The sequence below is a fragment of the Carassius auratus genome, unplaced genomic scaffold, assembly GCF_003368295.1.
Source record: "Carassius auratus strain Wakin unplaced genomic scaffold, ASM336829v1 scaf_tig00038676, whole genome shotgun sequence".
NCBI classification, from domain to species: Eukaryota; Metazoa; Chordata; class Actinopteri; order Cypriniformes; family Cyprinidae; genus Carassius; species Carassius auratus.
The window spans coordinates 1-126,879 of NW_020526460.1; the positions used below are offsets into that span (position 1 = coordinate 1).

At 36.7% G+C, this 126,879-nt stretch overlaps 1 protein-coding gene across 1 annotated transcript; it reads right to left on the minus strand.

Annotated features, from left to right (window-relative positions):
- Window positions 1-8,057: 8,057 nt before the first annotated feature.
- Window positions 8,058-93,917, minus strand: LOC113083542 (protocadherin-9-like). Its single transcript, XM_026254591.1, has 4 exons — window positions 93,862-93,917; window positions 66,487-66,688; window positions 12,003-12,408; window positions 8,058-8,873 (listed from the first exon to the last, which is right to left on the minus strand). Exons 1-3 carry the CDS (start codon window positions 93,874-93,876, stop codon window positions 12,011-12,013), a joined length of 615 nt encoding a protein of 204 aa, XP_026110376.1. The 5' UTR covers window positions 93,877-93,917; the 3' UTR covers window positions 8,058-8,873; window positions 12,003-12,010.
- Window positions 93,918-126,879: the final 32,962 nt, after the last annotated feature.

Sequence of the window (126,879 nt, forward strand, 5' to 3'; positions counted from 1 at the left end):
ACTTCTCCCTACTGATCCAAATTGTCATCTTTGGGAGACGATGGCACAAAGACACATGTGTTGCCAGGGAACAATAATAAAAAAACTCTATTCCAAGTTCAAAGGACCTCAAGTTTGATATACTGTAGCAGTTTTCTGAAGGACTACTCTATTTGTAGATATTGTAGCACATATTTCATAGACTGACAGGATGGTGGAGAGCGCCTAAAGCTCTCGGCTGGTAATCATGGGTTGCTGGCTTTATATTGAATGTTATTTGGGTGGGGGACCAAGCAAATGTCTGCTACAGATTTCATTGAGTTTGTTTCATTGGAGAGGAGACCATTTTCCCCGTCAGTAAAACAAATGTAGTTGCTCCACAGTAAATGTTTTGAGATCAGCTATTTCAAGCTTGATGGTCGATATGTGAGTTTGTAGTCATGGCTACCACAAATGCCAGGTGAAAGTGTGTTTACATTTACAACAAAACTCTGATAACTATCTAACATAATATATTCATTTCCTGTTTCTAACTCCAACTGCACGTTAAGCATAAGATTAAGCATTAAATTCGTATATTTTTACAAAATCTTATTGTTCTCTAAATGCTGTTTTCCAAAGAGATCTTTCAATATGACACAATTTTGCCTGTTTTGTTCAACTATTCAGTTGTAAAAATGATTTACAAAGACTCCAGAATCATTGTGCTTTTGAATTTGTGTCCTTGGACTTTCTGAGATGCCAGGTTGACAAAGAAACTCCACTGGGTGAGAAAAAACATCTTTGATCAACACTTTCAGATTCCTATCAAACTGTCTAGGCAATTGTACTCCATTCAACAGTTAACAAAACCCTTTGCCAACAACACATTAGCACAATAGCAATATTGGGTAGAGTCAACTCTGATAAAGTTTCCTATTGTATCGCAATTAAAAATGAGTCCTACTGGTGACTCCCTTGCTGATTTTCCTCAAGAAATGACAGTTCACACTCCATCTGGACGCGTTTCTGAGCCAGATTTTGGGAACTCAGAGGGAGGAACTGACAATCCAAAAAGGACTCTGAGCAAAGACATGATTAGTCAGACGTGAATATTAAACCATGCTCAGGGACCAGAGCTATCTTTTTTATAACCCTCCCATGAGCCAGCGAGGGTGGTATTTGGCATGATGAATATCACAGGTAATGAACTTTTCACACCCCTGAATTAAGTTCTATTTGTGCATCAGATGATACAGTTAATGCATACTTTAATGGAACAATTTAGACCTAATTTTCCATTCATTATAATTAAGAGCAGCCCCATTGCCATTGTGGAATTAATTTTTATTGCCACTGGTCTCCCTGTTTATTACTTTACTGATCTAACATTGAAGAATCGTGTCTACGCTTATAGTACATCAGCAAAAGCAGCTATTCCCTCTCTGATATCACCTCTCCATTCCTCTGAGGCTTTCTGCTGTTCTTTACTCTTAAGCACTAATTCAATTTACTTGCCAGAGTGGAATTTTGAATTGAAAGTTTGCGCACTTCAACAAGCATCAAATGCGTACATTGAGAAAAGTAATTATTAGTGAGTCTTTGTGAGCTGTTTTCTTTATTTTCCCACTCACCAATATGAAAGCCCTTGCCGCTGTGAGGAGCGTTCTGTGTGCGCGCTTCACTGTGCTCCTACAAGATGAATCATTCTGGCTTGATGCTATTTTCTCAGCAGCATCCAATGAGCCCATCATTCAGAGGGAGCATCGTCTACATAGTGCCATGGCAACAAGCCACAGGCCTGCTCGACAACTTATGTGCTTCACAAAGGTTATACAAGAGGGTCATCCTCCTTCAGGACCATGGACAGAGAGAGAGAGAGAGAGAGAGAGCTGTAATATCACATCTGTCTACCTTTTCCCCCTTTTTCCTTATTAACTAAGAATGTTTTGCAAATACTTTTTGGAGGTCACAGAGCACACTGTGGTCTTGGATTGAGGAAGCATTAGGATAATATAATAATATTATAAGGAAGTACATTCTGATTTACATTACAAGCATTTACATCAGAAGGGTCCTGCACCATTCACAATTCAATTTCCATGCCTTTTAAATTACAGTTTGGATCCTGAAGTTGAAATGAGGTATCAAACAGGTGCAATTAAAACAGAATTTGCTGCTTTTTAAGACTTGGTTGTAGCACCATGAGTTTTTAACGTGAGAAATAAGTGACAGTAGAAATGTGTAAAAATGTGGAAAAATGTGAAGGATCCACATGACAAGTGAAAATTTTGAGGTAGAAAAGTAAAATTAGAAATTAGATTTTAATAGTAGTAGTATTAGTAGTAGTAGTAATAATAATAATAATATAATAATATAATAATAATAATAATAATAATAATAATAATAATAATAACAACAACAACAATACATATTTGAATGATCTAAAATAAAGATAGAAATAAGAATAAATAAGATAAAAATTTTGGAACAGTAATATGTATATATGATCTTTTTAAAATGTAGCCTATATATTATGTCTCTTATTTGTTTACCCAAGTAAACCTATTTATCTTATTCGGGCACAAAATCTGAAACATCCAGTTACAAAAGTTTATGTTATATAATTAATTAATTCATTTAAAAGCACACATGACAAACATGTCCCACAATCTTCAAAATTACTGCAAATTCAAGTCACTTCATGAGGGGTGTGTAGAAAATCAGCTCAAAAGAAGAGACGATTTCTATATTCAGAATATAGCTCAATCTGTGTCAGGAATTAAAAGATACTGCAGATGTTTTCATCCATCTCTACCCTTACTGCTATTGCTATGTACAGCTGTACTTAGAGTATCTTGGAAATTTTAAGACGCTGTGAGAACATGAACATGAATATAGAGTGTCCTTGTATATATTATTCATAACTCACTTACCAATGCACTTTATGAAAAGATAATAACCTGCATGGCTATTATCTGACTCCAGAAGGCTAGATGATAGCGGTTGCATGTTCAGCCTTTGGAAATGCATAGCAATAATGACATATAGCAACCAGCATTACTTTAATGATGTCTTTATTCACAATTGATCATTACTGAGTTGATACTACAGCAAAAATAACCACACAAAGCCAGTTTCGCCAATGTGTTAAAACAAAGAAACAAAAAGTATAAGGTATATCTATTAAATAAGGTTTCCAGTGGCAGTGCAGGTGGAGGGTGACACATTCCTGCTCGATAGCTCCAGAAACCCTTCCATCAGCGCCGTCACAAAGAGCTGTGCCGTCTCTAATTAGAGGAAATGTACGGATCATTATCCCGTTGGCCAATTAGCATTATTTAAATAAGTCATTGCAATTGTCACTCATTAATCAGCAGATACTGAGGACTTTCTGTCAAGCCTGTCAGCTCACATAGCACACAGCTCACCTGACCCCGTCCAGAGCTCGGTTCCTGTGGAAAAAGGGGACTATTGCTAATTTCTGATTGTTCCACCAAGCCTGCCTTTGAAAGCCTCTTTTATCTGAGAAAGGGTCTTTGTTTGCAATGCTTTCAGAACTTGTGAAATCACGAGTGGATTAAAGTTTCAAAGCTGAGTTTTGAGTAATGAACAGGAAAGATAAACCAATTATTCATTTTCTTGACAGCGTGAAATCTATAAAGGAGCGATTAGAGACATTTGAAAGTTTCTGCCCCTTGCATTGGTTTTATGTCAACTAATTTTTTCTTGCCATTTCCGAAATAACACCTAGTTTTCATTATCACCATCAATAATTGAAATAGATTTTTTTCCCTTTTAAATCTCTTTTTTTTTTTGCTGCCACTGTTTGCTGTTACAAAGCTTAATCACTTATTACTTACACAATAGTCTGAAACTTGAATTTCTGTAATATACAAAACTAACAGTGTACATACATGATTATAGATCCTATTTTGAAAGGCTTTTAATATATGTGATAAAGATCAAATACAGCCATATATAGTTGCTGGCTCCAAAACATTCCACGGATCGCCCTTTTCAAAAGTTACACCTTTGTACCAATGACATAAACCGAACACATTCCTTATGGAACACCATTGCTTCACCATTTTTTTATGCACATATTATGACAACATGACAGCAATGTATGCAGAATATAATAGTAATACTGTTCCTTTCATACAAGAAAATATATATTTTTTTAATCCTCAAGCCACATGTACTACAAAATCACTAGGAATATGATGAGCTTTTGCTGCTTTTTGGTCACAGTGCGCTCTGTGACTTCTTAAAAAAAAAAAGAATTGCCCTATGGCAAGACAGGGGAAATTGAATCCCGTGTGTGAAGCACAAGAGACTGGACAACATAACACTATTACAGTATCAGGGCAAGAGCCAATGTGCACTGAGCCTAATGATTGAATTAGTTTGACCTGTATTTCTTTTTTCTCTCTCTCCTCCAGGAAATACAGAAGAAGTCTAGTTGGACTTGGTGCAGGTACACTGTGTTTACCATCTAAAGGTTAATGCTACAGTGTAGCAACATCAATAAAACATTTGAGAGAGAAAGAGTGAATTGAATTTACTTGGAGAAACAACTGGTATTATCACAAATGAAATAAACAGTAAGTTAGGAACTGAAATTTACCGGGCCGGCTCGTAGGTTTGTGGAACATAGATGAAATCATGTAAATGGACCTCACTGGTGTAAAAATAAATGTCATAACATTAAACCTACCACAGCAAACATGACAAGCCATTTATTTTTTAAGAGAAACCAGTAAACATAAACACACTGTACTTGGCTAGGTGAATAACACTGGCACAAACCTTTTGGAAGATTATATCTTTATAACTCTAAAGACTGGAGCAATGATGCAATGAAAATTTAGCTTTGATCACAGGGATAAATTTAACATATATTACAACAGAACAGTTATTTCCAAATAATGTAGTAGTATTTTACAATTTTACTGTTAACATATAATTCAGTCTGCATGTAGTCACTAACTCTGTCCGCAAAAAAATGTGTATGCATGGGGTAATTATCATAAATACAATCTGTATTGTCTTCAATATGACACCTAATGTATATAATGTCTCAGCAAATTCAGTTATGAGGCCAATCATGATGTACTGTTACTTTTAAACCTTCTCTGATCTGATATCATTTATAGAAAGGGCTTCAGAACCACATTTGTAAAAATGTAATCATTTGACATTCAAGACAGTCAGGTCCTATATCATCTTGAAATTGAAAATATCATTGAGCTCTGACTTGTGTTTAATACATTTGTATGAAGCTTTTTTTTTTTTGTATGTGCCACTCTGGATGAAACTGTAATACTGACATGAGTCAGTCTTCACTAAAGGCAATAAAACATAATTTATTTTATCACCAGCTCTAAAGGAACCTCACCATATGTGTAGAAATCCTTTCCCTCGTACTGTACAGCTTGAAGACCGAATCACAGGGTTCGATCTGAAAATTCATTTTAATAGTTGTGAGCATACAAAGTTCAAAGCGGATGTCTCTGAAGCTATCTCTTCAATTATGAATTATTCACCAGATATTATTCCAAAGGTCATCTTATAGTAATTAGTATCCTGCTGTAGACTAAACAGCCTCAAGGTACCTGATGGCCAGTTTAATTACAATTTAAAATGAGTGTGCTGTTTGACACCCTCTATATGTTCAACCGTGGCCTCTGCAGATGGTGCTTTGAAAACCAAGTGCGTCTCCACTAAAGAAACATATTTGCAAAGTTAACAAGTGTTCTTGAAGCAGGAAACGAATGAACAATAAGAAGGTGTGAGTTGCTTGTAAATAGCCACTTCAATCAGTTTCCCATTTGACACATTGAGGCATTTTTCAGCATCTCGGCAGTCCGTCTCGTAGTGTATTGCATTTGCAGCTTCCGCCAGCGACAAATTATAAATGGCTTGCTCTGTTATTCAATAGTAACTTTATTACTTTGTCACCGCATTGGCTTAAACTCTCACTGGCTCTGTCTTCGCTTCTGATTTAAAAAATATTGCTGGATTTAAACGCTGGGTCAACATGGCAATGAGACATAAGCCATGCTGCTGCAATGGCTTCAGCAACCCACTTGAGCAAAAGGAAAAAGCTTTGAGCCGGAGATCTTCAGCGGTGATGTGATGACCCCATCTAGATGCCCTTGATGAGTTACTCTCTCTGAAGACATAAGCCCTCTTTCGACAGCCACTGTGTCATTGTATAGTAACCTCAAATCTTGAAACTAGTTTAGCTTTTGCGATCAGTTCGCCACATCCACAGGGACTTAACCAGAAACTCAGGTGGGCTTTAGCAACTCAATCAGTGTGGGCTGTGGCAGGAAAGTCTCTATCTACAGGTAAAGAATAAAACAGCAATGAGGAAAGTGTCAGAAGTCTTCATGTCCCCCATTTGGGCTGCTACAACACAACTGGGTTGATTAGCTCTATGCTAGCCAGTCATGTCTCATTCATCCAATAAAATGGCCATGGGAAATAATGCAGGGAAAGTGTGGAATCGCTTGCTGCATGTGTGACTGTAAGAACTTATCCATACCCTTTCACCCATTACCTTTTCTCATATTCCCCCATGCATATCAACCCATTGTCACAGCCACTTAGTGTCCACACATGCACTCTCTGCTCACACACTCCAAAATGCTGGTTTTATAGTTTCTGGCTTTTACACTTATGCACTGACACAACTGAGTCTGAGTGTTATTTTTGTATATATATATATATATATATATATATATATATATATATATATATATATATAGAGAGAGAGAGAGAGAGAGAGAGAGAGAGAGAGAGAGAGAGAGAGATAGATAGATAGATAGATAGATATTTTTTTGAGACCCAAAACTGTCAAGCATGAGAAATTACAATGTGTGAAAGTGAATAAAGACTTAAATTACAATATGTCCAATCATACAAAGAGATCATGTTACATCAGAAGACTTACTGCCTGTACAAACCAAGAACAATGACCATAAAGATAACTATAACAATAACTATATTTTACCAACTTACAATAGTGTTCTTTTTTATTAAAAGTAGGCAGGAGTTTTAGCATCTGGCGCTTTAAATGTGTAATAATTTTTAAGCAGATTTGATTCTGATTGGCGGTCTATATATATATATATATATATATATATATATATATATATATATATATATATATATATATATATATATATATATATATATAACAAAATATAATAGTTTGTAAATAATACTAAAATGCCAGTTTGACGCTTTAAGGCTTTGGTTCCACTTTTGGTTTTTTTTTTTGTGTTCTTCAGAGGAAACACAGTTAAAGGACATGAGGGTGAAACAATTATTACAATGTTAAGTTTTCAAGAAAACTATCACTTTAAATTGTAACATTTGCATGCTGTTCCTGCAACTTTATCTGCATTGCAGTCTGGATGCTCAGTCTTACTTTTGACTAATGAGGGAAAGGAAGGGTAATTGAGCTCAGCCCTATATGAAAGCTCACACTCATTTACACATATATGCTCGTCAAGCATCAAAAATGTAAAGCCAGCAGAAAAACAGTGTAACGAGGCAGTGCAGCAAAATGTTCAGGAAGTTACAGTGCTGTAGGTAGACCATTTTGCTTGGATAATCTTTATTCATTTGCTTTATAAGGCTCCTTTCTTGCTCCCAACTCTGTCTTGGGTCTGGTCCAAAGCTGCAGTACTGGCACATTTGCAGAGCACATAATGGTGGTTATATGCCCAGACTCACCAATTATTCTTGAGTCCACCTAGGTGGCCTTTTCTCGGTTTGACTAAAATCTCTCAGGTGTGTTTCCGAAGCTTACCTCCTACAGAATCAATGCCTTTAACAGCTGTATAACTGCTATTGTCTGTGCAGACGGACTTAATCAAGAGTTCCCTCTGCCTTCTTTTCTGCAAATAGATAGTGTTTCATATGCACATGCCTTACTTCCACTAATGGAAAGCAGTCCATAACCGAACCACACTTTTTTTGTTAGTATTCTCCTCCACCACCTGCTTTCTAAATCAAGGCTTTGCAGTCTATAAGAGAAAAATAGGATTAAAGTGTTTCGAAATGATAGGACACACAACAGAGTGTCTAAAGATACACAATATTTAATGGTTCAAGAAAAAATTCAAGACAAGAAAAAACATCACACCAAATGTAAATGAGAGTTTCTTATTCTTTTCATTTTTTTTTTTTTTTGCATTTTACAGGGGTATGATATCAAGATATAGGCTATTTCAATTGTTCAACAGTGCTTGACTGCTGGCACATATGAAAGCTCACCTCTAAAGAAAGTAATAATTGTGAAATACAGCAAATGATGTTTAAATTACAAGCAGATTTAATATATCAGCAGTTTTATATTCTTTCAGATTCTATACAAGATACATAGTGTGTACATACATTATCCAGACACTGCTGTGCCAGTATACATACATGCACACACACACACAAACGCACGCGCACACATATAATAATATACAGTATGCATATGTTTTGAATACATTACAACAGAGATTGTCCTCATTTTTCATGATTTTTGTCTTTTATCAACTATTTTCAGCAAGTATAAACCACTTTTCCCTTTGTTTACACACACAGTATGTTAAAATTAGTTTCTCAGTGTTACTGCTAAGTATATCTATGTACAATTTGCTCTTTTTGTTTTCATACAGTGATGATGAGAATTGATTTGGTTTTTGTTAAGACGTGTTGGGGACTCAAAGTGTGTTGCGATTCTAGTCCTTCACACTAACTATAACACAACCGAGGAGATGATACTGAATACTGATTGGTGTCAGAACAAGGGTTTAGTGCTACAGAACACACTCAGCCAGCGGAGGTCAACTGGAATCACATGCAAATGAAGATGCCTGACTACTGGGACGGTCTGCCATAATATTTTCCTGAAGAAAAAACAAATACCATCAAAAAGGAAAGAAACAACTCATTACCAAGGTTGCTTACATGATACATCAGGTAACAAACTTTTTAGAAAAGTACAAAAGTGCTAGAGGGGAGAATATCCATGCATATTGAGACCTTTTATGCATTTATTTATCACAAATGTCCTTATTTTTATTCATTCGCACACAATGTTTGTCTGTTTTCTTGATAAACCTTTGGCACTAATATAGTTGCTCCACTACTCAAAAATAACAGTGCAAATGTTTATCTTCATAATTTCATACATTTTTAAAGTCAACATGAAATAGCATTTGCAACACATTTTTTTTCTTAAAAAGAAACGGGATATTCAAGAGAAAACAATGGCTTATATTTATCAATTGGGAAGTCACCAGAAGTCACTCTCAACAGTTAGGTTTTGTATTTGAGAATGCAGTGGATTCGTTTTGTTTTTGATGGTAATTCGCTACCGAATACACAAAAAAAGAGGTGGGGTGAGCAGTAGCATGCACAAAATGTTGTGCTATGTACAGAGCTGTTTTTGACCATTGAGGAATTGGTCCCACTTTATTTTAGGTGGCCTTAACTACTATGTACTTACATAAAAAAATAAGTACAATGTACTTATTGTGTTCATATTGTATTGTAAAACACTTTTTCTGCTATTGAGGTGGGATAGGGGTAAGGTTAGGGAGAGGGTTGGAGGTATGGGTAAGTTTAAGGGTAGGTTAAGGTGTAAAGTATGGGTCAACAGTGTAATTATAAATGTAATTACAGAAATTAAATACAGATGTAATTACATGTAGTTTTTTTATATACGTACAATGTAAAACATGTATGTACACAATAAGTACATTGTACTAAATTATTAATTAAAATGTAAGTACATAGTAGTTAAGGCCACTTAATATAAAGTGGGTCCGAGGAATTTTAACCAAAGTATGTCACAGACATTTCATAAAGATCCTAAAGAATCATTCATACAGATGAATCATTCACAAAAACCCTACTGACATGCATTACGAGAGTAAACAGGGGCTGTTTGATTTCCTGTTGACTTTAAGAATGTAAAACCTCTGAATCTATGCAGTTCTGAAAAAAAATATGCAAATATATTTCATATGTGTTGTGAAGCTCTACAGCTCTCTTCTGTTTTTAATCTTTGGAAATTTGATGATGATCTTTCTGTCCTTTGTAAGTAGGTGTTTTCTATTGTGTTTTGAATCAACAGAAGAAGTGATTATCAAGCAGTGTTAAGCAATACAGACACTATGGGTGATGTTAGTGTTTCAGACCTTTTCTTTCAAGCGTTTCTGATCTACTCTCTGATCTATTTTTAAAATTAGGAGAGTTAGGGTTGAGTCCTTATACTCTGTACTTTTACACCGTCCCAGCTAGCAGACATGCAAAAGCTCGTGCTAAAAACCAGGCCACTGCTACCTTCCCTGAATAGAGTCCCACGCTACAATTATTCCTCTTAATCAAGAGTGTTCAACAGATCTTAAATTGCTGCCAGAGTGATTGTCAGTTCTCTCGCATTAAAGAGCAACACACTCCAACACGTCTCGCTGTGACACATTTCTTGTCGCTGGCACGTACACTATTTCATAGTGAAGTAATTTTTTGGATCACTGACCCAAATATTTCTGTGTCATTAGTATATACTAAGGAGAACTGTTGGCGTATTAAATTTGTGCTGATTTCACAACCTGCACTGCATCTGTGGGATTACTTGATGTCTCTGTTTGAATGAACTGGATGAAAAAATGACACGATTGTAAGCAAACTTCTACTTCACTTAGCAGTCATTACATCCGTACAATACACATCTACATCTTAAGGCTGTTTCATTGACATCATTATATATAAATCTTGCAAACACTTACGCAAGTTTAAAAAGAAGTGCGCACCATACAGTCACACGCATACGCACACACACATTCAAAAGGTAGCCAATTATGCTATTATAGAGCAGCGTTCTGCTTCTATAGCAGTTATGGTGATTACTGATCAAAGTAATTATACTATTGGGAGATTCTTGTAATTGGTTCCACAGCACTTATTATGGTGCATAAATTGTATATATATGAAGAGAAAAACTTGATATAGTAGTGCGAAAAAACAAAGGACGTCTTTTTAGTCATGTCTGTGCCTCTGCTAATGAGAAAATGTTGAAAATAAGCGGGTTTCTTATAATGGCAGAGAAAGGGTGTCAGATGCATGGAAACTACCAACATGCCGAACATCAGAGGAAGGCTCTAAGCTCACCAGGGAGAAAAAAAAGCTAACGTCAAAGTATAAGAAGAAAAAAGTACCCGAATACATAAAAGTTTCTATGTGTTAACACCGAGCAAGGCTAATTTTTGCAGAAAGGCTTAGCTGTATCTGTAGTCTTGACAGAGTAAGCAGCACATACAGGGGCATGGAACTCGTTCTCTTTAGCAGAATAAAACTGACTCAGGCAGAATCTCAGCTGGAAACGACGCACTTCACCAAAGCTGAAAGAAATACTGCAGTCACCCAGCGCTCACACATTACACTTAGCCTTATTGACTACGCTTACATGCCTCGTAATATTCCGAATGCGGTTCTTAACGCATTGTTTGGTTTACAAGCATGTCTGTGATCATGTGCAAAGCACAAGGAAATAACCACTGGCTTTTTTTTTATATAGATAATTTTATAGGAATATCAGTGCGCGTGTAAACATATGCAATGATTTCTTCCGCCAGCGCACATTTAAAAGTTATTTGTTTAGTTGCATTCAAGAGGCGCACGAAAGAATGAAAAAAAAAATATATATATATATATATATATATATATTGTCACTTTTGATCAACAGTAAAGCTTAATTCACTTGCCACTAATCTGTCACTAAGACACCATTCTTTCACACCATTTTTTTTTCACTTGAGGAGCTACTTTGGTCTATATCTACCAGTTGTCTACTGTACATGTTTCAGTTACACAGAGGATACCGAGAGCTACCGTCCTTTGCTTTAACTTCCCCTTCTGCTGAGTTTAGAAACATCCTGTGTCATGAAACATTTGACACATGCTAATAACGATCAGAACCCGTCAGCTTTTCCATTTCAATCACTCTCATTATGCAGTGCTCTGAGGCCTACCCTCGCTTCTACAGCTGATGCTCGTGCAGGAAGGCTGAAGGACCTCCGCTCGTGGACGTCTGAGAGCTGGACGTGGCGGAAAAGCTTGCTAGAGGGATGACCTTGATGGGATCCTCTTTTTTGCTGCAGTGTCTCTCAAGTGTGTTGTAGAATTGGGGCCGGTTGCTCCCTTTGTCCAGATCATCTTTGGGCACTGACCTGCCAAGGGTGTGACGCCCATCTGCCTTGGTCCCCCGTGCCCAGCTTTGTTGAAAACTAAAGGAGGGCAGAGTGGCGGCGCCGGACGTCTGGAATTGGGTCAGCGCTGGCGGCATCCAGCAGCTGTCAGAATGACCCAGGATCAGACATTCCTGGGTACAGGTCTCCGAGGCCTCGGCGAGAGCTTTCTGCAGGTTCACTTCAATAGCTGTGGATGATGAAATGACAAATGCAGAGGCTCAGTCAAGAGGTGAACATGGAAGACAAAATAAATCATACTTTCTCTTACTGCTAAAGTGATACAAAGTTGGAGCTATCAAAAGGTGACCCATAAATGTCAGCTTCTGAGAGAAATAAAAGGCAGTAATAAATGTTTAATTCATCTCAAAATGACAAAAACAACACCAGTTCTTTTAATTTAAATGGTATTCCCATGGTCCTAAGTGTTTACCTACAATATGCAATGAATTCCCTGTGGCTTAATTAAATGTTTAAAAAAAATCTCTGTTGTTCGTGTCTGAGATTGGCTTTTTATATATTAAAGAATAAATGAACAGCTCTAAAACCGTGGTTTATTTTAATCGCAGTCATTGTGGTGCACCTTTTCTTCTGCTGATGTCTCCTACTTAAATCAAGTCAATTAAGACAAATCAAATGGAAACGTAGCAGTTCTTCCTTCTTCACCTACTTGTTAGCGAAGCCGACACGTACAGTATTAGGTGCAGTACACTTGCTACAGTAACTGCCAGCAACAGAACGTGATTTGCTCAAAGAAATGAGAACATAAAATACAGGACCTCAACTTTCTTATCTCATTAAACTTGCTCTGACATCACATGCGAGATGTGCCAAGAAAAACGGCCTCAGTATTGAGCCCCAGTCATAAAGCCTGTCAACTCTAATAATTAGAATGTAAAACTGTGCTTGTGGAGGCAGGCTGGAGCCCTACAGCGGCGCATGTATATCTTAACCGTCTAAGAAAAGGAGAGCCCTGTATGAACATCACTTCGCTCATGCTGGTCCCCACTCCAAGATGACATCTAGAAATAATTTAGCATATTTGCATAAGCAAAGATGTTAGAAATAATTGAAAGGGACTATGTCTGATTTCTCTGCATTACATGGTTGGGTTATTTTTGTTATTCTTTTTACCACCAGGAGCCAATTTAGTTTTTGCTTTTTTATGTTCAGTATTTTAATATCATGCAGAGGGAAATCCAAATATTCTCGATAGCAGAAATACAGATTAAATATTAACACATTTACCCAAAGTGACAGACTTTGCATTCAATACATTTCATCAGTTCATGCATTTCTTGGGAGTCAAACCCAAGTTTCAAACCAATAGAGAGCTGGTTCATGAGGAACATGAAAATGTGTGTGAAAATATATTGTATGAATGTGCAAAATAATATTCTTTGTTCATCAATAAATGCATACCTATTTTTTTTTTCTTCAAATAGACAGATATTTAGTGCTAATGTCTGGAATACTGTACTATTACATTTGACATTGACATTGAATAACAAATGAAAAATCACTGATTTTAGGACAGTCTGAATGTTAATTTCCCCCTAACTGGCAGCATATGAAATGTTCTTGAGTCATGGTGCCATTCTGTGATGTGACTGGACACACTCGCAGGTCAGAAGTGGGATATTCCCATCTATGACTTATGACTTGTTGTGGTCTCCAGTAGTTTGTTGTTGTTCAGTTTATTAAATGTCTTTTTTGATTAAAAAAACAACAGGACTGGACAGTGTTCCCACCAATCAAGGTGTATCTGCAAGTGGACCATACAAAGTATATGAGGTTAGAATAATTGGGCTGCACATACACCTTGCAGACGATATTTATGCCACATACACAATGCATATGCTTGCACACATAAAAATTGAAGTATATTGAGGGCTTTAGACAGCTTACTAGGTTTTGGAACAGAACTATAGTATGCTCTTGTTTTACATGTCAGTTTGTCTTAATACAAGAGAACTAGACAGAAAAGCACAGAAAGCTATAAACAGAAAGAGAGAAAAGAGCGAGAGAGATGTGGCCAGATCCTCCCGGTCTTACTCTGCCATAGTCTGCCTCAGAGCATCAGTGCATAAATCAGTGGAGCGGTAAACGTGTCACCTTTCAGAGGGTCACTAACTTCATTAAGGAAAAATGATGCAGCTCACTCTCTGAGCAAGCAGAATGAGTCCTGGCCAGGTTGCTCTCGGAGGCTGCAGTAAATCACCCCAGAGCTGCTTTGGAAATTGGAGGCGTCTTACAGAGACATTGCTCTTTTGAGGGGCTGAGCGCATCACACCACGGTGGAAACATTCATGCCTGTAGACACAATATAGAATGTAGAGGCCCTAATACATTTGCTGAGAAGTGCGTGAGACACCTTTAGTGCATTTGCCCAGGAGGTCCATGTGTGTGTGTGTGTGTGTTTGTTTATGAAGCCAATCAGAACAAGCTGGGGAGAATATGTGCACAATTACATTATGTGCAAAAGGTGTTTTGAAACCACGCTACTTTCCAGTGTGCAGAGGCACAGCATGAGCTGTCAGTGGCGCTATGTCAACAGCCAGGAGAGCTTCTATTTTTTGTATGTGATATTTCACATTAAACAGCTCTAAAGATGTAGTCCGTATCAGTTTCTCCTCCACAGGGACTAGAACTGCTTGACTGATGTTTGTGACAGAGCTGAATGTTTTCGTCAGCCCGAGGCAGCGGCTCACTCTGATGCTGTTTAAGTGCTTTTTGTATTCAGGGGAATCACTGCTCTCCCGTTGAGCTTTTAAAAAAGAATCAGCCCCCACGTGCTCTGGTCTGCACATACATAGATGTGTCGGTAAAGTGCACGTTTGGGGCTAAGAGATAGTATTTTTAATTTCACCTTCTGCAGAAAAAAAATAAATAAAATGTCGTGCGAGGTAATGATATTTACATTATTGCAAAACATAGGCTTAAAAATGTCAAGCCTATTTGCTCTGAGAGTAATAGAGCTTCTAGTAATGGCTCGCATTTAAAGCAAATTGTCTGCAGATTGAAACATTTCTCAAAATAGCCAGTGGTTATTGATCGAAGTCCCAGGCTGATTCACACTTGTAATTACAGCAGTGTGAACGCTTGAAGATAGTTTCAATCTTCCCCTGCAAACACTGCCTAACACTGTCGTCAGAGATTGGTAATCGGTTCATTCCCGTATGACAAACCGCAAAGGTCTCGTCTTTTGTTCCAAAAACGGAGCTTTATTTTCCAAACTAAAACGAAAGAAAAGTGTTCCAATCCCTAACGGAATAGTTCACCCACATGTGAATCATCATTTACTCCTCCTCCAGTTGTTCTAAACCTGTGTGAAGTCCTTTCTTCAAAAGAAGATATTTTAAAGAGTGTTGCTGACCAAACATTTGCTAGTCCCTATTGGCTTACATAGTATTTTAGTATTTTTTCATAAAGGAAATCAATGTGGATAATTTGAAGATATTTTGAAGAATGTTTGCAACCAACTGTATGGTTACCCCCATTTTTTTTTTCTGTTTTGTTCAACATAAACTCATACAGGGGTGTGTTTCCCAAATCATGGTCACAAGTTCTTTCATTACTAAAATAGTTCAATGATTTAGTGTTTCCTGAAACCAGAGTTCAAATGAACATTTGCAAACTGCACCTCAAACTTACGTGGCTGGAACTACAACTGTCGACCTGCGGTTAGAATCATAGTTACTTGTTAGTAAGACATTTAGACTTAAATAAATGATGCTCTTGGGAACAATATGCAAGCTAATGTGCAGTACAATCTATATCTTCCATTTTATTTATATTTATATACACATTTTTTTCCATATATTTTTTCCTGTACAAAATCAAATATTACATTAAGCTAAATGACAGAACAAAAATAGTAAATTAGCCATCAGGTGCCATGGTCAAAATAATAGTATCTCAGAGATCTAAAATAAAATGAAATTAGCAGAAGTTATGACTCCACCTCATGTGTGCTATGTCATTAATAACTGGTGAATCAATGAAGTTCAAATGACGGAGATGCGACCGTGTTCAGGAAACATTTGTAAATTGCTAGTTCATTTACACAACAATTTATTGTACTATGGTGGTTAAACAGGGAGATACGGGAAATGCTCCCAAGGGTTGGAACAACTTGAGAGAGAGTAAATATAGATGGAATGCTCATTTTGGGGTAGATCGATTCTACGAAAATCGATACGAAAAAAAAAAAAAAAAAAAAAAAAAAAAAACAGCAACGAAATAAGCCAGTATCTTTGTGTGCATTTGTGTATGAATATTGCATGTTGAAAAAGCTTGCACAATGGGATCCAAAAGTAGTTTTTCAAATACACAATACATAAATTAACATGCCTATCAAAACCTGAGCTTATTGTTTTTTTCAAAATAAAACAAAAGAAAAGAATATCAATTATTTTAAAACCTCTTAACATAATAGAGTGTGAAAACTGAAAAGGAATCGTTGTAAAGTTTGTTAAATACATTATGACATCTCGCTGTCTACACAGTGATACAAGGTTATATGACAATGAATGCTTTTGAGGAAAGAAAAACAACAACAGTTATCACATAAAATGAACCAACATGTGGCTGGGCTATAGTGACATTTACATAAACACACTATCTGACAGCATGGGACGCTCCTGGTCAGGACGTGTGATGAAAAGGTGCTCGTGCTGACAATAAGAACGGATGACAATTTGTGACAGGGCTGTTAAGCAAAGCAGCACGACCTGAATATAACTTGATGGGATTTACATCAAGGATGCCATAGAGATGATTACTCAAGTCATTATGTTAGCATGTACAAACCCATTACAACCAATTAGAGGACTAATTGCATAAATATAGAAAATCATCTCTCACCGCTCTCTTTCTCCTGTCTAAACATTATCTGATTGACTGTAGAGCTTAAGAAAAACAGCACATTTCTGCATGGAGCAGTGAGCTTTATGTCACATGAGATAATTCAACGTTGCATTTTATTGAACAACATATATGTAATTATGTTATAAATATATACACACACACACACACACACACATACATATAATGTGATACTCTATTTAGTGTTTCTTTGCTTAAAGTGTGTTGGGTTGTAAGGGTTGTGCTTTTTTCGAAATGCAAATGATCAAGTAATGAGTCTCCATGAAGTTCACTGAGCCAAAACATACCCACTGAGGGGGTACACTGTGGCATATTTGATCAAAGTTTAGTATCGTTTCAGCCATGTATGCATGTATTTAATTGGCGCACTTGATCCGAGCACAGTTAGAACCCTTGAGGACAGGAGAAGAACACGACAAGAGAGAATATCCATACTAAATTAAGGATATTATTATAGTTTCATCAGCTGACAACCTTAAGACCTGAAGGAGGGCTGGAGTTTCTTACAAATTCATTGAGATCCAGATGTCTGAGAACACTAGTGAAGATACTTCTATTTGTCATTTTTTATTTAATTCTATTTTTTCCATTACACATTAGTAAGAAAAAATAAATAAATAAAGAACAACATAAATTTCATATCTCTCATTACAGAGACATTTTGGGGAATGAATGAATGAATAAATAAATAAACACTTCAAAATTTTTTTTAATTTATTAATGATTTGAACTAGGTATTTTGTAACAGTATCTCTCATGCCAATTGATTATGGAAAAAAATAAAATAAAAAATAAAACAATAAATAAATAAATGTTTTTAATTTATGAGGGTTTTGAACTAGGCATTGTTGTAACTAGGCACAGTTTCACTCATGTCATTAGTTTGAACGATACAAAACAAACAAAAAGAAAACGAAAACAACAACAACAACAAAAACTAAACCTAACTAAAATAACTAAATAAACTTCTTTAATTTAAGAGCATTTTGAGCTATTGTTGAAAACAATAGACTGTATAAAAACATTGACGTAGTGTCTGTGATGTCACCCGTAGATTTCTTAAAAGTGTTTTTGACACCACGCGTCACTTCTGAATAATCGAAAAAGGGGCAAAGAGGGTGGAGCTGGTTGCTGAAACCACGCCCACCAACTCGACGGTGGTGACACCAGGGGCAATCCACCTGCCACTGAAGTGGCCACGCCCTTAATTATGCAGAACTGTAAGGCTTAGTATAATTGATGAGATATATAAAAAATATTCCCCCTTCACAGTTATCAGGAAGGCCAAAATTAGCTATGTAGACCAAAATCACAAGAGAGAACGGAATGTTGCCGCTCGTTGAGAACACTTGTGACTGAATCACAGTTACTAAGATCTAATGAGCATCGTGTGCTTTAGCAAGAACATCCCACTCTCTGTGAAGGAGTTGATGTGGTCTGTGTCACAAGTTGACTTATCTGATTAGCGAACTAGAAATACTACACTGTTTAAAATATTTCTCATTAATTTTACATGAGTGATTTTTTTTTTTATCATTCTTAAATCTTATTAGACTTTCCATGCCAAGTTTTCATTGTGTCCACAGTCTTCTGGACTCTGCAATACAGATGAAACAAAAGGCATGAGCTTCATGCAAATTCCATGCTTTCAAACAAAATGACATTTGAAAGATAATAATTGAGTTTGTAATTACATGGACTTTATCATTTTATTACACACCTACTCTGACTCCACATCTAGATTGGCAAATGGATGGTCATTAATAATAATGGAGCTATTTAACCCCATGGGGGTTTTACAAGGGGAAAGATGCCATTTTTCACTCAAGGGTTGGACACAACCATCAGGTGAAATAAGAGACCCACTTTTCATTCTCATGAATCAGGGAAAGGCCACTTATACTGCAGGCTAGATGCATTTCATCACCAGCTCCACTCCAGCACCAGTCTCGTATTTCATCGCTGCTTATGAGTGATTTACACTTTTACTTTTGCAGAGGAGATCCGTATGATCTCACGCTGCTCTTAGCTATTATATATTCATGAAGTCCCAAATGTACAAATGTACAGTGGGATGTAAACTGTGACATGCATCACAAAAATAAATTACAACTGGAGGCCAGGGGCATGCAACACTGCAATATGTTAAGGACATTCTGTGGAGCCATACAACATATTTTATACACTTGTGGGAGCTTTTCAGCATCTTCACCAGTCCTACTTTAAAGATTTCAGCAGCTTAAGATTACCTTTCAAATTAATCTTAATGATGACTTTGTAAATTGTTATAATGCATTTAACAAATTAATTTCATTAACAAATTGGTAGCCAAAATAATTGTTTAACTTTAAACTGCTGTTTCTGGATTAAATACGAGTCCTCTATCCATAATACTGCTTTCTTCAGTGAAAAAGTTGTTTTGTCTGCATAAGGAGAGAAATATGCAACAGATCAAGCACTGTTTACAAGTGAAATCAATGCATTTATTTTTCACTTCACAAGATGTCGTGTGGATTTTTGTGATGTTTTTATCAGCTGTTTGTACTCTCATTCTGACGGCACCCATTCACTGCAGAGGATCCATTAGTGAGCAAGTCAAGTAATGAAAAATGTCTCCAAATCTGTTCTGATGAAGAAACAAACTCATCTTCATCTTCAATGGATTAAGGATGAGTACATTTTCAGCTATTTATTTATTTTTTGGTTGTTTGTGTGTGAGAACTATTCTTTTAACAGTGCAAGCCCCTGAAAACACAGCAAGATGTGACACAACGACCAAATACAGCAGTCTGAGACATGCATACATTCAATGGGGAAAAATAGCACACACAGACTACAAGAACTAGGCTTTAATCTTATGTTCAGTGATGTGGAAATATAACAAATAATAAATACACTGACTCTTAAAGTACCTTTTTATTTAGGCCTATCTGCTACAATAATATCCGAATTATCTTTCGGGTGTGTGTGGGGTGGGGGAAAGGGGCGAAGGGGGATTCTCAACAATTATTCACACGTGTGTTTAATTGTGATTAATATGATTATTTAATCAGCTTATCATGTAATTAGTTTGATATTATACTAAGTTGTTAATCAGTGTAATTACTGATTTGATTGAAGACTGATCAGAGAAAAATAAACAGCTGTGGAATATAGATAGTATATGTTGAAAAATGCCCTATTTGAGATTAAATGACCGATTGACAAACAGCGTGACAACTTCAGGGGGAAGTTATAATTCACTATTGCACAGCTGAGTTGCTCTGGGGTCCAGCAGAATACGGAGTGTTTTTTTTTTTTTTTTTGAATAATGGCCCCCTGAATATGTAAAGTACACATTCCACCATCTGTTAGTCGGCAGTGTAAAAAAAAAAAGTACAACAAAACGAAAAACCTTGAGGGCAAAAAACATGTGCTGTTTCCTGTATTTGAATAAAAATCTGGCACAGATGATTTCTCCTCATGAAAAAGAGCATCTTACAAAGAGAAGCATGTGCTTTTCGCCTGGCAAATGTTCAGAATGGTATCTTCTCAATTTGCTACTTGTTTATCATCTCTCACACCTGCGCAACAGACACTGCTTACAACACGAGGATATTCACAGTAAGAGTGCTTTCTTACGGATACATTCGTCCCAACAACAATGACCTGGCTTTGTTACTGAGGACATTTTTTTCTATTTAATTAGAATTATTATGTTTGATTACACAATGCACGATAATTATAACTTCTGATTGGTCGTGGAGGAATCAAGTCTTATAAATCATTAACAAACATTGTACAATTATTTAATTGACTTAAACTAATATTTTCATCTTTTTCAAACCACATTTAATTGTCTCAATCCTTATGAAATTGTAACCACTGTGGCATAACAAGGATGCGCTATATTTCTCAAGCTGATAAGTATAAAATAAGAGTGGAGTTGACTGACAGCACCTCAACACATTTTTAATGTGCATATTTTTAGGTGCATATTTCACAGTGCAGCCATGAAAAAAAGTGGCCTTTAATTTATAGCAGTCACAGCGGGATTCATTCACTAATGATTGCACATAATATGCAATTTTTTTTTGTAGATTTTACATAATGTGTATGCAAAAATATTCCAGGTGTGTACATGCATAAATGTGTTACTTTCATTCTAATAGTGATAAATTAAGATTATTCTAAATGAGTATGAGCTTCTGCATGAAGTTGGTAATTAGCATAATACTACAAGCACAAACCGTCACCATATAATGGCTTTACAAACAGCCTCTCCTGTAAAGCTATTTGTCACACTCTACCAGTGTACCCTTATGCTCTAAAAATGTGCTTTCGCCTGAGCTAGAACACTATGTCCTTATATAGGCCTAAAACAAGAAGTATTTAGACTACTGTTTCTAGATTACTCTTTATGGTTGTCAAACGTTAGTGGAATGTTTCTGTGATAAAGAGCACCTGTGGTGACTCTGCTATAGGACACCTGTGTGAACTTGAGAGGAACTGACTTCATACATCCACTAAATATCACCTTGGGACAACTTGGTTAAAACAAATGGCAAAAATGGCTGGAAAAAGTGAAGTTAGATTCGAAAAAAGCATAATGTCTTCAGCAGAACCCACATAGTTTGATATTTTGTTATCTGTGAAATTACAGCATTTGTGAGTGTGACTTGCAGCCATAGTTCCAACTGTATTTGTCATTGTCAATACAGTGGAACTTTCCAAACACATTTAGGAACAATCAAATAACTTTAATTTCTGGGTAAACTGTCCAAAATACTTATTGGAGCCACCATACATTATCGTTCAAGAGTTTCCTCCATACATTATCGTTAAAGAGTTTGGGTTCAGAACTTTTTTTTTCAGAAAAGGTATAAATTGTCAAGTCAAGACTTTTAAAATCTTACAAAAGTTTTCTAGTTCAGATAATTCTGTTCTTTTTAACCTTTCAGTCTATCAAAAAACCATGACTGTTTTCAACATTGATAATAATAATATATATCATTGAACAGCAAATATCGAAGGTATAGGTCACCCAAAAATGAAAATTCTGTCATTAATTATTAGGTCAGTCATGTCGTTCCAAACCCATAAGACCTTTGTTCATCTTTGGAACACAAATTAACCCTCTGAACCTCCATAGACAGCAATGCAACTGCCACGTTAAAGTCATTAAAATAACAGTAAAAAACAAATAAATAAATAATTTATTCAGTCTTTGAAACAGGTTCATGAAAGTACCATGCCGTTTTCAGTGCCATGCATTTGGCACTTTTGTGAATGGCGGTGCAGACTGACACGAAAGAGAAGAAATTGTTGAATAAAGTCCTTATTTTTGTTTTCTTTGCACACAAAATCTATTCTTTTAGCTTTTTCAGCTTTAACGATGTCACATGGACTGATGTAATGAAGTCCTTACTTTCTGAACATTGAATGCGGGCAGTTGCTTAGCTGTCTATGCAGGGTCAGAAAGTTCTTGGATTTCATCAAAAAAGATCTTAATTTGTGTTCCGAAGATGAATGAAGGTCTTAGGGGTTTGGAACGACTTACGGGTTTGGAATTATTTGAATTATATTAAAATATTAATACATATATACAGATATAAAAAGCAGAGAATGTTTTTTAGTTATGTCCATTGCTTCTGCATTTTAAGTCTTGCATTTGACGATAACACACACAAACCACGATGAAGACAAGGAAGTTGATTCTGAAAGAAAAGCAAGCAATTTGGAGCCTGAAAGAAAAAAAGGAAGTCAATTAGAACTATAGGAAAAACAAAGGGCATGGAGAAATCAAGAGTTTGGAAACTACTGGTGACATGAGCAACCAACGACGACCTGATCGGCTGAGAAAAACAACAGTAGTTGATGACAGAAGCTGTGAAAATGAACCCTACAATACATGTCTGTAAAATCACCAACAACCTCCAGAAAGAGGTGATGCTCTGTCAATCTTCAATACACAGGAGAATTTGACACAGAATTACAGAAGCTACACAACAAGATGCAAACCTCTGATCAGAACCAAAGATAGAAAGCCAAGATTCTTCAGAAATGTGAGTCAGTAGAGTTGATGGACCAATGAGACAAAGATGAACCTTTATCTAAGTGATTGGAAAAGTGTGAAGAAAAAAGGCAACTACAAATGATCCTAAGCATACAACCTCATCTGTAAAGCATGGTGGAGGTGGTGTCATGGCATGGGCATGCATGGGTATCTCTAGAACAGAACCTCTTCATTTTAATGATGACTTAATGCATGATGGCAGTAAGAGAAAGAATTTGTAAGGGTAAAAAATCATCTTGGCTACCAATATTTAAGAAAATGCCACCAAACTCATTAGAAAGCACTTCATATTGGATCAGGACAATGACCCCAAACACCCTGCCAGATCAGTCAAGGACTTTATCAGGGCAAAGAAATGTAAAGGCTTAGATTGCCCAAATCAATCTCCAGATTTTTAAATCCGATTGATCATTAATTTCATCAACTAGTCTAAAAGAGAGAAACTCCACAAAACAAGCAACAGCATTTCAAAGCATAAGACCAAAAGTCTGCTGATGTCTATGGGTCGCAGACTCACTGCTCTGATTGCATGCAAGGGATCTGCAATTAAATTTAGCTTTTAATCTTTTACATCTGCCTTAAATTCAACTTTTCAAATACTTCTGCTCACTTCAAATAGTGGGATGAACACTAACAGTGCTGTCCTTTGTATATGGTAAAACATGTATGTGTCGAAAGACCTAATAATAAAATGTTTCATTCTGTAGTTTTGTCGTATATACATCTTTTAACCATATTTGCAAATGTCTTGACTCCACAGCAGAGAAAGCTATTTTGTCTTTGCTGTGGCAATACTTATAGACTTCTTTCAAAAACCTTAAAAGATCACATTTTTTTTATGGTGGTGTATATCAGTTGAGCTCCCAGCTGATTGGCCAGATATATCAAACTTTTTCAAGTCTACTTCCTCTTTCCTTCTTCACACACTGCCTCTCCATCCCACTTCACTCTTCTCTCTATCCATGCTGTGTTTGACCCAATGCAACAGAAAGTAATTGCGGGCAGAAAACAACATTTAATGATTACTTCATCCCCGACTCATGAGGAGAGAGAAGTCACAGGCAGGTAATTTCAACAAAAGAGGGAAACCTTTTTTCCCGACCCACCATTTTCAGACAACAAAGAATATTATTGACTTGGCTGAGATTAAAACAGCAAAACAAATAAAAGAGCAAAATCAAGGACAAAGTGACCACAGAAAGATGTTACCCCCCGAAACACGGCGGGTCAAACTCTCTCCGCTTTCTTTTCTTTTGTTAGTGTTGATTAAAAACAAGCAGGGGACAAAAGATTCCATTTGGGTTCTGATCTGGAAACAAATGGAAATGAAATAAGTAAATCTCTACACTGCCACTCACACGCTTGAAGAATAAGATGCTGCCGTACAACTTTCCAAACATCCCTCTCTCCATGTGTGTTAAGCTGAGAATGAGAGGTAAAGGAAATTGAAGCTCTATTTTTTTTTTTTTTGGAGGGGACAAAAGATTGGCTGCGTTCTGCTCTTCTAGCTACTTGACTTTTTCCCTTTTTTCCCCTCTCCCATGGACTGATGATCTTGATTGTCTGGTGTGGTCCTACCTCTCCTCTCGTCTGCTGTGTTCAGGCCTCTCCTCCATTAGGAAGACAAGAGGAGGAGGGTGTTAGCATCAACACAATCAGCACTGCCCAAACACACAGCATGGGCTGAATAGAAGAGTGGTGCAAACACCATAACAATCAGCAATCAGCACTGATCATGATAATAACATAGAGAGTGCTACAAGATCCATGCTGCGCGCTCCCTCCCCGCCAGGAAGACTTATTGTGTACATGGGCCAGCATGTGAAGAGAAGAGATAAATTCAGCCACAATTTGAAAATCTGAAAAATACACCTCAAAATATAAATGGTAAAATGCCCAATGATGACTGTTTATGTGTTTTTGACAACTTATATAATATGCTAGAACAAAATCTAAGGATAAAATATAAATGGATGTATTTTAGGTGTTGTAACTGGTCACCTATTATTTTACCTTACTGATTACATTTGTTCTTCACAACTTTACTACAAATAAATAGTCCTGTGGTGTGAGAAATGCATATGCACACACACACACACACACACACACACACACACACACGCACACGCACACGCACACTCGCACACGCACACGCACACACACACACACACACACACACACACACACCATACAAAACAATACATCAATAGAGATTAATTACTTTTGATAAATTAGTACTTTTGGCATTTATCTAAAGAAAAAAATTCTAACAAAGTAAATATTTAATATCACATTTTTAATCAATTTAACATATCCTCACTGAATAAAAGTATACATTCCAAAAAAAAAAAAAAAAAAAAAAAAAAAAAAAAATATATATATATATATATATATATATATATATATATATATATATATATATATTTATTTATTTATTTATTTATTTATATAAAATATATAATATAATATATATATAAAAATACAATTTTAAATAATAATAATAATAATAAAAGTAAAAAATATAGCACCTAAATGTTTAAATGGTCATCTACAATATATTCTTACAAAATATTTCTATGATTTCTGATGATTTCTGAAGGATCATGTGACTCTGGAATAACTGGAATACATATTTTTTTTATTGCAATATTACAGTATTTTTTGTATTTGTGATCAAATGAATGCAGTCTTGATGAGCATAAGAAACGTCTTTAAAACACATTAAAATCGTACTGATCCGAAACCTTTGAACTTGTTATTATATTTTATTATTATTGTGTCATTATCTTTATTGTCTTATATATGTTTATTGTATTGTGTTTTAATATAAATACATCATATTAATAGTTTATTAGATAGTTCATTCACATAAACTTGTTTTGACCTCCACTCTGGACAAAAAGCAAAGGAAAAGGCCACATTAACATACCTGGAGAAATCTGCCAGTAAAGTGAAATGTTCAATGGACAACACTTTTTGAAATGCTAAAGTAAGGAAACAATTTCTTTGGGGTAAAATATCCGCCTTGTACACAGAGCCGGTGCTCTTATGAAGAGATAACTAAGATGGATGAAGCAATATGTGTGAGAGATTATGGAAAGCTTTGGAGGTAAGGGCAGAGACAGAGCCACGCACTGCCTCCTCCAAAACTCACTCGTCATTCATATCAGTTTGTAAAGCTGGGATGTTCTCCGTGGTGGCTGATATGAACTCCGTTACCATTGGTAGTCCTCATAATATGTTTTTAGGCTTGCCAGGAACACCTGCAGATAGGCTTTAAGCTATTGGGCATTCCGTCAGTGCTGTTTCTGATCTGTTTACTACAGTGCAACCTTTCTGTGGGGAAATATCATATCACATATGAGGAAAATAACATCAAAGATCCAAAACTGGTTTAGACGGCGAATTCATACGTATTGTTTTCATGCAGGTGTATCATTTGCACCACTTTCATGCCGCAGCCACAGAAGCATCATATACAAGAACACCAGTGGGCTTTTAACTCACACAACAGTCTATACCATCAAATAAATTCCTTCGAGATGGGAGGGAATAAACTATGCCTCCGGATCTGCAATATATCTGTTAGTCACTAGTGATTTGTTCTTTTCCCCTCAGCAATATATTTTGGTAACTGCCTCTATGGTCAGGCAGATAGTGAGTACATGGCATCAGAGGTGGGCCATCTTTCAAGCCTTTACTGGCAGGACAGAAGGCCAGCTGCCACGCTCAGTCCATTGTCTCGCAAAATAAATGTACCTGCAAATGATGGGATCATTAACAATGGCAATCCAGAGAAGTGGGGCTGGTTAATTAGCTGCTAGGAATATTTAATAAACAACCTTCAGGGTCTCTTTGTGTCTGTGATATATGTCTCTTAGTGATGCGCTTTCTATTCGACATCTGATTCAAGGAAGGGCCTCGTCCAATTCTCTGAGAAAGAGCTAAGAATAGCCTGAGTGCTGTGAGGGGCGTCTGTTTGAGGTGCTTCGTACATTTTCCAACACGGAGGGGGTGTTTTCTGAGTTACTGTTTTATAGCGCTGATGGATTTGTGAATTATTTGGCATCGCCGCTGTAAAAAACAGAAAGCTTGGCGACTTGCTTTGTGACAGCAGCCTGCGATTTATTAAAGATGGTCTGGGACACCTCAGGGGGTACAATGATTTCGATAAATCACATTTTCGAAAATGAAAAAGTTCTTAAGCTGCTGTTATTATGTTAACATTTCTGCCTCTCTCATTCTCTGCAAAGATTTTCCTCACTTTCTTGTATACAGAAAAGTTCTCCCATTCCTGCTCCTGACCTGATCATCTTTTAGGATATATAAAATTGTGTCACAGGTCCAACTAAAGGTCAGTGTGCTTTTGTAAATAGTACATTTGGAATAATTTGCATGTAAACTCTCCTCTAAACAAACTTTTTGTTAATGAATTCCAGATATTGGTATAATTCATAATACCCGCCCATGAATTACAGCTATTTGAATTGCATGGACAGGAATGTTGTTTTATCTTCCGGAGTCCCTTTTCAGATTCGGCTTCAGTGATATGCATAAATGCAAAAGAGACTAATTGGCCATATGCCTAACAAACATTTTTCAGTTAAAGTGTTCTTGCAGGCAAATACTACTGGTGCTCAGAATAATAATCTATGATAAAACAGATTGCTGTTTTCAGTCATTTTTCAAAATCATTTAATTGGTTCGCTAATTTTGTTATGATGAATTTTATCAGCTATTAAAATGCACTGCCTAATATTTTGAATATCATTTTCATGAATCTGAAAAATATGTCAGAATGGCTTTATGAACAATGCACACATGCAATTTATAATTTTTCTTTTACTTTTTTCCGTCGATAATTACATTTTTGCAATGTTATCTTTTACATTTTTGACACCTTTTTCATATTTTATTTTATTGTATTTTATTATTATTATTTGTACCATTTTGACAACTTACCCCATACATAAACATACATAAAACAATCATGCATACTTTCTAAGTTTTATTATCACATCTTAGAAGCGTTCTCCTGAGTATGTACAACTGAAAAATGCCTCTGTTCTGTAAAATATTAAAACATTAACAAACACTTTATGTAATAAAACAATCAAGCTTAACTAAACTGAGTTGTGCAGTTAAAGATGAATAATTTATTAACGAGCGTAAATCAAATTTCATGACATTTCAACAATTAAAAGGTATTTCCTCTAATGACCTGTTAAGCATTATATGAGGTAATGTTGCTCTTCTGTAAAGCACTCCCAAAGATAATAATATTTTACAAAAGCGTGGCATTGTTCAATTGCAAATGCACAATGCTGATGTGTTTAGATGAATGCGCTGTATGTATGACTTCATAAGAATATATTTAGAGTTCCCATACAGCAGTCAGTTCCAGGGCCCTTCTTCCAAAGACATGTTTTTCCTCCACTCTCTTCCCCTACACTCCACTGTCTACCTGTCAAACGCCTGTCACCAGCACCAGTAATCATACTATGTGCAGCGAGAATATTACAATCCTTATTTCTGAAAAAATCATAGTTTTTAAATCAAGTATCAGCATATTCATATACTGCAAACAAACTATACATTTATGCACATTTATACTAGATACTGTACGTAGATGCACAAGGAGTTATGGAGCAGAGCAAAATGTCAAAACATTTCTTTTAATTTTGAGGTATGCAATTTTTAATTACAACATTCAGGCATGAATTAGGGTCAAAAGTGGGATTTAATAATATCTAATCAAAATGCCTCCAGTTATTGTTTACAACAAAGTATCAGAGATAAAATGTATCTGTGCACATGGTTATTTGCTGTTATACTAAGTTAAGTTAATGAGCATTTAAAAAGGGAAGGATGTGGTTTTTGGCTTTTATGCAAACAGAAAGATCATGTTTCCTAAAAAAAAAAAAACACAAAATGTTTAACTAAACCATGTACAGACTCAAAGCTGCCAGGCTTACAGAACAGAAAAGATGCTGTTTGATGTTTTCCATTTGTTGTTTAGGTCTGAGGCAACAGAAAAAAATCAGATCCATGAAATCTCAGTTTTTGCTGTTTACTAATACACACTGAAACCATAATGTTTCTTTGTTTCTCAGTTTCTCAGCAGTCCTCTTTGTTTATGTGATGATGATTTAAATCGCAGCACAAATGTTAAAGCACTTTGACATCCCTTCGACCATTTACCATAATGTTTATCATGGCCGGCCGAAGAGCGTGAGCTCTGAAAGGGTGAAACAAGAAATATAAATACACTGTGGCGATCAATATGTAAGCAAACTCAAAAGAGCAGGATATACACACGGGTCCAAGACTCAAAGGAAGCCGACACACCATAATTCTGGAAAAAGACACCCAGTCACGATGAAGGCAGCTCAGATGGACAAGACTTCCAGAGAGTGTAAGGAATAGAAAATAGCCACAGGGCTGTGTTCAATAGACTGCCTGAAACCTATTGACCTTATTGCCTTGAGTTTTTTTGTCCTACCTGAGGCATCCACTATCAAACATTAACACCATACGTACTGGATTGTGTCTCCGTCCAGCCCTAGATAAGCCCTGGTCATTTGTCCTGCAGTGCCAGAGCACTCTAAAGGCACCGTAAAGGGGGTGTCATCGGGTTCTAGGTATTTTCTTTTCCCCAGATAACCCTTTGTCTGTCACATTTTATGCTTGGCATCTCTTACAGCTGTAATGTCAGGACCTATTAGCGTGTCTCGGTGACGGCATGGAAAGACAGAAACTCCATACTCCAAATGTCATATGCTTTTGTCATCATGTTGCGAAGCCGGGGACGAGGCTTAGCGTTGCTGCTTGTCATCAAAGCCCATTCGGTGGATTCAGCCTCCTCTCCGTCTATACCCAAACCCGATCCCATATGCATGATAATGATGTCTCCTCACCAAACCAAGATGAGGTGGCCTATCCAATAGTGCTTGAGGAACTGGCCTTTAGATTACGTTCATTATTTCATAGGATTTGTGTTTCTGGTCTGAGGATAGAGGATATGAAGGGAAGATTAGTTGCCATTGGTCAGCATGAAGGTTCAGAGCACATCACATACTGTAATATTCCAAGGTGATCCCTTCATAATTTCTCACGTTCCTGATCCGTGCCCTCCGCTCTAATATTTCATAATTAGCTGAACCCATCAGGTAGACAATTTCATTTTCAATTAAAACTCTTCGCCCCTCGTGACCTTAAGAGTAGCAGGGGAGCGCTGCATATAGACTGCTGCTTGGTATGGACCGGTCTGGGCACCATTTAAAAATACTTTTTAATTTAGGTTGAACCCCTCAGCATCTAATCGGAATGGCTGTTCACCTTCATGGAGGCTGGGGAAGTAAATTAAGGTGGACAGAGTAATATGTTAACATGATTTCTCAAAATGTTAACATGATTTGGCTTCGAGATGTACTGGCGGACTCGGCTGCAAGACGCAGACTGAAAATTCGATGTACTTGTGACTGATGTACTGTATGTCAAATCACGTCAAGTCACCTTTATTTATATAGCACTTTATATAAAATGTTTCAAAGCATGGCTCAGATATGAATCAAATTTTGCATAATGCCACAAATAGGTGATATATAACTGGTGCAATCAAAGAATCCATGAACTCAATGTGGTGCCAATCAGTTGAATGTTTATTCAGCAAGCTTCTGCTTTTCATTTGGACATCAGCAGAGATGTGGCAGTGAATCATCAGTCAATTACTCTGATGGAGCTGATAGAAAAAGTTGATTTCTGATGATTCCCCTCACCCCTGCATCTGCCGAATACGCTGTCAGGCATTGTTGGAGCCATAGCCAAAAATAGCCTATAATGGGCACTAAAACAGTCAGTCTTCATGGGCCAACAAACTAGGAAAATCCAAGCTATATACAGCTCTATACATCAACTGAGTAATGCAAAAACGAATACTTTATATATAAAAAATACAGGTGTAAAAAATCAGGTAATTACAAAAAAATTGGTTTAGTACTCTCAAGTTCACTATTTTATATTGATAATAAGTAAAAAGTCAAAACAAATTATTAATATCACTTTTTATAATGAAGACGATAAACAAGATCTGATATTTCAACTTTAAATTACTTTAGTGTTTGGGTATGATGTGGAGATACTGAATGAAAGCACTGAATAACAACATGTAACTACTCTATTCTGCAGCGATTGTATCACACAGAGAGAATAAACGACAAAAAGAGTGCTATCTAAATGTAGTAATTGACTATCTGAAAATCCTTACCTTACCACCTTCAATCAATACAACACTCACAGATAAGAGTTTTCATTTTTCGATTCCCCAGCTCAGCAATAAGATGAAATGATGTGGTTGCAAACAGATAGTGACATTAATTTTGCACAAGCCTTTCTGTGGTCACAACGTCCATCTCGGCACAGTCTAGTATATTCCAAATCGAACACTAAATTATTGTAATTCATTTTATTTTGTACGCAAGAATCACAAAATCAAATACGCTGGCCATTAAGAGCACAGCGCTCTCCTCCGCAGCGGTTTGAAAATGGTGCGCTGTATACATGTTACCGAGATGAATTCATTGAGTTTGACAGTTTTACTCTTTCTTGCCTATTTCCCCTTTCCTGCGCTGCATCATCAGAGTCTTAAACCTGCTACGGCTGGTTCATGACCAGAATAATGGACTGAAATCAGTAGCTGAAAGCACAAATGATCATTTCTCAGGAAATGTGTTAATGTGAATTCATGTGAAACATAGCGTTGTAAAGTCATAATAGACATTTGCACCCTAGAAATATCAAGAACAAAGACGACAGGGATGACAAAACATGGATCCTGTGTGGAGGTGCAATATTGAATATTCCTTACAGTTTATATTTATCTATTTTTTTTATGGAAATGCCTCAGCTCAGACTGTCAGGAAATGAACTCTGGGTAACTAGCAGCGGAAATGCCAAGAAGTGTCATTACAGATGAGAGCGGAAGAGAGAGAGAGAGAGAGAAAGAAAGAAAGAAAGAAAGAAAGAAAGAAAGAAAGAAAGGTCAAACAAAAGATTACGGATGGCAATAAAGAAATAAAAACACAAAAGAAAGAAAAAATAATTAAAGAACTGTAATTACAGATATTATAGAAGGAAGGAAGGAAGGAAGGAAGGAAGGAAGGAAGGAAGGAAGGAATTAGGAAGAAAAAAAGGAAATGGAAAAAAAATAAACAATTGCAATGAAGAAAAACAAAGAAAGAAAGAAAGAAAGAAAGAAAGAAAGCATGAATGGATGAATAGACAAAAAAGACGGTGATAAAAAATAAAACAAAAATATAGAAAAAAAGATGAAAAAGAAAGAGTGAAATAAATGTCACTGTAGATGGATGGAAGTATGAAAGGAAGAGTGATAACAAATGAATATGAAATTCTCTTATTTAAGAGCGACCCTTTGCTCCTTCTGTGATGTATTTGGTTGAAGGCAGCTGCTCATCTGAAAGCACGGTTCTGCTTGACTTGTGTAGGTTGACCACAGTCTATCCATCTCTCTGCCAAGCTGCAAACTAATTTACTAAATTTGCTTGTGGCTGACCTGTGTCATTTTTATTTATGATCCATTAGTGAAATATATTCAGACATCAAACCCCACATTAAGGGAATGATGGAGAATCACATAGCCATGTAGTGGAGAAAGCCCTCGCTACACCCAAACGTTTGAAGGAGGAAGGCATGGTGACAGGCACCCTCTAAAGTTAAAAGCAGAGGCCGCATGATCTGAAACAGGAGCGCGCCGGGAGAGGAGCTCGCAGACGTCTCATTTATAAACTGGACTGTGTTTCATACAAGGCACAGTAAAGTAGGACAATTACCATTTATAGTGGTTGCACGCCCTTTTCAGTTTTTTCCCTTGCCTTTTTATATGAAAAATACCATACATTTTGCTATGGCCTAACATATTGAGTGAGGGGACACCAGTGAGCTGGTGTTTGGGGTATTGAACTTTGTAAATGGGTGCAGATTGCTTCAATGTTTCAAGTGTCAGCTCCTTATAAGATGAGAGCAAAGTAAAGTAAAGTCATTAAAAAGTGCTCCAACAAGAGTTTCATCTTCATTTATATCGAATGCTGCAGTTGATGTTTTAAGTGATGGCCGAAGTGTCTGCACCGTGTAGTTCGTCGCTGATTTATGGAGCATCTGTTAGATCATCAATCATCGCAGCCAAAAGTTAATGACAATAAAACTGACAAATAATGCACAAACAAAATTACCTTCTATATCTGTGAATTTGCCAAACGGCAATGGGCGAACCAAGAACCCATGAACCCTGGCTAAAAAGGCTCATAGGGTACTGATGGAGAACAGGTTTGGATGGAAGGTCACTGGAAGAAAAATCACGGGAGCCCTGTCTTAACTATAAATAGAAAGTAACCCATGGCTACCAGCTATGAAAAAGCACGAATGCATGATATTATTAACTTTACTGAATATTTTAGTAGCATGCCTGTTTCTTTTTGAAGAGCTAAAGAAGCTTCTGAAGTGAATAATTCTTCTTTTCGTTCAAGAATTTTCTTACTGCCCGCCTGTGTCAAGACAACTTCGTGTGAGGTGTTTCTTGCTGTCTGCAAAGCTGTGATAAGTGTCTTATTCCAAATGAATAGCAATTCACCACAGCCGTCTGTGTACATACTTTCACTTCAAATTGTTAATTAATTCATGTCCTCTTCTATTTCCCTTTGATGTTTTTCTCCATTTTGAATGAGAATCCAAAATTAGGTGAACAATAGATGAGTGTCCTGGCTTTCTCTCTTGAGCATGGATGACGCATGCAGAAATGAAAAAAGAAAGAAAAGAAATTCCTGAGAATATCACTATTAACAGTTTTCAGTTATCACATCTTAAAGAAATAAATAAATAAAGAAAGAAATCTATTAAACACGTGCACTATGTTGGTAGAAATAGTGCATCACAAAAGTGAGGCATGTTGTCACACTGTATTTATATTAAGCTGTCAATTAAAATGGGCAGAGATTAGACTAATTGACTTTTGTGAAAAGTGGGTTCATCCCATAGGCATAATGGTTTTTATACTGTACAAACTGTATATTCTATAGCCCCACACCAACCCTACTCCTAACCCTAACCCTCACAGGAAACTTTGTGCATTTTTACTTTCTCAAAAAAAAAAAAAAAAAACAAACAAAACGATTTCTGTATGATTTATAAACGTTTTGAAAAATGGGGACATGGGTTATGTCCTCATAAGTCACCCTCTCCTTGTAATACCTGTGTCATACCCATGTCATTATACAGAGTTGAGTCCTGATGTGTCACAAAAACATGCACTTTTAAAAAATATGCTTTGTGTCAAATATGGACTAACCCAACCTATTTATTTTTAACTCAAAGCTTGGGTTAGACTTTATTTGACCCAATGTTTGGTTGAAAGAATAGATCTATCTATCTATCTATCTATCTATCTATCTATCTATCTATCTATCTATCTATCTATCTATCTATCTATCTATCTATCTATCTATCTATCTATCTATCTATCTATCTATCTATCTATCTATCTATCTATCTACAGAGAGAGAGTGTGTGTGTGCATATAGCTACTCTCCGATACTCCTAACAAGGATGCAGATGCTCTCCTCTTCGCAGCATGTGAAAGGCGAAGGCCTGTTGATAGCGTGCTCGCAGCTCTTTGATCAGTGCGTAGCTATTCCACGCCCTGCTGAGCCCCTCTAGCCAGTTCTCAGTTTGATCAATGAAGATGAGTTTCTCTCCCTAATGAAATCTGCACTGGATCATGGGTTTGTCGATGACCACCGCGAAAGGTCAGGCCATAAAGAGGCTGTTTTCCTCCTGGAGAGAAAGCATTGCCATAATGAGTTTACATTACATGAAATCTGACACGAGAAACTCTATGACAAGTTATGCCTTCAGTTTTAATTAGGTCAATAACTTAATATAGTCTGGGTTAGAAAATCTCTAGGCTAACTGAATTTGACCTCTGAACTAGTCAAGTCATTAACACATGAGTCAGATCACAGCAGGACTCGGCTGCACAGAGTCACTTCCCAACACACAGTGGGCCAGGTCAGACACTAGAGAAATGAGCACAACGATAACTATGAATCCATGTTCACCTCAGCATTTTCATTTACACATTCTCTTCATTTGTCCATTGGCTTGCAGGGCGACCTTTTAAAAAGCAATTAAATGTTGACCCAGGGAGCGTAAGTGTTACTTAATATGGAAAATCTGTCATGTTTCCTGTTCCTATTCCATTCATGTTTTGTCTTTGGTTAAAAAAAAAAAAAAAAAAAAACTAGTTGTTTATTAGCATGCATATTACTAGCATATTGGATGTTTATTAATACTTGTAAAGCACATTTTAACACTATATGCTAGATCCCTTAATCCACCCCATACCTAAATTTAACAACTACCTCACTAACTGTTCTTAAGCAGCAAATGAAAAGTGTATTAAGGGAAAACTCTTAGATAATAGTAAAAATGTGCTCCCTAATCTAAAGTGTTAACAAATTACCAAATAGTACAAACTATCCAAGCAAAAATCACTAAATTAAAAATGTGATGTATTCACAAAGTGATGGTATTATAGCTAGGGATGCACTGATGTGGACATTTTGACTGAAATCGATAACCAGTAATTACTAATATTTTAAAGCTGATAACCTGTACGCTGCTAGATATAAGATACTGTATCACATTTTGCGAGAGTAGAAAAATAAATGTTCACCTTAAAAGTGTTTTAAATGACATCAAACCTCACTTACAGTGGGAAATAGTTCTCTGACTTTATTTATTAATTATTATTTATTATTTACAATCGTTCTTATACCACAATCATTTAACAACAAAAAAATGCTACTATGAAGCACTAGAATAAATAAATCATACATGCCTTAGGCCAAGTTTATAAAAGTAAAAAAAAAAAAGAAAAAAAAAAGTAAGCATTTTATTTTATATAATTAAACCAACATGTAGGTCACCCATAAATAATGTCAGCGTGAAGCCATTATTATTGACTGATATAATTACCAATATATTGTGCATCCACAGCTAAATTTGATTTAAGACATGTTTGTGGAGATCGACTGATCACTGCAGTTCTACAGTGATGTTATAAGCAAGCATACATCCAGACGCAATTTCAACACTTCAAAGAGCTGATTCAGTAGTGTAGGAGCGATGTTGTACAATCCCAGCATAACATACTACAATGAAGCAGAACCGAACCGCTAGATGGAGAACTTAAGTAACTGTGGCACTGAAACAATGCAAACGGACAGTGCGAATAACATCATCATCAGCGGACGTAAGTCATTCTCAGTGAATTCTCTCCTTAGTTGACGGCAAAAAGAAATATTTCTTAAAATATGCTTAAAAATCTTATTTTAACATCCACGAGCACAGGCCAGGAGTATCTCTTCGGATTCTTCTTTTGATTCTCTCTACATTAATATTTGATTACTGTAGGAAAGAAATATTACAACACGCAGGGAACAAAAAGGAAGCATCTCTGCCTATACCAAAGCTAAGGAAGTGTCAAGAAATAACCTGCACATTGGATGCATGGGGTATTGTATGCTGAATTTTATTCCTCAGATCCATGATATATAATGCAATATTCCCCTATTACAGTAAGACGTCTCCTCTACTTGGAGCAGCTGGCACATTGTGTAAGGGATCATTTTGCACATCCAAGAAAAGCCTCAAACTGTTAACACATTGATGCTGCTCAACACATCTGAAAAGCTCCAGCCCAATGCATCCAGCAGTGCTTCATCACTTCCTATGACCTTTCAACACACTCTAAAGAACTCTAGATCTCTGCAAGGTTCAGATGCATTGACAAGCCAGCGTGCTTTATGCAGTAATAGGGTCCCAATTCTATGAGGCATTCATTGCTGGAGAGGAGAAGCCAGACTCCAGTGGTCTTGTGTTAATGTAAGATTTTGTATCTGTGGGGCTTTGGAGAAATGGGAAAAAAGAGGATGAAAAAGCCATTGTCTGCTTTCTGCATTCAGGGCGAAACCAAAAGCTTTTGATCGATACAACAGCGACTTGATGTACAGTAAACATGGATCATTCTTTATTATGTGGCCTTGACACAAGTAATCTGTATCACACAGAAATATCAGAGTTCTTGGTGTTTTATGTTCGTACAACTCCTTTTTTCTCTCCATAATGTAGCATTGCATCCGTCCTCTCCTTGTTTGCCAGTAGAGGGCGGATGAAATCCCTAAAAGATGCAATGGCTTCAGTAATTACAAAATGTACTGCTTAGAGCAAAATCCTACCCTTTCTTCATAATGTAGAGACAGAGATGTCCTATGTGTCTCTACATCATGAAGAAAGGGTAGGATTTTGTATCCCCAAAAAACCTGAATATATGATTCCATAGCCACCTTTTAAAATAATATGGTCAAAAGCCTGTGCTCAATTACAGTGCAAGGGGAGAATCTTTATAAAAATAAAGATTAAATCCTGAAAACATGCTGTGCGCCCCACAGACGGTAATTTATACGTGCCAGTGAAAGAACACATCTCTGCTCCCCTTTTACAATGTAATTACCTGATAATTATGTGCTATTTCAACATGTGACAATTCATAGATTATGTGGATGTGCCCGAATACAGCAGGTTATCAGTCACATGGTCTGTGAGTGCCATTCCATTCCTGTGACAGGTGAAAAAGGTGGCATAAATCTGTGAGGTTGTAAGACATCTATTTAAAGTGCTGTGTAGGTTACACTACACAGGTCTGTTTGTTTCTCGGGCGATCACTGCGGGCCGGCTCCACCACGCTCTGGTGCTGGATGTGACAGCGTGGCCCATGGACGGACCCAGATTAATGGCTTGTGACAGCTTCGCCAGCCAGAATATGAAGTGACATCTTGCTGCCATTATGTAAGTGGAAACAGCTGTTATTTCAGGAGAGGTTTTGTCTGGTTAGGGTCTTCAGCACATGGGGGAAGAAGACTCCATATCCCCCACCCCTCCAAAAACATTCAAATGATTTTCTGTTACTTTAATGTGAATCAATCAAAACTGGTTACTGTTGTTGTTGTATATATACAGCTTATATAATATAATAATTATATATATATATATATATATATATATATATATATATATATATATATATATATATATATATAAAGTACTATTATTTAGCAAGAATACATATAAATTGTCAAATAAAACAGATTTTATTTTTCAATATTTCAAATGCTGTTCTAAAACATATTACAAAACATAACAGAGCTGAACCGTTTTCAACATTGATAATTTAATCAGTAATAAACTGATCAAAAATTACAGTAGAGACATTTCTAATGTTGCAAAAGGTACCTTAATTTAATCCAATAAAAAAAAAAAAGTGTAGCAGTTTCCACAAAATTACCAAGCAGGGGTGCGTTTCCCAAAAGCATTGTTAGCCAAATGGTAGCAAGTTCCGTCGTCACCAACATATTAAGTCAAATTATGTCTTCATTATTAAAAGGAATACATCTCCATACATCTTCGTACAGACACACCTTTGTGCCTCTAAATAAAAAATGGACCACAAAACGTAGGGAACGCTACCTTATAATTACACCCTCTCAGTATTTGGACATGTGTTTAGTGCACCCACTACTGTGACACAATTAATTGTCTTTATAAGGGATTAAGTGACTGTGAGGACAAACAGAGGCAGTGCAAAATTATACCCGAGTACAGAGGCGAGTGGTGTCTGCAATTAGATACGCCATCTTTCCTCACCATTCACGCACTGGAGCAGCTTTGATGCTAAACAATCAGAATCAGATGCTCTATTGTGATGCTTTCATGTTTTGACTGTAAACGTACATACATAGCAAGAAGAAGAGAGAGAAAGAGAAAAAAAAGACAATAGGCTGTTTTGCATCTTCTTGCAATGTGTATTACAAGGGCTTTACGTCTATTGTATTGGGTCATTCATGTGAGGAGAATTGAAAGCTTGTGCGAGGAGCCACAAATTCTCATTTTTGGTGACTGAGAGCAGTAATGTTCACTCTGCAGTCAAGCCTTTGCTTTTGTTCCCTCAAACAGCGTTCAGGGGAACGAGTGAGCTTCATCAGTGTGCTTGTTGCAGTGAGAATGTACTATTGTATAAAGCAATCTGGCAATGAGAAGGAATCAGAGCTCTGTGACACAAACACACAGGCTTATAAAATCCAACTCGTATGCATGGAAATACACGAGTGTACATGTAAACATAATGTAGCATATTACAGGTAACAGAGCGGAAATATATACAAGACATGCCCAGCGATGGGTTTCTGCTCTAGTCGATGAATAATTTCTCATCAGGATTCTGAAATACTATGTGCATCCTAGAGTTCAGTGTCCTTGCTTAGGATTCAGCAGATGGAACCAGGGAATAGAGGTTATCAGGCATCTCATCTCCCCCTGGACTGTAATTCAGTGGTGACAATGTGCTATGGACCCTAAAGGCTGGCCATCTGCTGAAGTTTTCCCTCTCCTAAGGTGAGAAAGACAGACCTCAACCTGGAAGTTCCAAAACACACGCTTAGGCACACGCTCGGATGAACACACACACACACACACACACACACACACACACACACACACACACACACAAAAGAGCAATGGGTGTGGTGACCTTGAAATATCAGTACAATTAACAACCATGTTACTATATCGCAAGCTGTACAGTTTTTACAATATAGTAATTTTATTATTAGCATGAATTCACTATAAATCGAGCTCATCATTTGTTGCGTACCGTTGTTTCTGAAACAATTATTTTGAGCTGAGAACTGTAGAGACACCTAAATCAAGACTTCTGCACAAGTTTAATACACAGTTTAACCAGAATATGAACAAATGTACACACTTCTATTCAAATGTGTGGGATAAGTTTGGAATAAGATTTTTGAATGTTTTGAAAATAAGTGTTTTATACTCGGCAAGGCTGCATTTATTTGATAAGAAATAAAGTGAAAACAGCAATATTTTGTAATTAATTAAAAAAATAAAATAAATAAATAAACGTTTTCAGTTTCACATAATCCTTCAGAAATCATTATAATATGATGATTTGCTGCTCATATCTTATTATTATCAATGTTGCAAACATTAAGAATTTTGTGGAAACTCAGGATTCTTTGATGAAATAAAGTAATCTTCTGTAACATTACAAACGTCTTTTGTTAAATTGTATGTGTTCATGCCAAACACACACACATATTTTATATATATATATAAAACACCTATAATTATATATATAGCTGTGTATATAAATAATGTGCATTTTAACAGTTTCTGCCAGGTTGTAATCAAGTTTTTTTTTGCCAAAATTAATTTCTGTGGTTATCAATATTATGCCACAAATGCTGTCGATAAAGTTTATTTTGTATTGATCCTGTAACATTTCTTTTTATTTAATGCTGAAAACATTATTTGACATTATAATGTGAAATTTTAAACGGCAGACAGATCATCGTTCAATAAGGAGTTCAGTGACTGATTGTGCATTATAATAGCTGTTAATAAACTGTAATTTTAGTTAAAAATGAAAAGCAGTCTCATAATTTGCAATTAAACTTGAATAATAACAGAATAGTAAATTACTATAATTACTCATTTTATCTGCAGAAATCACAGAAATCTTCAATTTAACAGAGGTTTCAGTAAAACTAGTCTTGAAACCTAAACAAAATCACCCACAAAGAGAGAGAGGGAGAGAGAGAGAGAGAGAGAGCTGAATCTCCACAAAATGATAAATGGACACCCTGAAAGATCCTTAAAACCTTCAAAAATGTAATGGAAGCTAACATTGGTCACACTCGGCTAAGAGTGTCAGATGACAGAAACCCTGCAATGTTTGGACAAGATTAATTGCACCAATTCAGAAAATAGCAGGGCATTTGTGTGGAAAGAAACATTTACTGTGAAACAGATACCAATAAGGATTCCATCAGACTGCTGAAAATACAACAAGCTTTTACACTTAAGAAAGAAAGAAAGAAATGCCAAGGATCAGATTTTCTGATGCTAACCTCCAAACAAAAAGACAGGAAGTCATCACTCCCTATAGTCTCTTGGCAGAGATTTATCTCACCTATGACTCACTGTCTCCAGGTATCCCGCTTCACCTCACACCTAATTTTGGGAGAGATTTGTCATAGTTTGAAACTCACTTCAAATAGATGTATAAAAATGGTGTGCTGTGGTGATCTCCTGTGGAGGTAATACAGCAACAGATGAGCAAATCTCACCTTGTCAAGTAATAACATGACAGCATAGTCAGAGGAAAATAATCTAAGCAGAAGTATAAATCACTTGCGCTAAATAACATTCAGACTACAGTTTTGCCTGCAGCACACTTGATTGATTGAAATTGAAAGTCGCTTCCTTGTTTTTATTCTACGCCATAATATTGCACTGTTGCATTTGCGCTCTGCCTCTCTATCCTTCATTCTGGAATGGTTTCCTCTAAACTTCATTCCGAAATAATCACAGCTACGGCACGCGAAATACAACGATGCCATCGAGAAGCTTTTGTGACAAAACAAGACCCTTATGTATTGCGTGAAGAAAATAGGAACATCATCCATCTCACACCACGCTAAACAGAAGCAAGCAACGAAGAGAGCAGAAATGATCAATGATTTGGGGTCAACAGACGTATAAAAAACTCGACCGAAAAACTACTTTAGTAGCGCGGTTAAAACAACAGTTAAATATACATCAGTAGACTGCAGCAGAGTGTTGTTCTGCTCGGTTTCTGATAGGTGAGGTACGTTCCCGTTTTCTATACTCAGAAAAAAAAAATACGTCAGACTAAATGTTGTTTACAAATACAGACTGACAGGTCGGATAATGCTGCATTGTCAAAGACTAGCAATGACATTTAACAGGGAAAAATATATATACAATTTCAAAAACTTTATAAAAAAATGACCCTAGGAAAATTACCAAAGGGCCACTCATATTTGGATGAATATATGACCTTCAGTGACACAGAAAGAAATAACTGGACATTCTATTGTGAGTTTTCCTCCTATTACAGCTTAATATGTCAAAAGTGCAGTAAAATAACCATTCGAATCAATTGCAAAAAAGCCCAGACAGGATAATGGGGTGAGACTATCATAATACTGTTGATAATGAAATGAACATAATGTCAAGCCAACCACAATCATTTACCCTGGGCTTAGGAAACACAACCTTGGGGGAACATGGTTAAAATAATTAGGTGTCTGACAAACCCTGTCACTGTTACACTGTTGGATAGTTATTTTGGTTCCCTCTCAAATAAATAATGATATATCAACAAGTCAAAAGTTCCCTTTTAACACGCTTTCGAACATCGTTTCGCTGTTGCATGACATGTGCCCCTGAATCTTCGCCTCCGTGCGTCGTCTATTTTCATGCAGGATGAGACAAATACAATCCCCAGAAATCAGGGCCCTTGAAATGGCCCGTGGCTTTATAAAACAAGGTGAGGGTGGAGGCAGTCACAACGCAGGCTTCCTCCATTAATAACAGACATGAGCAGAACGGCATGCATTCTACCAAACAAGACAATTAAAGAGTCATGACTTGAGAAAAGATGGAAAAGAGTCTATACAACACAGACAGGCAGCTTGAAGTGATGCGAAATTACATTTATGTCTTTATACTTCCATCCATTAGTCTGTGATATCATCTTGGAAAGTCTGAAAGTCTGAAGAACAGCAATCGCTTTAGGAGACAATGTAAGCTTAACAAAAGAACAAAACCCATGTTTCTACAGTCGCTCTTGTGAATATGACATCCAATCAAACAGTGAGGTCATGAATTGTCAGGAAGTGACACACTTCCATCAGCATTTATTTCCAAACACAAAACAACATTCCCAGTAAATTTGCTGACAACGAACAAAGCGTTTAAACTCAGAAACCCCCTCAGATGCTGAGAGGCGTACACTGTAATTTCTAGTTATTAAGAATTCGCACAAGTACTGTAATTATTGTGTGAATGACAACAGTCAACCCATTGAGCGCTAATGCAATCACTGAGCTATAACACAACACAACATTTTTTTTGGGAGTGAAAACACTACAAACATAATCTTCAGATAATAACTTATTATTACAGTAATATATGAATAAGATCAATGAGATGTGTGTGTTTTTATTTGTTAAATGGGTGATTAACCTCCATTAGCAAAGAAAAGAAATACAGTACTGGGAGGTTTCTTGTATTTGTTTGAAAGTTGGGCAACAATGCTCATGCATAATCTTCTAGCTGCCTCTAGCAGTGAGACGAGAGCCAGCTGGAGCTAAACCATGTACTGTGAGCTAGGTTTTTTTCTGTACACAGATGTAAGTCACACAGTAGGTGCCGCATTATGAAGCTGAAAAGGTTTGCAAGAAGAATAAATAACACAAGTACTGCTACAGACAGATAATATTACTCATTTAATATTTAGCATGAAACAAGAAGTCTTTTCAAATAAGGTCACATTGACTGACCTTGACACGCTTATTAGTAGCATTAGCTGGATTGCTAGAAACAAGCTAAATCATAATAATAAAAAATAAAAAAATCTTGAAGCGGTAAATAAAACAAATTATTGGAGTTGGTTTTACAAGAAAATAGCATCCAGTCTTTTTACTTTAAAATGTCATATTTAATTCAGTGTTACTTACCAATGCCTTTCAATTGTTTGTGAATTTTACTAGCAATTTCTAAGTGAAAATTGCTTCTACACCATATATATAGTATATACATATTTTTCTCTCCAGTGTATAATGATAATCCCTTTGCAAATGACCTAATAAATAAAATAAAAAGCATATATACATATTTGAAAACTCATTTATAATACGTGAGAAAAAAGACAAAATGCAATAAAAAATGGCATTTAAAATGATTTAAATGCTATCTGGAAGGTATTTTTAATCATTCAAAATAATAATTAATATTTGAAATGTAAATAAAATCCTAAAAATACAATATTTTTTTTTTTTCCTATGTACCACATATCATCTTCTTGGTGGTACCTGGATTCCACATGAATAACAATAATAATAATAATAATAATAACAATAATAATAATAATAATAATAATAATAATAATAATAATAATAATAATAATAATAATAATAATAATAAACCTTGGCCAGCATTATTCAGCACTTTTAGTTTCATTATTTTAAATGACCAAATCAACACTCTAATGCTTTCGCAGCATTCTTTAGCACCGAATCGAAAGTATTGTTTCAGTTCAGCTGGGTGATGCAATCAGATAATGTAGCAATATATCACTGACATCACAGCTATCAAAGCCACACATTTGGCAGGTTATACTCCAATCAATCATATCAGGATGGCATTGTGGAAAGTCTGCTAAAGCCCAGCAAGTGTAGGTGTGCAGGAGAACATTATTAAAGACAAGGATCAGAATGTGCATGCCAAGTAACAGTCAAAACTTGGTCGCGGTACAGAACAGCTAAGGTCAGTGAACGAGCCCAGCAATTTTCTTGATAGGCTTTTAAAGCTATGCTCAATCTACCCGAACAATTCTCTGAAAACTTCTTATCTCTGATGTGCAGTAAATTGCTGTGCATCAAGGCTTTTTCGAGGCATTGGTGTCCAAGGATGAATTAATAATGACCGTTTGTGTGTCGGTTTATAATGATGGCTTGAAATAATGTTTTGTACTAACACAACATACATTATTTTTGCTGTTGAGCTTGTTAAAGAGGAGCAGAAAAAAAAAGATGAAGACGACGAGGAACAAAAGTTCAAAAAGAGCAAAGAATCTGCTCCTTATTTTCAAAGACAATTTGTGGGCCGTCTTACAAAACAGCACCCTTAATACCTGTCGATGCCCCATGGGTCCTTCCAGTTATTGCTCAGCTCCTCAGTGTATACCCTTAATTAACAGATTTTTTTTTTTTTTTTTTTACTACTGGCTTCTATGATCGCTAATATTGTAAGTTTGCTGTGAATTTGGCAGTCTTTATTTTGGCTGCCCGCAGAGTGTGGCGTTTTAATGATGAACGAAGAATGGCTTCGAAGAGATTAGCTCATCAGCTGATGCCAATAGATGAACAATACGGCACCATATTTCTGAGCGGGCATTGTGTATCTGAATACAGAGCTTTCTGTCATTTCTTGATTATATTGGGCTTTCCATTCCAGCCCATTCAGTAAAAAAGACAAAGACTTGGACAGTGACATCTATAATGTGAATATTAATGAAACCGCAGATAATATACACTGTAAAATATATTTTTCTTAATCAGTATTTTTGGTTTGTTTTCCAGTCTAATCTACCTTACAAGTAAAAATGCTTTACATATCAAGACTTGATTTCAGAGAGCATATCATGAATTAAGGTATTTTCTTTACTAGATTGGCAGGTATGGTTTGTTGTTGTTTAAAGAGAAAGTCAACAATAAATGAATAAATAAATAAATAAATAGATCCATTTTATATTTTGGTTTAAATAATAATAATAATAATAATAATAATAATAATAAAGTAAAAAACTAAATTGCTGAAGGTATAAAGCTTATTTTCAGAGAATATATTCTGACTTAAGTTTATTATTCATATTCAACTGCCAGTTTATCTTCTTCCCTTGTTTTAAGCATAAATCAAACACATTTTGTAAGGCTTATGCTTAAAAGATGAAGAAAAACTGATCAATTGTTAAATGTATATTAATGCAAATGCAAAATTACTAAAGTCACTGAGATTTGATTTTAGAGAATATATCCCAATTTAAGTTTATTATTCTTACATAATTGGCATATTGAGTTTTTCTTGTTTTTATAAGTAAATCAGAAACATTTAGTGAGGTTTATGCTTATGTTTTTTGTATAAGCATCACTATATGCTTAATTTGTATGTATCATTTAGTTTGATGCTTTCATAAATCATGTTAAAAATCATTAAGTATGATTTATGCTTTAAACATAATTTATATATTATAATATATATATTTTAAAAGTCAAAAACAGGTCGTAAATGCAAAAGTTATTAATCAGTACATCTGTCTTTTTTTCTTAGCGATTTAGCATATATATATATATATATATATATATATATATATATATATATATATATATATATATATATATATATATATATATATATATATATATATAATATATAATATTAAAGCATTGGTGGAAAGAGAAAATAAAAAAATATATGTAATTTATTAAATGAGAAGGACTGATGATCATGTTGTGTTGGAGTGGGACAGTGCTCTGGTGGAGGTCAGCGAGGTCAGCGAGGAGCAGCAGGATGTATGGTTTTTAGACTCAAATGTACAGCTTGGACAACCCCTCCACAACTCGTGTCTCGGAGCTTGTTAAAAAGGCCCAGTCGTGTGGTGTGTTATTTTAACGGCTGTTCCCATAGATTGGCCTCAGTGGCATCATGAAAGCCCGTAACGGCAGATTCATCACTCTTATTGTTCACAGAGGGCATGATAGCCCGATACGAGTGCCTTGTAGGTCTGCGAAAGTCACTCGCGATGAAATCTGTCAACACAACGGATGTCTCGTCTCCGTCCTCTGCCATATGCCTTTAATCTCCCGTAGGACTTGATGAGACTGCGCTGGCCTTTGACAGTCTTTAGAAATTACTAGCGGATGCTGACATTTGATTTGTGCTTACCCTGCTGCGCTCAAGCAGAACTATAACTAATTGGTGATTGATGTCATCAAAACTACAATGACACATAACACCGTTATAAAACAACAGTATACTGTATGGCTTTTTCACTCTGCCATTTCTTTTATAACTGCTTTTAACTATCAGGTGGTCATTAGCATTTGACAAGAATTATGCATGAGGTTCAACCCTCAGGACAATTGCGCACCATGATTTGCTGTGACTGAAATTTCTTACGAGGAGTGTCTACAAATCTTAACTAAGTGTGTGTTTTCCTGGGAAAATGCATGAAAAGCAATTGAAATTAAATGGATGTGTCACAAACATGTATTTTATCAAGCAAGGCATTTCCACCTAAACTGAATGGCTGAGGTATTATGTATTCCGTCAATAAATAAAAATGCATATTGTAACAGTGTAGCCTAACTAGTTTATATGCTGAATTCCATAGGGAATAGGACAATATGCTCTGCGTATGCCAAAAATGAATGCATTTTCATCTAGTTTTGTGGGACTGTAAGGGATATCAAGTTTCAATTCAGAACAAATTGTCTTTTATAAGTGCAGATGCAATGTATCCATACTAATAGCGGAGACTCATATCTTAGAATGCTAATTTTACCGGACACGACAGTGATCGAAATGGATTTCTTTGAACAGTTACCCTCATATCTATGCAAAAGACCACATTTCTAAAGCACACAAATGGAATAAGTCACTTTCATAAAGTAAGTTGCGAAATACAAAACTATTAATTTTAACCCCTTCAGAGTCAGAGCAGGCCCAGTTTGATTTATCTCTACACTGTTAACCCAAATAAGTTGGCAACATGCATGTGCGCGCATGCACACACACACACACACATGCACGCATGCACGCACACACACACACAAACCTTACGTAACTTTTCATTTTTAGCATTTACTCTCCCTTTTGAGTGCCATAGAAAATTATGCTGGAAAATAGAAATCGCAGCTTAATGAAAAAAAGCAAAAGAATGTTCTAAATACTCTAAATAACATTAAATATTCTAAATAATTTGACTTTACTAATTTATTTTGCGCTACTCAAACCAATGGATTTTTTGAGCGTCAGGGTATACATAAAGTACGAAAAAATTTTGGTTGCCATTTTTGAACTTTTCATTACATGCATATGCTCAGTAGAATAAAAATAGGAAGCATGACATCATAGCATAGATGAACACTTATTTTTCTTCCCGCCGCTCTCCTTTACAGACGTCACGTTCAAAGGCAAGCTAAGATCCATGTAAGAAGTTTTGTCTTCACACAATTTCTAATCTTGACAGGTGAAGGATTCGGAAAATGGATTGAGGCTGGATTTGGAAGGGAGGTGTGTCAGGCTGTCTCATTCTGTTTTTTTTCCCCCTCTCAGATCTACACCAATTTCATATTGATGAGCTCGGCACCAACTCAAATTGCATGTCTTCTTTAAACATTTAACCAGCAAAGCGAGCGATCATACTCTTTACTGGAATCCTGCTCAAATACAAATGCAAATCCCATTGCAATGAATAGATCACAGAGAAAGGATTTCACAAGCGCAATACAAAGAATCATCACTTTTAAGATTGCTACACACACTTTGAGCAGAGTTTGAGAATGTTTCTTTAAGTTGATTATTATATGTATATTGCTTCTTCGCAAATGGCCTCTTCAGAATATGAGCCTTCAAACATGTTTTGATACTGTGTGGATGAAAAGCATCGTGATCACTGTGGGAAGGCAAATGGGTTTGCTTTCTGTGAAGTACTCAAGAAAGGCGTACATTCATACAATAATTATCCCATACTCCTGCCCTATTACACCCCTACATTGACCTCTCCATGAGAGCCATACACAACAAATTGGTTTCTCTCTCTGTAACTGCTGTAAACTGTCTTTTGATTTTAAATTTAATCTTTTATATTCTTTCACTATTTACAGTGTTGGTAAGAGTTTTAAAGATTTGTTTTTTATTTTTAAGAAGACTTATGTCTTGGTCAAAAATACAGCAAAAACAGTAATATTGTGAGATATTATTACAATTGCAAAACAACTGTTTAAATACAAAGTTCTGTCATTAAAGGCTAGATGGCTTAGTAATAATCACATCATAACTCACACGGCATTGATTGGTTTCTTTTCACATCGGCAGCCAATGAGCTTGGCTAGTGCTAGTGCTTAAATATAATATTTTTGTTCATTATAAACGTATTTTTTGGTCACTTTTGATAAATTGAATACATCCTTGATTAAAAAAAAAAAAAAAAAAAAACATTACTGGCCCCAATAATGTTTTTTGATGTTTTATTACTGAACAAGCATTAGAAACATTTTTTTTTAAAATCTAATACTTTTTTTGACGTTTTATTACTGAACAAGCATTAGAAAAAAAATTTTTTCTCTAATATTCATTCAATGATTATTCATCTACCCCAACAATGAATAAATGAATGAATCAATCTTCATTTCAGGCTTTTCCCCAGCAAATACCTCTACATGGAATTAACTGTGATTAATATGAATAATTAAACCAAGTATAATAATGAAGTAATGAATTTGATTACAATTTTCAGTTGATTGGCAGCCTTACTATTTGCATACCAATTCAAGTCAGTTCAATCACTTGCATAACTTTCTGAGATGTTTGCATTTACAACTCTAAACTGCCTTTATAGGGCCCTTTTGCTTCCACAATGAAAAGAGATATGAAAATCCATGTCTCCTCTGTGCCAGTCAAACCCATCCTCTTGAATGTCCAGAAAGGACACAGCTTAGAAGAGATAATCAAGGAATATATAAAGGAATCTCTCTTGCCCTAAGCCAGTCTTCGGTCCTTTAACAAATTCATCTGCAGCCTTCAGAGGGACTTAGCATTCTATCTTAAATGCTGTCAAGGAGGAAGAGGTATGTTTTACCAAACTTTTTAATGCATTTTAATGCATTTTCTTTTAATGTACAAAGCATATTAGTTTTAAAAACACTGTTGTCTTGTTACTTGTGTCTTCATTGCACAACAATTTAAGCCATAACTATGTAACATGCCTATAAAACAACAACAGATTTAAGTGGGTTATTGTGCTCTAGACAAAATCTCACACCATTCCAAAGAGTCTCCATACGATGGGAAATGAGCTTTGGGAAGTTCCAGAGCCCAGAGAACTGCATTTATTTGCAGACAGGTAATCGCTCTAATGGGCCGTTTCTAGACAATTAAGAATCACCTTTTGTGTTTTATTTTTATTGGAATAAGAAAGCAAGGGAATCTGACCTAGAGCAACTCATGGATAATCTTGACACGTAAATCATGTGCTTATATGAAATTAGAACATTGTTAAACAAAAGAAGCGGACGGATGTGATGCATTACTGCAGTGAGGAGCCTAAAATACCCATATGCATAAGAAGAGGCGGCCATCGCACAATCCACTTGAGATGGGCTAAATGCCACGCTTGATGCTATATCTTAACTTAATGCTTTGTCAATATTTATTCGCCGCTGTGATGATCGTGAGGTTCTGTAACTGCGTGTGGTCTTCAGCTTCCTTCAAGGATCGGTTCTCCCGTGGCACATGTGTCAATTTATCTGGTGATTTATGATGTTGACTAACTGAGCTGGTATCACCTAACTCATTCAGAGAGAGGCCGTACAGGATACTTGGCAGGCGTCCACTTTGTAATGGGAAAAGCAGTAGGCAAGCATAACCCTCATGAGGCAGCCAGGAAAGATGAGAAAATAAGTGGGTCAAGCACTAGGCACAAGGGCACGAGGATGCAACAGGACCTGTGAAATCAATGCTGCTTTCTTCAAGAGTTGCTTTTGTGGGATATTGAACACTACAAAATGTGTAGAAGAGTGGTGGCTGACAGCGACAAGGTGATATGCTTTTATATTTAGCTTTGATTATTTCATCCTCTGGTCATTTAAACACATAAGAGTTGACAAGGTTCATATTGTCTCCCCTGCCTCGCTATTGTTCTCCAGCCCTGAAGCGTGCAGAGTTATCAGGGTTTCTCGCTGTGTGTAGATTTTGGTGACACTGGGCACAAAGCTGTAAGCGAGGAGTATCCTGTGATATCCCATGCACTTTTACCAACGTGTTACACCACATTCCCTCTTTGTTTAATGACGCCAAGCCGAATGAATATTTGCGCCTTTAATGGAAAACATTTCCCGAGACATAATCCCGTGCCAAAGCAGCTCTGTTGTGCATTCAAGGTACCCACTGACCGGCTGATATTTCACCTCGATGACAAGATGTCACTGTTTCAAATCACATCAGAGACACAGCGTGCTTCTCCCTCGACTCGAAATCATTTATTTATTGCATTCTGGCAATGGGCACGTTGCCACTGCTACTCTCAACCCTAAATGTACTTGTAGCAACACTTTAAACATTTCACTGCTAACTACAGGTGTGTTTTCCCAAAGATAAGGCATTTTGCTTTAGGTTAAACCTGTTATCTGCCTTACATAGCAGTGTTAGGTTTATCTGGAGTTAGCACTTCCTTTGTTGCCTTGAGGTCTCCCAAAGGCAAAAGAGAGGATGTCTGGCTCATCAACTGTTTTCTCATTATGCTTCTTTTTAGTACACAGTGCAACACAACAAAGGCTAAGGCAAATTGTAGGACATTATTGCGTTTAATGACCTTCCTACGAGTCAATGGAACGGAACAGAGGTGTTTTAAAAAAACGTTCAGAGCGAATGTTATATATTTTTTCAAGTGTAATGCTTTCTTAGACTGATTAGTTCTGAAACATTTCTGATGCAACCATTAACCCCAAAAGGGAATTCACTATGAATTAACTATTTGTGGCCATTGTTTCCAAAAAGTTTTGGGTTACGATGATTTTTTGTTTAGTTTTTCTCACTTGGGCTGCATTTACAAAATTACAGCAAAACAGTAATATTGTATAATGTAATTTCTAATAATAGTTTTCTGTTTTCTAAAGTATTTTAAACTATAATTTATTCAGAATGTTCAGCAACATTCTTCAAAAACACTTCTATTATATGCTGATATGAAATCAGTTGTGCTGCTTAATGTTTTGTGGAAACGACTGAAACAATTTTTTTCTTTCTTTTCTTCTTCTTTGGTGAATAGAAAGTTGAAAAGCAGCATTTATTTGAAATAGAAATTGTTTCTTACATTATAAATGTCTTTCTAATCAAATGAAGGCATCTTTGCTAAATAGAAAAATAAATATTTTGTGTATTTACTGTGATCAACTTGCCTTTAGAAAGCAGAATGCAACAGTAAGAAAAGCCATATTTTGTGGATATATATATATATATATATATATATATATATATATATATATATATATATATATATATATATATATATATATATATATATATATATATATATATATATATATAGGCACCCGTTCTTGAAGACCTCTGTACTAAAGGAATTAAACAAATCAGGGAACACCACAACTGGGCAAAACAATGTGCCATGATGGTTAAATGAATTTGCCCCTTATTGTCTGATGGCCAATCCTGTATGATCTTTTCAATTCTCAACATGTGTTTATTGTATTGCTATAATATATACAAATACACTATCAAATCGAATAGTAGGTGAGCTATGACAGAATGGCTGTTAAAAAGCATGGGTAGTAGTAAGAAGTACATGACTGTAATGATGTTTTCAGTTGAAGAAATCATAGCAATCATAGCTTTATTATTGTGTGTGAAATTAGACCAGAGGCACCACTTTCACTAGGCCATATGGGCTGCAGCACAGCCAGGGGTCTGTCATTAACATAAAGATATGAGACTGAAGCATATAACAAACAAGTAAATGGAAAAGCAAATGAAAAGATCCAGAAATCAAATTTCTATCTATGTAGGGTTAACCAACTGAGAGCAATACAGTGCAGTTGAAGGACAATTCACAATTGCTGTTTCTGGGGAAAAAGTGCTAGGAGGAGACTGTTTCCAAGCCCTCTTGCATGATTTTAGTAAATGGTTTAATTTGATATAAATCATCGTCGAGCTAGATGTGGGAGTATCTCATTTACAAATTGTGTCCCCGTTTGTTAGTGGCACGGCACCTCAATTACCCGCCGAGCAGCTTTTTATTTATTCATGCGCACAAAGTCATGTATTCATGAGGATTAAGCAGAGAGTCTCACAGAGACTGGCAGCCACAGACGGCATATTTTAACAGAAGGGGAAAATCTGACACAGATTAAACCATAAGTAGATGGGGAAGAATGGAAGACCCGTGGATTTGTGCATTCATAGGTCAGTACTTGGTCAGTTTCCCAAACTGCCCCATTCTGAGAAATCATCCTCAGCATGAAAAGACTTAGGGCACAAAGTGCAAAGAACAGTTCATGCAAAAATGCAATTTCCGACACCCTCTTGTCGTCCCAGACCTCTTTCCTCCATCAATCCATAGACAACTTGTGAAACCAAGAAGGTGATTTTTATTTATTTATATCCCTATTTGTTTTTTTTAGCCCGATGATAATTTTGTATGAGAAATTGGTAGAATATAAGCCCCACCCCACCAATTATAATGTTTATGTGTAAAGAGCATATCATTTCTGAATTAATCATTCGAGCTGGATCTTTTCAAATGAATCTTTTGATTCAGTTCACAAAACCAGTCTGAATGACTCATTCAAAAATCTGATGAATCGCTGTTTAAATAAATCTTTTACATTTTTAAAATAAAAGTTAAGAGTAAGCTAAAGGGGAAGATTGTTATTGAACAACAGCCAACATCAAATGACATTAAATATAGCACGCCATCAAATGGACACTTTTAAAAAATATATTTAGCATCCTTTTTAAAGCTTGAAACCTCTCATTCACTGTCACTGCAAGGAAAATAATGACCATTACTTGGCTCCTATATGAAGGTGAGTAAATGATGGCAGAATGGATGAACTACCCCTTTAAGAAAGAGCATATTGACGGGCAAATGTCATGACTATTTTATGTGTGAGAAAAAAAAAAAGTATATTGGAAGAGAAATGCATCACTGTTAAGACATTCTAATGAATACCCACTATATTGTACACAAACAGAAGAGGGGGAGGTGATGTAGTGACATTGTGTAGGAGAATATAGAAAGTGAATTGGTGTAGCTATCTGTGTGACTGATTTTTATAATAAACCACATTAAAACATACAGTGAAGCTTCTAAATGTGCCACAGGACAAACACTCATTCTGGTAACTTGAAAGCGAGGAACACCAGCATTATCCATTTGTCTTCCTGGCTCGCACTTCTCATCAGGAAATCCTGGGTATTCTTTTTCCAGCTCGTACTCACAGCCACATTAGACACATTTATCAGGATTCGCCAACACCATTATGACAGCCCTTATCAAATTATCTGTCGGCACAACTGGCTGTGAGTGAGGAATTAGAAACACTAACTTCACTGAGGAATGCAATTTGCTTGGATGCAGCGTGTCGAATGCTCGCGAGCGTGGCGCGGGGCCCAGTGGAGGGTTAACAGAACGGTCGCTGCATCCTGATTGGCTGTCTGTTGGGACAGATGTCCTCCTGTCGCTCCGACTCGAGAGGTGGATGTCCCTGCAAGCCATGACAGATGCTCCGAAAGGTAAAACAGATGGAAGTGACTCAGGGAGTGTGTGGCTATGGGCAGTTAAGTTGAGGAATAATGGGAATAATCATTCTAAAAAGCAAAAGGCTGTTCGTCACAAAGCGACCACGCATACCCAGGCAGCCCTGCAGAAAGGTAGAGACGCGAAACTCCTGAGAATGATTAAAAGCATCTCCCACCGTTCGGCGCAGGCAGCTATAATCAGACGCTCTGCTCCGCTACCCAGTATTTCTCAGACGGGAAGAACAGGTGTGCACCATCACACCGGGATCCAAGTATGCAATCCAGTTCCCATGCTTAAGAGTGTTTACCGATGTTGTTAAGAAATGGAGTGTAAAATGCATAATTAGATACACCTTGTACACCGTGTTCGTTAAGAATTATAAATGTAAAATACCTTTGGCATAATGAAATGCCTACTAGAGATCTTAATAGGACGATTAGTCACAGGACAGGCTGGTTTGAAAAACGTGTGTTTTGATTTAGCACTAAGCAGAACCATAACGCGGCATAATGCGTCTTGCTGAAAAATCAGCCCGGCTCGGTGGCGTCTGTGCCGCGGAAGATGTTGCATTACCCATATGAATCTCAGCTGGCTTGTGTTTTTTTTTGCTCCTTCAGGTTCTCTCATTATTAACTTATGAAACCCTCTTCACGGCCGTGTGAGACAGCAATATGGAGCAGGAACATTTCTCTGAAAATAAGGGCTTGGGCATTCACTGGATAAACACGGGGCCTGCTTTATGGGTTCTACCTGCGGGTTGCCATTGGAGACACGGTGTCTCTACAAAGACATGCATAATTAACTGCAACTGTAGAGTGTGGAGGTGTAAAAGAGATCTACGAGCTGAAGCGCATCAAGCCGTGTATTATCAGTAGAGCATCTCTCGTCATTAGAATGCAAATCTACAATTTCAAGGACAAAACCCTCATCAGCTGGTGCAATTGTGCCTCTGCTGTCCTCACGCCTGGCCCTCTCGTCATACCTTCGTTTGCAACTGTGCTTCTGTGCTTCAGTTTCCTGTGTGTGTGTGGATTAGTACGCCGTGCCTCGTTTGGAGTTGCATTTTTACACTGACAGCAGGTCTGATCATCAATTATTACAGCTCACTGACTCTAAAATGGGCATATCCCCTGGTGTGACACTTGCAGCTTTGACCACGGGCATGAGAGAGAGAGACCGGGAGAGAGTGAGAGAGTTAACCCAGAAGAGCAGTGCACCTGCATGCACAGTGACATCAGACATCAAAGTGGCAGAGGAGAACGGCCATGCCGCAAGACAACATCTGCCTCCCGCTGTGACCGACTAGTTAAGCCAGCTACACAATCAAGGACACACACCGTGCCTCTGTTAAAACCGCTGCAGACCCGCTTTGGAAATCGGACTAGAAGTTGTTTACCAGTAGACATTTTACTATATATAATGGAAACACTATAGGTTTAACTTTTAAATGAAATATGAATGATAAATTACATTAAAAAGCAGAAGAAATATGATTTTTTGTGATTTTTATGATCATATTGAAAATCTGTATTATTAAGTAAAATTTAAAAATCTTTCTTTCCTTTTTTTTCATGCACACGCACACACTTACACACACACACACACACACACACAATATTATTTTTATTTTATTATTAGAAAGGAAAGATGATAAATAAAATAAAATAAAATAAAATAAAATAAAATAAAATAAAATAAAATAAAATATGGAAAACTCAAATTTGGTGTTGAATAATGTCATCCACCTAATGATGGCTGCTATCTGTATGTTATAAAATAAAATGTAGAATATTTTTGGTATATTAATTTACATGTACCATAAATAATATAAATAAACATATAATGCTTGAAAGGTTGTGAATGTATAATTATTATTATTAATATTTGCAATCTCATTTTCTTTCTTCTTCTTCTTTTTTTTTTTTTTACAGTAAAGTTTGAAATTATGGCTCAGATATAATGCTAGTGTTTTACACCCACAGCAAATGACGTGCATAATTCCATACTGTAGATCTTAATTAAATCGCAGTGTTTGGACCCATGGTAGCATGATGAAATGTAATCAGAGAACACCAACAAGGACTGTCTTCTTTTAACTAGAGAGCAGGAACATGGTAAATAAAGATTCATACACAGTATCTGATTCAACATGGAAAACTTTGCACGGCGTGACAGATGCTGAACAGCTGAAACCCCTGGGACTTAGGACTGCCTGGAATGAGAGCAAATCAATGCAACCAAGCAGGTGCGCAGAAGAATCAGGGCACAGGGACACTGGTGGCCGGTCGGCACAGCAGCTGGAGGTGCACTTTGGTGGCTCTCCTCGACGCAGACGGCGCAAAGTGGCAGGCAACTGCTTGACCCTCCTGGTGCTCCGCTGCCTGGAGGTCCCACAGATGCTGGGTAGCAGCATCATGACCTGTGAACTTGACCATGGCAAATGTGATGAATGCATCAGCTCTTCTGTGCGCTAGCTACGCCTCTGCCAGGCCTCCATGTTCAGTGTCAAGCCCTCAAAAGCTCCTGTCATATTTTGTTAGCCCAAACACTTCCTGCCAGGGCAAGTCTAATCCATCCTCCATGTGTCCCGAATGAAATCCTTTTTCTTCCACTCAGCAAAGCTCTCTTGTTCCCACACTCCATCTGTCTGTGTTACTGGCCCCGAGCTCTTTCTGAAGTCATCCGTTTGTTTGAGAATACCAATTTATCAAAGAATCAGAGCTCACATTGATCACCGGACCACAGGGTGCCACCAGGTAATCCGGTTCCTGCATGCACACGCACACACGCCTGGATTACATTCTACAGACGCGTGTGAAGATAAAGGACTGGGAGCTAAAAACGATCACTTATTCACATTCGATCGGTCTCATATTAGCCGTGTTTCACTCCTCTTGTTGATAAATTGGAAATAGAGTGAGCTACATTTTGCTTTGATATAACAATAGGTAAGGTCTCCTCTCAAAATATCAATCTTAAATAGCCCAGATGTCTCATCGACTGAATGCCCTAGTTTACAGAAGAATTTACAGATGTTTGGTTTCATGAATATGCAATATGTGATTTGCACTAATACTAAATGGGTTCAGTGGTTTATTAACCTGACACCAAAAAAATTTAAAAATAAAATGTCACGGGTTAATAAAGTTACTGTCACCAAAAATACAACCCCCTAAGATGCTGAGTCTGTTTAGTTTTAAAAGAATATTGACGCTCGTTTATTTCGGTCAATAATCCTATCTGAGGCCCATCTTTATCCTTGGCACTGTCTGCATAAGAAAAATGAGAAAGAGGTGTGGACATGCATTTTAATCAATTCGCCGTGGCATATTTTAGAGACCCAGTTCTCTGTGTAGACACAACAGCCCTAACATTAGATGCCGGTAAGAAATCAGGCATAATTTTGTTGAAATGTCATATATAAATAATATAATAAAAACTCTTATTTTGAGTGGTTTAAACAAATTACCTTAAATGGAAAAATAAAAAAAGACTGCACGGTCTATTCATGTTGCTAGACAAATAAATTAAATGAATACAAATTAAGATTAAGTGGAACATAATCTAATCACACATGCAACCAATATCTGAAGCTCACATTTAGTCTCCATGCGACAGTTCTGTTCAAAACCCGAGGTTTTTAGGATTTACTGTTGTATAAGAGAAAACAAATTCTTGTCAAACTATTGGCAACAAATGGCATTTAATAAAACATCAACATATAAATTTTTCAGTTTTTTTCTGTGTTTTCTTGTTGCATCTGACTGTTTGTACCTATCCCTTGCACCATGTCAAATCAAGCACGCTGGATTCTGTAGACGTCAAAGAGGCAAGTGTTTCTGAGGGATGATAGACTTCTAACAAAATGCATTTGATTGATGGAACTGGAGTCTGCAGTCTGGTTCTGTTCACAAAGTGAACCAAGAGCATGAAAAATGTATGTGCATCCAAGACAAACATACAGGCATTTTAATGCTTTGATAATGAGCTGCTCTACAGTACATATCTCTCTGGAAACCACATATGATAGTGGCCACTGAAATCATGCCAATTGGGAGAAACGTAATCACAATGACATTTAGATGATGAAGCCTCAAAGTGTCATGAACAGAAGTGCCTTTGCAGCCTGTTACTGGTCATGACTATCACGGATGAATAAACACCCGGTCCAAGGACCTCCTCAGTCCCAAGATGGGAAACTTTTGGTTTTAGTTTGGTTATGAAAATATAAATCGCTGAACATGCTATAATTATTTTATTTATTGTATTATTATTTATTATATGAATTTAAAATGGTATGAAAAATATAAACAAGTATTTTATATAATAATAATATTAATAATAGCAAGTGCTTTTGAGCTGGGTGTTTGAAGTTCCCCCACAGAGTTCAGAATATTTTATCCAGAGATGCAATCAAACGTGACAGCTACTGATCCATCCTCCAAATCAGACATGAGACTTACTGAACATATTAACAAGCGCCGAATAGCTGTTTTAATTGTCAGAGCCTTTGAAATCCCAGTCAGAGAGTTCCACAGTCAGTTTTCATTCAGAAAACACTTCAAATGAGTCTACAAACAGAATGAGGGCCCTATCTTGCACCCAGCGCAACTGACTTTGTACACCGACGCATGTGTCATTCCTATTTTGCACCTGCGCAAAGCGCGCTTTTCCCTCCACAGAAGCACGTCGCTAAACTAGTGAATGAACTTGCGCTCCCTGGGCGGTTCAGCGCAAAAAAGGGAGGCGTGTTCCGGCGCAAACAATCCCTGGTGCTATTTTGCTGTTCCATTAAACAATTGCGCCACTGACCAGAAAAAACCTAGTCTAAAGTCAGTGGCGCGTTGCGCGTTGTTCATTATGCTATTTTAAGGGCGCATGCTTGACCATAATGTATAGCGTGCACAACGCGCATACACTTTGCTCGTGTAATCTACACAGATGCGACAGTTATTTTTGCAAATCATAAATTGTTACACTAAAAAAAATATTAACACATGAGATGACGGAAATCATTGTGGTGTGCCACGAAGATGTGAAAAAAATAGGCATAAATCTAGCTTACAAATTATTCAGGCTAATTATTCTCCCATCCCCATACAACACACCTTCTCTGTCTTTCACTGCTCTTACAAGAACATCAGTCTCCTCGGCTGTGAACCGCTCCTGGCATGCGCCTGGTAAATACGCCATAATAATAGTAATCCATAATGGAACTTGCGCACCTGCTTTTAAAGGGAATGTTGGATGACGCTCTGATTGGTTTATTTCACGTTACGCCCAAACCACACCTATGAATAATGAAGCTGCTTCAGACCAACCCATTTTAGATTTGCGCCGGGCGCATGAGCCATTGATCCCGCCGGGAAAATAGCAACAGCGCCGAGACCCGCCCACAAACTTAATTGCGCTTCGCGCTTTGACACTTGCGTTTCAGATCGTTAAAATAGGGCCCTGAGTGTGTGAAACCAAAACCAACTAAATGAATATATAAAAGTTATTGTTCTCATTTCCAATATTTTTCTAATACATATTAACATTTTAAGTTGTAGAAATGAACAGGCATTATGAGCAAACATTAATTAACAATGAACAGCTGCATTCTTTTAAATTAACATTAAAAATAAATTCATTTATTTATTTATTTTCGGCTCAATCCCCAGCAGCACAACACTTAATACACTGTCCTGGAGCTTTCTTGTATGACACATTCCTAACTCTTCCTGGGAAACAAAGGAGATTTTAGTACTTTGACTTGACTTTCCAGATCAATACATTGTCTCCCCAAGACAACTGTCAATGGCATTTGAAGTAGACTAAACAGGTTCCCCTCAATATCAGCTCAAAGAGTCAATTCTTCCCCTAAAACCCTCTTGGCTATGACAGATAAACAGATGAAACCAATCAAATCCCACCTGACCAGGGCCAGACATGAAACAGGCAAAGACAGAAAAGAAATAAGGGCAAAACTGGCATGAGAATACTAAAAATGTGTACATTCGTCCTGCCGCTGGTTTAATTTAACTCGGTCTTAATGCAGCAGCTGGAAATAGGTTCCAAAACCCTGCAGCACAAAATCAGTTATTTGTTTAGCTTGAGAGAAGCCAACTTTGCAAATACGGTTTGGTTCAAGTGACCATCCCAATATGATTACTGGTGTCCCGTGGAAGGTCTTTAACAAGCATGCAAGCAAAAAAAAAAAGCTTTTTCAGCCCAGTCGTTTCATTTCTCGTCTGTTTTTATTCCTTTTAGACTCGAGCTTTCATGCATGCTGGGCCGGGGATGGGATGACTTACTATGATGGTTGAAATACAGGCATTGCTTTGATGCAGTTGTGTCATATTACAACTCCGACTGAGATATTACGCTTAAATCAGTCAGAGTATTGCTATTATGATGAAAAGGGACAACAGCTAAAACGGCTTGCTTTTCAGGATGTCTCAACATCAACCAGGGACTCGCAGTCAGTCACTGATTCATACGCTTTCATCTGAGGCAGATATTATTTCACAATGTCATTTTTTTACACTAAAACCATATTTCAAAATTGAAACAAAAGCAATGCTGAACAGTTTCAAACACGTAGCCTGTAGTTAAGCAATTATTTTTGATTGTAAGAAGTTCATGTACCTATATAAAGTCACAATTTTGAGTAAAAGGTTTCCAGGGTGGATTCTGATTGGGAAATGGAAAATAAAATGTAGTGTAATTAAGCTACACATTCATTACCAATGACTGAAGAAAATAATAGGCAGCCTGAATTGATTTAATGAAAATGCATTTTACACAACGTCCCATCACTTTGTGCCATGTTTATAGCATTGTTTTACATGCTCCGCTTGAGATTATCTGAAAAGGCCAAGCTAGCATCTGTTAAACCACTAACAGCAATAACAGCTATGCTCTGCCAAAGTGAAAGAGAGCGAGAGCATTTCATTTCTTAGGCTTAACCAAGTCCATGCTTGATTCAGTTTTAAACACTGCAGGAGAAAACAATGACAAAAAACACCCATGAAAGCACTTAGGGAAAGTATACATTGAAGCTCTTATGCTGAAAGCGTATCGGCATTATTAAAAGTCTAATCTTATTATATTTAGACTGAATAAAATGGATTGGTTTATTTGAAAATATTTTTTAGACACCAGATTAGATTTTAGAAAGGCAAGACATAAGCTGGTCACATGAGGCCATATGCTACACACCAGGAAATCTCTCTCAATGGCTAATACTTTACTAATGACACTGCAAAAAATAAAAAAATAAAAATAATATTAGCTGGTAGTATGGAGACTCCCTGAGACTAAACCGGTTAGACTTTACTGTAGATGCATGAGAAAATCATATTCAAAAGGAAAATTTACTTCATGAAGGCACTGATTCAAGTTGAATATTTAGTAAATTCCATGAATGTGGCATTACATCAGCATCCATTCAGAATTTTGGGGTAAAAAACAAAAACAAAAAGTTATATTTCTGAAAGCATACGCTTAAAAAATATGTTTAAAAACAATGGGGGGAAATGCAGCTATATCAGTAATGAATTATTTTACACAACCAAAAGTTTTAAAACTTCCAAAGTGTGAGGTAAAAGGAATGATTACTTTATTCAAGAAGATTTTTTTTTATTGTTTAAAAGTGACTGTAAATACATTTATCTTACAATGCTTCGACTTCAAATGCTGTTTCTTTTAAAACTGTCATTCATCAAAAATCCACAAAACAAACATATCACCGTTTCCACAAAAAATAAGCAGCACTACTATTTGATAATAATAGTAATAAATGTTTCTTAAGCAGCAAATCAGCATATTAGAATGATTTCTGAAGGATCCTGTGACACTGAAGACTGGAGGAATAATGCTGAACATTTCAAAGAAATAAATTGCATTTTTAAAATATATTCCAAAAAAAAAAAAAAAAAAAACAAGCTTCTTCATTAGCTGTTCTTTTCCATTAGTCACCTGGTGGCCATACAAAACATAATGCAATTGCTACGAGGTTTCCACCAGTCCAACGTCTGCGAGGGTTATTAAGGATGTAAATCAACACACACTGCAATGCTGCGTGATTATAGCTCTATAAATAACCCTTATGTAATTAATCTGACTTATTTGGAAGGAAACAATGCGACTCATGCAATCACGGAGCACACCATTATGGCAAATTAGCTTTGTAGTGCGCAATACCCACCTCCTTACAAACACTAGACTCAACACTTTCAAGGCAAAGCTTAATATAACTGTATTTTACACACTGCGTCCAAACGATTCGTTAAAACCAGAAAAAATGTATTTAAGATTACGTTTGTTTGCTTTTTTGCATTAATATGTAACCACCTGGATTCCACGGCGGCGCTGATCCCAAACATACACTTTAATGCATAATACTGTTTGATGTTAAGTACAAAGGGTTGGCCGCCCGAAGAGACAGCGAAGATTTAAAAATGTTAATTGCACGAGAAGTTCCCTTTTCTCTCTGCCAGCTGTTCGGGAGGATGGAAGCACAGGGTGGTGGCAGAGATACAACAACGTCCATGCTAATTCGGCAAACAGCAGACTGGGGTCTTTAGCCAATCGGCCAGAGGCTGTGGCAAATTTGAGCTGCTCAGAGCACAGTTTGGTAAAAATGAGCAAATAAACTGGTGACCGTTTGATAAAGAAAGCCTGAGGAGGCAAAGCAAAAGGGAGCCATAAAACGAACGACCTCCTGCCTCATAAATAACTGTAACATAAATGCCACATGAACTTTATTTCGAAAGCGGGCGGTCTAATAAAGACGCTGTTTTTAAAAAGGAGCGGAGAAATACATTGTCGCAAGAATGCCATATCCTCTGCTTTTCCAACAGCTATTACTCAAATCGCAATGACACACGAGACCTTGCCATGCCACCTTTCAGTGCGTAAACTTGCTTCACATCACCTTTTCCCTGCGTCTGCCACCGGTACTCTGTTCTTTTCCTCAATCCCCCTTCGTCTTGCTCTCTCTCTCTATCTCTCTCTCTTGTTCTCACTCTTTTCAAATTGAGACGACAAGATAAGCGATTGCCACAGCTACAGCTGCCTGCTGCTCATTGATAAAACCATATCTAATCCGTCTTGGGCTCCCTACGCCTCCGATGCACTCCTCTCACAGTCTCAGAGTCTGTCAACAGAGAGGGGATCTATCTCTCTTTTTGAACTCTCAGCCACGGCTACAGTTTTTATCAGTGAACTTTTGGGCTTGGAAATGGGGACCGAATGAGATGGTTGACTTATATCCTCAATGAGCACACATTGGGTGGTCCCATCACGCTTGAGGAGATGATGTCAGCCTTTCCTCTTCTGCTTTATGCCATCTCGAACTGCTCTTCTGCCGATTATGAACAAATGACATGATTTCTATCAATCTGGCTTTTGCACAACAGCAAATAATCTTGGGATGAAAGTGCATGATGTATTTCTCATTTTAAGCAGCGTTGGATTGCTCATGTTTATTCATGAGGCTGTCAGTTTGGAAGCTTTCAGGTTTTTTTCAGCTTGTGCTTTGACAATAGAATAAATGATAGATTTTGTGTACAAAGAATGGTTTGCTTGCACAGATGAAGTTGAAGTGAAAAGAAACAGTGCGACAAGAAGACTGACTTCAGAATTCCCTCTCATATTTCTCATATATCATTTGCTGTCTGAATTACCTGAGAGCATTTTAGCCTCCAGATAGAGGGGGTAGTGGGGGATTGCCAAAAAAGGTGTCCACTTTGCCAATTAACCCAGTTCCCAAATGACAAGGATGTCGTGCTCCCATTTACAAGGCTGATTTTATGAAGCCTGAGATGCATCCATCGCAGAATATTAATGAGCCACAGAGCAATCACTTAGCATATGCAAATCACTACTAGTGTTATTGTTTGTTTCTTTTTACAGGATGATGCACAGAATCAGCCCATTATCCAGCTTGTTGTGATCACTCAGTGTATAAAAAAATAGTACACCAAAAAATTCCAAAAAGTCAGATATGGAATTATTAGTTTGTGGTATACAAACCATCCAGTGCATGTCAGGAATATAATATACTAAACTGCACATAGCCCTAAGCCTGTATATGACTGTAACATGTAGCTTAAAACATAAAGACAACAACAACAACAAAACTACTACTCATTCCTAGAGAGACAGTTCACCCCAAAATGTAAATTCTGTCATCAGTTACTCATCCTCACCAAACCTGTATGAGTTTCTTTTTCTGTTGAACACAAAAGAAGAACAGTTGAGAGTAGCCATTGACTTACATAAAATGGGGGTAAATACTGTGCAAGCCAATGGCTACTTGCTACCATAGCTGGGAAGTTACTAGCTAAAAAGTACTTTTATTGTTATTATTATTATTATTATTATTATTATTTTTTTTTTAGTAGCAGTGTGGTACTCTTTTTGTCTCTCTCTTATCTCTTATCTTAAGAGAGAGTTTACCCACAATTGAAAAATCTGCTAATTAGCATTCAGTATTGCAAAGTCTTGAGGTTTGAAATGACATGGGGCTGAGCGAATGATGACAGAATTGTAATTTTTGGGTTTAATTTCATAAGCTTAGTGTTTAATGTAAATCAATACTTAATTATTTAAGTATTCTGTCACCCTAATAGTCACATTGTTTTTGTTTTAGATAAATGCTGCTCATTTAAAAATAATTACATAATCAGATCGCTAAAAAAAAGAATGTCTTCTTATATATACAGTATACACACACATATAGAATGTAAAAATAGGGTGTCAAAACATTTTATATGGAGATATGCGTGTATATGTGAGATAGGTGTTTGTATGCATAGAAAAACAATACTGTCCAGTTTATCAGACATCCAGTATATATGAATGTAAAAAATATGGATTTAAATGCATATACACTATAGGATAGGGCTCAGCTTGAGATAACACGTTGCATTATCAGAGGGAGCAGGCCAGTTCAACAAAAGCTAATCTAAGAGCAAAGACCACCATGTGTGTGTAAATAGTTTGGCGGGAGTAGAGCTGAAGAAATGCATTCATTCTTACACAGCACTGTGAGTGTCCTAGCTCGGCTGCAGTGTAGAACTGAAAGACATTTGTGCTTCAGTCAGAGACGCTACTGTCTCATTTATGGACCAGAAAGAGAGGATATCTGAAGGTGTACACAAGCCAATTTATTTTTATTCATGTGCTTTTTTTTTTTTTTTTTTTTTTTCAGTGTTGTTTTGCCATAAACAACATGAATAACATTATGGTATTTCAGCCATATTATTGATGTGTAAGCCAGAAAGAGATGAAGAGATCTGTGCTGATCACAGGATCTGCCCGACGCACCGGACCATCCTACGGTGTTTGAGATATGAGGGCTTTACCTCCCCGGGTCATGGTGAGAATCAAACACAATAACTGCTTTTATGCAGCATGATGAAGAAGATCTACTAAGCTTACATTCACAAAGTCCAGTCGGTCATACTAAAGGCTGTGCAATATAGAGTAGCGCAGCAGTAAATACTAACCAGCTCTTGCGCCTCATTAAACAATAACAACTTGAGCAAATTAACACTCAACCTAAACAAGCATTATTTGTTCTGCAAAGCACTATTGCAGAAGGTAGCATAATGTTCACTGAGCAGCAATGTACGCTATAAACTTTGCATTTCTGATGCTGCGTCCAGCGCTATTTCAAAAGTCTGGAGTCAGGATGGTGTTTTTTTTTTACATTATAATTCATAATGTAACAGAATATTTTCTAATAAACATTGTTCTTTTGTACTATTCATCAAAAATGCACAGCCTCATTGTGCATAAGAAAAAAAAAAAAATCTTACCAACCCCAAACTTTTGAACAGTAATGCATATAGTGTGAGAATATGTGACATAATGGTCAAACATAGTCATCTGAATATTTGCATAGATAATGAATTAAAAATCTGTGTAAACGTAAAATAACAACATTGCTTAGCAATGTATCAGCCTAGGCAGCATGGAGGCGGTCACAGTTGATATCCCTCTGCCTTTTGCCTGCTCAGCTGCTGAAAATGTGCTGGTAAAGGACAGCAGTCAGTACTTACTGGACTCGGGGTCAGAGTTGCCGTCACCCTCAGTGCGGCTGTTCGGTGAGGTCTGTTCATAGTACTCTTCCTGAGGGAAGCCCAAGGGCAGAGGCTGGGTGATGCTGGCACCGCTATTGGGCTCCTGCTCTCCGAGCCCGCTGTCACTGCAGCTCTCCTGAGAGCCGTCCGGGAGGTGAAAGGTCACGCGCCGTTGCGTCTGCTAAAATACACACACAGAAAAACACACAGCAGTCAAGCTGAGAAGGCAGTGGCTTCAGGCTTTCAGGAAGGAACAGGAGACTGCATTTTAGAATATTTGTTCCTGTGTACCAGAGTCACAGCTCTGGACCTGCAGCTGTATTTTAAAATGAAAAACATTTCAAATGTCTTATTTTAATCACTGCAAAAAGTGAAAACACAAATGTTATCTTAAAGTTGAAGTGGGTAATATTTCAATCACTGGTATTACCAATGGAGTAACAGAAAATATGAAAATAAAAACGAAGCAAGAACAGGAAAATATATTTCACCAAGTCGGTTTAGTGACTATTTATAGTTGACCTAAATCTTAGAAATGACTTTTGTTAGAATAACTTATATAGTCAGGTTGATTATAGTCCTACTGAAATATTTTTTTTATAACTTGATTAAATATTCTGAGTATTCAAAATCATTCAATAAAATACAATAAAAAACGTTAGGAAGAAATACAATAAAATAAAATAGGGAGGACCAGGCAGTTTTCAAAATAAGAAAGCAAATAAATAAAATGATACATTTTCTCAGTTTAAACATTTGATATGTCATCTATGTTGTATTCTGAATAAAATATTGACATCTGAAACTTCCACATCATTGCATTCTGTTTTTATTCACAATTTGTACAGTGTCCCAACTTTTTTGGACTTGTGTTTGTACAAAACATAATAAAAAAGGTTTCTAGAGTGTAGTTGGTTATTATATTGTATTTTATAATATTCTATAAAAAATATTATTTTTTCTTTTGGTGTAGCTGGTGCCAAATGTATTATATTGCCGAGTATCATTCCAAGGAATAAACAAAATCACATAAACATAAACTTCAGTTATGAGATGACTGCCAGCAAGAACGGCAAAGTATCATTTGATCCATTTTAATAAAATCATTTCCGTCACTACTTGAGACACTGGTTCTACTCGGCTGCTCCTCCAGGAGAATATCAGAGCCTCAGTTTCTCCCTCCGAGCATTGTGTTTCTGATTGATAGAGACTGCCCACAGTCATGCAAACTAGTGATTCTTTTTCACAAGGCTCCACTGCTTTCGAACCACTGGCCCAATTTAGACGGCGGAGGAGGATGTGGATCAAGTAGCTTTAACCAGGCAGATCTGGGAACACTATGTAGATTTTCTTGTTCATAGGAGGAGAACCTCTGTCTCTTCAGGGCTGAAATCGGTATGTAAGGTGACCTTTTTGCGGTCTCTTAAATTGCTGGCGGTTAAGAAGATTCTACAGAAGTCCTTATAAAACAGGTCACCTTTATCTTCTTCTTTATCTAATATCACATTAGACTCAAATATGCCAATACCAGTTTATTTGCTTTTTCATATTTATACCTAGGACAGCCAGTGACATTATTATGGCCAAAATGAAAAGCAAAGCAATTGAATTCACAATGCCAAATTCAATGCAAAGAAAAAAAAAGCAATGGTACTGATGTGATTGTGTTTGTTTTTTCATGGCTTTGAGTATTTCATTCATATGAGTATTCATATTTGACTGAAAAAAAAAATACCTAAGATATATCCATGCGTTATCAGTATCAGTTGCTCCATGTGCTTTCTATTAATACTTGAAGAAAATACAGTTGAAATTAAAAACACACAGAACATATTTCCTTATATTCTTAAAGCATTGCAAAACGAAATGAAGAATCAAAAGTTAATCATGAGCACATGCTCAAGAGCTCTAGGGAATTTAAACCAGCCTTTTTTGAATGTTTCTCTTCTGTCACTATGATACGCAAATAAAGGTCGTGTTGTGATTTGAGAAAAGGAATGGCTGTAAAAATAAATAGGAAAATAAAATTCCTTGCGCTAATAAAGAACACGTGTTTCCAAAAACAAAATCTCCACAATGCTTACCATTTCATTTTGGGGCTATTGGTGGATTGACAAACCTAAATCCTAACAGTTGGCATGCTGAATGCAAAGTTGTGAAGGTTCATTATAGTTGGTGTTTCTGCCACCTCAGAAGCATTTTTCAAAACTGAGAAATCAACAGAAAGTAGTCACAGAATAAAAACTACTCCTAAAAAAACTTCAGTAACACCAAGACTTTCTGTATGAATAAAAGAATAAGCAAAATGCTGTCATATGATGCAATGTTAAGGACAATTTTCTACTTTGGAGTGTTTCAAGATGTTCATGCATAAATGAGATCCCTAACATTGCAAAGACTAAAGTCTCAAACCCAAAGAGGCATTTTTTTTTAAAAGTTAAGACTTGTCCATGCCCTCCTGAAATGCCTCATTTAAACACACCCCCACGTCTATGTCAATGTGTGGGAAAATTTGCATAACACCGCCCAAATGTTCACGCAAAGAAAGAAGTAACTTTGAGTCTTACTGTAGTCTTGTTGCTTCTGACGTCACAATGTCGTGTCGTCACCATGTCGTGGAAATGCTGTGTTTCATTGTGAAAGCGAAAATACTTGGTTTGGTCTTTCAAAAGAGGACACAACTAGGAATCAGTGGTTAAAGGTACAGGTTGTAGGACCTGCCATTAGAGGGCGCACTACCAAAACAATAACAATCGAGTGGTTTGATGACACTAAGAAGGAGCGTGGAATGATGGGATTTGTTATCTTCTACCCAACCGCTGACGGCCATCAATCAGACGAAAATATAAATCATGGATTTAACGCGAGTTCAACGATCTGCGCGAGTAAATTACATTCAAAGTCAATGCAAAGACGCAATCAGACTATGGATCAGACGCGTCCTCGCGCGGGTCTAGAGACACGATGCCCCGCGTTTGGCATGTATGCCCCATAATACTAATCTTGCTGGTCGTTATAATGACATACGTTTTCTGTAAAGATATGAATCAAAACAACTCACCTGTTGAGTAAAACACAAGCAAGATCAGCATCTCTTTCTAATTGAAGTTTGTCGCGAAGCTACGTCCGCATTTGTCCATGACACTGTTGTCATGTGGTTTCTACATCAGTAAAGGCGGTAACAAAGGGTAACTAACATAATTGAGAGACAACTGCACTGCCCCGTGTCACTGTTTAGAATGGGAATTTTCTCATAATTTACAAGTAGTTGAAAACCTTAGAGATATTGTTAGTAATCTGCTGGACAGAATAAATAACACTAGCCTAGTGGTTTTTGGATATTTTACTGCAAATATCTTACAAATTGAACCTTTAAGTCATATTTACAACACTGTTCCAGAAAAGTTTAACCCGGATATTCAGATGTGTGGGGTAGTTGCAACTTTGCAAGGACAATCTGGTGCTTCTGACACACAGCCTGTAAGTACTTTTTCATATTTAAAGAATTTGCCAATAACGATTCAAATGTGAGTTCTGAGCAGTGCAGAGGAGCGTTTGTTGTTTGTTGTTTCACCGATCATAAATGCAGACATGGTTTTATGTTTACGTGTTGTGATATGCAATCATTAAGTCATTATAATCCATAATTATGGGACATAAATAATGTGTTTTTGGAACCTTAAACCACATAAACACATTGCATTACACCAAAATAATATTATTTTTAGCAATGTCATATGACCCCTTTAACATAGCTTATTCATGTTAACAGTTAGCTTATTTAGCATTTAAAATAACAGAGAGAGAGATGATGATCTGAAGCTGCTGTGAAATGTTATATAGTTCTGTATCTATACTGTCATCAGCTATCTGAGGTTAATTTCTCGCTTTAATTATGAGGTTAGTCAGCGTGCTTTTGCAGCTCCACTGCAGAAAGCAGCGTCTGACCTCTGAGTGTGATGTTAAGTGGTTCATCTCTGATCTGAGCTGACAGAACAACAGATTGTCACTGGGGAATTACGCCATCTATAATTCAGAGGCCATGCAGTCGCAGTAAGGCGTAAGCTGAACTTTTCATGTTTAAAGCAAACCATACATTAGTTGGCTTGATTTGCATATTTCAAACAGTATGTTTGCTGCTTTAGGAATGCAAATTATCATGCATATGATCACAAAACGCTAACATGCCAATGAAAGCATGTCTCATTTATGTCTTGTATCCTCATCTGGGAGAAGTGGCTAGCTGGATTCACTCGTCCATTCACAACTGGCTTGAATTTTGAATAAACTGTACATGAGAAGTCAAAAGCAAGTTTAGCTGCTCTTATTTCCTTTTCCCTCTTTTTTACTGAATATTTAATCAGGATCAGATGTAAATCATCATAATGCCCCTTAAGGGAAATTCATTGCAATTTAGTGCTGTGAAGATGACAACAGTCAGCTGTCCAGAAATGTGCACAAATATCTTTTTAATGCTTCTAATTGCTGTGCTCATTCCAAATCTACTGTCATAATTGATTAAATACAGCTGTCAAGGACAGGAGTTTATAGCCACAGGGCTCCACTCTCTATTATAAGTCTCAATGGACTGCAAAAAGCAAATGAACAAGACACAAAAATTTAAATATTAACTTTAAGGCATTACATTTCGGAATACTTCAGAATAAAAAAAAAAAAGTTTCTTCAAACCTAAAACACAAACCATTTTACTTATTTAGAAAGGCACAAATCTTCATGAATCACTTGATGTCTGGTCGAAACTGCTGAAATGTCAAAAAAAAAAAAAAAAAAAAAAAAAAAAAAATTGGAACACTATGGAGCAACCATTACAATCCTGTGTTTTATTTTTGTTTATTTATATTAACATACCATTTATTAAACTGAAAAGTTCCATGAGTTCTATGAATCCTTAAAGGATTCGTAATTTTGGTAGGCGTAAAAGGATTCACGTTTTGGATACTTTATGTTTTAAAGTCTGTCTTAACATATGCAAACGTCTGCATGTCATCTCTCCTGTCTTCATATTGGTTAAGGTGTGCACGCACTGTGAAACATTATCACTTGTTTAAAGACCCAAGCCAGAAATCCAGAAAACAAACACAAGCTGCTAGAGGAGATACCAAGACCAAACAAAGCCTGTCCAACAGGATAAAACATTACCATCAAAAGTATGTGCATAGAGATAAAAAAAGAGAAATAAGCCAAGTTCTGTAATAAGCCAACTCCTGCCAAAGCCCCTCGCAGGTGGCGACCCAGACAATGTGCAGATGGGGCTGGATTGCTCAGTGAGAGAATTACAGTAGATGGTGCTTATATTAACATGAAGAAGAACATCAGCGGATCTTTTCCAGAGGGAAGTCACAGATCAGTGCACCACCATGTCCTTTCTTCCAAGCAAAGTCACAACAATACTGTTATTCAGAAACCACCAACCACACACTTTTGTGTGACAAACATTTGCTGTTTGGGATTTACAAGCCAAAGCTGCACGTCTATACAGAGGGTTAATAGGAGCTATAAAAACAAGCTGTGAAAAACCTAATTCCCTCTGCATTGTTTAACAAATGAGATCTCAGGTGCTGTGACTTACAGAAGGAACAGAGATTTATCACCATACTGGGTACGCAATATGTGGTTTGACATAGTAGAATAATAACATTTACTTCTGCTTATAATATAATATAATATAATATAATATAATATAATATAATATAATATAATATAATATAATATAATATAATATAATATAATATAATATATAGCAAGCATACAATAAAAACGGAACAAAATGACAGTAAAGACTTTTATTTAAATAAAGTAAATCTGATAAAAATACATCTGATAAGAACCAAACAATATTTATTGGGGACCAAATTAGGCTATCATAATAATTTCTGAAGGATAGTATTAAACTCTAACTAGTTATTTATTATTATTCAAATATATCACATTATTACTGTTTATACAGTATTTTTATAAATGAATAAACATCTAAAAAATATAATTTACATACATTGATTAATTCTCTGAATACTTTCTGTTTTAAATATTAAATTATACACTCTTAAAAATAAAGGTGCTTCAAAAGGTTAAGAGATGCCATAGAAGAACCATTTTTGCTTCCACAAAGAAACGTTCAGTCAAAGGTTCTTTAAAGAACCATCTTTTTCTTACCTTTTAAGAATCTGAAAAACCTTATTTCACCACAAAGAGCTTTATGGAACCATTTATACAAAAGGGTTCTTCTACGGCATCGTTAAAGCACTTTAGTCACGTGGAGTGACCCCATAAGCTGTTGCAGTCGCTTCCCATCATCCCAGCTCTGCAGATCCAGGCAGGGGTGATCTCCAGCAGTGGAGTACCGTGAAATAGCATTATGGTTAATTTTCTCATTTGCTGCTGCTCATGAACCAGTAAGGCACCAACAGCCATCTCTCCAGGTCTGCGCTCAAGCTCAGCTGAGAAACGTGAGCTGCCTCTCCTCACTTCTACTCGCTTCCTGCAAATAAACTGAACATTCAAGGCCTGAACACAGTGATATGCTTGATTTTGAGACTGCGGAGATGTTGTTTTAACCGTTTTGTTTTGACCCAAGTTATACAAAACCACAAAACCAACCAAATTGGTTATTAGATGGGTTCTAAACCAAACCACATGTGTTTTAAACGGGGTATGTTCTTAAAAGAAAAATATAAAGATATCAGTTACTGAGACAAATGAGTAGTGGGTGCAAAGGTCATTGACAGACTTGTAGGTTCTCATCAGCTGAAGGTGAAAACGCTTTGTCTTGTTTCACATTTTGTTGCCAAAGGGCTCAGTGAAGTATGTGAGTAATGACACTGAATTTAGAACAACGCTTTGATGGTACCGCCGCTCACAGGGACAGCAGGTTTTGACTACACCTCAAATGTTTAAAAAAATACATGGCAGCAGTGTTCAAGGGATTTGAAGTTGACATGGATGGCCGCCTCGAGAGCAACATAATTAACTAAATGCCGAAGATTACAGATCGCTCTAATCATAACTTTGTGCACGCTGACCCTGGGTTAGCACTTCATGATAATGAAAAGATCATCCATGCTGGGGCAAGCACTTCAGAAACAAAAAAAGAACAATCTCCAACCCTGCCGAAAGCCCCTTCCACGTATCAAGAACCCTGATTCACCAGGCATTTGCAAGTGACATTTGCTCAGAATAAATGGCTTTTGAAAGAGCAGAATCAGACGACTGCTTGTTAAATCTGTTGTAGTTCTGACAAGAGCTGATAAAAAAATGAAAAACAACTGTCAGTTCATTAGGCATGTGATGGCCAAGGCACTGAAATAATTGCACTCTAACTATCCTGAAATTTTAAGCAAACCAGAGGTGACAAATGAGTGTGAGCCATTCCAAAGAGTAGGACTTTTTTTTTTCAATGTGCTGAAAATACAATTGCATTCTGTGGCTTTCAGTCAATCTCTAATAGCTTTGATGCCAAATACACTGAATTTAAGTGTTCTCAAAATTGACATATTTGCATTCAAAAATCACAGCCTTTCTCAAATGCTCCCCGGGCGCCGCAGTAAAGCTTCCGTGTTCTATTTGGATGAGTGAAATGCAGAGCACAAATTCTGATTAGGGTTACCATAATTGGCTACACGTGATGTCAAAGCTTTATTTGTCTTCAGTGTCACATGGTCCTTCAGAAATCATTCTAATATGCTGATTTGCTGCTCAAGAAACATTTCTCATTATTATCAGTGTTGAAAAAAGTTTTCCAGGATTTTGTTGAATTCAAAAGTTTTAAAAGAACCTCATTTAATTGACATTTAAAGATTCTGTAACATTATATATGCCTTTATGGTCACTTTTAAACAACTTAATGCAAAACTTCTGAAAAACTAACCCTAACCCTAACCCTTTTTTTTAAAAGTGCAACTTGTGAGAGAGTAGGTCAAGTTCACTGCCCTAAGCTTAAATAAAAAGTGAATGTAGATTAGAGTTTACGACAGGCTCCTTTTAGTTTCTCAGTAGCTTAGACAGTTTTGCAGAGGGGTCAAGGGGATTAGGTAAAGACTGTTAATGAGGACAGTTGTCCTCTGCTCCAATTATTGTCCAGTAACAAAGCTACATGTGCTTTAGACAGCCGCGTCCAAACCAGGCTACAAGACCATCACAGAGAAGTTCAACAATGACTTTTCACCTTGAACTACATTTATGGAGTTGAGACACAGCTCCCAAAATCAGACCCCTTTGATTGAGAAGCCACATCACATGTATTTACCTCTGCGAAACTGTTTCTATGTGTCTGATTACGTATTGATTTGGGTGGTGGAGCAGAGTGAGTCTGCAGTCAGCTATGATTACAGCATTAGAAGGTTGACAGAGCTTGTGGTGGAATACGCTCTCTGCTCTATGTGAACCTCAAATCAGGACTTCACAGGCAGTCACTGACTCAGATGAGACATTCATGCATGTCACGGGGAGAACTGCATATCAAATGAAGCATCAAAAATTAACAATAAATAGTGACATGCCTCCAAAATGAGAACAAAAGACGCCTGCAAGGCAGCAAAATAGCATTCCCCCGAGGGACTGTGTAATAGCTCAGGAAGAGATAACGTCGTTTAATTTTTAATCACAGATTGTGTTTTCTTTGTTTCAAGGATAATAAATGAGCAATTTGATATTGAATAGAAAAGCAGGATTGTGATGTCGCAGGAGCAACGGTGATGAAGAAATGGCGAGGACCACGGGATGTGAGATTGACGGTTGCGTCTTTTGATCTGCTTGTGAACGGAAAGCAAGTATTCGTGTCAACAAATCAACAAATCACAGAGAAGAGGGCCCACGGGTATCTGCAACGGAGCAGTACGGGACAGGCTGACTGATGTGGCCTGTCAGGTCTTCAAGGCTTCAGACAATGTGGCTACAGAGTAGCGTGGGACCATGGCGGCGAAAAGCCCCCCTTCAGACGCCACCGACGTAATTGCTTCTGTCGTGGAAAACAACTAAGATTCATCAAGGCCTCTGGTGTACCCGTTTAAAACGAGATGTAGATCTCAACAGGCACAAAGTTTTATCTTCTGGCAGTGTTATAAGTGGAACGGCTCCTACAAAGTTTCACATTCAGCCAACTACCATTACACGAGTTTAGCTCCAAGAGAAGAACACACTGGAAATGGGACAGCCAGCTTTGGTGTCAAGATGAACAATATGGAGCTTTGGAATATGGTCTTAAAAAGCATATTCTTGTTTTTAAATAGATGGTTCCATTCGATTTGGAAAGTAGGCTAAGAAAGCCTTGCTTGGTGGTGTTTAGCCCCGTAAACAGATTAATAACTAAATGCTTTCACAGCATGGCTGGGCAACATCGTAAAATCATATCTTGATATTTTTAGGCTGCATGGCGACATACAATGTATATCTCGATATTTCTACAAAGTGGGCTAAATGTACAGTTTTGTTTTCACACAATGGCTAAATTATGCTTGCAAAGCATTTTATTTCAGGGCAGATGACTCTTAAGGCTGTAAAGGTTTCGCGGCTGGGTTTCAACATTTAAAAAAAAAGCACAGACAGCATGAGACTTTTTATCATTTTCTGATGAGAGTACTCACATGAAACAGCATCTCTATCATAACATGCATCTGTCAGAGTACTTGACATGGCAAGCCACGTTAAACTATACGATTAAGGTAGTTTAAAGCACTTAATATACAGCATGTCTCATGTTTGGATGATGCAGTTTCCCCACTGCAGCTCACTCTGTTTTTTGCAATTTTTCAGATGCACTCTCAATGTCAAAATACTGTATCAATATAAACTATATAGTCTTACCCCATCACTATTATCATTTTTGAAAATATATTAATGCATCTTACAAAGTTCCAGCACCTAGCCCTTTTTCACCCTATATCTTGTCACCAAAGAATAATTTATACATCATGCTCAACGAAAGCATTTCTTTAGCTGTTATTTGGAAACATTAACAACCTGTGCTCTTGGCCAGTATCTGCCCACATTGACTTATCCGAACCAGGGAAAAATATATCCTATTTGTTTTACAATTACTTTGACAAACACAATAGAAAGCCTCGGTTAGCGTGGCTAAAGGCAGACAGCACACGTCCATAAATACAGGTCATCGACAGGCTGTCAGGGTGGCGGAAAAGTCTCCCAGACATCTCTTCTCGTGTCACAGATTGAATTGATTCATCAGAAGGCATTGAGACATCTCAGCTTGTGAATTTATTGCCCTTGAATCATGCGGTTGTTCAAGAAGACAAACACTGCCGTGCGCCAATCCATCTTGAGGCTGAAAATAATAATCAACAAATTAATTAGCTCATTAGGTTAAAACCATGAATGGAACCATGCTTTCACTACAGGGAGCCCTTTTTAGCGGGAGATGCATGTGCTGGGAGTTAATGTGAGCTTTGTCCTTGCACTGGGTGACCAAAATGTACTATTCAGATTTAATTGAGAGTGTAATGCGCACGGAAATTGAAAAAAGATTGAAACCAGAGACATATATTTGAATGAAATGTGCTGTTGTAATTCAGATACTGAAGTCATGTTTATTTTTTATTGTAGTCAACTAAACCATTGACATAAAATGATGTGCACAAACATGTTGTTATGCACTCGACATAATGCTATTTTCTTCAACTATATTTACACTCTAAAAAGAAATTCAGTGGACATATTACCACAGCTTAAATGCATGGTTGCAAGTTAACAGATCTAATTGGTTAATTTAATTACACCCCACCTTTTAAGTCGCAAGCATTGTTAATGTGTTCTGTTGATCAGCTTAATGTGTAAATTAGACTCAAATTTCTGCATTCATTAATTTAAAAAAAGGTACTGTTCTTAATGAAAACTTAATGAAATTGTCTGAAAATTGGAGAGTGGGTTTTTAGTTCCCAGCATGCTTTGAAAAGGATGAGTTGTGGAGGATAAATGTAGAAATTAAGTGTTATTTTATGTTATGTAATAAAGGGAAAGATATTTGACATATAAAAGAGTTTATATTATATTATTGTGTCGAAGAGAAGTGCTCATGGTTAGACAGTGGAAACATGAAGGTCTTGTTTGTTAAATGTCATGCTAAATAAGCTTTATTTAGCATTATTTATATTGCATGCTGGATAAGAAACAATTAGAATGTGCTCTGCTACCTGTTGTTTACCTAATAATTTACATTAATAAAAAAAAAAAAAAATGTTATATGGACTATATTTAAAGGAAAAAACTAACTGTACAAGGGCATGTTGTATTCTGGCAGTAATGCAGAACATAGACATGACAGAATGAAGACATATTCTGAATGATGAAAAGAGGAATTCTAATCAGAAGTAGTCTTGATGATTCAAAGAAAAGTAGAAACCTTCAAATTAATCAGATTTCTCTTAGCTGAACATCCAGCACAGATCTAAAGGAGTACATTATACATTGTTGTATTTCAATCTATGGCAAAAGGATGAGTCAATGACCTTGGCCTGGCCGCAGTTGATCTACAGGCCAGTGTTTCATCAGGGCTTCCACATGTATGCCTGACAGGAAAATGTGGAGATAAGTGCATTTGTTGGCACAGCACTTCAAAGAGACGGAGTGTGTCTCAGTGAGCAATGGCAGAGAAGCATGAACCAGGCCTTTGATCATCCCCATCTTTCTGATCATTAAAATATTGAATTAATAATTGATTAAAAATACCAGGGCTTATTGTGTTGCGTCTCAGAATCCCAATTTATTTCAACCTTGAAGTCGCCTTTTCCTCTAAACAAATAAGTGAAACAGTATTATTTTAGAATGACTGAGATTCTATTAAAGTTTTATTAATATTTTGAATTAGGTTTTATTTTTACATTTGCTGTGTCCGTTTAATTTTTGGTTAAAGTTTAACCTTTTTTTGTGTGTGTGCATTTTTGTCATTTTCCTTTTTAAATTTTAGTTTGTACAGTATACATTTTTATTTGTCATTTTTCACATTGTCTTTTGTGAGATGAATTCCATACTGCTGGAAATCATGCAAATTGTGAGTTCATTTGCAGTGCCTTTAAATTGAGTTCCCGCAATCAAACGGGTCACTGAAAATATCAGCTCGAGTAAAACATCAGTATTTTGAACATTGAACATTGTGCATTTTGTAATTCCATTGCTATAACTGTACCCAGTTGCACTACTCCTTTTTGCTCTATACCGAATTAAACACAAGCCATAATATATTCACGGCTAAGGATCCTGCTCAATAGCTGCTCAAATTAATGCTCATTCATCTAAACTCACCATCCTTTTGGCTCCCCGTTTCTTCGTTTAGTATTCTGGCAGTACATGAATAAACATCGCAAGTGTTCTCGTTTAGCAAGCCATATGTTTGAGGTGTTTTAAGCACTTGAGCCTTGTGGTGCAGTGCTGTTGTTAAAGATGTCCTTGCTGGGGTCACAGCCCTCTTGTGATGTCTGGGATGAGGAGGAAACATTCACTTTGGGCTCACAATCCTCAGCGGACTACTTGTTTAGTGTTGTCCTTCAATCGCTCTCTATCCCAAACCTGTCTCAGTGGATCTGGCGTGTTGAGGTGCTATTATGGGCGAATTTCAGACCCACCACCAGGCTGGAACTGCACTGTTTATAGCTGGACTAAGCTCACACCCCAGGGAGGCCAAATCCCAGCACTGCTTTAAAGCTTATGTCTTTATAAAACCAAATGCTTTGGCAAAAAAAAAAAAAAAAAATCATAAATAAATAAAAGAAATCTGTCTTGTCAAAGTGGCCTGGAATGTAGGACGAAACCTACGATGAGCATAACCTTCTTCAACAGTCACCCTGCTCTGTCAGGACTAGAAGAATGATGCTCCGCTGTGCTCACCCCTTCAATAAAGCTAAAATATATTGCTTGTTTGCAGCCAAGCTCATGCCTCAGCAAAGACAAAGAACTCTTCGTTTTGCCCTTAGGACTGAACAAACGCAGATGGAGGACTACTATTACTGTGACAGCAATATTTCCATATCGATCCTATCTGGGGGGAAAAAAAGAAAAGAAAGGTGGCAGGAAAAATCTAGTATCATCATCATATATAATCCCATAACATAATAATATAATCACTAATCATCAAAAAATATTCGCCAAATATAAACTCCAAAAATGATGTTATTTGGGTAAAATTGGTCTAAAGACTTTGTTGAAGGTTTTTCTTTTCTTTCAGAACAATAAACAACAACAGTACCTTCGTAAACACTATTTGTAATTCAATAAACAAAAAACTGATTCATCATTTACCGAACTAGTCATTTTACATAAATATACAGTATGTAAATATTACTCAGGCATAATCAGAAAGGACACATCCTGCAAGAAAGAAAATAATTTCTTCCCTCCTTCGATATGACTGCATTGTATAAGAACTTATTATTATTAAAACCATAAATAAATAAATCTATAGTATTATTGTACTGCAAAATAGACCATAAATACATTATATAATATATAACAACAACAATAGTAATTTATTCACTGTAACATAGGATAATGAATCCTTTATTATCCTTTATTATAATAATAATATTATTATAATAAAGGGTAACACTTTATTTTGATAGTCCACTTTAGACACTCTACTAGCAGTAAGTAACTTTGCAAGTACATGTCAACTAGCAGTTAAAAGAGAATTAGTAGACTGTCTGCTAAACATCTTCTAACACTTTCTTTGTCAACTTAAACTAAGCCTAAACCTACCCCTAACACTAACCCTAAACCTACCCTAACCGTCTACTTTGAGAGTTAGTAGACATGTAGTTGCAAATTTCTGAGATTTAGTTGATATGTAGTTACAAAGTTACTTATAGTCAGTAGAATGTCTAAAGTGGACTATCAAAATAAAGTGTAACCTAATAAAGGATATAATAATATCCTTTATTATTATAATCCTTTATTATCCTATAATAATATAGGATAATAAAGGATAATGGTGACATTTTAGATTAGGGAACACATACAGTATTCACCAAAACAAAAACAAAAAAACATGCTGCTTATTAATAGTTAGCAAGTTAGTTATTAAGTTAAGATATTGGGTCGGGTTAATGGATCTAGAATATGGTCATGCAGAATAAGCCATTAATATGTGTCTAATAAGTAAATAGTGACAATTGGTCAAGTAATAATCATAAACAATTTTCCTACATTGGATCACGAGCTGCCAGGCTACACTCAAACACGAGGCAGCCAGTTATACTTGTCAACACTGATTTTTACTCATAATTATATGTTGGAATTATAACAGTCAATTTAATAAAAACCAACACATTTTCATTTAGACCCAATGTACTGTTCTAAACGTAATGTACTGTTCTCGGAACACACGTAAAAATGTAAATGTATGTTATTCTCATCTCTGTCTCAATGAAGTCTTTTTCTGTCTTCGGTCTAACCCGCGATGGAGTCTGAGGAGCGGTGTTCTCTTGCTGTATTCAATGCTTCAAATAGCTGCTCTCATGACTGGGGACTCCTTGGCAGGAAGTGCCATGTAATGTGCTAAAACAGTGACAGGACGGTCAAGCACAAGCTGTCGTAGTACCTCAGCCGCGCAGAGCTGTCTGGCGGGCCTTGGACCTCCACCTCAGCTGTTAAGTGGAGGTGAAAGAATCACGTGACCTGCCATCAGACAGTTGCCCAGGGAGCCTTGTTTATGTGCCTGTGTTCGGTGAAATACAGCGCAGCTTTCAATGTGTAATATCTCACTGCACCTTGTTCCACTGAAGCATGTGCACAACCGCCCACTCGCGTAGACACGTATAGTTGAAGCATATTCCCACCTCCAAACATAGCAACATCATAAACTGTAATTGGGCATATGCGGACTAATGGGGGGAAGTGGTTGACACTCGGTATCACATGATGATTTCTCCCTCAGATGCAATTATGTAGAAACCATCTGAAGAGGAAGTTCAAGGCATTTCACCAATCCCAGCAATCTCGTCGCCATTTCTATTTGCATAAATTGCACTGCTAACAGGCAGATGCTATTTTGACATGCTACATAATTGTCTGACTCGATCAACCTAAATGCTCTTAACCCAAATATCCAATATCTATAACTATAAATAAAACACATATTTAATTTGTGAGTAAAACTCGGCATTGACTAAGATATTCAAAAAGAGTTTTGTTCACTAAAAATATTCTAGATAGATAGATAGATAGATAGATAGATTATATTACGGCATAAAATGCGACTTCCAGAACTTATCCTCTAATGTACCCTGAGAAATATTCACTGAAGTAAAAATAGTGATAACTAGCTCCAGCCACCCGTTTATCATTTCACATTGTGTTTAAAGATGTTTTCCTCACACTTTTAAAGGTCAACACTGCCCAGTTTTGTTAAGTATGTTTTGGCACATCGCCACTGCAGATTTCGCTCCCACTATGGGAAAATGGTGCGCAAGATGTGAAATGATCAATCCTGCGCTGCTCATTAATGTCTGAGACAAGCAGGAGTTTAAAGTGGAAGTATTCATGTGATTAATTCTTCTTCTTGCTTCAGGAACGCGCGGAGAGCTGCACATATTTACAGCTAGCATCTGTTCCTCCAATACCAGGACAAACACAAAAATACTTTGCATATTAGTCTCATATTAGAAGATCAATAAATACGCCACCCTTTGACAGTTTCATTTCATTCTTCGTTGGTTTAAAACCCAAGGCACGGTGCATCCATTTCTGTTGATTAGCTGAGAACACGTAAGCATAGCTCAACACGTCGCCACATGATCGCAGTTTGATATGTTGCCACCTTCTAGTGACACCTCTATCTGTGTTCCAACAGATTCTCATTTAGCACATGCAGGTTTGTTGCCTTTTCATCAACTTATTACTATTAAGTGCTCCTTATTTCTCAGAACAATTCCTGCCCAACTCACACTTAGAGACCTGTATTGATCCTCACGGTACACGCCATCCCCTCCTGATTTCATTAGGCCCTGTGCTGTTAATTACTCCACACTCTAACCTTTCAGTGTTTCATTTGCACCGACAAATTGGGTGAATTAAAAAGGAGATGGAAAACAGTGCAGAGCCTGATGGAGTGGATCCCTGTATTGGTACAGTATGTCAAATTCCCAAGAGGAGTAATAATTAAAAAAGTTCATCAATGTTCCCTTTGCCCATCACATTATGCAGAGGCTGGGCTCGCTGGTAATAGTTCTGGAGGATTAATTTAGGAAATTAGACCAGTTTGATCTGGTTCTTCATCAAGAGAGCAGTCTAAGTCCCCCCCAGAGGTTTTGTGTGGGTAAACTGCCATCTTTATTTGAGTGAAATAGATGGAAAGCATGTGCGCCAACACATACTCAATGTTGTACCTGCAATTTTGCAGCGCCGAGCGCCGATTTGGTGCCAATGCAGTCATTTGGTGCCATTATATGACTCTATGATAATAACTTCATCATAATTGGCTTCTGATGCTTGGAAGAGTTGAATTCTCATTTTCAGAGGGGGATGAATTGATTTACTGCTTGATTTAATTATGCATTAAAATTCAATCATGTACTTTCAAGCAAATTCAAAGCGAATTTTCTGAAGCGCTCCCTAGAATGTAGGTGGAGTTAAAGGACATCTTCAATTACATTGTTGGAGTTAACTTAATAATTATATCTTATTGATTGCATTAGTCTGAAGGCTCAAGATGAAACAGGATCTAGTTTTTGAAGAAACAACTTTTTGATGCTATTCTTTAGTTATACATTAAGTAAAGGCATTATCAAACGAAAAAGACTGCCTTTGATAGAGAGAGGAAAAATGCAAGAGAAGCCAGAAAGAGATTTGGCAGCTGAGGGCAAGTTAATATTTTTGCACCCATGAGAAGAACCATTTGGAGTCCACGTTTAACTACCCATCAGTCTATAACTCTGCCCTCCACACTTCCTTAAATCCCTCATCAGGCCAAAGGTCAAAACTACTTTTGTTCTCACCAAACACCTGGCTTCTGTCATTGCAGCACAATGTGAAAAGAGATAGTCGGAAGGTTGTTTGAGCTTCAAGCTTTGACGGGCGGACGATGGGAAAAGTAAGGACCTAATATCTGCATCAGCCTTCAATGTTAACGTCTTCAGCATGACATTTAGATTGTTAATGGTTTGGACTGTTCACTTGTTGAACAACTAGACACTTCCATTCATTCGGGGTGGCACTGTCTTTGTCTGTGGCTGATAATGTGAAAAGCCCACTGTATTAGGACTCATGCTGGAACAAGAGGAAGATCACTTATCACTGTCACTTAGGCCTCGCCTGGCAAACAAGACACCTGATGGTGACTGATTAATGATACTGGATAAGTTTGTGAACACAGCGGGAACCCCACACAGATTTCATCTGAATCATATTTAAGCATATGGGCACCATATGGATCTAGGTGTTTCCATAAATATGATGACCAACTGCAGTGAACCTGCAGGTGTCATATTTGCCTTTTTTTTGTTTTTGTGCAAATACAGATGGTAATTTTCATTAAAAGATTCCATATGATGGATCATCTAACAAAAGCAGGACATTTTTTTAAATATTAAAGGCATTGCAATATCTAATATTTACTCTTCAAATAAAATAAATAAATAAATAAAAACAATATATATATATATATATATATATATATATATATTATCATATTAAGTCTAGACAGACTAGGTATTTTGCTGCATTACTGCAGATTTCCATAAAATCCATGTCTGTTTATACTCTAAGGCTATAAGTGTGTAATTAAAAAGCTTTATGAATGCATAAATGCTTAAGTTTAATCGCTGCCAATTTAAGGAACGACGACTCTCACTTTTTTACATATGAGCCTCTCAAGTGTTTATTTACACTTTTGATACACTTAAAGGTATTGACTCGGCTTTGCCTTCTCTAACATTAATAGCGATGGTTATTGATTGTCAAGATTGATTTCAAACTGAGGGAAAAGATGCATACCCATGGTGGACTTAAGTAATTTTTACCGAGAGAGAAAGACTGAAGGGGAGAACCTAATAAGCCCAGACTAATTAACTCAATAACAGTTATCCATGTGCTGCATTTCAAGTATTCATGGACCTTCCTAGTCTCTGAACAGGTCTTTTCTTATAATTTGAGTTCTTTTCTACAGAAACATAATTGCGGTTGTCAAGAAAAGCCTGTCTAGAGGCTTTTAAATACTACAAACGAGGGGAGGCCTATCTGAGAATTTTGTGCTTTGATTGCACACAGTCTTTATGAAAAACTGCAGAGAGATGAGACTGCAACTCATAAAGCTGAAAAGAGAAAGACAAGGTCATGGGTTTTATCTTCACTATAAAATGAAATAAAACTAAAGTAATAAACAGTAAAAATAATAATAATACATAAATAAATAAATAAATAATGTAAAAGGCTTTATAAGCTGAGAAGGGCAACCAAGGATAAGAACAGAAAAAAAAAACAACAACAACAACAACTTTAACAACAACTTTAACAAGAACAACAACAAAACAAAACATGTAAAACAGTTTCTGGGCTTGACTGACTTGACTTGTAAACTACTGTACATTTTTCTTTTTCTTTCTTTTTTTGGTTTGTGATTCACCAAAAGGGTGAGGTAAAAACCGCAGGGATCAAGCCGTACAAAATATTAAAGTGGAAATTCTGTTTGCAGTCAAATCACTTCATAAAAAGATTCCCATGTTGGCCTTTCAATATGGATTTTCTACTCCAGGAACACTAAGCACATGGCAGCGGTATTACAGACACTATCTGATATTTTGAAAATGTTCTTGGATTGATGTGCTTGCATTTTGCTGGCCTGGCACTTGCTTTGTCTGTGTGATGTAGCCTCGACTTTGGAGGATATTCCTTTACATCCTGAGAGCTAAGAGGTATCAACATTTTACAGAAGGAAGAGTGTGTCCACAAAAAAAAAAAAAAAAAAACAAACAAAAAAAAACGTTCTAACAGTAGTTACAAAATACAAAATATAGTTGAAAAGAAACAAACTGCCAAGTGGATGAACATCAGTGACTACGTTTACATGCTGTTAAAATTCGGGTTATGATCGGGTTAAGGTCACTATTTGGGTTTCTGAAACATTCGGGATAACCCGTTTACATTCGTGAGCAGAGAGAGTTACTCCTGTATACATGGAATGTGTAATCAGTCGCCAATATCCCGATGTAAACAGCGACGCACGGTTAGCGTCTGGGCGTAAGACGCAATATGCGTCATTTCCGATTCTTCTTCCTGTATCCAAAGACTCAAAAGACCAAGATTCCTTGCGAATAGAACATGCGCAGAACACACATTTTGATGGGGATATGCCGAAACGCGTTTACAAGACCAAATATTCGGGTTAGAAAAGGGGTACCCCAGGTATAATATCCCGGTTTTTAAAAAACGGGATATGAGCATATCCGGGTTTTTGCCGGTGTTTACATGGCCGTGCGCGACCGGGTTATTGCTAATATCCCGGTTTTGAATGGGTTATTGGCTGCATGTAAACATAATCAATGTGTATTTCCATATGAAACTGAAACATATATTAAAGTTATAGTATATATAGGTAAGCTACCGACAGACCGGTTGTCATGTACTGTAATCAAAAGTAAGAGCATGAGCCGATAATTACCAACATTTTTTAAATAAAACTTGTTTGAAACAACATTTCTGTAAAATGGAAATGTTATCAAAATGTAAAAAAATATAATTTTGAGTAAAATAATATATATATATATATATATATATATATATATATATATATATATATATATATATATATATATATATATATATATATATATATATATATATACTTTCAAACTTTACGGACAGTTTGAAAGTTCAGTGCTACTTCTATTAGTAGCTGAAATGTAAATGCTGGAGATAATGGAAAGGAGGCTTGACATTTGTGACCACTCTTTATTTACATTTTATGGAAAAGAGCAGCTTGGACATTCTGCTAAACATCTCCTTTTGCATTCCATGTAAGAAAGTGAATGATACAGGTAGTAAATTATTCGAGGGTGATGGAATAATGGATTTTCCTTAACATCAGTGACAGACAGTTTTCCAGCCATGACAAAAACTGTTTATATTTATGACTAACAAGATATTAATAATGCATGAGAACAAACACAATACAAAATGTAACCGTCAATAACAGTGCACATCTGCACATGAAAAATCCCTATTAAAACAGGCCCGTGACTGAAAATATAGTCTATGTCATCAACCAGTGTAACAAGGGAGCAAACCCAACATTATTTCTATTCCAGACCTCTCACTGTTTTCTGGCTATAGCTATCAAACGCAGCATATGTTGTCACAGTGAACAGTGTTAGAAATCTCCAGCGCTTGATTCAGTCTGAAATCTTCCAGAGCTTGTTTATATTGAGTGTCAAGCTGACTGCTTCAAGACCTGTAAGCCCCATATGGACCTTTAGAGAACAAACCCCAAGTAAATATCTTATTATCAAGCTCTTTGCTGTATGTGAGAAGCAGCTCTGGATTAGAGGAGCAGAGGCCAATGAGTCTTATTTCTCCTTCCCACAACGCATGTATTTGGAGCAAATTTAATATTCCTTTGAATAATATTCCTGCTCTCATAGTACGTATATCCGTTTAATGATTATCATACCATCACATTTTCCTCCAGCCCTTCCCCTACAAAAACTGCTATATGTAGACCAGACAGAGGGTCTCTGAAAGTCCTATATTTTACATTTTAAACAAGATCAATCGTCGCTGCAAAAATAAATAAATAAATAAAAATAAAAATAATAATCACCTTTAACTATCCCTTGTCTATTCCCCTTGGTGCCTCTCGGAATGGGGCTGGGAACGTATTTAAGAATAATATCCAAATTATTGCCAAACTTGACAGTGAGAGTCCTATGAATAACAAAATGAAGAGGAGAGGGAGGGAAAGGTTGCACTAAGGTGAGAGGCATTCATTTTGCTTTTAAGCTTATGGGAGATTCTTCATGCTCCCTATGCTTAGCCACTCACTGTAAAGATACAGCACTACTCCTATAGCCGCGTGTTTCACAGGCTCATTAGCATCTCACACTACATCAGGAAAATTACTACCTTCCATGGGTGGATCATTATACTGCATTATAGGGAATACCTTATAACCATAAATGTGGGGAAAGCATGTGCAATAAAAGCTACAGATGTTTTTATTATTATTATTATTTTTTCCTGAATATGAAAATTGATTTCCTTGTCAAAACAGGACACGATGAAATGTGGAGCTGCACAAATCACAGATTCAAATAATCGATTAATTGCACTTTAGTGGGATAACTTTGTCTGAAGACCTCTTATTTGCAGATTAAATACAGAGAAAAGACCAATTTAGAGCTTAGAAATGAATCATGTGATCATCCCACACTGTTTTTTATTCTTACTGAAATATTTAGCACTCTAGTTGAATGACTTTGATCAGTACAGAAGATCAGATGAGAATCCTGGGACTGAAACAACTCTTGCATTATCTTGGAGTCCTATACTTCAATTGAGTTTTGATTGAGCTCAGTATGTTTATTCTTTGCACATCTTCTAACCGAACTAGACCTTGTTTATGGCTGGAAACTCATTTATATAGAGGTTCCTGGGGTACATCAAGTGTTCGTTACATAAAAAGCACTTTAAATAGTACAAAATGTGGACGGCTCCCAGTAATCTCAATTTATTATACAACATAGATTCATAATAAGCAGTGGTGTCAAAAGTACAGATTAACAGTGACATTATAGGAACTGTGTCAAAATTCAACTCAAAAGTGTCAAACACATTTAAGTAAAAATGCTGCACTTGATATTTTCACAGGCTGTTTTAAAGTTAATAATTAAAAGTCACTGCGCATTTATCTGCCTGTTACATGTTTATGGAAAGTGGTAGCTTTAAGTTGATATTAAATCATATTAAATATCCACATAATATGAATTTAAAGTATTTGTAAGATGTTTCTGTTTCCAAATCTGTGCTATTTTAGATCCTGCCAATACGTCCATAAGTGTATGTTTCATATATATCCAAAAGTTAACAACTTTATGTAAATAACATATACAAATACTCATGAATAGTAAGGGGATCAGACTGAATCAAGTGGACGTATTTCACATCTTGATAATAAAAAAAGTAAACATTTTGTAAATTTGATTAAAAATTTGTAATGTAAAATAATTCAGTTAAAATTACACTTTCTGTGTTGAATAATTATTCATGTACTTCACACCGCTGTGTGGATAAGGATTGAGTATAGCACAACTGTAAACATCATAAGTAGCCTATATTAAAAAGATTATAATAGTTAATAATCAAACAAATCATTGCTCATTTAAAGGCTTTCAAATAATCCATTTCAAAAAATAGAATCTTTTGCATCTCTAAATTTCCTGCTTTTGCCTGATCTAAATAAAACTTGCCTCAGAAGGAAATTAGGTGAAGTTTGAGTTTTCGCCAGGAGTTCCTCTGAGAGCCATGAGAACAAAGAAACATGAAAGCATTATTAAAAAGTGCAATATATGAACTAAATGACCCCTCAGTGCCAAACTACTTCTCCATCCAGCACAATCAGCAAATTACCTCCACCTGAAGAACTCGGGATTCTTTCACTTCCGATCACAAATTACACAATAATGGCAGAAAACCAGATTATGCTTGATGCCTCTATGTCACGCTGAACGTGGTTGTGTATCGTGTAACGTTAAATGCAATAACCAAGCAACAGCAAAAAGCAAATCATTTGAATCCTAATGGCTGCCTTTCTGTTATATAATATCGAGCTTTCTCTGGGCAGAGCTTTCAAAAAATTAAGAGGTTAAACTATGTAGTCAAGAGGCTAATGCATGGAAAAAAGCCTTTGGACCCTAGCTGAATTAAATCCAGTGCACACAATGACACCCCATTAATGGGATGGAGGACACCAGGAATGCCTGAATCCGAATGCTGAGCAGATTTCCAGGTGGACGGGAGTCAAGAGCCTCAGACTCCTGGGTAACCGCACTCTGCCACCTCCGCTGATTTGATAAATGATTCTATAGCAAAGGGCTGCACACACATTTGACTTAATTGATTGGACAGCATGTGGCAAAATCCCTGATTGGTTTAACTAGGGGAGCAGGAAATCTGCCATAGTTTCAGAGAAAGCCATGCTCTTTGTGGTTACAAGAGGGGGAAAAATTAGTTCTTTTTAAGTGTGACTGATTAATATTGAAAAGTGTGTGAAAAATGGGACAAATTAATCTTTTTCTGATGCCATTAATCATCCAATCCGAGTGGGTTTACGACTGTAATTCCAGAGGGTTGTATTCCTCTCATCTCTTCATTAGTCGGGTCAACCACAGCCAGAGGACCTTGTGAGGGACAAGTCTATAAATGTGGTACCCTGTGCACAGACCCCACTTTAATATGGCTGTAAAAAACCAACAAGTCTGCCAATTAAAGAGACACCATATTAACACTGCTTTTGTAATTACAGCCAAGTGCAGGAGCAGAACAAACCGAATGGAGGACCACAATCCTTTTTCTGAAATAGAAATTAGCCTAGATATGTTACCAGACTTAGTGCTTAAAAAACAATCTGATCACCTGATGATTAGGAATTGAATTAGGAATTTAACCATTTAACCTCTTGATTTCAAAAGTGTGTGTGTGTGTGGGGGGGTGGGGGGTGGGTGTTGGGGTGTCGGGGATTAAGTGACGTAATGAGTGGTCAAGTATGGTGCCCAAGTGCAGACACACACAGCAGTGAGTAGTGAACTGTGGCGCCCATGGAGCAGTCGGGGGTTTGGTGCCTTGCTCAAGGGTCTCACCTCAGTCATGGTATTGAAGGTGGAAGAGAGCTGTTCATTCAAGTCATTTGTTTAGAAGACAATACTGGTTGTGCTGTACATGTTTTATTAAAATAATAATTTGAATAAGAACCTTTTCTCAGTTCCCGACAAACCTGATGAATCAAAACAGCTATAGATATCCTCAATACAGATGCACGCACTCGCAACATAATGCACGGCAGATTTGGAGAGTGAGGGGGCCGGTGCACCTTTTCTCTGTTTGACATGAACATGCTGTGCTTGCTAGTGACAGGCTCAGCATTGCCCTGCACCCAGAGGTCACAACTGACCTTTCCAATTGTGAGTTTTTCCAGATCTACTACATGTTTGTCTAAAGATGTCTGCAAAAGCATCCTCAGGCACCATGCTGAGACGGTGGTATGGGTTCGGGCATTTTGCTGTTTGTCTTCCAGCATCACACCTACTTCCTCCTGAATGCCGCATGCACAGTATATGAGTAGAGCCTCTAATGCAGAGCACGCTGCCTTGAGTTTTGCATGCTATGTGGCTTAATTGCTGCATGACTAGCCTGTTGTTGCATGGCTGGAGGGATTTCCATATATTATCTAGTATGAATAATTTTTAAGATGTGCTTATTCACCACCGGTTCCCCCAAGTTCAAAACACCATTTAGAGTAGGATGCAGAGGAGTGCGCGGTCACAAAGGCAAATTTCTGAGTGGCAGGGGAACTGGAGGATGTGACGTCATGGAGAAAGATGAAATATGTGTCTGTGTTTGTACCATGACCAGATCAGGCGGCTTGCGCCAGGGTTTTGGATGCATCCCGCTCAGGGAGGAAAGGGTCAAATTCTGCACTCCATCTGCCATCTGCTTTGGCGGCTCGACAGGGAGGCTCTTCAACGTGGTGCCTACTAGGGTTAACTTGAAGCCTTTATGAATGCCGTTTAAATACCTGCAAAATATCAGTCCATCTGATCGGCAGAACAGACGTGCCTACTGTAATGTCAGACAAATGATCCCTTTCCGTCAAGTCGGGGCCACTTGATCAACGTTAAGCATCGAGATGTGCCATCCTTCACGTTCTGATAGGCGGTCTGAAATTGGGACTCTCTCCACTTTCACTTCTGACCTATTGTGAATCGCAGTGGCTGGAATGAATTACCGCTGAGTGGACTAATGCATAATGTAAGATATTATTGGGGAATTTAACAATGCTCAGGCCTCAGGCACTCTCACAACGTAATGTATGGCCTTTGGAGTACAATTGCTATGGAAACTAGAAGCCCTGGGTGACCAAGATGCCCACCCACACGGACAGCCGTTAATCATCTTCACTCCAATCCTGGCACAGCAGAATTTGGCCAATGTGTCAAGCAGCAATTATGTATACTTAGTGTTCTCTTCACCCCCCTCAGCTTCGCTCTCTCATTCTCCCGCCATCCTTCCCTTCCTTCCCTTCCCCTATCCTTTAAAAGCTCTCTGTTCATTAGCTCCCTTTCATTGTGAATGCATACAATACCAGCAAAGAAAACAGTACCAGTCTTAGTGCCACACAGTACGACATTCCTATTATAGAAATCATATCTAACCGTTTAGCCATCATACTTTCATTTGGTGCTGAGTGACGCCAAATTACTCCACTACCCTATTGCTTTCTTTGCATATTGGTTTGTGCAGATCAAAGGCACTAATGGGAAATGACAAGACAGAGATTATGTTCTGCTGGTCGTGGGAAACGTTAACGCCATCACAAATCGGTCGCATCCCTTCATTACCTCCATCCAAATCAGCTGTTTCGAGGGGAGCTGACAGCAACATGGGAATTGCAATGCTCTCTACATTTCAAGGACAAAACGCTGCAGCCTGGGTGTCGAGCAGGTGAGTTCGAGCACATCAGCACTGTGTAGAACGTGTTATTAGAGGTGATCTCGACAGGGGTGAAGCACGCAGGCTCGTGTGAAGGACAGGTCAGCAATTAGAGCCATGTTTTGTGCCGAGAGGTTCAGGACAAAGCTGATTTCCTTTTTCATACATCTCATAATGAGCACCAGGGTGATTTGTATAAATATTTTGCCACTTTCTCTTACAGCTTCGAATCCCTTTTGATGGTATTCTGTATATTAAGGGATGCTGAACTGGATCGCTTGCTGACATGCTGTCGGAAGTACCAGTGTCTGACTTTCAGAGACTTTTCTGTGAGGTATTTACTCTTGACCCACCCAGTCAACCAGAAAAGGAAATGAGTACTTTGGCACATTTGGGTTAGTGGACTGACAGTAGTGCGAGGTTTGGCAATATAACACATTATAGCGTTTCTCACACACACATACAGTATGCTGTGTGAAAAAGCCAAGAGGCAGCCAGCTTTCAGGTAGGAAATGTACTTTCTTTTTGTTCATATGCATAAAGAATTAAACAGATTCTTGTCACTGTTTTGGTAAATCATGAGCCCAAAAGTCATGAAATCATTGATAATTTGGAATCTTGTAACAATACTAGGGTTTAATTCAGGACCTGGTTTCCAACCTGAGATTAGACACCATAAAAAGGACATTTCTGCTGTCATGCCTCCTTGCTCTGGTACATGGCAGCGTGGAGAAATATATATATATTCCTATTTCAACATATTTAAGCAAAAAACTAAATACATTTTGAAATATTTACAGAATAAAATGATCTCTCAGATACAAATGTCCATGATACATAAGCACCAATTATATATAAAAAATTAATTAAAAAGTGATTAACATGATTAACCTTTATTAAATTCCTAAATAGGTTAATATAACTAGGAACCAAGAGTGAATATACCTTTTTATTTGTGTGTGTGTGTGTGCGTGTGATGCATGATTTATTGGTATCATATTATCATATCAGATCTGTATCAGTGAATATCTGATGTATATCAATAATAATTTAGTAACACCGTTAAATTAAAGCTTTACCAAATCTCAAAATTAATTTCCAATTTTCAAATAGAAAAATATGAAATGAAACAACAAAGACAAAAAAATATTTTATTAATTTTAAAAGCTACGAGTGCCAATTATTGTTGACAATAACGTGTAAAAAAATAAAATAATAAACAAATAAAAAAATAAAGTAAAATAAAAATGCTTCTCAGCTCATCCAGAATATTTTATTTTTACCTGGTGCAGTTTTGTGGACCAGAGCATATAACTCAACATGTCCATGTTGCTATTTGCCTAACTTGACGAGGTAATTTACATCTATGCATTTGGTAGATGCTTTTTATCAGTTCATGGACACCCTGGCCATCTAACCCATGACATTGGCATTGTTCGCGGTAAAGAAATGTTTGAGCTAGAGAAATTAACAACAAAAAGACAGCAAAAAGCTCAGTCTGCGACATCAATTAAAAAGGACACATTTTCATATTGTTTTTCCCTTCTGTTTGCTATTAGAAAAGACAAATTCTGGGCTTGTGATCTACCAGTTTAGAACCACCGATTCACAGAGGTGCAACAAACTGTAACACCTTTATCACACATTGAAAATACAATGCCTCTAACAGGCAGACCCATTAGTAAGACAGTGACTTACCTTGTGGGGGCACATGGCTGGGACAACAGGGAATGTTTTATCCGGAGTCTGGCTCTGGTTCTAGAAGAAAAACAAATCACTCCTTGTTAGTTATTTTAGTTCGAATAAAACTATTACATTGAAGCACAGTTCCTATGAATTGCATGTTTCGTAATAAGGGGGAACAAAGTGACCTATTGCTTACACTTATTCTGAAGAAATGGAAAAGCCAATTGAGTGAATAAAGGTTAAGGTCATCAATCTGCACTGGTGGAATATACCGCCAACATATGGTTACGGCAAACCTTCTCCATACAAGCCTATTTCTGCATCCACTGCTGAAAACATGAGTGTAACACATAGCACAGGCTTCATAACATATGCAAAGGTTCTCAAACAGGATTTCATTAACCAATTAGCATATTGTAAATATGGTGCTACATCAGACTGATACATGAAAACCAACACTAAAGAGGTTGCACGTAGGTAAGTCAACAAGATAACAACAGATGGTCCTGCTGTTTGTGATTATGCATGATGCAGGGCCTCTGCACACATAAAGGCAGTGCACGGGGAAATGACCATCTTGAAGTGACCTCGCATACATATGAGGGAAAACATACCTGCACAGCAGGTGACAAACTTCTCTCACTAATATTTTTGGGACGCAGACTTGATTCCAAGCAGGTGCTGCCACTCATTCTCTTACATCCAGTTATCTTCTTTTTGTAAGACTAATGCTCTCTGACACTATTAATGGCTTCCTTATGGTATCACCAAGAGAGATGAAACATTGAGCGGTCCAGACTTCAACATCTATATTTCATCAGCACTTAGAGGAGTCAGCATGGGCTGTGTGGTAACCTCACTTCACACCCACTGTCGGGTGAAAGACAAACATTGCGTGGTCAGCCCTAGGCGTCTGAGATAATAGAAAAGAGTTTTGTGCCGCTCGTGAAAGGATAAAACTCTACAGAGACATAGGTTACACGATTTCACATCTTTTTGCACAATTGACCAATTATGGAATATTTTTTTCCCTTTCCAACCAGGTTCTTATGCTCCCGGAGACAGTTCTTTCTTTAATGAGCCAGTTTTAAACAATACATGATATTGTAACTTGAGCAGAGCTGGTTTAGGAAGGATGGGGAGACTAATAAAGCACACGTCCTCCTGGCTCCAAGGGCAACTCAGAGGACATGACATGTTTATTCAGGAGAGTCGCTGTCAGCATCGCTCGCATTGACCCGTGTCTGCTCTACTTTGGTCAATCAAAACATCTATTAAGGTCTCTGTTAAGAACAGATCAATTTGAACTCAATTCTGCCACTTGGTCCATGAGCAACAGCACTATTCCGACCCACAACACGATTGCGAGTGTGATATTTCATACAACAGTTCAATAAACATTAAGCTAACATTGAGAAATGTACATTTTAGACACAATTCTGTGGGTAGCTTTTTCTAATTTGCACCAACAATGCTGAAGCAGAGCGATCACATCTCCAAGCAACACACAGCAGTGGTGTTTACTAGTTCTGGTTGAGTGAATGATTCAGTGAATCACTTCGAAATCAATCGATGTAGTTAAACGAATCAGTGGCTCGCACCTGAATGAATCATTGTAGGCGAACAAATCAGATGAATAAATGATTCAGTGACTCACCATGCTAAATTTGGATCCACATAATAGCATATATGGGTTCTAGTCCGGCTTTTTTGTGTGTTGCATGGTTTCTTTTAGAAAAAATTGCATAGGTGAAAGGGAAAAATATTCTGCAAAAAAAAAAAAAAAAAACTTGGAATGGAATTGTCTTATTGTTTTTAAAACCTTTACATAAAACGTAATATTAAAGCTGCAATAGGTAACTTTTGTAAAAATATATTTTTTACATATTTGTTAAGCCTTTCATTATGTCCTGACAGTAGAATATGAGACAGATAATCTGTGAAAAAATCAAGCTCCTCTGGCTCCTCCCAGTGCTCCTATTGCCATTTGCAGAAAATACACTGCTCCCGTTAAGAAACAACCAATCAGGGCTGCGGTCCGTAACTTTGTTTGTGTTCAAAATGTAGAAAAATGTATATAATAAGCGAGTATACCATGAATCCATTTTTCAAACCGTGTTTTTAGCTTGTCCTGAATCACTAGGGTGCACCTATAATAAGTGTTTATATTCTGACTATTTTAGATTGCTTCGGGGGTACCGCGGCGGAGTAACCCAGTACCTTTGTGATTCTTCATAGACATAAACAGAGAGAAGTATTTCCGGCTACAATGATCTTCCGCAAGACGCAACAAGTTCTGTTTATTAACCGCTAGAGCGTCAAAAGTTACCAACCGCAGCTTTAAATCATGCTATATATAGAACTGAATATCAATTACTTTGGCTTCATGCTGACGGCCAAATCACAGCCATGCTGATATCCAGAACAACACCTTTTGCTGGTGTCATATTGTTTAAATAAACAGGGCCAAAGTTATGAAACAAAAACATATACTGAAGGAGATAAATCTCTCTGGACAAACTGCATTTGTGTTAATGCTTTATTTCCTGTTTAATGTTTTGCTCAGCCACGGTTAATTATTTAATATGACAGGTATGCTGCACGGAGTGTATTAACTTGTCCTGCATGTTTAAATAATATATGATCCCATTAAAATCTGACATAGACGACAGACACACACGCCACTGGGGCTTTATTCATTTGCAGGTACACAGGCACCATTATCAGGAGATGTTGACCTAGTGTGTTCGATTGAACAGCCTTTCTGCAATGTGTGGCAAAATTATACCTTGCACTGAAAGCCTGGGCTATGCAAATGATACATAACTGCACTGGTAAAAGCGGATGACTTTAATGCTCTGCTGTTATTTTGAAGAGCGGATACATCTATAAAATAAGTGCAGTTGGAGGTAATGATTTTCAAATAGTCAATTTTTTACAAAAAAAAAAAATTATATTATTTATTGGTATCTTCCCTCCTTCTCAGCTCCTTCCATAATTCATGCAGCGCCAGTAAACTTGTGAAAGCGAAATGCGATTTTGTCAAGGTTGTGAAGTGCAGTCAAATAAACATGATGGAAAATGCCAGATAGAAGGCAAATGTATTATCTCTTCTCATTATGTGTTACGTCTCTGCTTCACAGTACAGAGACAAATTAGTTTTTATCGAGATGCCAAATTGCTAATATTAAACCTCTCTGCTGTTCCCTCCCAAAACAAGCCATGGAAGTGATTTCTACACTTCACTCTGCTGAATGTTTTCTTTTCCAAATGATAGTAGAGAGAGAAAGAGAGCAAGCGGTAGGCTGCAAAGAGCAGTAATCTCCTCGCCAGCGGTGTTGAGGCTGACTGACGCTCAATGTGCAGTCTATATAAAGGGGTGCTCTTTGAAATGACAGCCTCCCACAAGTGCATCAAGACACCAAAGGTTTCTTGCTCCTGGTGTGCTCATTTGCTAAGCAGTGTGAAGCCCCTTCTTTTAGAATGGTCTTGAGAGCTGGAAGAAGTCTCAATTAGACTTTTGTAAAGAGTTAGAAGTGCAGGTATGCTGCATTTGAGTTTGGCACTACAGCCACATCTGTCTGCGTACAAAAAGTGCCATCTCGATACTGTGACTATACTTGTGTACCATTTATACAAACATATATATATTTACGGTTGCCAACAAAGTTAAAGCTAATTTTGTCACATACACAGAGCTACAGTAGGTAAGCAAATATAGCTCTCTCACACAGAAACTACTGTATCTCCAGGCCATAATGAGCCTGCTATGTGTTTTAAAAGGATTAGCTGCATTAAAAATCACATTTCATTCACAAGCTGAGCAAAACAAAGCAGTTCATGGCAATCATGTTCATTTATTACTGCTTTGCAGGGGTTTAAATACAAAGCATGAATATTTCATCACAGCTAATCTAATCTGGTTGTGCACGTGTGTGCATTTATTATGAAACTTAAAGAAAGGGACAGAGACACAATGTACACTACCGGTTTAAAATGAAGATAAAGTAGGCTACATTTTGAAATGAATAGGACACTTAAATGTTTTAAAAGTCTCTTTTACTCACTCACCAAGGCTGCATTTATGTGATAGATACAGTAAAAACAGTAATACTGTGAAATGTCATTACAATTTCAAATAAGTATTTTCTATGAGTATATTTTAAAATGTAATTTTTTCCTGTGATGCAAAGCTTAATTTTAGCATCATTCCTCCAGTCTTCAGGGTCACATGATCCTTCAGAAATTATTCTAATATGCTGATTTGCTGCACAAGAAACATTTATTATTATTACCAATGTTGAAAACAGTTGTGGTGCTTATTTATTATTATTTATTATTATTTATTTATTTATTTTTGGAAAAAAAAAAAAACATACACTACTACTAATACTTATAGTACACAAGGATTCATTGAATTGAAGAAAAGTAACAGTAACAGTATTTAATGAGACCGATATAATGTTACAAATGATTTCAATTAAATGCTGTTTGATTGAATTTTCTATTCATCAAAAAATTCAGTTATAAAAAAAAAAAGGATATATATCATGATTTCCAAAAAAAACATATTATATTGCTTTTTAACACTAATAATAATAATAATAAAACATTATTACGAATTGAGTACTACTACTAATAATAATAGATCAGCAAATCATCATATTAGAATGATTTCTGAAGGTCGATGCTGAAAATGTAGCTTTGCATCAAGGAATAAATAACATTCTGAGGCCCCGTTTACACTAGTGTGTTTTCGTTTTAAAACTACGTTTAAAAATGAAAACAATCCTCGTCTACACTTTTGTTTTCACTGTTTTACATGCATGTTATTGTTTACATGGTTGTCAAGGATATTTGGAGTGAATTTGGGCAGCCACGCCATCATTTTCAAAAGTCTCTGTTTTGGTCCATTTAAACCAAACGCAACCCTGGAGTTTTCAAACTAAAACGGAGTCTGTAGCGTTTTTCGAAAGCCTCCGTTTTAGAGTGTCGACAACGCTGGGGTATAGTGTAAACAACAGGCATAACTGTAGTGAAAGTAATGCTTTTTTAATGCACAAGTGTAAACATAGCCTAAAATAGATGTAAATAGAAAATGTTAATTTTCAATTGTAATAATATGTTACAATATTACTGTTACTTTATTCAAATAAATGCAGCCTCGGTGCACATAAGAGACTTTAAAAACAAAGAAATCATACTGTAACTATATTTTGAATTCAACTTGTGTCTGGTAGCTAAATGCAAAGTAAAAAAAAAAAGAAAAAAAAAAAAAAAAGAGAAGAAAATTGCCAATCGATTGTTGCAAATGTGCTAATGCCTTCTGTTTGATATTAATGGTGCTGGCAACACAGTTCCTAAGCGAACCCGCAAATAATTCTATTACTCTCTTTCTCTCAGCCATCCCTCAAGAGATAAAAAACCTCAGGCTGAGAATTGGCAGGAGCGAGTGGCGAAGTACTTTCACCTTAAAAGCAGTCTTAAAGAGAGGGTCTGACGTCGTCACATTAACTTGTCTTCTCCAATATGCACCAGGTGGAGAAGACTCACCGCAATCTCAGACGACTCCCATTTAAACTATCAAACAAGAGCACCATTCACCCAAGGCAAAATAAGGAGCAGGGCTTTTCTGGCAGCCTGGCACAGCGAGGATGCTCTGGTCCAGTAACATTCTCCTCACACACTAGGAGACTTTGTACTTGTTACTTCCTGGCTGACACTCAAGAGTACCGAGCGTTAAATAAGTTGCACACCCCTCACACGCTCTTGATTTTGTTGTCTCCTTGTATGACACTTTCTGTTGTTGTTGTTATCGTTGTAATATGAAAAAGCGGACCGAAAAAAGATATACGAGGAGGCAACAACAACACCCACATTTCTCTCTATGGGATTAAATCTGTATTTCAAGGATTATCAGATGCTTTCGATCACGTGACTTTCATGTTTTTTGTTCTTGCAAAACACAAAAGAAGAAAAAAGAAGAAAAATAATTCTCAGTAGATCATATAGCAGCAGTGGCACCACATAAAATGACATTGTGATGACAGATGTGTAAAATAAAGAATCAAACAGGTTGAATGTATTTCACACTACTAAGTTAGTACCCAATGCAGTTATCAGATGTGTCTTCCTTAATGCTGTAATACTTATGCATTCAGCATGTCTGCCTTTGGAGTGGGTTAGGCAACTTATTCTGTTTTCCTGGATCTTTCTTCCTGTTTCCATTTTCGACATCCCTTATTTCTGACATAATGGTACAGGGTTTCCAGTGTGAAGCGGGTGCCCTGTACACAACAGTAGATCTGCTTTAAAGTCCCCCATCACTGCTATCAAAGTGCTTCTTCACAGTTGATCATTAGCAGTTTAAAGCTCAGAGCCTCAAACTGAGCAGTGTAATTTAGCGGCGGCCTCGGCCATACAATCAGAGGACCGTACTGTACATTTATCATATTTGGGACTTCCACCCCCCAAAAGAAACAAAGGGAATTTTAGTTTGTGACTGATATGAGGCCTGAACTGTGAGCTGGAGTCTCATACATTTTATGCAGACATAGAAAAAGAAATGCATTTTATTGTTCTCTCTTCGAGATAAAATCCACTACGACTCGAAATGCGGCTTCAAGCGATGGAAGCTTTCAGTTTGAGTGGTCCACCTGAAATCATGATAAAGCACGGTTTCGGGCACAAACCATCAAGGAGAGGCCGCATATTATTTTAATGGCAAAAACAAACAAACAAACAAACAAAAACCTATCAGGCAGTCAAAGTATCTAGCTGCCATATACCGAAATAAGTCCTGTTATTCATATCCAGTCTAAATTCATAGATGGTAAAACAGAGGGAAAAAAAGGTAAATTATGTTTTTTTTTTACCCATATTTGGACTATTGGTATATGTGGTTTGTAAATTAGTTTTAGTATTGGATGGATAGTGTACACTGGAATAAAACAACTAGAACATAACAAGACAACAACCACCACATAGTTTATATTCACACTGCCTGAAGAAAATATCATGTACCTGAGAGGGAGCCAAAAGAACAGTGTTGAAGTTTTAGGGAAGTTTTGGTCCTGCATGTTTGCCAGTGGCATGACATTAAGGATTTGTCTCATTCTAATTTTAATAAGTTAAAAGAACAATGATTGTAAAAAAAGACCATTGCACTTGTTTAGAATTCATAAATCAACATTAAAAAAATGGTAGGATTTGATGACTGAATCACATTGAATTTAAAAGTTAAAGTTAAATTGGCTAAATAAATTGGAGCCTTTGCAACATGAACATGGCACCACCGCGTCACTAGATCATTGTAAACTGAAACATACGTAATCTTTGTCAAATAATGCAAATACACTTATGAAAAGCGTACAGAATGCTATATGGGATGTAACCTTAACCTCTACATTATTTTATGAGTACTGAATTAGATTTGAATAAGTTAATCAGAAAACAAATAGTACCTTATTTTTAAAACCAAAAATCGCTGAATCCGAAATGCTTTTCCATATAATGAATAAAAACAAAAGAAAGAATAAATGGGACACCTCCCTCAGAGACTGTTTACCATTCAAAATAAAAGGCATTATGAATGTGTGCATCACACACGTTAAAAACAAAGCACCTCATAATTATGCACAAACATCCTATAGTGTCATGCGCGCACACAAACCCTGCAGATATGTTCAGTGTGCCTGTGGGTTCAGCTTGTCTAAACTTAGTTGAGATTGCCAATTTGGTGTGGTGTGTTCTGGGAGCGTTTCTTGGCATGTGCCTGGCGGTGTCTCAGACCAATTTGTCATTCCAAGCCGGCTTTGTGTGTTGCCAGCAGAGAGACCACGGCCACGCACATCTCTGATCCTGGCAGCACCGAGGGACCAGGCCAAGTGTTCACACACTCAACTCTGGGACAAATAAAGGATTCTGCCTGCTGATCCTGGTCTCTGAGGTAGAGGAGCAGAAGAACCAGCTTTGCCTAACTTCTCCTCTGCTCCAGAAAAGAGCTCATCCAGTAGAATGTGTGGGACAAGATACAGCTCTTTCTGAATGGCGTCGAAGTCTCCGCTGTGATTTAATGTCTTGTTTCTGAAAATGTTAACTGGTATTTGGTTGCACTGAATAATTCATCATAATTCATTTGAGATTCGTGAAGAAAACAATACTTTTATTTTCCCTGCATCCTTTATAAATATTGTGATTCTGGGATAAAATGTGGCACAGAAACTCGGATTGACCCAGCTTTAGCGTTCAGCCTTAATAACACTGACTTTAAAGCAAGTCATAATGGATTTATGTTTTGCTTCGTAAAATGCTTAATACGAGCACTTCAACACTTAGAGGCTTTTCTTTGGCTCTTGTTTTTGAGTCTAAGTGGTTTATAAGCATATTGTTCGGTTGAGTCATCTGTTGCTTAAGCCACTGTCAGTGGAACAACTCGAGCCTGGCTTATAAGATTGAGACGGAAAACACAGCGGTCGTATGTATGTCGGGTTCAAATGGACAAATAACAGCGTATTTTAAAAGCAAACTGATCCTGGATGATGCTCTAATTCTTTGTATTTTCTCTTCTTTTCAAATCTTTGCTCTCATTTCCCTTTCTTCAGCTGCTAAAAAGCACAGTATGGTATAAAGATGCAACTGTGTGATCAAATGCTGGCAGGTTGACGTACTGCCTCTAAATACAGCCGTTATGTGACATTTAACACCGTGGTGGTCAGATTAGGGCACTGGATGTCTGAGAGATTCAATTCTGGGATAAAAGGGAAGTCAAAATTTGAAGTATAATTGGTAACCTCATATGCAAATTGCAGGCTGTTAACTGAATTACACAGCATTCGGTCCAAATGTTGCTGTAGAGGTGAAATAGTTATCTTTATGTTGAGAAACACGAATCCTAATCATTAAGACCTCAGAACATTTTGTGCCAATGCAGTGATGGAAAAAAATAGGAAAAAGAAAAAAGGTTTTATATTTCAATGCAATGCATATATATATGTATACATGGTTCTCACAAAATATTAAGCAGAACAACTGCTTTCAACAATAATAATAAAAAGAAAAAAGTACTTTTTAAGAGCACTAAATCTGCATCTTAGAATTTTTTCTGAAAGATTAAGTGACATTAAAGCTTGGAGTAATGATGCTTAAAATTCAGCTTTGCATCACAGGAATAAATTACGTTTTAAGAAATATATATATTTTACACAAAAGCAGTGTGTACTAAAAAGCCATTATATATCAGTGCAATGTGTTCCTGATCATTTTTAATACTGGACATACTACTTACTGTATGCTACTTAATATTTGTATTTCAAGTAAATGCTGAACTTTCTATTCATCAAATGAAATACACAATAACATTTCATGGTTTCCACAAAAGGTGGAAGATTCCACAAAGATAGATAGATTAAGACTGGAGTAAAGGTGCTGAAAATTTTGATTTGATCACAAAAACAAAATAAAGACCTCAGAATATTTTTAAGACAATGCAGTGGCGATAAAAAATGGCCTTTCTATTTCAAAGCATTGGTACCTAATCATGTCTAAAACTGTATATGATGCACATGAATTTTTGTAGATCATGCTGATATTTCAGGTGATATGACAGGAATCCAAGGCTTTTTGATTAAATGATATGAAATCCTCACATCCACAGGAATTACATGGACTAAGCCAAGATTTTTCACAACTAATTATCTCCTTTCTCTCTCCTGCCACTCATTTCTCTTTCATTTTCTTTCTGTCTGCACAACACTGAATTATCTAAATGGCTGTTGTGATGGTGTGGACTCTTAGGACGGACCAAACGTGTGGCGGCAATTGTGGATGGAACAAAGGTAAGCCGTTCAAAGAGGAACCGCTGGCAGGCTGTATCTCTCTGGATTACAGCACTAATAAAGAGGCTGTTTGAAAAGACAATGTCACGTCGTCTCCATTTACGGCGACGTCCTTCATGATGATTAAACTAATTCTAGCAGCATGCTCCTCTTAATCCTACAGCTCGACTCAGGGTTATCAAATCAGGTTGCGTGCTCAGTTAGTAACAGGGCTTTCCACACTTACACATCAATGCTTTTAACATACATTGCATATTTGCAAGCAATCGGTGGTCAGCCTGCAGTAACAGGTGTGGTACTTGTTTTGCTACTTGAGGAGTGTTACCATTGTAACCTGGTGAGCTAATAGGTTTAGATGAGGATAAGAGTAGACTTTGTGGGCTTCTGTTTTCCATACAGCACAGAAGATCAAATCAGGTTGCTGTGATACCAAAGGTCACTTCAGGCCAGGGGCATCCGTGGTCTACATGTTCGTAGACAAACCTATGACATGTTTGAGGGCAAACGGTTATATTGATTCATGTTAACAATTTCAAATGTCAAATACTGCTAAAGGATGGAAAAAGGTTAGTTGTTTAACTGCACCCCAAGCAGTGCAAAAATATTTATTTGTTTATTTAGGTGCAATATTTTTTTTTGGATATGATTTTCAGGGGCATTTCAAAAGCGTGGATACATTTGTTTATTTTTAGAAATCCATATATTTATTCAGTAAGGATGCATTAAATTGTTAAAAAAATGTCAGCAATGAAGACTTATTGTTATTATTGTTAGATTTCTTTTGTAGATTAATGTTGCTCTTTTAAAATGTATCCATTAAAAGAATGTTGAAGCATGTTTTCACATTTTTGAAGTTGATAATAATAATAAATAACAATTATTGAGCAGCAAATCAGCACATTAGAATGATTGCTGAATGATCACGTGACGCTGAAAAATACATCAAAGGAGTAAATTACATTTCAAAATACAAAACTGCTATTTTAGACTTATTTTTTTTTTTTTTAATAAAATAAATATTGGTGTTTTACAGTATTTTTGATTAAATAAATGTAGCCTTATAAACATTGTACTGACATATTTTAATGGGTTTTAAATGCATTATACTTTTTAGAAGCTTAATTTCTGACTCTGACCCTTCACAATGTCATAGGTTTGTATGAGGAAACCTGTCGTACAGAATAATATATCAAAATTTGATTTAGGATTAAGGTTATACTCAAACAATGCGTCTGTCATGCCACATACAAGCGTACAGTATATATTCATAACATTACAGCGGCGGAGCCGTATCACCCTGTATCCTCTTCTCAATTTTCAATCATGGTTTTTCAAGAATGAATTTACTTTCTGATCTCTCTACAGCTTGAGTGCTCCAGAACAGCAGAATCCAGTGTATTATGTCTGACAATGAAACACTATTGCAATAAATCCCACCTCCCAAACAGGACATGCAGCAGTAAACCCAAAAACCCCTCATCACCATCATGTACGTGTGTTTTTTTTTTTTTTTTTTTTTTTACAAAAGGATTGATAGAGACAATGTATTAACAGCATGTTGAGATTTATTTGCTGCACCTCCCAGTGATAGACACAAATCCTTAATCCTCCCCCAAGATAATAACTATGTAATCCTCATTCCCAGATGGAGCTGTTTCAGAAAAGACAGCGCTAGCCAACACCGTGTCTGTCCAAGATCAAGAGAGGCGAGCTTATTAAAATACAGAGCAATTAAAAGAATAAATAAAAAAGTCGGCCATTGCCAGTCGCAACGTATAAACAATATTATCATATTTCCCTCTATATCCGTAATTGTGGAACAGTTAAAAGCTAACCTACAGAGCACTTCAGCATCACCTCGGCCCCCTGTTTGACGACCCACACACTCTGCAAGCGTAATGAGCGCGCTCCCTGTATCTCTCCATCCTGATGAAAGCTGATGTGAGAGGTGCATGGCTTGATTCATTTGCTTGACATTATTCAACATTGTAATTAAGAGTCTTGCATCAACACTGCAGCGCACTGATTGTTTTCTGCATCTCACCGGCTAATAAAATCTAGCTGATTGTTATGCAAATCCATTTAAATAATGAAGATAATCAAAAGACTAAGAGCGAACGCATCACAAATGCTACGAAAAGTCAGTGTCTTCTTAAACACTGTCTGGGAAGTAAATCGTTTTCCCACACCACTGATCCAGTCTATCTAGAAGACATTCAGTCTTTTCCCTTTATATTCAGCAAAAAATCATATAATAAAATAAAATAAAATAAAACCATCATGATTTGACTGAGGTGCTCATCTTTAATTTTTTTTATACAAACATAAATGAATAAATCTGAATGCACAACCTTTCAAAAGTTTTTATTTTATTTTATTTTATTGTACAGCACAACTGTTTTTAACATTAATATTTTGAATTTGATTTTATTTCCTTATATTTTCTACTTTAATGTGAATTTTTGTTAAAGTTCAAGAAATGTTGTGATGTTTTTGTAATTTGGCTTAGCTTTTCTTAAATATGTCTATACAGTTTTTACAAATTTTTATTTTAGTTTTAGTTATTTTAGTATATCAAGTGAATGGTAAATAGTAAACGATAAATGGTTGACCGGAAAACTAACTATATTTTATAATTTATATTTTATGTTATTTCAGTTTACATTTCAAGTATCATTTTTTAAATAATATATATATATATATATATATATATATATATATATATATATATATATATATATATATATATATATATATATATATTAAGTTTGGAGTAATGGTAGTGGTAATGGGTCCTTTGTCATATTTTACAAAATATTCAGATAGAAAATGGTTATTTTAAATTGTAATGATATTTCACAATGTTACTGTTTTACTGTATTTTTGATCGATTAAATACAGCCTTGGGAGCATAAGAGACTTCTTTCAACAGAATAAAGCATGTAAGAGTATATTAAATGCTGTGGGAAGTAAAGTGTTTCCCACCCCACTGATGCAGTCCATCCAGAAGATCTTCACGTGCCTTCTGCTCGCTCTGAGCGACAGGCCACCTCTCCCTCTCGCCTTTCACGCTCACTACCCACACGATTGCTGGATGTGAAGGAGGGCTGTCAGTGGGCCAAGACGAGCGCCTCTCCCTGCGAGGCAACCGCTGCCAACTGCAGGCTCCCAGCCACCCCTCCATACAAGCACCCTGGGGACCGACTGAGAGGAGAATGGCGAACAAGCTGTGCCCACCCATGTGCCATTGTCTACAGGGAGGCCGGCTTGGAGCCCTTGGCTGCAAGTACAGAGTGCTGCACTGGAGTGCTCATTACGGCTCTGTAGGGACTGTACTCCAGGGTATCCAGTGTGTAGCTGAGGAGCTCATTATGGAAGGCTGCCTCCGAGCCATTGCACCTAGAGGCATAGAGCCTAGAGAAGAGCTAGGAAAGAGGAGGGCTGCCAGATTAAACTTAATCAGAGCCACCTGTAGCCAGAAGTGCCTCCTCCTCCTCCTCCTCCTCCTTCTCATCCTCATTCTCGCTGGTGTAATTACAGCAATCACTTTTATTTCTCCAGCAAGGCAGAGGCCAGAGGCTTAATGAGGACTTGTCGGTCCGGATCCCCTGATGTAGATTTTAAACAGAATGTATAATGCCAATTATGCTTTTAGCATGACATATTCCCTCAGTTCTCCTGTTTATAGAGTATTTGATGGGATTTGGCTGGGATATTTTTTACAACTCGATCCCACAGTTGACACTTCAAAGGGAAAAATTGAGTGACAAATAAATAAATAAGACATCAGCAGAAGAGTAAATGAAGCTGCGTTTCAGTATTGTGAGAATGTGTTTGATGAAAGAATCAATTAGAGAGAGATAAAAAAAACGAATGTAACTTTTTAATTAATTTATTATTTATTTTTTTTATTTTATTTATGATGCTTATGAGGACTTTACATATAGGAAGGATCTTATGTTTTTCAAGACTGCATTTATTTGATAAAAAAGCCAGCAATATTTTGAAATATCATTACCATTTTAAGTAACAGTTTTGTGGAAACTTTTTTTCAGGTTTCTTTGTGTGTGAGTGTGTGTGTGTGTGTGTGTGTGTCTATATATATATATATATATATATATATATATATATATATATATATATATATATATATATATATATATATATATATATATATATATATATATATATTGCTAAATCAGTGTATCCAAAACCTTGCTAGATCAAAGTTTTAATAAAAAAAAAAAAAAAAAAAAAAAAAAAAAACATACAAACAATGAAATAAATAAATAAATAAATAAATAAATAAATAAATAAATAAATAAATAAATAAATGAATGAATGAATGAATGAATGAATGGGGAATATCTTAAAATAATATTATTTTTTTATGGTGGTATAGAGAAATTACAGATCAGTATGTCTTGATCAAATGAAGCATCAAGTCAAAAATGTGTTGGTTAGTCTGAAGAGTGAAGCCTTTGTGATGTACACATTATTTAAAATACCTCTCATGACAGTCAAAGTCTGCCGGGGTTTTTATTATCATAGAGCCAATAAAAACTGTCACATAACTCCTTCTGTCATAATTTTATCACATTAAGGCATTGATAGATAGATTGAAAAAGTTTCATGTTTTTTTTCTCTCTCTCTCCTCTTTCTCTCTCCAGGTTCTGCACAGAGAGTTTGCAATGTTCAGGTGGGATTAATGAAAAGAGTGTGATGTGATTTGCATAACTGAATTGCCTCTGTGATTTCTCCTTCCTTGCACACCTCCCCTTAGGTATTGAAACATTCTGAAACATTCTTTGAAAAAACTGTCAAATGGGTGTCTACTTACAAGGCATACAAAGAGCTCACTGAGCAACAGTAAGGCAGTCTGACATGCTCAAACCGAGGATACGCTTGCCTACCTCAGAATAGAGCTTCTGCCGATAAGCTGAAAATCAAGTCGGTATAATGCAGAATTAGCATTTGAAAATGCATGTTTAATATAGTTCACAGTGTTGTTTAACTATAGGATGGATGGCTTCTGTGACAACTAAGAAAATGTTTTATGTCACAGCATCCACACCGCATTTGATGATGACGACAGATTCTGTCTCAAACTGAATGCAGAAGTGCCTGGGTGAACCAGGGTGCAAATAATTTTGTCCCAAATGGACATCAGAATTCAAGGATGGTTACAGTTATGCATTTAGCAGCAATGTTGTATTGTTTTATTGCCTACAAATAACTGCTTGCTGTACTTATTATTGTTATTTTTATCTAAAGTCGTATTAAAGTCATGCTTATTAATAATGTTATAATGCCTTTAAAACTGAACACTGAACATACTTATGGAAAACATGTTATGTAAGAATCTAGAATCTAAGAAAAAAAATGATTGTATATAAATGGAATTGTGTTTCATGAATACATTTGTCACACATTTAAATGATGATGCTTACACAATGTGTAGCTGAAAGCAATCTGGTAAAATCTCTTAAATTTGAAGGAGCTGCGTATTTTTTCTCGAAAAGTGGAAAAACTCCCACAAAATTTTAATTACAAATCATACTCTTTTCAAATTCATGAGATAAACCCCCACAAACTTTTTTCCAAATATCATCAGAGAAACTCTGAAAATTACACACACACACACACACACACACACATATATATATATATATATATATATATATATATATATATATATATATATATATAAACACACACAGATATGAAAGATAAGCAGGGTACATGCTTGAAGAGACATGTAAGAACAAAACTGTAGTGAAAAGAGAAGAGCACTTTCCAGGTTTTTCTGTGATTAAAGTGCCTTTGTACAGCAAGAGGACAAGTAGAGTCAGGTTATGTGCAGATGTGTGTGTGTGTGTGTGTGTGTGTGTGTGTGTGTATGTGTGTAAGAGAGACAGAGAGAGAGAGAGAGAGAGAGAGGATGCCCTGTGTACTTCTACTGAAATTGATTAATCTAAAAAATCTGTGCAGATGTGTGTGTGTGTGAGAGAGAGAGAAAGGCTGCCCTGTATACAGCTACTAAATTCAATGAATCTAAAAAATCTAAAGTTCAGAACATTTATTTGAAATATATTTCTAGCATTATAACTCTTGAGACATTTAATGATTACTTGACCCCAGACTTTTTAATTAACACTATGTGGATCAAATTAAATCTGCTGACAAAGTTTACACCAGATCATATGAAATTTGACATAGATTAACCTGATTGCAAACCAATTCATAAATGTCTGTCCTTTATATTTCTAAGAAGACGTTTAAATTCTGCAGTCACATCAGGAGGTTGGTGGATATCACCCCTGTAGCTCTTTTCTAATTGGTTAAACTAATGTTGTTTTCAACTCACTGCATGTTACAACACTTCCTGGTCTCCCCTACAGAAACTCTCAAAGCTAGAGGAAACAATAAGTGTCTTCCTCAGTCTATTTCCCACATTGTTTTCTGATGTAACAACACGAAACACCACACAATATTCTTCTGAATATTCTTCAATATAAACTTCAAAATTTTCTACAATTTTTGCCAAAATGGAAACTCATGAAAATATAATATGTAAATAACATGTGGTACTAACCTCAGCTACTTTGGGCATCCCAAACCCCACGGCCCTCTCAGAAATTTGCCCCCTGAGAAAGTCAACGGGTGCTCTACAATCTCCTTGCCCGCCTAAATTATGACATCTGCCATTTTTACTGAAAATTTTTTGACTAATGGTTTGAAGAAAGTGACAATAAATAAAAGAATAGGCGAACATCATGTTTGCTTACTTCTTGTTTCTGTCTCCCTAGGATGAATTACTTTAGTTGTATTATTCCACGGTTGTGAAACACTTTGGATAAAAGCATCTGGTGAATGGTATAATACATAATTGGAAATATACAACAATAGTTAGTAGATGCAAATAAATCTACACAAATTGCAATACACTTTTGAGGATATATATAATACACACACACACACTTACAAATATTTATTTATTTATTTATTTATTTATTTTAAGGTAATTTCAGAAGTCAATCATAACACCACCATTCAAAGTTTAAGGTCTATATATATATATAACTTTCCATAAATCAAATAATCATAAAAAAGAGAAGCCTTTAAAAAAATAATGATAATAAATAAATAAATAAAAGGAAAACAAATAATAATAATTGAACAGTAGTATACACATCTATTTTTCATGCATGTGCATATTTGAACCTGTACCCAGTGGTGTTACTTACTGTAATATGACATTCGGCAGAAATGTAAGAAGACTGTGAAAATATTAAAAAGTATGTAAATGTATTCCTCCTCAAACTTTGTTTTTACATGTCCTCATTACGTCTTATTTGAGAAGATCCCGCACCTGCCACATGACAAACAGTTGTGTGTAAATGGGCCTGATCTAACTAAGATGACACAAACTCTGCCCCTGTCTCCTAATCACACTCCCACAACGCCCAATATCATTTGCTCAGTGATTTATTTAACACACAAGAGACAACATATTTCCACAAATAAAGCACACAATCCAGTTATTGTGCCCTTGAAGGCATTCTTATAATTTTTTTGAGTGGACTCAACAAACACATTAATTACAGCCGTCTAATAAATGAGTCTGCATTTATATCGCCCACATAGCACATCAGAAAAAGGCAGAACTCACTGTTTCAAAGCGTCTGTGCACTTAAAAGCTTCAATGTCTCCTACATGTGTTTGAAAAAGTAGATTCAAAAGGAGCTTTCCCAACAGAAGAACCCACCCCACCTCGAAAGAATATAAAGATGGCGATACACAAAGCATCGATTTCTCTCTTTATTCTCTCCATGCTAAAGGAGCTTAGCACATTTAGATTTGCGTTTAGCCTGCAGTGAGGAGGCAAAAGGATGACATGAAGTGAAAAATGTAAAAACAGATGCTTTTTTTACTTGCTAATAAACACTGTAGTGGCAACCTTTTCATGGTCATCAATGGGGAAGTGGCTCCCTAGAGTCTGACTGACAGTCACATTTGATAGCTCGCTCTCCTGCTTTCTCTGTTGCTGTGAGAGGCAGCATTAGTTGCCTCGCAGTGCTGCGTGGGAGTCCCTTTAAAACATGGCATGTAATATCTTATCAACTCCCCAACTCTGGAGTGCAGAGCGATGCCAATGGATAGCCATAATATTAAACATCACATAGAGGCTCACTTGTGAGCCATGATTAACGTTAGAGGCAAATACATTGTCAATATTTCTAACATGACTGCATTTTGCCTTCCCATTTGCATGGAGTCAGAAAATGGGGGTCAGTCTGAAAACAACTGCGCTTTGTCCGTGAGGAAGCTCGATACGCCAACAAAGACCTGCATTGACTTAGGCAGAATTTGGGTCAGCTCCTGACACGTTTCTTGACAGATGGTTTGCTCAAAGCTCTCGATGACCCTAGCAGGGCACGGGGATGTAACGCATCAAAGAATCGAGCGTTTTCGATGTGCGCTTACAAGTGACTACGACAAGCTGAGAAGATTATCCATGACATGACATGGCTTAATCTAGGAAAGCATTGTGTTCATAAAATGATGTGTGACCAACAGCAATAATAATAATTCAGTAGACCTAAGAATCTTTAAACAAACTAATGCTGCTTAACCTAATCGTTTTCAACCAGTCTCAACTCTGCACCCACAAAACCACCTCACGCACACAAAAACAATCAGCGGAAACCCCATAACACTAAAAAAATTAGTGTTATCTGCTAAATAGAGGTTTAAATGAACTCTGGATAAATCAGGCTGTCGGCCGCTACTAGCTGTCCTATAAAACAAGACTCCGTCAGCCTGATGTCTTAGAGCCGAGCGCAGCAGTACCAATAGTCATTATCATTACTGTTTTATTAAGGCAGTGTACTCTAGCTGCCTCTCCTGCCATTGCTGTGGAAGTTGATGGGGAGCAGGGGGAGGGATTTCTGCCTTAATTTGGGTCAGCGAGCGGCCCGGGTGGAACGGAGTGACAGACCCCTGCCGGATTGAATCGGAAAAACGCATATGTTTAATCGCTATCCGCTCGAAATAATTGGCCTAATTATTCACAATACAGAAATGCAATGCTTTGTCAACTCGGGCCCACAAAGACTAAACTCAGACACAAACATTAAAGGTGCATTTAGTGAGATGGAGGCCACCGGTCAGGCTGACAGGTTAGGGCCTAATTGCTTTAAATGAGAGTACATGCAAATGCATTGTGGTGTGGAAAGGAGAGGAGAGAGCCAGGAGGCCACTGGGGAGAGGCAGGGAGTCAGGCTGTAGCCCACAGACAAAGAGCAAACCGAGACAGGCGCCACAAACAAGGAGCCGCCGAGTAGATTTCATCGCACCGAACATTTCATTGCAACAAATTTGTAAAACACGCCGTAAAATGGGCCGGAAATAACTGGATATCTAGACTCTACATGATGTTGGTGGTTCTTTTGATCAGGGTTCATTTAATGATTCCATATAAAAGAAGCACTTATGTCTGTGGAGGAGATCCAAGATAATATCGCCTGAATGTTTATTATGCGATAATAAGGAATGCGTACTATTCAGACGCATATAGTCTGTTAGAGTCGTTTAAATACCACTTAAAGAAGCGAAGGGGTTTACACATGCAATATTGCACTATTGTTAAATATTCATCTTACTTTATGCTTAACTGGTTATGTTAATAGAATTCCAACTCAATTTATTCAAGTGCTGATCAATGCCATGAAATAACTGCACTTGATGCATTATGTATTTTAATGAAACAGCTGTATGGCGTAAGATTAACGGTCCCGATAGGTAAGGCTCCCAAAAGACCTGCTTAAACTTGAAACATTACTTTTCTCACTTCACGACGAACACCTGAAATGCGCTAGTGCTTTTGCCTGTGAAAAAAAAGGAATAAAATAAAATACTTCCCCTTGTCGTTAACCCCCAATTAAAATGTTTGTAAGGATTGTTAGGAGATATTTTTGGTTCTGTTTAGAGACAAGGACAGAACAAGGTTTCATCAGAAACATGAAAATATTGGCTAGAATGTCAAGTTGTTAGACTATAATTGCCGCTGCTGTTTTGCACATTATCCTAATTTCCAGTAATTGCCTTTATAAGTAATTGGCTTTAAAATAAACTACAAAAATGTCTTTTTTTTTTGTTTTGTTAAATCATCATCTTAACATGCAACCTAAGTAATAAGCCACTTTTAGATGCACATCACACACACACACACACACACACACACACACACACACACACACACACACACACACACACACATATATATATATATATATATATACACACATATATTATATCATATATGTAATAAAAAAATGCAAAAACCGTATGCATTTAGTGTATAATATAACTAATTGCGTAGGTGGGATTGTGCATCTTTATTCAGTTCTGGTCAGGTCAGGCTAGGGCCAAAATGTTAATGAATAAATAAATAAAACAAAGAATAAACAAATACTTCATCTAGAAGAGGAAGTCGGTCAATTTAAGGGTTTCAATGACCAACAGGTCACCAAACAGATCTGGAGTATTTTTAGAAATACTGTTGCTGTGCTAAAGTTGATCTGGTTATTATCACAGTTACAAAATACCCCATCAGTGTTGTGTACTTCAACAACAATATGCAAAAACTGGTTATTAGGTGATGCCATCTTTTTATTCCCAGTGAAAATATAGTCACACATATCTAGTGTACCAGTCACATAAAGAACAGACATTTTTTTTTCATTGTATTATTACTCAGGTAATGAGAATGCCTACTGCAACTAGACTGGCAAAATAGCTAAAATGAAGCATTAAGGAATTAAAAAAAAGAGAAAAAAATCACTTAGTTGTCAATAAAAGATCCCAGCTGGAAATGGATGTAAAAGCTGTAAAGATGCACTTGCCTTCAACACAGCTTGAGCCACAGCCAACCATTTTAGCTGGCGCCATCCGTCTCCCCACAGGTAATGCAATTAGGTGCCACTAATATATCGAGATGCTCTTCAAACCGCTAAACATCAGACAATAATAACCTGTGACAGCGCTCAAGAACTTCCATCGAAAAAAGAAAATAAAAAGTATTTTTGATCGTCTCAATTGATTTCCTTGGGAACATGTTACCTTTAAAGAATTCCTAACACAATGCAAAGACCTTGCATGCAGACAGATGATGTTACTAGGCAACCACCCCATGTGCCAACACATACACACTACAGCCAATCAAGTGTCCCGCAACTGTTGTTATTTGAAAAGCATTAACGATTTAACAGTAGAGGGCTAAGACTATGACCAAAACACCAACTCAAAATCTGGCCAATCAAATGAACAGGTATCAAAAGACTCACAGGGGCTTTTCAGCCGTTTAGACTTCAGCGGAGCCACTGACAACAGGCCATGAGAAGTGAATCACAATGAGTAAGGCAGGAGTTCATATTCAGGGCAAGAAAAGAGAAGCCGTTAGAATAGCAGACCTGATAGACCTTAGCACATTGGTTTGCAAGCTGCCAAATGAGAGGCCCTCGGGCTATTATGTGTGCGAAATATGCAGCATTCAATTTGTTACAGAAGAAGAAAAACCTGACTCTGTAATTTAATATCATAATTCCATACCAAAGCCCCTTTAAGGCAAGTCAATCTACTTACTGGTCATTTTGGTAACACCCTTTGCAGCTATTTTTTTAAATTGACAGAAGTGTTTATAAAGATGATGCTTCAAAATCAAAATAAATACACAAATAAAGGACTTTTTTTGACCTTTTCACCTCTTCCAAACCTACATACTGTGTCACCTCATATCATTTCTCCCATTAATTTTGCAGAATGTCCCGTCTGCTGTATTGTCTCCACCACTTTACTTTAATCTTCAGTGCCATGGTGAAATAAATCATATTTTACTTGATAATATGTGAGTTTGCAGTCTGTATTGAATGTGATGTTATAAAAAAAAAAAAAAAAAAAAATACCACAAAATATTCCAATTTGTGAATATTTATCAATGTATTTGTTTGTTTAAAAATGTTTTTTATTCAGCAAGGATTATTTTTTTATTTTATATACGTTTTGTGTTGCATCCACAAATCCTGACCAAAAAGTTTTTTTTTCTTACTTAAAATAGCACGTCTTACAGTTTCAAAACGAAGTCTCCTTTTTTCAAAACTCTACACACAATTCTCAGAACTGCACACACAAAATGCCTCACATCTCCTTCAAAATGCAACACTGCATTCAAAATGCCGTGAACACATGTCAGAATTAAGCATTTGCAACAAATGGCAAACACTTATTTCATAACAATTACTTTTTGAATATAACATGTAAACACTCCTGTTATAAATCTAAAGCTCTTTGGTCTTTCATAGGCTTATATCTACGTACATTTCAATACAATTTTCTACAGTGAAATGAATCTGCTGAGACAGGTAACAAGTACACCGGAAACGCCAACGCAATGTAGAAACAGAAAATATTTATTAGGCAAACATTACTGGTAATCTGACAGGTAATCTGACCTCTGACCTATTTATAGGCCTATCTATACTACTGTAAAGTAAAGCAGTGATTGGATAGTGATCAGTTAAGCAATTAGTGTTTGCACATGTGAGGACTGTGTCTATGTGACCTGGGGAATAAGTGTAGCATTTTGATTGGCTGTGTTTGGAAAAGGAAAACAAGTCACTTCCTGATAGATCTTTGAGTTTTAGGTAGAGAATTGTGTGTGGTGTTTTGAAAAAAGTGTTTTATGCAATTGAAAACTGAGTCAAAGGCTGAGAAATAGCTTCTGGTTTTGAAGATTTGACATGTAGTTTTGCACTTTGAGTGAGAGGTTTCAAAAATCGTGTGACATGAAAAGATTGTGTGTGTAAGCAGTTGGTAAAAACTGTTATTGTAATAAATTATATATTTATAAAGGCTTCTGCTTCTTCACTGTTAGAAAACAATGTAAAACGTGTTTGAGGGTCTTGTTGTGCATTATGAAGTAATGAAATGGCAATGATAGAGTGGGTTAGTTTGTGAACAGTGGCACTACGTGCTTTAGAGAGTTAAAATGAAGCGGGGAGTTGAAGTGTCTAATCTAACATCAAGCTGGTGACTGTTATAAGTGGTTATCAGTCCCAACTCTTATCACGAGCCAAGCACTTTACTGTTCTCTAAAGAAATTGGGGAAAAAAATGAGTGACATGTCAAAATGACATAAAATAACTTCTACAATCCTTCTCAGCCATCAAGCAATTTGTTAAATTGAGATTTAAAATGTATTTAAACTGCGTTCAATTAAGGTCATATACAGATTTAGGCACCATAGATGATGTAGATGTGAACGACGGCACCAATGGGAAACCCGTTGCTTCCTCTTCCGCTGTCTCTCTGTAGGATTCGAATTATGACATCGCCTCAGGAGCATTCGCTCAGACACGCGAGAGCGAGCAAGAGCCAGCGTTCATAGAAACAGCATAATCTCAAGTTAAATCTTTTTACTTGAAGGATTAACCGGAATATCAAAGAGCAGAATGCAATATCACTAAACAAGGGAACAAGGGAAACCAGATAACAGTTGTGAATTCAGCCAGAAGTGAGAATCTGCTCTCTTGTTCTATTCTCCCGCAGGCAACTTCAGGGTGAGTCTTACAAAGGATTACCCCCGTCAAATTATGCTCTTTTCTCCTCAACATTGTATGTCTCTTTAAACACAAATTGATGCATCAGATATTCATGGATGGGTGGAAATCTGTGACAGAAAAACATTGCCCTGGCCTTACATTCTCTGACAAACAACACCTAATAAACAATATTTACATGGAAATACTGTGCGTCAAGCTAAGGGGCAATGGAATAATAATAATAATAAATAAATAAATAAAAAAAACTCCTATAAAACATACTTTTCTCTTGAACTCATGTTTCTCAAATTGAATTGTCCAACAGGCTATCTATCTATCTATCTATCTATCTATCTATCTATCTATCTATCTATCTATCTATCTATCTATATATATATATCTATATATATATATATATATAACCATCATGTACAGATAATTGTCTGGAATATGGAATGGAATGGAATGGAATGAAAGATGGATGTATGGATGGATGGATGGATGGATGGTTGGAAGGAAGGAAGGAAGGAAGGAAGGAAGGAAGGAAGGATGGATAGATAGATAGATAGATACACAAAATAAATAGCGGAGTGGTTGATGAATTTCACATTTCACTTTTTGTTTATATTGTTCTAGTTTAAATGTACTGATATTTTATAGTTTATTACTGAACATCTGAGTTTTGGATAAGGGTAAAATAATAACATCTTTATATAAAATCCAATTAAAGTCATAAAAACAACTGATGAAGGCAATGTAAAACTTTCAGTTTTAATACGACCTTCAAATAACAGTAAGAAAAAGTATTTTTTTGTTTTATTATTATTATTTCTATTATTGTGGTTTAATTGGGGTTTCATAACAACAACAGAAAGACTGTTAAACTGGTGTGTGGTTTGTTTGAATGGAAGTGACTCATCTTCTATCAAATGACAATGAGCTGAATTGGCTTCGGCTTTGTGTTTCATCAAGGCAATGCAGCAAAGTCTCGACTGTTGGGCACATTAGGATTGCCATCCATACTTTAAGAGAACTCATTAACTCAACACTTAATTATGTGTTTATTATGCAAGCTGTAAAGAGACCAACATGTCCAGTAATTATCGTTTTAATATTGAGTTGCCAAACAAGTGATCACAAATTTTGATGCCAGTCATTATTTTCCTTTTAAGATGCTCACCACGCATTGATTTCAAAGAGTTTGGTGGAGATAAATTGGCTTCATTCAAGTCCGGAGTCACTGAAAGGGACGGGGTGCCTCTAGAATCAGCCGGGTCAGTGATTAAAACATGATTGTATTAATCTTGTCCTGGATCCAACAAAAGTGCATTCTGCCTCTGTTTTGTTCAAACAGCTTTGTTCAGAGCAATAGGCTTTTCCTTTAGACTGGCTTTTTTGTAAAAGAGGGTGAATTTAATCATGCTCTTTTGGTTTGGTTTGATCAGATTAGGGAAAAGACAAAAACCAGACATCTAACCATTCTAACAAATCAGCTAATATACCTTTTACATTTTTTTTCTTTTGAAACCAATATTACTCATCTACTGTAATCTCTTCTATGACATTGTTTTTTTTTTTTTTTTCAGCAGTGATTTAAAGGATTAGTTCACCTAAAATTGAATTCAAAACATAAAAGAAAAATGTTTTAAATAATGTACTGGTCACTCTTTTTATCACAATAAACAGAGACTTAAAATATATCACAAAGCTTTCACAATATTACAGCTTTTACTGTACTTTTGATTAAACAAATACAACCATGGTCAGCAATTATATATATATATATATATATATATATATATATATATATATATATATATATATATATATATATATATATATATATATATATATATAATATATAACTATATATACAACAATATATATAACATTTTACCAGACAAATATGATTTTGGAACGTCATAGTCCCAGGTGTCATTCACTTTAAAAAAAAACAAAAAAAAAAAAAAAAAAAACAAAAAAAAAAAAAACACTTTGTTCTTCTACAGGAGAGATAAAGTCATGTGGAATTGGAACAAAATGAGGGTGAATAAAGTATTCCGTTAAGTAGGACTTCACTGCCAGGAGCTTGTTCACCTTTGGTTTTATGCCTCTGAGGTTTGATTTGCAATACTTTCAGCTGCTTATAAATTCTCTGGCTTTGCTGGCCTCATGCTTTATTTGCCGGAGCATTGATCTCTGACTGGATTGCAGATCACAAAGCATTATCATTCCTCCATTCTTCACAATGTGGCACCAATATATTAAGGTACACTGCCACCATCAGATTGGGGTTAAAGTAAAGACATGAGTCAAAGTTTTATGTGCATATTGCTTCTCTGTAAGAGCTTAACATTAAAAGGAATATCACGTTTATCTCTAGCAGTAAACAATGATAGAAAGACAGCAGTCCACAGCAGGCAGCTTAACCTTGACAACACTAAAACTTTAAAAGTATGTTGCTGTTTTGGGGATAATAGTTTTTATTTTTTTAGTTTGGACTTTTTCCAACGCATAAAAGTGTACTTCTGGCATTGATGTTAGATACCTCATGTCAAAGTTACTTAAAATCACATGACCAGATGCTGCAAGCAAACAGTTCAAAGCATCTTGATTCAAACTGAATGCTAAATTCAGTTTTTCTACAAGTTTAATGGTGGCAACAGCTGCACATGACGACTGTTAGCATTACAAGTGCACTTGCTCGCTGGTTGATTAAGGAAATAGTTTCACTTCTGGTAACCTAATTAGATTTCCATTCTGTTATGTCAAACACGAGCATTAATATAAGACTAAAAGAGCAAATGGTTGATTATAAAAGCTGCTTTGTCCAGCTTTGAAGTTGCAGAATGCACGGCTCCTTTCACAGCCAGAAATGTTTCATTATTCATGCGTTTTAATTCATTTCAGGAGGCCTAGCCAACTAACCAGTTTATATGAAGTGACAGAAAGACTGAGTCAGATTAAATGATCCTCCTCATGTGATTCGCTGCCTTCAGAACCCCTCCTCCCTCCAGATTCCCCTCCCTCCGAACTGCCTTTCCCACAGCTTCTGTGTCTGAACCAAGTCCAGCCACACGTCTTTGTTTTAACTTTCCAAGCCTCAAGTGCATGCAAATTAATTTGGCACTTGAAGTTTGAAGCATAAGATGAAGAGAAATTCCCCAAGTGCAAAATCAAATAGATAAGAGGCAGGATCCCTCAGTTTGCGGGAAATGTGTGTTTTGACTTGCTCTGCCTTTCATGTCTTCTTTTTTAGACTTAAGCAGTCAAGGACAGCTGGTTTTGAAAGCACTTAGTTTACAATATCCAATTGCATTTACAGGTTTACTCCATTAATATAATTGTGATTGCAGAAAAATAACCCACACAATTCCTTTCAAATAATTCCTGTTGCCTATTCACTCTTGTATTATACATAATTTACCTTTGATCAACGTTTTATATAAACCTTACAAAAAAAGTTATATCCTCCAATAATCTGACGGCTGAAAATCAATAATTAGATTCTACTTTAGTTCTAGAAACCCAGCTGGAGCTGAAGTCCTCATATTTCTAGCTTAGATGCTGTTTCAATTTTCCATCGAAGTATGGCTAATGCACAACATACGTAATACTTCTTAATTTAAAATCATATGAAAACTTGAGAAAATGACATATTATGCTTAATTATTTATCATAGTTCGGGTCTTAAGTGAATAAAATCATACGGCATGGGGAAATATTCTAAAGTAGGTTACAGTAGACTCAGTATTTCCACAATAACTTGAACTACCTTCCTAGGAATTGCTGTTCATCCATAAGCGAGTAACTGTCTCTAAATTGTCCTACATTGTGGTGAAAAGTGCAAGGGTCATCTGTTATTCTACAACACGCCATCACACAATATTGGTCAGCATCGCCAGGACACTTTAAAGTGAAAAAAAAAGGCTGACTTTGACGCCCCAATAGGGCACAGCAAGGAGATGAATTGAGAGTAAACTCTGTGTTGAAACTCATAAATCTCACATTACAGGCCATATTCAGCTGGGAACATTCAGCATGAGCTCCAGCCCAGTGTCTTTTTTCATGAGTAGCCATCTTACTAATTACTCGACATGCCGGTTTTAGCACTGTGGTCAGGAATGAATGCTTGTCCTTGGTAAGTTAGCAAGCTGAATATGCTTTAATAATTCCCCTGCGAGTGTTATCAAGCTGTCAGACAACAGATAACAGGCTAAAAAGAAAAGAAACTGCTACAGGATGGTTGGAGTACCTGGGCATCGCCTCATCCCCGCCATTCACCCGAGGTCCGATGTTAGCATTGCGACGAGAACTACAAAAGACTCCCCGAAGAATTCAAGCTGTGGTCGATGTGAGCAGGGGGTCAAGAAAATGTGGTATGTCTGGGTGACCTTAATCACACACACTCCGGTTTCAATTGTGGGCCTTATTTCAGGTCACTGCCTCAAAGTCAAAGGAGGGCACAGTCATTATCCCCAGCAGGAGAACCCAATCATCCACACAATGAAATGAGCTCTGTTCTCACAATGCGCTCAAGTGTTGTCCATCTCCCTGGGCTGAACACATGTATTCACTGTACGTGCTAATCTATGAAGTGAATTAGCCGTAAGGAATGTGTCCTGGTCTGCTCGGTGGTGCCTCAACACAAAGCAGATTTACAACCCATCAAACAGCATCACCACTGAACCAACATCAAAACTAGTGTCTGGAAAATAGACTATATTAGCCATATTGGGCATTACGGTTTGCTATTATGGCTAGACACTCTGTCTGCTATTGACGTTATGCATGCAATAAACGTATTACATTATATAGAATAGATTAGATGTTCTTTCAGTGGTATTATTTCTTTGTGTTTCAAATGGGTAAGCGTTACAGCCAATGTAATCTCTTTAGTATTCATATGTAAAGTGTGGATCAGGCACATCTATTTATACTTGAAATAGGCACGAATTGACAGCATCTAAATGATAAACCTTAAATAATCCTAAAATAAAGTTTACAAAGTAATACATTGCACATTGGGTTACATGGAATATCAAATTCATTAGTTGATTTTATTGGATTTATAAAATTAATAAATAATAATATAAATAAATAAATGGAACATACAAAGTATATATTTAATCTATTCAATTATTTAAATGTATAATAATTTAAATGTTGCCTTGGCAAATAGCTGAAACAAAATGTGTGACATTTATTTTATTTTATTTCAGTTATCAGTCATAGCGTTTATTTTATTTTGCTACTTTTTTCTTCTTCACAGTTTTAATGTTAGTTTTAGTTTTAGTTAACTATAATACAAATTATACAAATATATATTTTTAGTTGTATTATTCCTATCAACATTTAATTTATATTATATAAATATAATAATATAATGTATATAAACTTACATATTTAATTTAGAGATACATTTAAAATGCATGCACAATTGAGTATAATATATATATATATATATATATATATATATATATATATATATATATATATATATATATATATATATATATATATATAAAATTTAATGCTTTTTCTCTAAAAACTTAAATATATATAAAAGAGCTATTTTAGATAGTATCATTATGTTGATGTACACATTATAAGCTCTATTGTCTATCAAAACCATTCATGTACTGCACACTTTATGGACAAATACTATCCTATGGGACAGACCTGAACTAGCTCCTGTAGATACTGGGGCTGTGCTTCTGTAAACTCTTTGTAATCTTGATTTAGAGCTATCAGGCTGTAAATGAAGTTAGACAGAGCTGCCAGTCCGCAGGCACTCTCGCCTATGTTTAATTAGTACAGATTGACTCCCTCATTGGAGTGCAACACGTGCTACAGAAAGACTGCAAGTGATGGCATGAACATCCCTCATTGATTTCAATATCACTCAGTACAACGGCTTTGTTGTGTCACCAATGTGTCTTTATACCGGAGGTCCCTGCCATGCAAACAAACACGAAACAAGCACAGCAAACACCCTGCACTTAAAGCTTGACAGCACTTTAGTCAGACTTCAAACTACGTGTGACTGCAGCAAAATGACGATCTGCTCTGGTGTAGGCTGAGGTGAATACATTTCATCTTGTGTGATCTACCGAGCCAAAAAAACATCACAAATAACTATGGTGTTGGCAGAAATCACATGCAATAATCTGTTTAACTGATCTATCAAAGGTAGACTTCACATACTCAAGCTAATGAATCAGTTATGACTCCCGTCATTTGTTTCAGAGCGTTTTAACACGTTTCGCTTAATTGCATGAGCTCAGCTGTTCATTTTAAGGGACAGTGGGGTCAATGTTTTGGGGAGGAATAACATTATCTGTCCATGCGCTTGGTTTCTGCTTATAAAGATTTATCATGCCCACCATCCATAGCACTCCGATGGCTTCGCCGCATGCAGACAGACTGCAGAACAGCCAAACCCCATTTGCATTTAAATATGGCAAGATAATAAAAAAGAAAGAAAAAAAAGCAATATGAAAGTGCATGGCTCACAAAAGAGAATACTACTGTCTTTTATCTAGCGATCAAACAATAAAACAAAAAATACGACATTTGAAACAGCAATGACCATATGAGGTATTTATGCCTTTATGTGATCTCAAAACATCAATGAGCTTTGAAAAACAGGGGTACTTTGGTCTGGTCTTATGATTTAGTTTTTTGTTAAAGGTTTGAACTACGATCCAAGCCTGTTCAAATATTAAAATCTCAAACACTTTGAATGGAGCGCTTTTGGTGCATTTAGAGAAGTGCTTGTGCTTGGTTTGAAACAGCATTTGTTTCATTTTAGCAATGGAAACCAGTTTTAAAAAAATATTTCATAAAGAAGCGCAAGACTGCAGCCGAGGAAAGCCATTTACTTTTAGCGGCTCTTTGTCCCATTTATTTAGAAAATGTATCACATTTTTCAAGCACCCATCATGTGTGACAAAAGCCACTACTGTTAGATGGAGTGAAGCACAGAGTACAGCAAGGTATTAAACAATGCAGTAGCTTTCAAAGTGCTTACTAGGCAAGCGGCAGGCATCTGAAGGCATGCGGGTCTACAGGGCAGATCTCTGGGGCCGACAATCTGTACGAACAGTATGTTTCCAGCTCCTGCTCGCGTTCCCCTGAACAGCAGGCCCACTTCTCTTACCATTCAACTGCCTGCAGGCAAATTTAATATAATGAATGCATAATGGCACACACACTATCCTATAATGAAATCTTGTCTTGCCTGTTTTGCAGTGGAATACTGAGCTGACATTCCAGATCAGGATTTTGCATGAAGCAACAGAAAGTTTGGATGTCATAAATATGTGATGAACCATACAATGAATAACCAACTTAAAAATAGCAAGCTTTCTGCCCTGATATTGACATTTGTTAATAACCTGTGGCAGCAGGTTAACACTGGAAGATTGTCAATACAAGCTTGCATAATTTTGTTGCCTCCTGGATACTTAGCAGTCAGTCTGCTCTTGTTTACTGTCCTCTGAACACGTCTGGCCACCTGCTGGAGATGCATATTAAATAAAGCGCACCGGTCATTCAGTCTGGCCCCTGATCACACATTTTTGTCCGATTAAAAAGGACGGCTAATTGAATTCAATTCCATTTTGCACCATTTGACCACATTATACAATGTTGTTCTATTCTGTTAACACCCCCCCCCCCCCAGTCTAGCACCGGTAAACCTTTAAAAGTGCATTATATGGTCTCCTGGCTACGTGACGTCCAGATGTCATCCACTCTTGTCGTTCCGAGCGCTAATGAGTCTTCTGCGGACTAATTAGACAAATATGTCCCGTCTGTGCTTGCAGTCCATCCCTTGATGGTGAGGTAACTAAAAAGCAGGGATGCATAAACTAAGGTTTAGACGTAGTGGTGTTGACAGAATTTACTTCGGTAGCACTTTATTTTACAGTCTTGTTCCTCATGTACATACTATGTACTTATTATAGTAATTACAATAACTATGTAATAACTAGGTACTAACCCTAAACCTACCCCTAAACCTAACCCTACCCCCATGTAGTTACCTTGTATTACCAGAACTTTCTTAGATAAATACACTGTAAGTACACTATAAGTACATGTAAGTACACGTACTGTAAAATAAAGTTCTCCATGAATCTTCTCTATAAATCTCACAATTTTGAGTGATGAGAAGCAGCCTTGGATTAAAAATATTCAGCATATTCAAAATATTCAGACCCCAAACTTCTGAACTCTCTTGTTTGTTCAGTATTACTTTTATTTCTTTCCAAATATCCGGAAAGCTATTCATAAGAGCCTATTCAGACCAGGCTTAGGGAGCGACGGCTTTCTGTTCAGCGCAAAAAAACGCAAGCTGTGTTGAGGGACAGCTCTTTTGAAGGGCTATTATAAAGTCAACAAAGTCAAGTCAACAAACAGCTCGGGAAAAAAAACGCTTGTCCATTGTGTGGTCAGATATTGTTCGGAGCAGGTTCAAAAGCCTGGCCTAATTGGGTCTCACTCCAGAGACGTCTACTCCGTGTCAGCTATGTAGCGTGAACTCAGCGTCAACAGTGAAGCGGAGAGTGTCTAAGGCTCAGTGATTAGCACCCTTGCCCAGTTAATTTTAGCAAGATTTGGAACAGGACTAATCAGGAATTAAGAGTCGGCATCCACCCTAAACCGCCTTCTTTACGCCGTCACAGGGGATACTTTCAGGTTGGAAAAAGGCAATTGTCTGCTGTCTCCGATTATCCCCAGGAAAGCCTATAATCTGTCTGACAGTGCTTAAGGAGTCAAGCAGCAAAATAAACAGCATTGATTATCATCCACTGTTCTTTTTCCCCTTATTTTTGTCCTGTAGATGGATGAGCAAGTTTGGTGGCTCCAACCCCTCCTTCTTACCATCTGCTTCAGCAAATGTTAAGGCTGGGTAAATACCCCTGAGTCCTCTGTCTAAACCAGATTACCAACTATTCTAAGAAGAGGCTGGGTTCTTATCTTCCTTCAATCTCTTTGCGAGCGCAAATCAAGAAATCTGTGCTGGATTACCTGGATTACAGTGGATCTGAACAATGTCTGTAAACCAACGCCTCCCAACCCGATCTTCTGCTTACTCACTTAGAAAAGAGCTCGTTCAAATGTCCTGCAGCACACTTCCACATGACACCGTTTCCTAGACACAATAAACTCTGCAGATAGAAGCAGTGCTTTCTAAGGAAAATTAACAGGGGTAGTTGACCCATAAATGTTGACAACCTCTTGTTGTTCCAAACACAATCTGACTTCATTTGAACAATATAATATAACAGAGAGAGCTTCCGAAGACTGTGCATGCTGCACTTTTCCATTCACTGTAAGAAGCGATTTGTTTGACGTTTGTTTTACAAGGATTATTAGAGTACAAAAAGGAAAATACTATGGGTACAATGGAAGGCATCTGAGAAGCTTTTTTTTAAAACATTTAGTTTTTAAGATTGTTATACACTAAAAGAGTTTAATAATAGAAAATAAAGAAAACAAATGTACCCTTTTGTGTTGAAAGTAAAATCATAATAGTTTGTGAGTGACATTTATTTATTTATCTTAACCTAATGTTGTTCCAAAGC

Bases quoted from the DNA above. Each gene is read 5' to 3' on its own strand.
- LOC113083542 (XM_026254591.1), bottom strand. The intron at 12,409-66,486 runs GTAAGTACTGAC...CATCATCCACAG, and splicing joins CAACTCTGACCCCGAGTCCA to CTATTGAAGTGAACCTGCAG.